Source organism: Micropterus salmoides, unplaced genomic scaffold, assembly GCF_014851395.1.
Source record: "Micropterus salmoides isolate LMB-PRFRI ecotype aquatic unplaced genomic scaffold, ASM1485139v1 Ms_hic_scaffold_15, whole genome shotgun sequence".
Taxonomy (NCBI): domain Eukaryota; kingdom Metazoa; phylum Chordata; class Actinopteri; order Centrarchiformes; family Centrarchidae; genus Micropterus; species Micropterus salmoides.
This window is the reverse complement of record NW_024040596.1, coordinates 9,883,125-10,027,303: the sequence shown is the minus strand read 5'-3', so window position 1 is coordinate 10,027,303 and position 144,179 is coordinate 9,883,125. Positions and strand designations below refer to the sequence as shown.

Below are 144,179 nucleotides of genomic sequence, written 5' to 3'. Positions count from 1 at the left end.
TTAGCACAAAAATGTGGTGCACACATTCACGGTCTCATGATGATAAATCATGATGACTCTGGGGATCGCCTTTTCCTCTTGCCAAAGGTTTTTCTAGATGATGACGTGCCCCTAACCCTCCCTCCACCTCCCCCCGCATATAGCATATATATTTGCATATATTATTTCCCTGCTGGGGATCAATAAATCTTTATCTTATCCGATCGTATGCATTTGGTAGATAATCATGCTGTAACTTTTGTAAATACAGCTCCAATAATGCTTTGGGGGAGGTAAAATCGAAGTACATTGTTGCTATGGATTCAGTGATGCTGTGGGCTACAAGTTAAGGCCATTTTTTTATTCAGCTTATATTAGTTAACATTTTGGCAATTTGGCACCATTAAAAGCATGCTAAATTAGTTTTAGCAGTTACTGTTTGCAAAGTACCCATACAGACAACTATTGCTCAATTACTTTGATAATTCAGAAAACTTAAAAACGTGTTTTGGCAAGTTCAAGAATTGTAAGGAACCCCTTTTTTTGGACTGAGCGACAATGGAGTGGTAGACCTATATGGTTATGAGAACTAGGAAGGAACTGAAAGAAAAGGCTGCATGTCAAAGCAGTCTCTATAAATACACTACTCTCCTTTCACGTATTCCTCAAGTGCGGCTTGACGTGAGAGAATATTCGTTTTTTGCTGCTGACTGAAGCAGGAAAGGGTGGAAAACAACTACTTTGTCCTTGTGGAGAGGTGTGTTTCTGCTTGCGTTGGCCAAAACCTTCTAAAGGAGAGTGTGTCTGTGTGTGCGCACGTGTGGGTGTTGGATAGCTGACTGAAGGGCGAGACAGAGAGCGAGGAGAGGGAAGATTGAAGTGGTAATTGATGACTGTTGATTTGAGCTGCCCTTATAAATAGCATGACATATTTAATCAGAGAAATGGGCAAGTGAGGGTATTCTATACAGAGACACAATGTATGTTGTCAAGTGAGTTTTGAGTAGATTCTTGAAATGTTGTAAAAAAAAAAACAAAAAAACATTTGCGTGAATTTGTATCAGCTAGGCTGAGACAAAGGTGTGGGTCAAAATTTTTAATTTGTCCACCTACAAGAAAATAAATACTGTTTCAGAATTAGAAAACACTCTTGGAAACAGACTGCAATAAAGCATACCTCCACACCTCATCTGCTTAAGTGTTCTCACGTTTACTCCTCACAGTCTATCTCATTATCAGTGGTGCTAACCATATAATCACTATGGTTTAGAGCTGTTGAACATGACCCAACATAGTGTGCCTGTGTGTTGACTATCACTATGTGTGTGTGGCAGAACAACAAGGCCTTGGCTTAGTGTTTTAGCAGTGTGTTTGTGTGGGTCTAGGATACCATGTCCTAGCACAAAGCAAATAGGATTTTCTAGTGTGTGTGTGTGTGTGTGTGTGTACAGAGAGAGAGTTTACTCTATATTGTGAGGCTTAGTTTCCCACTGTGGTCATCCAGATTGCCAGTCACCACAGCCTTATGTACGACATGCTAGATAAATCCTGTTTGCACGCACATTCGTGCACACACACACACACACACACACACACACACACACACACACACACACACACACACACACGAACGCTCTGTGGACCAAGAGATGTGGGCTAGCGGGTTCATCTTAACCACAGTGAACTCCAGTTTGTCCGAAATGAACAAGGAAGGCCATGCAGGGATAAGGCTTTTAACAGGCTTGATCAGACTTCCATATTCCGCTAGCGTAATATCAAGCTTTATCTTTTATCCTTCTTTTATCCTTCTTATTCTGTAATGAATGAAACTTTTTTCTGTGAGCTGCAGAGGTCAGAATACTATCAGACTTGACACTGGCAATTACCTTTCACAAGAACACTGGGTCAAAGCCAGCAGAAGACACTAAGCTTTTTTTTATTTTTTTAAGCTGAACATCAACAATCAATTTACTTTTTTACGTGGGTGCAAGTTCACATACTGTGTTCAGAATCAGTGTCTCTCAGCTCCTGTGGCTTATTTAAAAAGTTGGATTGATTTATTTTGGAGTCGAGTGCTGCTCATATCAAAAAGGCAATTAGCAGGCTCTTCTGTTGTTGCACCAAACAAAGATCCTCGTCATTTTAATTTAATGAGCTAAGGCTGGCTAAGAATGAGAATCTCTGTTGGAATTTAATAACAGTTTCCACTCTGTCTTGCTCTGTAGAAAAGGCTATGGCTCCAGACTGGTGTTGTCACAGTGTTAGGTAGCATCCAAGGATATTATGGGAAAACAGACCCAGACAGACTCATTAGGAAATGTCCACACGGGCTGAGATATTTGATTCATGACAATGCTAATACACAGGCAGCGTGGATAAGATTTCACTTGAATAATGGATGTTCTGTATTGAAGAGAGCAAATCAGTGAGTTATTTTTTTCACAGAGCTGATATTGACATTGAAGTGTTTTAACTGATTCAGTTTTTTCCAGTAAAGAGCAAGAAGCTAACCATGCTCTCTTGAACAACAAAGAATAGACAGAGGCATGATGCCCATAATGCAGAACAGACATCTTCAATTCTCACCGAACTCAAAGGCCAGCGTACTTGCACAACCAAATACACACACAGAGAGCCAAAGACTAAAAGTATCTTTACAGTCTGTGAAAGGATTTTTAAATTTTTCACAATAGACACTTCCCAAAGGAAAAACAAAAGTTTGAAAAAAATCAAGCCCAAATTTGAAGTTTACATTCAGATTTCCTTCTTCAATATGTCTTCAATTGCATTGAACTAAAATGTGAATGGGTACCATACTATTGTTTATTCTCATCTCATGGAAACCCTTTCAAACAACACATGTTGAGACCAAGTGAGTGGATTACTAACAGACTTTTGTGTGCGCTTCTGGCCTGTGCAAAAAAAACCCCAGCCAGTTAGCATTCAAACTGAGAGCTATAGTATTGTGGCACTAATGGAGCATTAGATTGGGGTTAAGCGCCTGAATGGGGAGTGGTCCACTTGCTCTGCCCCGGGGCTATGCATACAGGACCAGCGCTTAGCATTAGCATAATTGCTGGACACCGAAGCACAGCAGAAGGTACTGAACAATTCCCATTCCAGCTCACCTAATTCACTCTGATTGAGCTGGGAGGACTGGTGCTGAACTCCATGAATGGCCCAAGGATGGGGAAAGAGGATGGATGGATCTCTTTGGTAAAGCGGTTACAGAGGACACAGAACGGCATGGATGAAGAACAGCAGCACTGGTTCTGGACTGTACTGCAGCTAATGGTCACTTTAATTATTCAGTGTTGAATTAAAATGAGTGAAGAAAGCAAATGAATTGGGCAACTGTATAGAGAACAATCACATATCTTCTACTCATAATTATCCTAATAAAGATGCTTTACAACAAGTCTAACCCTCCCAGTATCACAGTGCTTGACAGACAGGGAAAAAGAGAAAGGGAGATCTCAACTTACGTATGTGGCTGAGCACAATAGTTGGAAGCAATCTTTCTGTCTGTCTCTCTCCCTCTCTCTAGCCTCCTCCTCTCCTCCTGGGATGGGTCCTATTTTGAATTTAATGAAAGAGGAGAACACACTACATTGCATAGACTCAAATGGGACCCCGGAGAGGCCCAAACCAATTTATGTTGGACAATGGCAAAAACAAAACCAGAGATGTGTACAGTAGTGATGAAGAAGAAGGCTGGAATGAGAAGAAGAGGTTTCATTCAGGAGAATTTGGCAATTGGTTGGCAATGAACAATAGTTTATAAAGGCCCGACATTGTTGGGGTTTTTGATTTCTCTTTTGTCCACACTTGATTAACACCGTAAGAATGCACAGGATAGATGTCAAATTTGATATGGAGGGTTTTCATGTGTGCTCCCTTGTTCTAAGTACTTACTGTAATAAAAGTCATGCACAACTTATCTGAGTTTGCTCCAAGGCTCTCATGACCATGAGCTCTTCTTCTGCTTTGATGATGAATAAATGAGAGGTTAGCTGTGAAGTGGGATTGGTTTAACACCATGCCATGGAGCCCCATTTTCACAGAGCACCAGCTTCAATGAGCCTAAGAATGAGGGCCAGTGCCCTCTACACAGCTCCTGTGAGGGTTCCCTGAACCCAGACAAGCGTTTCCCCTCCCACCTAGCGCTATTGCTCCACTCCTCTCGCTTTGGATTCCTATTCAGCGTGTTTACCATGCCACCAGGCCTATTCAAACCCCAGTCGGCAGGTCTTCCAGAGCCTTACAGAGCAACTGAACTCTCCCTAACCTACTAATCAGACCTCTCCTCCCTTTCAGCCCTTCAACATAAAGCCCCGTCTTGACCACCATTTTGTAGGTCAGCCACTGTGGGCTTTGTGCAGGCCTTAGCACCACCAGAGAAAGATCCTCCTTCTATTGATGCATCTTGAGCAGGTCCGCGAGACACCCAGACACCTCCCCCGGCAGATGGAGGCATTCAAAGACATCCAGTTTATTAAGCTGTCACTGCGCATCTAAATCTGTTCCCTATTGCAACGGTACAGGCCTTTCCAGAGAGAGAGAGAAAGCCTTTGTGTGCCACCAAGGTATTCAAAGAGTTTTAAAAAAAATCACACACACTAAAACTAATGCAGACACACCGGTGAAATGAGATGCAAATCCGATGATTCACTTGGCAGTAAGAGAGGGCTTTTCTTTGTGTGTGTATGTGGGCATCTTGTGTGCGTGCATGTAACACTCGTTGTTGTGTGTTTGCGTATGTGTACCTAATTCCTGTTGCATAGCCTCAGTCTGTGCTGGCATAGCAGTGCCTGTACAGTTGAGCAGCCGTAACACAGTTGTTGGTATGGGGGCATTGTGTGACTGTGGCAGGGAGAGAAATTACTTAAGGAGCCAGGACAATGTCTTCAGTTAAACCCGGATATAGTGAGGGGAGACATGCAAAGAGACACTCGGGTGTAGGGGATGAGCAATATGGGATGACAGAGAGGGGGAGAAGAGATGCAAAGAAAGAGTGAAGGCTGAACTGGATTCTGGTTAAGACTTCCAGCGTCTTTCTATCCTTTAGACAATCAACACTCACAGATTGGATTTGCATGGCTAATGGGAGTGTTAGGCTGTTGTTTGGCAAGGGGGCTTGATCAGAATGGGCTGACCCCTGAGTTCCAGAAGTCCAAACTTTGATCCATCATGACAAGAATGGTACTGTAGCTCCTGCCTTCTAGGACAGTATTTTAATCCCTACACAAGCAAATGTATAGATTTTAATGGCAGAGGAGCCTGTTGTCCTGCGAATTTCTTCTAGCATGTGCGTTTGTTGTTTCCTGTGAATCCCTTGTGCATGTGCACGCTAGGAATTTCGACACAGATATAATAAATTAGTGGAAATACATTTAATGGTTATAGCAGAGCAAAGGCCAGCCATAAATAGTATCACCAGAAAGTCTTAAAGGGGCTATATGTAGTTTGTAAATCAAATTGCTTTTTAATAAATCACTTTTTTACTTCCCTTTTGTCAATGGGCTCTAACCTCACTTAGACATTAACTGCACAACTGTTTTCTCTGTTGCTTGGAACAGCCATTATTCTGCTTCTTATGTGAAGGAACCGAGTCGGGATGTAGCCCTGTGCGCGCTCCCGAGCCTTCTGCTGACTACAGCACCACACCGCAGCTAACGACATGTAGTCCACTAACACTATAAAATGACCGGCTCCTGGCACAACAACATAAACTCCACGTAAGGAAAAAAACAACAACAAAGTTTTATGTGCTGAAGCACCATCAGGCCAAAGAGAATCAGATGAGGTGGGGTGAAAACACAGTCAATTTCATAAAGGTTGATGTTAGCTCGCAGGCTATCTCCGACCAGTTGCTAATGTTATTCGGTGCAAAATACTATAGTTGTAAAGTTATGGCGTTCCACGTTACTCCACCAGCTAACACGATCCACATTACTATCCTGTGTAAAGGTAGCCAGCTCATTTATAATATTCAGTCTAGCTCACTAACTGTTTCATTTATCATCCAATATATTTAGCTGTGCTCCCATAACTCCCACGTCCATCGAATGACACACAAATATATAATGTTAGTTAGTTACTGAAAAGCAGGCAGTTGAGCTAATGTCGATGTATCACGTCGCTAAATTTCCAGCATGTTGTGTGAAGCTTTCTCCTGGTGAGTCTTTTTATAGCTGACTTCACACTACTTTATTTTCCTAGGAGGATTGTGCCAATATACGACTCGCTGAGTTGGCTGAAAGGTAACGTTACGGAGCCGAAAAGGGGGTCAGATTTGATCTGTCTCTGAGCCGGGAATGTTGGTAACATCCAGAACATGTCTGGGTGAAAAGCCCCAGCTGCCCGTAAGCTGGTGTTTCCGTGTTCATTGCGGGATCTCTGCATGAAAGCGGTTGTGTTTCGGATTATGCTCGCTCATGAGTTCGAACCGAGCACACATACGATCACACAACTGGTTGCACTCTTACAGTAAAACAGCACCGCTAGTGTCCGCTGAAAATTAAAAATATATCCTCCTTTAAGCATTATCACTTTAACTTTGCGATTTATAGGTGGCAAGAATTGCAAAACACCATCCTGTTGAGTCCATTTTTTGCTAAATTAACAAAAGGGTGGTCTTCTCATACAGGTGTGTGTGTGTATTTGGCTAAGGAGTGGAAATTTAAGGCTCAAGTGGTAAATGCTGGTATTAGGAAGGGAAATGACCACTGAGCTGTTCAATAACGCCCTCCGTTGTTAATGACCACTACCCGGGCTCAGACAGGGACATAGTCTAACACACATACACTCATACACCTGAGGAAACAAAACAGGAAGAGGAAATGAGCAAGTGATCCACTCCACCTTCCACTGTACATTCCCACAAAGATGTAAAGACTTTTCCAAACATCCCTGTGGACTGGATTTAGGCTAGTGTAAAACTTGAGCAGGTTGTTTTGGATCCAAGACAACCTTTTTTACCCCTAAGGTTCTTTTTTTGTGCACATGGGGAAGCCAATGCCTTGGCAAGCTATAAGAAAAAACATTCACTCTTGTGTGTTTTAATATCATTAATGGACGGGTTTGTGTAAGTGCTGAAATATGACCCAATTAACAAGTGCTGCACTTTTGTTATTATTTCTCCCTGAATTAATCTTATAGAAATGGGAGCTGAGAGAAAGATAGATATTTCCCATGGCGTGGCTCTGTGAAATGGGTTGCACATGTATACTCTCAGCCCACTGCTGCTCTCTCACATCACTGATCTCTTTCTCTATTAGCTCCCACTACTTTCTCATGTGGCTCCACGTAACAGAGTTGGCCATGGATGGTCATGGGCTAAACAAACAGTATTGCCTTTCTTCCTTGTATTTGTCAATTTAGTCTGGTAATAATTTTAGGTGAGAGGACTAAGGAAACAGTGAGCCTGTATGAGTGTTACAGATGGTATTATCACATGAAAATAGGTATAATTGCACTGTGCTTATAGCACTGGTTAAGTAAACCTACAGTAGGGATCAAGTTGCGCTGCGTTGCCCTCCCTTGTGCATCACTGAGCGGTTAGATACTGTTTTAACTGAGATATAGGAGACTGTATAAATGTCTCATAATTACCTGGAAAGGAATTTGTCATACTTCAGTTTGACACAATTGATTAGTGGTTAACAATACAGACAGTGATGAGCTGTATGAATGTGTAAAAGTGGTTAATGAGGATAAGAACAAATTATTGGGTAAGTATATGTTTCAGTGGAAATAAAGCAAATACATAAAGTACAATATTGCTCCTATTCAATGAAGAAAATATAATAAAACAAGAAACAATCAATAAAACCTTACCTATAAAACAGTTATTTACAATAATAGCCATTAATGTGCCACTTTAAGAACACATGAGAGAAAACAGCAACAACATTTTTTTACACTTTGTAGTCATTAAGCGTATATGGTAAGTGCACAGCATTCAAGGAAACAATAACTGTAATGGCCAATTAGCTATTCCTGTGCTGAATCACAACAAGATGACTAATGTATTAGAAGTGCAAAAGAAACAGCACTGAGCTGCAAATACCTGACACATTAAAGCCTGGAGCAGTTCCAGGTAAATCTTTCAATTACACAGAGTGAATACCACTCTGTTTTGAGGGCAAGATGGATAACTTAGAGAATGGGCTGTCAAAGAAGAAAGTACACTATAGATTTAATTAGAATAACACATCTGAGGGGTTATAGTTGTTTGAACAAGGCTGCGTAGCAATGGACAGTTGGACGGCAAATCGATGCTTTGACCAGAAGGAATCGGTGGTACGTATAAAATCGCTGAGAGACAAAGTGAGATGTGAAATCTGTCTGGCACAACATGGTATCCAGCTCCTCCTCACTTCTTTGTTGTAGCATTGCCTGCTGCAAAAGTTTGGGTTAGTTGTAACAACAAGAGTCTGTGTTAGTTGTAACAATAATGAAAATGTTTAGTTATATTTATATGTTTGCATGTAATTTCAGTATGTGTCTGACACGGTCAATAATGTTTAATTTTTTTTATCATTCTGTTCAAATGTTAGTGTGAGACCTGTAGGCTTCTCTGTGGGACCATGACGCCTGCACTCTAGAAGTGCCATATGTTTTCACCACTGTGAAGGTTAAAGACCAGCAAGCACACACACTAATATGCAGTTGGTGCACATTTGTACATTTTGTTAACTTTTATTATTATGTTCACTACCAAGTCACGTCCATGACTGACAGTAACTAAGATACTTGGATCACACCTACATACACACACACAAACACACACATTTCACCCCAGAGTATGTTACAACTTACCCAGACTATGGGGTAAATTTTAAAGTTTTAGTTCTTGTGTACTTGTTAACCATGACAGAAAATTGTCTGTGTTGCAGAGATGACAGTTACACCAATTAATGGCAGACTTATGTAACTAGTTTGTATCACATTTTGAACACACTAGCTTAAAAGAGCTCTGTGATGCAGCAAGAAATGTCAAAAATGTTAAAACCATCCCTGGCCTCTCCTACATTGTTCTGATAAACATCAGGATCTTGTTTGCTTTGCATTTGTTGTCAGTTGTTGGTACCTTTGAAAACCTGGTTGTTAGTGATTGTTAAGTTCGGTGGAGTAATTGTTGTTTTATTTCTTTTTCAATCTGCAACATGATGTGAGGGATAGGCTGCTCGAGTAGTACACCCACCGTCCAGGGAGGGTCAGCTCATTAACACCCTTTCAAGATTTAGTTTGGACATTTACAAGTGTGTGTTTGATTCAATAAAATGCTATGAGGGCAGAAAGTCAGAGGAAGAAAGTGTGAGTGAGTGTTTATGTTGGTGTCAAGAGTGAATAGGTAACAGGGGGAAAGAGATAGCACTCTGTGAGTTCTCATAGATTTGCTTTGATCTCTAAGGCTGGCGTCCCTCTCAAACATGATTTCCAAATGTCAAGTTTATTGAATAAACACATCTTTCAATATCTTGGAAGATCTCTCCAACTAAGATTGTCTGCCTCAGCCTTTCAGTCAGTCTGATGGTATCCCTGCCAGGTCCTACAGCATCCACTCCATGAAAGACCAGTCTGTCAGTGCACTCTGAAGCACTTTCTGCCAGACATGTGGTTCTTATTTTGCAGCCAGAGGAGCAGATTAACATAAAAGAGGGTGTGTAACAGTTCTTGCATTCAAAACCCTGCCTGGGGCAAGAGGAGGAGAGGCCGCGTTTGGATTACCTCATTTAGGATCCTTTAAAATGCTGTTTACCTTGCAAAGTGTGCATCTCAATGAGGTATTGCAGTGGCAGCAAACATAACAGGGTCAGTGGTATGAACAAACAATCTTTTATTGTTCATGAACACCAGATAAAAACAGAACATTGTGACTAGAACCGATGACATCAACACAGATGTACAAGTGAGGCTGTCTTCCCAAGAAAACCAACCTCAGTCTTTTCAGACAATTATATAGTTATAAGGCTCTTTAGTGGGACTTTTGGTGAGCTTATTTTATATATAAGTCCGAATGGAGGAAGCCAGAGTGGATGGATGGGACAACAAAATGTGGGACTTATCACAGGAGACTGATGTTTTCCCGTTATGTGTTGTTTTTTTTTTACAAACAAAGCACCTATTTTAAACCAAACCATTATATATCCCTAAACCTAACCATGTTGTTTTTTGTGCCCAAACCTATGATCTATGATCAATGTGAAAAAAACAATGGAAATGTCACTGACTACTGATTGGTTAGGACAAAACAAAGCAAAATAACATCACTACTGACAAGAAATTGGCTACTATGAACGCAATGTCAGGCTGAATGAATAAAGTAAAAACAAATGATAAAAGATAGATAATTTGGCTAATTTTAATATATATTTTATATATAAGTCCGAATGGAGGAAGCCAGGGTGGATGGATGGGACAACAAAATGTGGGACTTATCACAGGAGACTGATGTTTTCCCGTTATGTGTTTTGTTTTTTGTTTTTTTTTACAAAAAAAGAAATATACTTCTTTTCTCATCTGCAAGAGCCTACTGCCAAATTAAAGTAAAATCAAGCAGTCACAGAAAGTGTATTGCGAACAATGAAATCCTTAAGCACATTCACAGGTGAGAGCCATTTTCCAGCTATTTGCCCCGCTGACCTGTGCAAAGAGCTAACTGGCTAGCTAGGTTCATGTTCATGTTCATGTTCATGTCTGTACATATCTAATGTATGTCTGTGTAGATAATTGAAAACAAAGCAGACATGGCTAGGGTGAGAAAGAGCAGCTCTTTGACCAATACTGGGTTATGAATGTTTTTTCTTACATGCTTGTATGGAATCAGGTCAAAATGGAAGTTCCTATACACCACTTTTGTGCTCATTTAATAATTAAATACTGTAGATTCCATTTTGCAAAGCCAAAGGTTGATAGTAGTAAATTGCTGATGATTTGTTCTGAAAAGCTGACACAACCCGCTGATAAGGCAAACTAGTATTGGTGTAGCAACACTTTCTTTTTTTACCACCAAATCCATTAAAAGATCCCTCTTGCCACAAATCTTTAGCTATAGGTGCAAGAGTTTCTCAGTAACACTGCAGACCTCTTGCAGGCTCAAGGAGGAAAAGGCCTGATATGAATGAGCCCTTTGTAGGACAGGAATTAATATCATTTTATGCAGTTCGATTAAATCATAATGCGGCAGGTAATGAATCTCCACCTTCGCTATTTCATTACTCAGTGCAGTCATGTTATCAAGCTCTAAATATAGACTCATTATATATTCCATTTCTACCAGCTAGATTCAAAAAATGAAATGGTCCTTTCTGAACGTCAGGTGTATATTTCACCTTACTGTTCATACAAGGGCCAGGGCCCATCTCTTTTCCTTTTCTTCTCCCTCTCACTCCATCTCCTTGAGTTATAGCCACCACTCACATCTACCAACTCCAAATGAAGGGGGCCTTTGCAACTGGAATTAGAAATAGATGAGGGAACCAGGGTGAAGCACTTTGATGAAAGGTTCAATTATTTTGATGATTGGTCTCAGGAAATGTTTCACAATGACACGCATTTAGCCCCAGTAGTGCTCTATAGAGACTAGCTGAAATGTCATCCTCCTCCCTTCAACACAATATCTCTGAAATCAGCAAAGCTATACTGACCCATTTGATCTTTTTCATGACTTTACCTTAATTTGTTCAGATTGGGTTTGCTTATTTGAATCTTTAACTGTTAATCTATCTTCAGATGACCCTTGTTAGCGCAACCAAACGTATCCAATTAAACAAGGTAAATCTGTAATCAGGAGTTAGCATAATGAACTTGACCCCTGAGGTGGGACAGATGATGTCCTAATCAGAGTCACTGAGCTTATCTATCTTGACAGAAGGGTCAAAGGTCCCAGATGAAGCTCTGATAGGAGATAGGCCTAATGAATAACAATAGGTGGATTAACTGGAAGCCGATCCCTGATTGGGAGGGGATTTGGCCTATTTCATGGTGAGAATGGAAGTCATTGTGCCCTGCAGTCTAATTTTGGAGTTTATGTCACAAAATTTTCTACCTTATTCAATTGAATCTGGCAGTTTAAATCTGTTTTTGTTAAAGTTACAGCAAATATCACAAACATTTAGCAAATTAATTTACCAATTGACATATACTGCTGTAGCTCTAAGTTGCATAGCTAACTGCAAATAAATAATTCCTTTATCCATTTTGTATCAATGCGTAAACATTTATGCAACACTGTACCGTTTACGATGTAAAATAATAAATGATAATTCATATGTGGCCAAAAATTGACTCTTGAGGGGGCTGTGTTTGTGACTTCAGCACAGTCCAACCATTACTACAAAATTTCTTACTAATTACTAATTAATAATAACAATCAGTCCACTGTGTGGCCCTTCTTTACAGTTTCTCAAGAACTTTGTCACTCCAGACACAAGACAACAGCTGATTTTTTGTTTTGCTGCTATTTTATGGTCACTTTTACTATTTATAACGACTACATTTACAGCCCCTCTGCATTTCATACAGCTGTGCAAGGTACCCTAGGATGGGGTGGATGGATAGGTCAAACAAACACAGAACCTTTACCCAGCAGGCCGCTGTCCATGTCCCATATGCTAATGATATAATTTTGGTATTTGACGACCTGGGAATGAGAATGGGTTGTGTATACATATGTCTATGTGTGTATGTATTGACATATTGGTGTGAGGGAGTGTGTGTGTGTGTGTAAGTGTAAGTACCAGTATTTTTGTCACTTAAGTTTAGTTTTAGTTACAACAAGGGTTAACCTGTTCGTTCAGTTCAATTAAATTTAATGGGGCTTTATTTGGCTTTTGGTTTATTTTTCCCAATGTTCCAAATACCTTTCTTTACATTGTGTATAATTTGATTTACTCTGATTGGTGTTTGGAAAGCAGTATTGATGTGAGACTGGTCAGAGTGTGTTTCAGAGGGGACAGTTATTCTACTAAGGCAGGGGACTCTTTTCTGAGCTCAGCTCTTGGGTTTGGAGGGCTTAAAATGGAGGTGTTCTAGGGTGCTGAATCTAAGGTAATTAAAACATGTTTGTGCTCTCTTTTGAATGTTAATTATCAGTGTCTTGTCTGATATTGGGTATCTTTTCTGTTCTGCTCTACATGCATGTGTTGGTGTTTTTCTGTTTTCTGTCCCAGTGGGTATAGCTATGATGATGATTTATTATAAACTGGTATTTGTTCTCCTGACATCAGTTTTCTTTATATGTAGTGCCAGGGCCTGGTTATGACAGCACTTTACTACTATGTCCACTTTTTATACATTAAATAAAGTCTGATTTAAATTGCAGCCCTGTCGGACACCTCTTCTCTGGGTGAAGGCTGTGTCCCTACTGGAGGTTCTCCCTGGGGGTCTCCCCTCGTAACCTCAACAAAGGTCATTGTGGGGGAGGAAGCAAACTAACCCTTGGGGTCACAGAAGGCCTGTATGATGGAGATAGCTAGAGAGAGACAGATAATAGAATGACAATATATGTTGTGCCAGTATGACTGGTCTGCATACATGCATGAATACCCCCATTCAACGTGTTTGCACACACAGAGCATGCACATAAGCATTTTGTGCATGCATGCGTGTGCTGGTGTGTTTGCCATGTCCATTGGCCTGTGTGTGCATCATGAGTAATAGTCAGCCCAGCATTAAAGGCTGTGCAGTTTGCCCATGGCTAGGTGCATGTGCAGCAGATAACTGTGTTTGCATCTCTGTCTCCACAGATACAAGATGGAATCCTTGTGTCTACAGCCCAAATATTACTTTCTCTTTACCTCATGGATTATATACGAGAGATAATTAGAGATAACAGGGTTGCTTAGAAGGCATGTCAGTGTTACTTCCACCTGGCCATTATTCCATTATCCATTCCATTTCAAGTGTCAACATTTGATTTTGTTTTAGACAAAAATACCTTGTGAAAGACTTTTCAGATTTGAGAATTACTAACAGAGCTGTAAACAAATTGTTTTGAATATTTACTTTCAATTTTAGGTTCGGTGTATAAGTCCGAGAGTCTAATCTTAATGTTTTCAGTACAAGTGCCTGATACACAGATGCCTGATATTATACATAATTTATGTATTGAATAGTAAAATAAATGTATCTGTAGTGTCTTTAGGTCCAGATAGTCAGTAGACTAACTAAGATGTGAAACAACTGAGAAATCTGAAATAACTCAAGAAAAACATTTACATGAAAGTGAAGACTGTGAATGTGGACTGAAACTGTAATAATGATAAGTGGGGAGGGGAGCATGGGGGTAAATAAAAAACAATGGAACGAAAACAAAGCAAATGTATTTTACTTATGTTTCTATAAGCAAAACAATGACAAACGGCTGTCACTGTAACCAAGTTTCACACTGCATTTTGTTGCTGAATTACAGCAAACATAGCATCCATCTTTGGGAGGCAGGCTGGTGAGCCTCACTTCATTGTTTCCTGTCAAAGCTCTCTGTGTGTCAATGCACAGAGTGCATACATTGCTGTTGTGTAATTTTGGACTCGTTGCTTAAAGAATAAAGCGGCATATTCAGTGGCTATTTTAGTTTTATAAAAAATCCCATTGTTAAAGATTTAAATAAGGCCATGCAAAGGCAAGCTCACACTATTTTGTATAACCCTGTATGTAGAGATTTTAGAGATTTTGATCTACACAAATCAATTCATACCTAAAAAGTACACTTACAATATAATCATGTTTATTCTTCTTATTTCATGTGTTGTTTGGGTATGTTTTTCATCTCTTTTCAGATGCCAGTGAGCTTGGAATGATGTTTTCTGCAATAATTGCAGAACTAGGCTAAATTCAAAGGATCCCAATGCTTCATTATTCCTCAGGTTGCATATGAAACACAGAGGGAAGACCAGCCCTATTGCTCAATTCTCCCAGGTCTGCAGGGCTCACTATGGGCTTCATGAACGACCACTTCTTTTATCTTAACTGTACTGTAGTCAGTCAGAAGGAAAGCCTACAGTTCCGTATTCAATGTCTCCATTATTCAAGTGTGCACTTTTGTGCTAACACACAACAAATAAATGTGTTAACACACAACACAAAGTGCCTAATACAGCAATACCACTACACAGTGGAAAGCTTAAAATTGCTTTCCCTACCCATTGGCTAGTTGAAAGTTACATAATTCAGATTCACTTTATTGTCATTACTTCAAAAACAAAAGTCGCTCAGTGAAACTGAAACACAAAAACCCACACACGTAATCAGTTCATACTGTATCTGTATTGTCGGCTAATGTCCAGGGCATGTTGGCAATATAAGAAACATTGATCCGTCTTCTCTTCCCTACCTCTATCTCAGACTGTGACTGTATTTCAACATCATGTTCAATCTTCAGCCAAAGTCCTGTCTTTGTCTGGGAAATGGGTGAACATTTATTCAAAATACTACACAGATAGTTTTGAATTACTTAAACATGCTCAAATAGTGCTTTTTCAGTACAGTTGCACTGAATGACGTTTGGTTTTTGCTACTTTTGAACAAGAGAAATAAACGCCAATACTGTTATGTGCATGGAAGTGGAGAAATTATATTTCTCATTTCAACAGTTTGTATTTGTTGTAAAATATCTGCTATTGTAAAATATCAAAAGCTGAAGACAATTTAAGCAGCTAAAATTTTATAAATATATTCGTGTCTCTTTGGGTTTGCATCAGTCCCAAGTTTTTTCTTGTCTACTAAACACTAACCACCATTTTTGTCTCATGCTACCCACTTGCCTCAAACATAGATACACGGAGAGGCACAAATGCTGGACTAATGTTGGTCTAATTGCAGCACCGGAGCCCTGAATCGTCTCTTAGACTGTTTTTCAGAAAACTTAATCGTGTGGACAGGCAGAGTGAACTAATTATCTGCACGCTGTTTTCCCAGCCAAAGCTGGTAATTTAGCAGCAATTGACCTCCTGCAGTTTGCCAGCAAATGAAAACATGTTGGCCAGTCTGCTAACGAGGGGCCTGAAGACCCCAGGGTTCGTCTGGGCCTTGCTTTGCACAGTGGACACAGAACCCCCTCACTTCAGTTCCAATTTACCTCTTTACCTCCTCCAGGGGAATCATCATCTTCCTCACACTGTGTAATGACTTAAGCTAGCTGCAGCAGAGGAACGGCCTGTTGGGAGAACAACTCAATACTGTGATTGTCTGGAAAACAGCATGTAGTCCTTTCCAAGGTGGTTCACTGATGGTATGTGGCCTCAATGACTCCAGCTGCACGGTGCCTTTAGTATAGCTCCGCCATTCATTATATTTCATGTAACATTTTTATGGTTTGGGTTTTAAGTTGTACAAATATGGATTTTTTAAAAATAATTTTCACTGTCTTTGAGAATTTTCTCTTGGCAGGCGGAGAAAACCAGTATTTATAACATCATAGGACAAAACCTCTCCAATGAAACCCAGATGCTTTCTGTAGGTCAGCAAATAAACTATGGCATTCTTCAGTCTAGTACTTCAAAAAGTTCACCTCTGGTCTTCTATTTACAGCAGGAAAACAGTAGAATTGCCCATCACATGATTTTTATCTTCTTAGTAGACTGTAAGTAATGAAGGGATGAACCTGAAACATCCTTGGCATTTCTCGAAAGACTTGCATAAGAGCTCCTTATACTCAATAGTTTGTAACCTGGCTGGTGGGGGATTTCATGTTACACACACACAAACACACACACACAAACATACAATAAAAAAGAGGTATGCCTCTATTTTGCCTCTAAGTGACCACACCACACACACGTTGTCTAACTTGTTAATCAGTATTCCTAATATTAAACACCTCAATCAGCTCTTTCTTATTACTTAATATTTTTAGAATATATCACGTTTGCCCACATGATATTTAATTGTTTTTGGGAGAGTCCATCCTATTTGGCTTGCATTCTCCTGTAATAACCACAAGTAATATCCTAGAAAGCACACAGCAATAATAATGCCAAGCAGTAATTACTTTTTGTGACAAAGTTTGCCAATAGTGGAGTTCTGGATTTATGATGAAATGCCAAAATATACAACAAAAGTACAACACACTTCTGCTGTAATTTAATTTAATTTTCTGACATATCAGGGAACTCACATTGTTGACCTCTAAGGTGATCATGTTGCAAAGTCTGAAATAAAGAAAGTTACAGTATGACTTCAGTGTACTAAGTTGTATGAAATATTGTTCTGCCCATACAGTGATTGCAACACCTGACTAATATATCTTATATGTTGTAAAAATATTTTTCTATACAATTTGTAAACCATTGATAAACAACCTAATGGAACTGCCAAGTTAATCTGACACCCTGGCAGCGGCTCAGCCAGCTATGTCAGTAGATGGACTAGTGCTCATTTTAACCTGCTGTCAGAGGTTGTCTTCCTAATCTGTTTTCATGTGTTCTGTTTAGGATGCTTTGTTGTACTTTCAGAAATTTCAACATGATCTGTTGATGTAGCCCCTGAAGTGATGTGTATTTTAGAATGTGTGCATTATGTGTGCATATGTGAATGAGATTGTGAGGTGGACACACACAAAGAATTGAAGTTAATTTCCCCTGTGTGGTTGCTTAAGTAAACATTGCTGCTTCATGAAGAGTGAGTAACTGCACCACCCTGATGTGTTAATGTGTTTGTGTGCATGTGTGTGTATTGTGAGGGGTGAGTAAGTTCACCGCAGAGATATGGTTAATGGTACAGATACTGTGACGTTGCTTTATTACCAGCAGCTTGTGATGCCAGTAACTGACTGAAAGAGACGACATCTGTCGTCAACATGTTTGGAGCACACTAACAACGAAAAAGCCTTAATGAATAACCATCAGATTGGAGAAAGTCATTATAGTGCTGCAATGCACTGTTCCTGCTTAAATCAAATGTGTCAACAGCGCCTCCAGCTCCACAGGATACAGCAGTGTAACTGGGATTACCAGAAAAAAGTGCACACCCATTTATACTGTAATCTGGCAACACTTAATTACTATATTATTATTATAATTACAAATCATTAATAGGAAGGGGCGTAGCACAAAATTCTGGACCCTGTACATAGGCATTCTTTATTTGCCCCACGGGTATTCATTCTAGTATCTTTGCAGGCCCTCCCCACATGAGGGCCCTGTATACTTAGTCCCCTTCTCCCACCCAGTCTTGCACCCCTAATAATCGGTTCCACCCTGTTTTTTTAACTTGCTAAACAGTTTTTTTTTTCTGTGAGCTTTAATATATAGTATACTTTCTCAGAAGTGCTGTTCGAACAGTTGCTAAAAATTCCTTTCCGATGATCAGACAGAGGTTTGCGTTGCACTTTTTTTTTTAATTTCAGAAACAGGCAACCATATCTGCTTTTTTCAGATAAATGATCAAAAAAATGAAAGAAAATACATATCTCCAGCAGTAAAGGTCTTGTACACTAAAGGATGGATAAGTGCCAAAGATTTCTTATTACAATCAGGGTCATGTCCGGGCATCATAGCTTGCAAGCCATTAACATTTTTTGTCAACTTTATTCTGCCCATTATTTCACTGTTGGCTACTTTCCGGCTTGCAACTGTTTGCATGTATGTAGTATTTTTTGTCATCACTTGACACATGCAATCATTTCAGTGTTGTTGTTTTTTTCAATCCACCTGCAGTTTTAGCACTCTGGCCTCTTTGGAGCTTTAGAAGTAATTAGGAAAACTCAGATATAAAAGTGATGATTGCCAAACATGTTTTTTTAACTGAGAAATGCTGCTACAATAATTGACCTAATTGACAGTAATTGAAATCGAGCAACACATTTACGCCTGCTTTCTGGGGTTTGCAGTGTCCCACAAAATGTTTTTTTGTTCTCTTGTCAAAAAAATCCATTCTTTTTGTTTGTGTGTGCTATTAGAAAGGTTTTGTGTCAAACAAGCCTGAATTTCAGAGAAAAAGTTTTCATCCCACAAACTTTAATTAGGAACAAAAACTGCAGATCATATATCCTAACACTCCTCATGGCTTATATTAATTATTCCTGACACCAATTATTGATGTGTGGTTTTGTGAGTATCACGATTAAATACCAACTTACAGTACATTAAAACAATGTATTCTGATGTCCAGTGGCTAAAAAGCCAGGAGTTGTTTGCATATTTTCCGTTCTTCTATTCCAATTCCCATTCATGCTATACAGTGTATACTTGGCGTATGCTTTCAAATAGTATCTTGCGAATATCTTTCTCAAGGGCAATTTAACAAGTAGACAGAGGACATTAAATCCTTAAATCCTTTTTATCCAGGGTTGTCCATGCCTTCCTTTTTTCTCGTTTATATTTCTGTAATGCACTCTTCACAGGCAGTGGATGGGCAATTAGCCTTTTGCAGTCAAGGCCCCTAAATTCTGAAATGACTGCGACTGCTTTTAAATCTCTTCTTTTTTAAAAGATTGTATCTCTGTGTGAATTTCATTTCAGTTTATATTTTATTTTATCTTTCTGTAAAGGAATTCGTACCAATGGTGTAAAAATTGCCACAAAAAAAAAAGAATAAAGTTTATCATTACTTTAAAGAAGACTTTTGAGGGATTCATACTGTATTACACATGCTGTACAATATAACATGAAAGCTATTTTAAAACCTTTAACTCCATATAACCCCATATCTTAATTCATTACTTCCTTTATACTTTTATAAATAACAGAAACACCTCTCTGTATAATGCAATACAATACAACATCCTCCAAAATGACCATAAAGTGAATCAGCACTTCTCTGAAGCAGTTTTGAAGGCTAGCTTTATTACAGGACTGTATTAGACTGCATTAGTTTTAGTTAAGAGTACATAATAAACTGGCAACCTAGTGTATACTTTACACGTTACTCTTTACTCTTAATATCCACATGTTGCGTTTGGACATGCTTTGTGTACTTTGCACTGTGAGGACAAACTGAAGATCGGTCTGGATGCTTCTACATTAGCTGTAGCCAAAACATCGTGGATGTTTGAATGCTTTCAGTGTCAGTAAAACACTGTTCATTTATTTCCCATGAAAGTCATTGTTCATCATCCACTGAAAGGTAAACATTTGTACAGTGAAGTGAGACTGACATTGAATCAGTTTGTATACAGTATGGCAGGTCGCTATTGTAATCAGAGGATGTAGCTGCATCCTTGTCAACTCGTGGACATATTCCTTATGTTTGCCCAGCCTCCGTTGTATTGAGCTGCCATTCCTGATTAGTTTTGATTGGTTTCATTTGTTCCTCTGTGTTTAGACATCAATCATAGCCTTCCTTTACTGGATCTCTGCTATCTGGCAGCTGCTTGCATTTTGTTTGTGTCTGAAGCTTGGTTGCTGAGTCTCGCAGGTTGTCCGCTGTAAATCTATAGGTGATCAGAGAGAAACAAACAGAACCTAAATGGCCATGAAGTGTGAAGGTGGGAGTGTGTATATGTATGTTATGAAAAGCTATCTAACTTTGGTTCACTGTTCACTGTTCACTGTTGGCAGGTTGTCTGTATGTGTTTGCTTAACTGGTTTGAGCCAACATATTAGTTTGCTAATAAATCAAGCACATTTTACCTTTTTAATAAAAAATGAACCAGCCAGTCATGTTAGTGTACCTGCTAGTTTGCAACTGATATCACAGTGGTTTTCCTGACAAGCACTCCAAAATAATATAAATGCCATTTCAGCCCTAAAAAGATTCCTATTAATTAAACTTCAATATGCAAGCATCTTGAGATTGTTTACTCTGACTGATTGACCCATTATTTGGGTGAGGCCAGGAGAGGACATTTGAGTAAATCCTCTGAATCCTTGAACAGGCTTCCCAGCTGTCAGACCGCCGTGATTGCTGTTACTTACGACACAAGAAAGAATTGTATCCTGGATGGCTCATCACATGATTTAAGTGAGGAGAAAAATAATCCATCTTGAAGACCTCTGCTACCTCTGTTTGGTATGACTGAGAGGGAGAGGGATAGAGGAGTGTTAGGATGCAGCTTCTGGCACAATAAAAGAGGGCAACTTTCCATGAAAGTCTATGGGAGGATGAGGCGGGGGGCTGGCGGAGATAAAAGAAAGGGAGGGATGGTGTGTCGGAGTGAGATGTCTGACATGTGGCTGAGTTCTCCGACCTGGCAGGAACTGGAATGGCCTTGGCTCTGAGGTGTAGACAGCAATAAGGGAGGAATGGAGGGGAAGACAGGCGAGATCATGTGTGGAAAAAGGAGGGCGGTATTGCCCTTCTTCATTTAACCAGACAGGTCAATTGAGCACTTTTTTCAGTCAACGCAATTACAAAGCTGGTCTCTCTGGAATTGCCCATGTGGTTCTGCCCCTGGCAAACACTCTACTATGGATGGATGGATGGTTGAAGAGGAGGAGAGGAGAGATGAGAAGACGCTGGAAGTTTAAGCCTGGGTGGGTTGGCAAAGTGAGCAGAATCTAAGTGGTGCTGGAGTACCCTGGCAGACAGCATGGCACCTCTAATCACATTGAATCAATCCTGTGTAGAAGCCCAAGCCAACCTCACTACCAAACTCCACCAGTGTCTCACCTTCTATCTATTTCTTCAATTCATTCAATCTTCTAGTCAGGTGAAGACTGACTGGTAACTTTTCTGAACTGTCACTGTAGCCTATATGATGTTAGCATGCTCACATATGACTGATTTAGATTTAAGAGTAAAGATAATATTGTAGACATACCTGACCCGACACTTGGTCATAATCCTGTTTAACTATGATATAAACTGAGAAGACTTTCTATTACATTTCAGAAAAAAACACAATTTATCTCACATTACTCAAATGAGGTTGGTTTGGTAACCTTATTCAGTTGGCTCACTCTTAACATGAACACCACTGAAACACAAATTTCTCCATGTATTCACAACACAATCATACCTACAGTACTTAGAAAGGACTTAACACACACAAACGTAAACGGCACTAAAACAGCACAATACTGAGCTACAGAGAGATATTGGGCTGTACGACTGTTCACTTGCACGTACACCTCTCACACCTGTGTTCCGGAGAGGGAGGCAAGTGTTAAATTAATAAATTACACCTCGACCACATTCTTTGGAAATGTAAACAAAGTTTTTGCCAGTTGCTGAACAGTTAACACAGGGACACAGAGTTAGAACATGAAAAATGTATTTTGCATTTTAAGGACAAATTCCAGTAAGGACTGAAATCGCATTATCGTGGCATTTCTAGGCCTGTCTGTTTTTCATTGGTGTCTATATTTCTATTTTTCTTCTTCTCAAGATGGTTTCTCAAGATGAGGGCCTTCACAACATAAACATATTAGTTGCAAACGAACCTTTCTCAGAAATGACAGTACCATAAAAGAAGGCATCTGATGCTCTATTTCTCTGTCTAGGCAGGAGGAAAGTGGACGAGAAGACTATCTCATGCCAAAAAATTACTTTTCACAGCGGCAACTATGAAACACAGCATGTTTTTCTGCTGTGACACTTGTAATAAGCGAAACTGTAAGTGTCTTTTTGTGTGAATGCCTTCTCTGGTTAGACACTCCACTGACCTGAGATAATCAGTTGAGAAAGGCAACAATAGTTATTTGCATTGTTGTACAGTTTGTAAAAAAGAATGGACTTATTTGGCTCAAGGTCGACCTCAATTGGTGACAGCAAGACTTAAAATAAATGTGGTTTTGTCCAAGTATGTGAATCATACCATGTTTCTTAAAGCGTTTCCCTGTAGATTAACTGGGCGACATGAGGTTTCTCTACTTCACAGAGTCTACTGTAACAGAAAGGTTCAGACAAAAACATCATTTGAAGGTAAGAGATGGCGTGATGCTAAGCGTGTGTGTCATTAAAATTGTGCCACTGGGCCTGTGTCACCGCGCTTTAGACTGTCTAACAAGCATGCATGCGTATGTTGGTTGGATTGTACACGCAAGCCAGGCACCCCCAGGCCAAATTGGTCTATTGTGTGCCTACATATGCATAATAATTACACGGCTTTGCTTAGACTTGCCCTTCCTTTCTGTTGCCCTCTTTGTCAACAGTGATGTAATATTGCACTTTGGGATTACAGTAGGATTGTGTGTATGCTGATTAACGCAAACAATGCATACTATATGCAAGCAAGGTTCTTAGTCATCTTCCACTGTGGGTTGCACATCCTTGTTCTTCTTTAAACAATATTGAGAAAATTGGACAAGAGAAAGGATGCTTTTAACTGTAAGTAGACAGCACCATATAAAACTCTTAACTGAACTCTACACAGAAAGCGCCACATTCAACTTTCAGTAAACAACTGAATACATATAATCAACACTCCAAGCCTACATGTTTATATTAATACAACTCCTGCAAATTCCATTAACTATACAACAAAATTTGGAGCTACACTTCTGACCTGAACTCTCTGAACTTAGGAGGTGCTCCATGGAATCTACTTACCTGAACAGGCAGCTAATCAACCATAGAACCACAGAAAGCAACGCAAAAATATCCCCTAATTGGGCACAGTTGCTGTAATTTTTGTGTTTGTTTGTGCCTTGCAATTAGGACATTTCAGCTGCCAGTTGGACTGTATAGGGTGTTTTTGAGGATGAGTACACGCTTCATAATTTGAATCACAGTGTATTGCAATCATCCATATATTAAAATGGATCAAACAACCTCTCCTTCCTAGTAGTACAGATATGCATGGATAATTCATTTCGGCATTCAATGGATTGAAAACTCAAAAATACCCCTCATAAGCAGCTAGCTCTCACAAGTGAGGATGGGAAAGTTGTGTGATGATTCTTTTCAGGGAAATGTTCGTAGCACCATAGGAGGTTGGTGCCAGAATTATGCTTGTTGATAAATTCCTGTGATGAGATTCAGAAACAGCTGGCTGCTCAGAGTAATTTTCTGGGCTGCTGTTTCCTCGCTGCTTTCCGCACTCTCATACACAGTGTGCACACGCGGAGATATAAGACAGAGGAGAGAAGCATGAGACATAAGAGTCAAGGTGAAGTTCATCTCTGAAATCCCTCCATTACTGAAACACGCTCACACACAGCTCTACAGATTCCTTCAGTGGTTTAGTCTACAGCTATCTTAGCAATTACAGCAGTTTCCCACGGGCTTCAGCAAAGGGCCTGTTAGCTAATATGCTAATGAAGACAAATGGAGGTAATCTCTCTGTTCTCAGGATGAGTCTTGGTAGCAGAGAAAGGGAGTTGGAGAGACATAGAAAAGGAGAGTGATAGTGAATGTTAAAGACAGATGTTTACCCAAATGTCTCTACTTTTTAGCCATGCCACAGCCCCACCTTCCTCATCAACCCACAAAAAAAGCCTGACACAAAAGCGCCACGGCTTTGCATGCCTTACTATTCGGTAAAAGCATGTGAAGCACTCTCTACGATGCATTTAAAATGCCTGAAACAAGACGGGAAGAGCATCAGACACTCACGTGAAAGACAGCCACTGTGACAAGCGAAGTGTTTTGGTTGGATGTGGTACAAATACACACTCATCACTGTGTCGTTCTGAGGACTGTGTGTGTCATAAAGCGAAGCAGCCTAATGATACAGGGCCCATTACACACAGTATTTAGAGATTAGACTAACACTGTGGTTTTATGGTCACAGTCGAGCTGATGGTAACCATGTGTGCCAGAGGATATACATACTGTACTGCGATGACAAATAATTGCATAATGGATGCCAACATACCTGATCCATGATGAAGTGCTGTTTGGTTTTTACGGGAACCGGGTTGATTGTGATGAGCAATGAGAGAGTCATTGGAGCATTTTGACCTGTTTTGTTGCTTTCATTAATTCACAAACACTGATGGAGAATAATATATGGTAGTTACAGTTTTTCAGCCTTTGGGCAGATCGTGTGCAGATTGAGGTTGTACAGGACATCTATCACATGTTACTTTAACAGTTTTTATGGAAAATGGTGAACACACCCAGCAGACTCGCCATGAGTAGTAAAAAATTGATAATATTCTTTTTTTCCCCGTCCATGCTGGTTTTTGTCCTAGTGTGCAAATTTATGTGATGAGCAGTCAATTTGAGCATCGTCAATGTATAAACACTAATGTGACAACCTCTTGTTATGAGTTGACATGATTATTTTCAACTGAACAAATATAATCATTCCCAGTCCAAGAAGCACACATAATTGTTCACTTGCTCACATCAGCAGCTCAGCATCACTATCCTCTAAAATTTTACTTGAGTTCTTTGATAGTTAGGGTTGCTTATCCATGAACAGAGTCAACTGCACTTTCTGACAGTTTTAAACAGTTTTTTTTTAACGCTCCATAACAGAGTCAACTGCACTTTCTTGTAAATGCATGTTTATTACTGCACTCAAAACAGCACCCAACATGTAAAAGTATAGTTTTTATTATATTATATATACAATGCTATGTACATATATTTTAATACTTTTTTGGCTAATGGTGTGGTTAAAGATAATAGATCTAAAGTAACTTATTGTTGCAGTTTGATGGTTATGAAAAAAAGAGTATATCTGCTTCTAATCTTCTTTCAAACACAGTACACACCAAGGAAAGCATTTGTTGATGCTACTTCACACTTCACAGTAGTTAAAATGCTTTGTGGTTGAAAGATTCGTCTCGTGATGTTTGACTAATGAATAGCTAGTTTGTAAGAAATGTTTAGCTATGTTTCCAGTGGGCTTGCAATCTGCACATAATGCATCGTAGCACAGTTGAGAGTGCTGCCACAAACAAAATGACATTCCAGTGAGGCTTCCAGTAAGGATTCAGCCAGGACACTCTGATATTTCAACACAAGGTCTTACTAACGCAGTTGGGATTACATTTGTAGATGTGCACCACACCCATAGCCTTGGTTTTCACCACACTTGCCAACTGTTCATAACTCCACAGGCAAGACTGGGAGCAGATGACAGAAACACAGAAATCCACATAAGGGTGGTTTACAACTGTAGACAAAGACATTACTATTAAGACGTTTGCATTACATCCTGTTCTGTTTTAGCTTTAGCTTACAGTAAAACTCGTCAGCCTCAAAGCAGCACTTGTTTTACGTCAACCATCAGCCCAGGCACATTAATCTTAATGTTGTTCTGTATCTACAGTACATGCTTCAGTGTCAAAGGCCTGTACATTTTCCCTTACAAATAAATCAACCATATACCCTTAATGAAAATGCTCTGTGTAGGCTGAGAGAGTGTAATTTAATGAGTAGGTGTTGAAATAATCATATTAATGTAATATAATTAGTACGTATGCAAGGCTGTTCAGTGTCACTCAGTGCTCCAGCTGCCTTCAACTGCTTAACTGTGAGTCGCTCAAGTAACCTCAACAACAGCCATGATTAATGAAAAAGGAACACCTCATTTAGTAGCTTTGGCAGGAAGCAGGCAACAAGTGTGTGTGTGTGTGTGTGTGTGTGTGTGTGTGTGTATGTATGTGTGTGTTTGTGCTTCCTGACTCCACAGTGTCTTCCATTTTGTCTCGTCTTCCTCTCCCCTCAGCACCGCACGCACAAAAGTCTGTCACTATACACCACACTTTATGCAAATGTTTGTGCGCACTTCGCACACTGTCTATGTTTGTTGCATGTGTATGTTGTGAAAACGTATAGATGGGTGTGCATATCTGCACATATGAATATGTTTCTTCTGGAAATAGAAAAGTGTGGCAACAGAAATAGATAACACAGATGCACCCAATGAGAAAGAGATCTGTGAAGCCATTGGCCAATTAGATGCTATTATGGAAGATGTGCGATACAGACACGCTCACACAAACACACATGCACACACACGACTGCAGGGTCTGTACTCCATCATCTGTATAATTAAGGTGCTTTTCTCCTGAATATTTTAGTTAAATGTCTCTGCAACAGTGCAGCAACAGACCTGACTGTCTTCCCAATGAAGACGTCTGCTCTGAGAATGAAGCATACAGGCATGCCAGCCAAACATCCACTGTGTCTGTCAAACAGGACGTTTGCCACTGTGTCCTTGCCTGTCCACCCACACCCACACACACACACACACACACACATACACACATTATTACAGTGACTGATATCCCCTCTGTGACTTTTTAATGATATGCAGAACTTCCTGTTCTCACATTTAGATGTTGTCTTTTAGGGGTTTAACAGATAAAATTTTCAGATAAAATAATCAACCAGACACTCTAAAACAAATAATCCACTAAATATACTTTGAATGAGTGAAATCGCTTCATTAGTTTGTTTATTTTACTAAATAGTTGAGCTGCCACTTCTCCCATTCATCCTCCTCACTATATGTGAACATATTACGCAAGTTGATTTTATTAATAAGATTCAAAAAACATGCATTTGTGTCACTCTGTACTTGTTTTGGAAGTCAAGTGCATTGCAGCCAAGGTCTTATTTGGCAGACATTGTTCTAAAACCTGAGTTACTCTGTGTGTGTGTGTGTGTGTGTGTGTGTGTGTGTGTGTGTGTGGGTGCACGGGTGCATGTGTGGGTGCATGAATCTAATCCTATAGCAGATGGAGGAGGAATAGTATCCAAGACAATACTGGCAGAGGGAGTGATATGGGGGTGAAGACACTGTCCTTCAAAGATTGATGAGAGCTGATTCTATGATGGACGTCTTCTTGTATTAGGACAAAAGTCCCTCCCAGTTAACACAATACTTCCAGTCGCTTTTGCTAATTATCTGAGGCAGTACTTGGCCATGACTGTTATGTTGCAACACCATGAAATTACTTTCTTATTGCAGTGAAATTAGTGCTTCTAACGATTGTTTTTCTTAATTAAAACAATTCATTTCAAGATCCAGAATTACTGCTGATTTCAACTCTAGTTGGCTTGGAGACAACACACAGTTTTTATATTAAGGAATATAATACTATAACAAGGAATGCAATGGGGGGAAACTTGTGTGAAGATTGTGAATGGATTTATATTCAGAAAACATAAAGTAAATGGATCATTGGGTGGGTTTTAATTTACAACCAAATACTTGTCACCAAATGACTCTTCATGAGACCAGTCATATTCTAGAGAGAGAGAGAGAGAGAGAGAGACTAAAGAGTGAGAGAGAGAGGCTAAAGAGTGAGACAGTCTCTGTTTGCTTGTTTGCATTTTTGTGTCTCCTTGTGACAAAACCTCAATGCCATGAAGGAGACCAAATGTTGTTTCCTCCCTTTCTAATTACCAGCTCTTTTGGTTTAGCCTTGTTTAGTTGTCCTCTAGTAAATAAACCCTCATGTTAGACTGTTTTGTTTCAAGGCATTTCTCAGCTTGAGGCCTTACTGTCTAAAAGTGTCCCCAGGTCAGAGTTGTAATAATTAGAATTATTCACATACTGCTCCCTGTCTCTAACATATACTGTAGATATACGTAAGTAATAGTGTAACATATAGCCGGCTTTGCTCTTCTGGTTAGTCTTTCCCTGGAAAAAACGTGTCTTACATTTTACTGGTTAATCAGTTTGAAGTGGTTGGTTTGCATGAGCAACAATATCCGTCCTGAACAATGAATAAAAGCACCATCAACAGAAATTCCAACTACTCCCACGGGGGGAAAAAGTTAGTGTTTCTATTGACCTCTATAAAGTGCAGCACAATAAACATCAATAAATGCATAGCACCAACATGAAGGAACATGATGTTTACCACTTTCAGGCAGATATAAAAAAGCCTCCTGTTGGATGTCTTTGTTGTGAAATAGTTTATGTCTCACATATAATATTTAAAAGTTGGTAGACGGCCAGTTCTTTAAAGCATAATGAAAGCAATAATGCTTCTGTGTTGGAAAGTAACAATGAAAAATGGCCCAGTTACAGTACTTGAGTCCAATTTGGAGGTACTTGCGCATGAGTATTGAAATTTTCTACCGTTCCTCCTTTTCAGACAGGGGTAATGTGTGTTTAATATGTGTTTTTGCAGCACATTTGTCTGGCGGCTGTAATTGCCAGACAAATGAGCTGTAAAAAGTTTCACATTCATTTTACATTTACTGTCACATCTTTATTTCCGTCCTTCCTTCCTTCCTTCCTTCCTTTACTTAATATTTTGAGCCTATGAAAAAATATTTTAGGCCACAAATCATGGAAAACTACTGAGTAAAATCATTTAAAAAGACAGTCCTTTCTTTAACAATGGACAATAATCATATCTTCTATCCAATCCTTTATTCATTACCCAATAAGAGCCGCAAATCTACTGCCAGACTCTTCCCACTGCACTGCAGCATTTTGGTGGGACATTATTGTGGTTGGACGTGGAAAGAGAGAGAGTTGTTCACAGTGGGAAGGAGGCCCAGCTCTGTCTCACAGGACCCTGTTATGGCAGGTCGGTCAGTCCTATCAAAGCCGCCTCTCTGAGGGTGAGGAGGACAATTTGCCACATGAACCATGACCCAATTAATCATGGTTGCAAATACAGGAAATAGAGGGGGGGACTTGATTTCTTTGTGTAAACAGTTAGGCACACTCAACTAGACACATTCTTCATGAGATAAGAAAGCTCCTTGTGTGATACTGATAATAACATGTTTCAAACGCAGTTCCTCTGCCTTCCTCTTCCTCTGTCACTGGAAATTCTAATCAGAGGCACCAACTTTCACTGTTGTGGATCTATTTGAAAATATCACTGGATTCCTGAAGGGAGATAAGTAGTACTGTCTGTTTGACGGAGTGTATTTTGGGTAGTAGTTTGTACATCCTGCTGCTTTCAGTAAACCCAAATAAATATTGTTTGCAGATAAATATTTTGGGTTCTGTCTGACAAAAATAGCTATTAGCATTAGAACTGTTATCTTATCAGTCTTATAAAACATGTATTATTCCTCTTGAATGGATACATACAGAATGTTGTAGTAGTATCGTTATAATGCACATAGTTTATACTGTCCATTAAAACTAGAATTGTACATTAATGAGATCAATAACAACGCAATTGCAATTTCGTTCAGTTTTATAATCCCCTGAAGTGCTCCAACAAATTCAAAGGATGAGGGGAAAGGGTGAAGAGTGGTGGTGCTGGCGATGGTAAGAAAGCGTCCCTGGTATGATGTTTGGTGTGGGGGTATAGTGTTACATGCCAGCAGCCCGCTGGCTTCTCCTCCTTCTGCACGCTGCGAATATGGAGGAATGTGCCGCCTGAGAACCACAGGGAGGAAGAGGGTACTGACAGCAAGCAGTAAACACAGTCAGCCTATCTGTTTGTTTGTTTGTTACTGTGTAAGAAGGCAAGGCCCAGGCAGCTTCAAAGCTGCTCCTAAACAACATCTGTTCTGTGAGTTTGTGAGCACCATACAGCCATGTCAGGACACATCATGACTTACAATTGCGGCTCTAAATCAATATTTTCCTCCATCTCATACTGGATTGTTCCACTGGCGAGAGTTCAAGAATGGACAAGCGCTCATTGAGAAGGGGGAAAAAATGTTGGAGTGGATAGATGGGAGGAACCCATCGCATTTTTCCAATTCACCACAATCAGAAACAGATTTTCAACAATTAGTCTGAACTAACTTGCAGTTTTATTGACTAAAAGCACAGTGAGTGACAACGCCTTTCAGACAACCAAATGAAGACAATTACTGATTATGTTTGAGTGGCAGCATGAAGTTCCTTTAAATGCCACAATATAATCATATTCATTAATTATGCCTTATCAAGAATGCTTGTAATACTTGTGTTACTGTATTGGTGCAAATGCTCTGTAGTCAAAGTTCATTTTAATGTTAATTTTCTATTTGTTTTAAGTACTTCGAGCTGCATTTCTTGTTAGAAAGGTAAACGTGTTGTATTATTCAAATTAGGAATAAATTGAGCTCATAATTTATGAATGCTTGCCTTCTTTTCCAACTTCCAGTATATTTCTAATTCCAACAATTTTACATGAATATATTAATATAAATAAAATGCAATTGTTTTTGTCAGAAAGTTCTCAAGTGAAACTACATTCTCATATGTGTAAACTGGAAGCCCAGAACGACCAGACTTTGAATTGATTGTTGATCCGTGCTGCCTCTTGTATTAATCTCTCTCACTGTGTAATAAGTGAATTAGTGGGATGTAGAAGATGATGTATGATGAAGGCTGGCACGTCTAAAACCTGCTGTAAATCCACATGCCACAGCCACTTAATAATGTGGCCAGAGACCTCCTGGCATCATTCTTCACTGTATCCATTGACAACCTGAAACTGATAAATCTCTGAGTGAGACGGCGCTCGGAGTTTGCTGTTAAGTCATTTGTTCTAAAATATCTACATTACATGCTTTGTAGAAATGCACCAGTTCATTTTATAGGACGTTTGAACACAATGCCAGCTACATAATTTACTGAGCAAGACAAAAAATAAATCAATTTTTTTCCCCTCCTGAATATGCAGCAGCATGTGAAAGTAATGCTCCACACGTGTGGCGGTTTTTCAAAATGCAGAATATCATTTGCACAGGCTTGGACACATTTCCACGAATTTAGCAGTGTTTTCTACCGTGTCATAGGCTACTGGTTTGTAGAATCGTTTATTAAGTTCATTCAGCGAGAGCATAACATTAGCATTAGTTAAACTGGGTGCTACTGTGGCTTTTGGCATCACCCCCATTTTTTTTCAGATTTGGAAAAATCACGATTGAAATATGCTCAGTAAATAAGTTTGTCATTATTAAAAATATATTGTCTTATCTAAGGGATTGTCCTTAGACATGTGTTTTATCTCTCAGTGAGACCTGCTGCAACCCACAGCACTACATTCAGGAAATTTTTTAACAGTTTCTCCAAATCCATGTGTGTACTGTTGCCTTGTGTGTGCTGTGTCCTTTAACTTTTCCCATACGTCAGATGCCTTCCCAGCCTCCAGCCTCCAACCCCCCACCACAACAGCTGGCATCTCAGCGAGGGCCTTGACGTTACACTGCCGCAGCCTTTCAGTGCGGATCAAGTATTGTGATGTCAGGGGCCCCTAATGGCCCTCACAGAAAAATGCACACAGTACACCCAAATACAAGCGCGACGTGTTCCTCCAAACAATGATGAATAAAACTCTGTCCATCAGGCAGTGAACATTATGACATGGAAACTGTGTTCATAAGTAGGCTGTTGGTTATGTGCTGAAATTATACGTTCCGGCAAATCTTATATGTGAATTTTAAAAAGACATTTAAACATGAAAACTAGTTTTATTATGACTTCTTTTGTGAAATTCATATTGCATAACAAACAGTAATATCAACAAACAATAATTGTTTTCATACATGCATTTATTTTGCCTTTCAAAGACTCAAAATATCTGCATTAATTCCTTGTAAAAAAAACAACAATAAAATCAACACCTGGGTTCTATTTGTTCTAAAATACGGTTAAAAGACATGTCCCATCTGGCCATTTCAAAGTCTGCATTAAAAACGACAGGATGCTGCTGTTTGGTCTAATTTCTTGATTTAAAACAAATTAAAACCAAGATGTTCCTTATGTATGATTCAGAATCACAGGCCACCATCGGCTGTTTAATTAAAAAATCACCAGGTGCTTATTATTACACTGTCTTATTTAAAGACAAAAGTTGAACTAAATCTTATTGGCTCTTAAGTACATTTGATTAATTATTCTAATGAAGGCCTGTAGATCCTGGATTGAGCTGCTGTAATTGTAATAAAGCCTAATACTCTGATAATGATAATAGGTCACAAATGTCCTGTTGATAATCAAAGCAACTTTGTTATTTAAATTATTTGCTGGATGTGAATGTAGTTGAAAAATTATAGTAGGTCACAGAAACATGTTACTCTTTTGTTCCAAAATAGATTTATAGTATCCCTCTCAGTCCTCGCTCTCCATTTTAGTGAATCAAATGACAGTTTTGCTTCGGCTGTAAAATATTTGTAAAATCAAAAGACAGTTTTGTACCTGATATAAAATGTGCTGAATAGCTGCGTTTGTCATTCACGTCAAGAAGACGCCCGTGGTAAAGTATCTAGACACTGACCTGTGGTGAACTCGAGCGCTGTGCTTTGCAGTCTGTCAGACTCTGTAGGACCCAGCGGAAAACTGCTCCAACCGGAGGGAGACGGAGCAAGAGAGAGGGAGAAAGCTGAGTGGAGAGAAGACGCTCTCAGATCAGTCAGTGGCTTCATGGAGTTATGTACCTCTGATCCGCCGCCATGGATTGCAATCCGCGATCACTCCTTTTCATTTTACCTCTTTTATTGTCCTGCGTTATTCCTGCGTTTCCCATCATCTACCCCCCCAATGAAGGTAAGATAACTCTTAGTCTGCGGACATGTGTGTGTTAATGTTTATGTGTGCGCGCGCGTGTGTGTGTGACTGGTGAGCCGCGCCACGGCACGCATAGTGGGGCAGTGCTGTGCGCTCACCGCGGACTTGCTACTGTCCAAATTATAGTGATAACAACAACAGGATGATCTAAAGCGCGCTGAGGCACTGGTGATCACGAGGGGCCGGGTTATGGTCACCAAAACAGTAATTAGACATTAAACTTGAAAGTAGATCTAAACAAGGAAGACAAGGAAGCCTGATTTCGGATATTCTCGCGAACGTGGGGGGTTAATAGTTGTTTAAACGGGGATGAATGAACCGAGCGATGGCTACACAGCTCCCAAAGCGCCCATCGCAGAGTTATTACGGGGAGAAGAGATGTAAAGAAACTCCGGTTTCTGTGTCTCCATTAGAGGTTCGTGTTGATCTGTTTTATCCAAGAATTCACTCGGGGTAGACTCCCCGATTAAGCTCACAGACACGCCGATATAAAGGCAATAAAGACGCGGATGTCTGTTTTTTATGGTTCTGACCTGAATAAATCCAAAACAGTTAACTTGTAAGCTACTGCTACTGGGATCTTGTAAACTGCCCTCCTTATAAAGTCATGTCATGTAGGTACTGGCGGGGGAACTGGTTTACAATTATATTTAAATCCAACGTTTATTTAAACGAGTGAAAAACAATGAAGATGGAGACAACTTAGTTTGACTTATTTGACGACAAGTTTCGGGCCACTTATTCATGGATAGTGAACATGTGGCACAATTAAAAACCCGGCAGAATTATGGCAGACCGGTCCTTTTTCAGCAGAGTCATTTCCACAAACATGTAAAACTGTGCTGAAAACAAGTGAAGCAGTCTCCTTCTTGGAGATTTGTTTAACTTTCTGAAAATGTCCAAAACCATTCTCACTGTTACGCCCTGCAGTAACTACCTGTCATGTGTTTTGTAGCGGGGTCAAAGTGGAAAAGAAAGGCACATGCGTGCTGATGGTGCTCTGAGTTCTGTAAAGGTTAAAACTGCCCACAGGGGGGGAATGCATTTGGGTGAAGACGTGGGTCACACTGTCTAAAAGGCACATATATTATAATTACAGTTATTCCCTGTTAAAAAAGAAAGCAGAAGAATAAATAGAATACTCACTATGAATACATGGATAGCGCCCTATTCTAAAATGGTGCGTCACGTGAATTAGTATAGAAGATCTAAAACTATAGTTGAAAGAGTAGTTTAAAACTAATCAGAAGGAGTCTTTAGTAGGCGCAGTATACTCTTCAGTAATTCAGAGACAGACCGGTAGTAAAGGCGCAAAACCACGTCCCAGGTCCTTCTGACGCCCATGTTAAGAAAGTAGATGAGTCTTGAAGTTTGGGTTTAAAGGCCACGTTAGAAGAGCATCCCAATGTAACAGAAACAACCTGAAGGGAAAGTTGCCCAGAACACATATAATCCAAATAAACCATGGATTGCGGTTTATTCCCCCACGTTGAGTTTATTTAAAATCCAAACTGCTGAGGACATGATGACATTTTCATTTATGAACTTCCACCATATTTATTACTAAACATAGCTTATTTTGTCAGACACAGTTATTTAAGACGTTTAAACCTGAAACCCGATTTCGTCTCCTGAACGAAAATGTTTGTTGTAGCCTATGTAGAATATTCATCCGATATTAAAAACGACCTTCTTTACAATTTTGTCTGTTTGTGTCAGGAAAGGACCGCAGGTCATGGCTTTGCCGAGTTGTTGCATAAGGCCAAAAGCTTTTATTTATGAAAGTCTACTTGACAGGAAAGCAGAGTGGACCAATTGGAAATCGGGAAGAAAAAAAACTCTGAGTGACTGTGTGTGTGAAGGTCAGCTAGGCCTACTGCAACTCTGTGTGTACATGTGTTGTGCCGTTACCCATGAGAAGGTTTTTTTAAAAACACGAATAATAATAGTTTAATATAATATAGTAGTTTATTGAGATATAAAGCTGATGGACATTTAGTGATCTCAGCACTGAAAAAAGAAACAAAACCACATAAATACACACCACCCTGACAAAATACACAATAGTAGGCTATGTAGAACTACTGGTGTGTACGTGTTTGTGTGTGAGTGAGACAGAAAGGGAGGGTGTCAAAAGTGTTAAGCAGAAAGTTAAAGAACAGAAAAGACAAAGACAGAGAAATAAAAGAAAGAGAGGGAGAGCGATCCTGTAACCGGTTTACAAGTTAGTAGGAACAGCAAAAGTGCTAATTTTCAATATGAAATACAAATCGGCAATTAAATTCACCTTTCCAAGACATAAATCTGCCAGAGAGTGTCAGTGTCGAGCCGCTCCGTCTCTATATTGTATAGAAATTGATACAGACTGCTACACCACCAATGTGACCCTATAACAGGACAAAACATACATTTGAGTTAGTGGAGCACTGATTGTCTCGTCCGGATTAAATGTTTCATTGTACTGGTGCAAACAGATCGTCATGCTTAATAAACGTATTATGCTCCGGTTTCAATCCTGAAATAACAGATCCTATCATGCATTGTTGTCTAATGCAGGGAAGCAGCGAAGCAACAAGGCAGATAAAGCCAACATAAAGTTAGAAACTCATGGATGTGTATCAGAGCCGCATTTCTCCTTACATAATATAATAAATCAGGGCACACTGGGACTTTGACCATCGGGCAGAACCAGATTTGGGACTCATTCACTTTGTAAAAGTCACCTTTAAAGTTTCTTATTTTTAATTACATTGATGTTTATGATGAGACACAGTAGTTTCCTTAATCAAGTCGTCTGTACTGTTGGCCAGTGTTCACACGAAGAATAAATACAATTATCCTGACTTTTATTTTTTATACCGACATGCTGCTGCTCATCAAATCTAGCCGCCATACGCGCGCAGGAGATTTTGAAAGAGCATTCAGAGTTAACCAAGATGCCTGGTTGTAAACTTGAAAATCGGTGGTCATAAAAGGACGGTTTTATGTAGTTTATATCAAAGCTATATCAGCATTAATTAATTGTGTCAAGACTCGAAGGGTCTTGTTATGGACTTAATGTAATAAAGCATTAATTGAGTTATAAGTAAATTAAAACATATGTGCATGAAAAACAATCCTCAACTTTGAAAGTGATCACAGGAAACATGTTATTATTATTTTCCTCCCTATTGATGAACAAACTAGTCTTGTTGTAGCCCAATTCTTGTAATCTTCAATCCCATCTCGGCACCGTGCCACAGCCAACATTTATTTAAGAGCATTTACTGCGTGGCTTTCATGAAGTCGTAATGATCTTATAGGCTATAAAACTTTGGGGGAAAGTTGAAAGAAATACAGAGAAATCACTGAGAATATCATTTAGGGGCTATGGGGAAGATATTTTGTTTTAAAATGTCCACAATTAATCGAAAAAATTACAAGGTTGTTGTTATTTTTCCTGTGGTGCAGCGTGTCCCTTTGCGTGGTTGCGTGGTGTGATGTTGGCCCGCTGCGGGACGTCGGGAGGCCTCGGGTATTTTTAGCCGGCGGTAGGGAGGCCTGGCCCGCAGAGCCCGGCGCAGCAGTCCCGCTGGGACTCATGGGCGTTTGTGAGCGATGGTACCCTTCAGAGGTGCTAGAAATGTGCTTACACGTGCCCCTCCTTTAAAAATAAATCCCCTTTCTCTACATACACTGTAGGACTATATTTACCTATGTGTGTGTTGGCCAAACATTGAGCTGAAGATGGAGAGTGGCATCTTCAATTTAACAGTGTGTGTTTTAAGCTTCATATAAGGTGTGTGTTTGTGTGTGCGTGTGTCTGTGTGTAGGTTTGATATAGGATTAGTATGTGTGCAGGAGTGCTGTATGCCTTTATGTGATGTGTTTAAGTCTATGTGTGTACATAAGGCACATACGTATAAGGTGTAAGGTGTAAGGTATAGGAATAGAAGAAAGAAAGTAAGAAAGAAAAAAAAGAAAGAAAGAAAGAGGAATGGGGGCAGAGGGGTTGGGTAGGCAGCAGCAACATCAGACACAGCGACTCTGCACTTGAATAATTCATAATGGGAGGTGAACACTTCACCCTTTAACACAGACACAAGTCGCCTTGCTTTCCCTGCACTGCGGCCTGCCAACCTTCACATGCACAGAGCCATCCTGCAAAGCCCTCTCCACTTTGCTCAAAATGAAATGGGAGACATTAGAAGAACATGTGCATGTAACTATTCTATTCTATTCTGTTCTGAGAGGAGTGACTTTGTTCAGATGGCTCCACTTTAATGATCAAGCCATGCGTTGATTCCAGACCAGCGTCTCTGACTGACAGCCTCTTCTTCCACTCATCCAACATTTTAATTACAGCTGTACATTTTCAATTCCCATGTATGTCTAGCATGAATCGGTTTCTTTCATCATATTTTACTGGAAGTGAGAGACTTTTAAATTGAAGTTTGTGCTAGATAGTCACAATAGGCTATAGTTAGCTATTAAAATATAAGAACATCAAAATAGGCACCCTGTAGATCTTTGCTCCAACATTTGATTTTAATATTTCAACATAACGCTGTACCAAGCGATATAGGTCACCAGCAAGTTGAAAAAAAAAAGAGAATCAATGCTGCATGATCTCAACTCGTATTTGCAAGGTTCTCATTGGGTTTACTGGCTGGATGACACAGTACCCCCCATCAATGTATACCCATCAGTTAATCATGAAAGCTTGCAGGATGTTGTGTTTGCCTGTAGCATGGTGTCTCCTCCTACGCTTCTGTTTTGTCAGGATCAGTTTACGTGCGGGGCTGTTTGTATGTGTTATGTATTGATTCACCTGTTTCTACCTTTGTGATGTTTTGCTCCCTCCCAGACTGGCTGGCTCAGTTTGCTATTAATACTCCTAGTTCCCGTTTAGAGGCACTCCCTGATGGGGCAGGGGCTATATGCTTGGCTGACGCTAGCTTGCTAACTGACTTTGTGTGTGTGTGTGTGTGTGTGTGTGTGTGAGAGAGAGAGAGAGAGAGAGAGTGAGTGAGTGAGAGAAAGAAAGATAGACTGTCAGCAAATATTGTGCATGCTCTTATTTTGTGCCTGCTCGAGTACGCATGTGCGGGAATACGTGCATGTTTTGGTGAGTGCGTGCATACAGTATATGTGCGTGTGTGCAAATGTGTGTTGGTAATGGCTTTTATTTTTTTGTGTCTTCATCTGTTTGGTACAGTTTAGTACAAATACATGTTTCAGTGTGTGTTTACTCCTCTGGTTTCTTGGATGGTATGCATCTTTTGGTGTGATTTTATGTTTTTCAGAACCGAGCACAGTGTTAGTGTTTATGCATGCATTTGTGAGTGTGTTTGGGTGTGCGTGTGTGGGTGCTGATATCCCCAGTCAAATGCAGCTGGAGGGGGGTTTTTCCTCCTGCGATATGAGAGCCATCTAATTTTCTGCTCTCAAATTCCCCCGCTTGGCTCAATTTGAGTGGTGGGCTCGGCTCGTTGAGAAATGTAAATTGGAAGCAATGGCCCTGGATGCTGAGCTGCTATTATCTGACATGAACAGATAGCTTCATTAGAGTCTAATAGGAATGTGTCTACTGCCACTCAACTGGCTGAGTGGCTTAGCATGGCTACAGCTCAGGTGAGCCTCAATTTAGTAGCTTTTTGAGCCTGGAATTTGATAATAAGTCTCCCTCTGTGTGTGTCTTCCCTTCTCCGCTTCCCTTTCAGGCTTTTTCTTTTTGCCCCACTGGCTGATAGTTATCAGACTTGCCTGGAGAGAATGATTTCCATCTCAACCTTTATTCTAGTGTGAAACAATTAGTTCATGCAGCAGCGAAATCACTATTCACTGGAAATTCAGCTCATGCTGCTTGTGAGGGTTACATTTTGTTTAACTAAAATAGTTTTCACAGTGCCACAGCAGTCCTTACAGGCCCACAAATACTCTCTTTGGAGATGTGTACACTCTTGCCTACCGAAGCTTTGAATGGGAGAATACAGGGAGATTGTATTCCTCATATTTTCACAGTGAATACAGTTACAGCTGCAGGGCCTGACTGCATTGCTGCTTCACTTTGTTGTGCATGTGTGCGCTCACTTCGGTAAGTGTGTGCCTGTGTGTGTGTGTTTGTGTGTTAGTGTGTGTTGAGCTGTGGACTGATTTGCTCTCAGCCGGACGAGAAAGAGGCTAAGTCAGTTTCAGGTTCAAACTTAAAGAAAGAGATGATCGGAACAGTGGAACTTTATTGTTCTACTATCAACGTTCGCTGCTTATTTATCTTCTACGTCTTCATGTAGGTCACTTAGTGTCCATATTTGTAATCACAGCAGCACGTCAGCCCATGTGTATGTTTTTATTGATGAAGTCAACATATGGCATTGTAAACATTAATCAGTTACTTCAGAATAATTTTGAAAGGATTGTACCCCAAAAAGAGGCTTTGAAACAGTTTTAGAAAGTAAAGTCAGTTTTTGCTCCATATAATAGAGAAAAAATGGAATATCTTCCCTCAAAATAACCACAAATAAGAATGTTGTTCACCGTGGTTGTTTCAACATTTGTCACACTTCAGCCCACTGGGTGTATCTGTTTGTTTCTTCTTCACACTACAGTCGCTTCTCATTCACACCACAATAAGGCATTGTATTTGTTTTCTCTATTTTAGAAACTGAATGAAAAGGGATAAATATTAAACTCAAAATGTAATTAACTGAAAAGAATATTACCACATTATTTTCACCAATTTTAAGCTGTATTTGGTTTGTGTCTTTTGACTGACCCTAAACAGAATCTGGTGCCAAACCACAGTGGCAGTTTGGCTGCTGAAGTGGGGCATCCATAGAGTATAAGGCTGCCTCCACATTCCCCACTCCATCACGGTCCATTATGACACTTGTATTTGATGACAAAAATGTCGCTGCTCATTTCTCTGTGCTTGAGGAAGATAGTGCATGTTAAAGTCAAGTTGGCCAACATGTGTACATAAAGAGTTGGTAAGAAGAAACTGTTTCTGTGTGCACAAACATCCTCTGCACTTTGCACTGTGTACTGCTGCTTGCTCTGTGCTGCACCTGAAGTACTGACATGGCTGCTACTTATCCTTCACCCCTTTCACCAATCCAAAGCCTTAACTTGCCCCATCATGCTAATGAAGTTCCCGGTCTTATCTGTCCTCTATCCATCTATTAGATATGGATTTTCTCTATGCATCTTGGTTTGTGTTTGATATGAATTAATTCTTGGCAGGACACATGCATAGAAATTGTATTTCTATTCATTATATATTGATTTATATTTTGTTTTCAGTGCGGCCAATTACATTTCTGACCACCTCTGAAAGTGGCGATTGCATCTGAATTTAGATTTGATGCGGTTTTGCTTCACCTGGTGACAGTCCAATCACAAAGGGTGCATGTGTGGCTAGCTAGGCCGGGGTTCTGTAGTCTGACACTTGGAAAATAAACACTTCTATCTGTGGTTTTTGAAATCTTGTCTCTACTTTAGTTCAATATCTCTTTAGAATATCTGTGTTGTTGCCAGTTTGCCTCTGCTTTGATGCTTTACACAGCAAGACAAGAAAGCCAGCTCTTACTGTCGGGATATGTGTAGTGTGTGTGTGTCTATGTGTGTGTGGCAGCTGAGTAAATAGAGTCATGATCGGTACTTGAGGTTGGTGATCCCTCCTGTGGGATTAGATGAAGGCTAATTGGGGCTAACAAGGACTAGACACTCATATGTTCTCTTTGTTTTCCCTCTCTCTTTCTCTTCCTCACCACAGTCAACCTGTTAGACTCAAAAGCAAGCCAAGGGGAGTTAGGATGGATTTCCTACCCATCGCACGGGGTGAGTATCCTCTATCTCTTACCCACATCATGTCTGAATATGCTTACATTTGGGAGACAGATTGACCAACATGAACTGGATGTGGGATTGAGCCCCACACCACATGAAATAGGGATTTTCAAACTCCTGGGGTCCTCACTATGTCATGTTAACCCAATGAGCCAAGTGCAGATTAACCCACTTTCCACATTTTTGTCCACTCTCCGTCTCGCAGGTTAAAGGTTAAGCATTCGGAGCTTGCCATATGGCCAAGATGCTTAAGGGAAAATGTATTGCGTGTGTATGCCCAAGTGTTTAAAGAAGGATTAAGGCATTAAAGGATTTTAGGTTGTAGGCACAAAGGCATCCACACAAGAATTTTGATAAGCTTCCCCCTTTTAGGAAAATATCACAACAATAGATAGGACAAACATTGTGATTCTATTGTTGATATTTCACTTGTTAATCCATTTGTTCTTAATTGAAAATACACACAACCTCATTCTGTCTGTCGCACATCCATTGATACAGTTACTAGTCTTTTAACGCACATTTCTGATTTGAGTCTCATAAATTATTTCAAATTCCTTTAAAGTTCTGGATTTGGCTTCTGCTGTGTTACTTTTACTCAAGATCCACTCTGTAATTGACAAAATCTACATATAAGCAATCATTCTAAAGATGTGTTTTTGTGCTGCCATTCTATTAACTTCTTCAAAGACAAACACACAAAAAACCCCCAAAAATTATTTAATTTAATAGCTTTCACAAACTGCCCAGCAGTTTTGCAGCAACACAGTCCGATACCTTTGGGAAAAAAAATATCTGCAGCCTCGTCTATCAGCTTCTCTCTTCTACCAAAGTCCCTCCAGTGGGCTCTCACTCAGTGTTTATTTGTCTAACTAGTTAGACTACTGTGCCTTAGGGCTGGCCCACTGACACACACACACACACACACACACACACACACACACACACACACACACACACACACACACACACACACACACACACTTCCTCGTTTTTCCTTTATTAAGTGTTAGAATTACTCCTTGGCAGTGGCTTAAGGTAATTCAGTCATTTGTTCCGTGGAGCTGCCAAACCTTGTTTCCCTCGGCCATATACAGTGCTGGCACCATCTAAATGCTCAGAGTTTCTTCATGAGGTTGAACCACAATGAAGAAATGACCCAAAGGAAAAACTGCAGGCTGTTTAAAATGCGTTTAGCTCAAAGACAATTGCAGGCTACAGAACAATTGCATGACCATTTGAAGGGAGAGACTGATGTTGTGCTGATAGAAGTTATTCACATGTGAGCAAGTAGGAAAATGCGTACCAATATCGGAGGCTTGATCCAGCACTGGACATAGGAATGTGCGACAGAGGTTATGCAGTGCGTTCACCAAGCTCTGCCTTATTTCAAGTTATTTGCTTTGAACAAGTTCAGAAGAAAGGCGAGTGGTGATACAGTTCATAAAAATGCTGCAGGAATGGAAGCCAATGTCATTCTTAAATGAGAATGACTCCAGAGAGAATGAGAAAGGATAGGAGAGGATCAGAAAGAGGGGGGGGGGGAGAGAGAAAGAGAGAGAGAGAGAGAGAGAGAGAGAGCAAAAATGGATGAAGAGAAAGGAAGAAAGGGAAAGGAGAGGAGCGGAGAAGTGAAAGGGAAGGACAGGAAAGGATGCGAGAGAGATAGTGCTGATGATCAAGTCCTCAAGGTGAATCATCTGTAATTACTCACGTCATCCACTGACTGCGCTCCGATAAGCAGCCTGCCCTGGGAGACCGCTGCTCACAAATGATTTCTCATAATGTGGCAGTGGCACTGAGCCCTCACACACAAGCACACATCCGCGTGCAAACACACACACACACACACACACTCATTCACATTGATGGAGAGGCCGCGGCTATTGGCCTACCGAGACACACCGTGCTCTGGTCACAACAAATTAAGAGCTTAGCCTCCCCAGGATGTTCACTCTGGATCCACCGACTAGACTGACAAGTGTGTGTGTCTGTATGTGTGTGTGCGTGTGATCCAGATATACTGTTATCTGTCTGGGAGGCAGTCTGATTGCTGAGCAGTGTCCAGGGGGCTTAGCCCTTCACAAGACTAAAGAGTGTTAAAGATTACATTCTTGCGTGCTTTGAAAGCATTCTTCAGCAACAAACCAACACCCCAGACACAGGCTGTGCATACAAAATGGAATTAATGGGCACATAGAAAGTGAAGTCCATTTTTCACCAACCAACAAGGGGATACAACTGCATTGCTGTTTTTGCCACAACTGTTGCGTATTGACTTGATTGTTTAAAAAAGGTAGTGTTTTTGCTTAACTAGCTATTATTTACAATTTGCATTTTGATATGTAAGTGAAAAATATTTTAAAATAATGATATAATGAAGTTATATCAATTATACTATAACTTATAAAATAAAAATAATGCTGAAACCCATATAATGCATTGGATTCAGTTCAACAGAGTGCAACATTTAAAGCAGCAGTTTGTAATTTGTTTGATGACAAATTGATGCCAGATGTTATAAAACACATCGTTCCGCACTGGAAAATCAGTATGATATGAAGTAAATGGGACTTCTAAATTGGCATCCCACAAAAAAAGAGGGAAAAAAAGTAGAATTTTTATTGTATATGAAGAAAATTGACAGCCAGCAGTCACAGTGTGTGAACTCTGCATATGCTGTCAGGAATAATAAGAAATATGTAACAGACACACAGACATTCACATCTCATATTCCAATTGTCAGGTCTGGAAGGAGAGGTTGGGGGCGAGGGAAAGTATAATGGCAGGGCTTTTATATTTTGGTTTAGGCCCACCACTTCAGCCGGCTTTCTGGGGGTTTTTTTGTTGTTTTTTGCTCTCAGAGAACAGACTGCTGTTTCAACTTCTTTAAGTCACCCAAGGGCTCTTAAAGCCCCCCTATGCACTGCTGCCACCCCATCTGTGAAATCAGCCTGACCAGCATAAAACACTCACCCCCACCCCCCAGAAAGCGAGAGAGTACAGAGAAAAGCCCGTCCATAAACGAGGATTAGCAGGGCAAGGCAAGAGACCAGGGAAGAGGAGGAAGAGAAGGAGGTATAACGTGTGTTATAGTTACTTTCTTCCTGGTAACACTAGCTAATGCAAGCTGACTGACAACAAGTATACAGCATGAGAACATTTTCAATATACAATACACCAATTAGTACAAGAAATACAACCTAATTGTATATGAATATTCACCAAAACAATAAAAACTATTAGACCTTGGAATAATTAAAAGGTCATGAATTAACAGATGCCAGTGTCACTGTGGTTCTTTGTAATTTAATTGTTGCATCCTTCAGAAATAATGTTGCTGATGTGTCCTTGAGCAAAGCATAAACAAGGATTAGCAGTGTAAGGCTCGGCACAGTTCAAAAACAGGAGGAAGGAGATAAGGTATGAAGTGTGTATTCCAGTTTCCCTTTGGTAAGACCGGCTGATGAAATGTCCTCTGACTGATATGCTGCAGTTGTTGTGTCTGCGACCCCGCTGACCTCCATGGAGCCCAAAACGTAAGCTGGCTCCACACTTGTTGTGAACACTCCAGTTTTTAGATTCACCCGGCTCCAGCTGTAGCGGTATAAGGGACAGTTGTAAGTACTCAATATGTGAACTCTGTTTCTCCTGTGATTTTTATTTTGAACTCTGATTTAGTAATTCCATGTCCCAAAATGTTACAAATAGGCAATTTTAATACATTACATACACAAATTTATTTCAAACTAAAAATGTAAATACAAAAAACTCTCAGCTCTTTTATATTATTATTTCATATAACATGACATTGCTGACAGAGTGACATATAGAAGAGAGAGAGAGATTTCAGTAGGACAAAATAAAAGATTATTAGGTTGTAGCCCACCCCATTCACTGATACAAGCAGATAAAGCCATTATTGTTAAACTTTTAAATAGAGGATGCTCATTCTCTATCGTGTTTCCTAAAACACAACTAGCCTTGGTGTAAATGCATGTTAACCTATGATGGCCCTTACACTGGTCCATTAACTCCCATTGACCTGTGAGTCTTTGAAGTGGGTGAACTGGTGTGCTGACTCGGTGACTCTGAGACGTGCCTGTTGCCGTAGTTGTAATGTCATGAGCAGATCAAGTTACCACACTCCGTTTTACTGTCCCTTTAGCTACTTCACCTACCTACAGCACAGATCAGAGAAACCGGGGGCAAGATCACACCAAGCTGTGCCCCAACTGTGACCATCAGGGGTTGGGGTCAGAGGTCACAAGGACTGGTGTAGGGTCCAAGAGTTGTTATATATCAATTAGAGGGCAGGAAGAGGGGAGTTACACACCCCTGGAGAGAAACAAGAGGGTGGCTGCTCACCTTTATTTATCCTGATTTACATACAAACTGTTCTACGCATTCACAGTGGGAGATGGCTCTGCTGGTGGCAGAGCTCCATGCTACAGAAGGCGAGAAGTAGCAGTAGTAAAGATGTTGCCTCTGGATTAAAAAAAACATTGTCATTAAATGCAATCTGGAGTTTTGCAGGATCATCCAATATTGTCACTGTTGTCCGGGAATAGGGTTGCTCATGAAATAAGTGCCCAGATAATACTAGAACTGATGTTGCGTCTGTGGCTGGTCATTTGGCCGTAGACTCACTGGTCATGTAGTATGTAGTGCCATTTCATGACATACAAGTGATACCTCCACCAGTCCAAAGAGCACGTCAATCTCAAAGACGAATGCTTTTCTGGATAATTATGTTAAGACATTCTCCTATTTCCTCACTCCCTTGTCCCTTGTCAACTGAAGGACAGAAAACAAGCCTTAGCTCTCTAACCCAGGGAAGAGATTCAAGGTTGGAGGAGATTATTCTTATGATGTAATGTTTGGCGATGGGGACGAGGAGGAGGGTAGCTCCATGTAATAGATGCTATCCTCCAGAGTGAGATCCTCACATCATAGCGGAGGTCTCATTTACTTTGGCCGAGACTTGCTCAAGTCAAGTCATCTTCTCTAGAATACGATACAGCACACGCAACATAGACATTCATGCAGACACATGCACACACCTGGGTTTGATTTTGATTTTGAACTATGTGCGTGTTTGCGCTCGGCAAACTTTAGACCCCTCCGAAAGACAGCTTAAAAGCGGAGAGCCATCACTCGGAGTCGCTTTAGAGCCCAGTTTGCATCATAGTGGTGGACATGAAAGTACATAGAGGGATACGACATAAAGCCTGCAGCTCACACACACGTCTGCTTACAAACACTGAGTAACACGCACTCACACACACACACACACACATAATGCAAAAACACAAATGCACAGGTGCACACACGTTGCTCATACACAGGAAAGCAAGTGGAACATTGTTCATCTTCACAAACACACAACACTTGCTCAATAAGTACTGTATTTATAGACATATGCAATGCACACATACTGTGTGTACAAACACACTGTGCCCTCCACTTTCAGACCACTTGTTCTGTTAGAAACCAATTTAGCCGGAGTAGCTTACTTTTCAGGATAAGGGAAAGTGGGGAAGTTCTTGATGCAATGAGGCAGGGTAGGCACAATTCAGATGAGATACTCAAGTCTGCTCTATTTACATTTGCTCCATCCTCTTCATAGAGAGGTAGAAAGAAAGGCACAAAGCTAGTCGTCCAATGCTGTACATGATGTGTGCTCTACTATATTAAAATTAAATATTTATATGTATACTGTATATATATATTTTTCCAGGCATTCTACTGAATATTTGACATTTTTACATGGTCATACTGCTGTTTACCACTATTTACATATTTACCCCTATTTTATACTATCAGAGAAATAACCATCTTACATTTTATTTTTTTGCCAAATAATGTTTTGGAGGAAAAGTAATTGTTGCCTCGATTATGCTCCCTGCATTGTTTTTTCCTTTTTTAAGGAAGTGCTGTGAGCTTGTTTAGATTACTAAAACACTTTGGTTAGGGTTAGGAAAAGATTATGGTTTGGGGCAAATATAGAAAAAAGCAAACACATTCATTCCACTGCTTCAAGTCAGCATTAACTTTTTAAAGATCTTTCTCTAATCATAACCAAGTGCTTTAAAGGCCTAAACATAACCATAAAAACATTCTTCATGCTTGCCGCAAACAGATCTGAAAACAAGTCAGATATGAATGTTTTACGAGTTTCCTAATTTTTTTGGTAAAAACATAATTCGTGTGAGACTATGTTTATCTCAAAGCGCATTTGCTTTTGTTAATTTGCAGTGTATCAATGCATTTTCTAGGAGGTAGGGTCGCAACAAAACATATACTGTAATGTACTCACATCCTGGTTCTATACACACATTTAAAATTTGTGTGATATGGTTGGAGAACCACCATCTTTATTGATACGCTAGGCCTATTTTCATGTATTTTCAGACAGAATGTAAACCTGCACATTCCTGTATTGAGTATTTTTAGTAGGGAATATTTCCACTGAGCATTTTTAAGCAACAGCAGTGACGGATCACATCAGCACAAAAAAGTTAGATTCCCAGTTGTGCTGCTTTCAAGCCTGACATTGTTTAAAAAAATATATAAAGCATTGTTTTATCAAACATAATGTCACCAGACTCACTTGTCATGGTGGCAGACCTTGTCTTAACTCTGCTTTCTGTTGTGTCAAGGTCTGTCATCAAACCTTTTTGCATGTCATCACATCATTATTTCTACATATATTATAAGTCAAGCTAATAAACCCGTGGGTAAAGTGAGGTGAAATGTTAAGTTTAGCTTTGCCTCTTTATATTTAGCCTGACTTGATTCTGTCTACTTCCCCCTGTTATTGTTGGACCTATAGAGAGCGTGGACTACACTCTGATAAATGAGGTGATGCCAAGGAAAGCATGACGGGAGAGACTAAACACCAATGGAATCTCTCCCCTCAATTTTCCTCTCACTTTATCTCTCCCTCCTTCTTCCTAGTGTTACTTTTCATCTCTTTACTTTCTCTTCTTTTCTTTACCCCTCCCTCCTGCTTATTCACTTACTCTCACTCTCTCGCCCTCACTCTCTCAGGGGTGTTTCATTAACTTTACTGTGAGATGAAAAGCAAGTGCCCATCCTTCAGCCCGAGAGCTCCTTGAACACCAGGCACTCATAGATATGATTTACACCCACTCACCCGCACACACACTGCGCGTGCACACACACTGACACAGGCACTCAAAAACATGTAATAGAGAACCTAGACTTTCTTAGCTCGTCATTAATTTCTGTGTTCAGGCTGAAAGCACCTGCTGTGTCCGCCTGCTATGGGACTTTAAACACTTCACATGAGCCTTATGTGAATGTATATGTGTGTGGGTTTATGTTTCCATTAATGCTTGTGTGAAAAGGAGCGATAATTCAGTTTCTACTTACCTAGAAAGTGTTTCTATTTTTCTGTCTCTCTGAAGAAAGCATTGCTCATTCAGGCATACATCCATTCTGAATTTCACGGAAAGAAAAAAATAGAAAAAGCATCCATTTGCACATTTAAACCCATTCATTCTAATGACTGTCATTTTAACCACAATGAGCCCAGTGTTTCAGGTGTTTGCCCATTCATCAACGCTCTGATTCAGTGTTGATTTGCCTGGACAGCGAAGCCAAAGCGCATGATCAATGAGTCTTCCCGCTGTGTTGAATTCAAAAGGAATGACCTCGCTTTCTTTTTTTCTCCTCTCCTCTCATTGCTTTCTCCCAGTGGAGGGAAAATGTAAGATAGACACGAACGTTCCTGGTATACACTCACATCTGTCTATACTTCGTAGCTTCTTTTGTTTCATAGTGGATTCAGCACGTTTCCTTTCGTAGCAGTAGTTCTGTGATGCAAATAACCAAGACTGCAGCTTGAAAGTCCTCACTTGTAGAGAAAAAAATGTGTTAGTAGAAGGGTGGAAAAACAACACTATAAGATTTTGCTAATATTTAACAGCAATTAAGCAGTTTCACACAAGTGGGGTAGGATTGAGATTGGAAATTGCACTTTGTGGTTTTTCTCTGAGATATTTTCACAGTGCTCTAATCTAGAAAATTTGGCTAATGCAGCAAGTTTGCTTTTAATTAATTTGAGTAATTTACAAGAGATCTGGTAGTGTGATTTTTCACCCTTAAGTGTTTATTAGATGCTTAGTATTCAGCAAGAGTGAATCTGACTCTAAATAATTCATTTGCAAATGCTTACAGGGTGGAGATAACTTTATTTTTTTCTCTGCTATCTCCCCCTCCTTTCCTCTTTCTTCCTCCTTCTCTGACTCCAAATTCTCTCTTTCCTATCCTTTCCTCTTCAACTTTCTATACTCTACTCTTTCTATACTTTTTTCTTCTCTTTTGACCGCAAACCTGCTTTTACCTCTGTCTGCCTTATTTTCCCTTTTATCTTCACATCTTTTTACCTAATCTTTTTAATCACTTTCTTAATTCCCCCTTTCCTTTCAACTCTGTCTTTTTCTTTCATGATCCTCTCCTATGCATCCCTCCCTATTCTCTTTTTCCCTAAATTTGCCCCCTTTTTCCCCTTGCCTTTGGTTCTCTGTCTCTCTTGACTGTTGCTCCTTCTCGTCTCTCTCCGTCTTTCTCCTCCACCTCTCCCTCTCTCCATCTTTTTCAGTGGGAGGAGATCAGTGGGGTGGATGAGCACTACACTCCTATCAGGACCTTCCAGGTCTGCAATGTGATGGAGTACAGCCAGAACAACTGGCTTCGTACCAACTGGATCCCTCGCCAGTCAGCCCAGAAGATCTACGTGGAGCTGAAGTTCACCCTGAGGGACTGCAACTCCATCCCGTTGGTCTTGGGCACCTGCAAGGAGACCTTCAACCTCCTCTACCTGGAGACAGACGACGACCAGGGCAGCCACTTCAGAGAGCATCAGTTCTCTAAGATTGACACCATCGCCGCTGATGAGAGTTTCACCCAAATGGACCTCGGAGATCGCATTCTCAAGCTGAACACTGAGGTGCGCGAGGTGGGTCCCATGACCAAGAAGGGCTTCTACCTGGCGTTCCAGGATGTGGGCGCCTGTGTGGCTTTAGTTTCAGTGAGGGTTTACTTCAAGAAGTGCCCATACACTGTGAGGAATCTGGCTTCCTTCCCTGATACAGTGCCAATGGACTCCCAGTCGTTGGTGGAGGTCAAAGGTTCATGTGTCAATCACTCCAAAGAGGAGGAGCCCCCACGAATGTACTGCAGCACAGAGGGGGAGTGGCTCGTGCCTATTGGGAAGTGTCTATGTAACCCGGGGTACGAGGAGAGAAGCAACACCTGCCAAAGTAAGAAAGCTCTTATTTCAGTCTTACATTTTATTTCTCAGTTCTCTCATACTTTCCTTGTCATCCTTTCATTCTGTCTGTTGACTACCTTTTTTATTACGTAATCTTTCAAATTTTGGAACTGTAGCCTAAAAAATCCAATGTTTCTTTAAAATACTGTGATACAATAGAAAGTTTGTCAAAGCGCTAAGTGTGCGAAGTGTTTGATGAGAAGGCTATCACACTTCATATCTGTCAGCCCAGAACCTTTAATGTCCAACCTTTGAGTGTACGTCTGTGTGTATGTTTTTGTGCACATGTGGATTTTGTATGTGTGATGCCTTCAAAAGAACCCAAGAATCCCAGAGTGTTGGTGGATAGTTGTATATGTACATTTCCATGCATGTGTGTAATGTGTTATCCAGGTCTTTGAGCCACAGGGTGCAGAGTGCAGTAGTCCAATAGTAATCTTCTCTGTGACACATCATCAGCTATGGGAAGATCTTAACCAGAGTAGCAAGGATGGGACTGATAACGCAGAAGAAAAGAGTGGGTTGGAGTGGATGGTGAATAATGGAATATTTGCGGCGATGGTTGCGGGTGTTGGTGGAGTCGTGAGTGGGTAGACATTGGAGTCTGGAGATACTCCATCTCACCCCCAAAGTCGGTCGTCGTCTAGGAGGTGGTATCTGTCTGGCTGACTGACTTTGCCTTTCATTTTCAGACTCATCATCATCATGCAGATTTTGCAAAGATTTTAGTTTGAGGTTATTCAAAAGAATCAAAATGTCACAGTGATAAAAGTAACTGAAGATGTTTTTGGCTCCTGATGCTACAGAACTGGAGAGACATATTATGTTTTCCAGATGACTTCTTTATTGATTGTAATTGTCCCTCGACTGTCCTTGTTTTTGTCCTGTCTTTTTTTTGTAGGAAGCATTGTACATTGTATATGTAAAAGCACAGGATATATTTAATTCCCACAGGATCTTATGTAAAATAACAATAGAAGTGGTATATACCTGCTCACTTTTTGCTCCACTGGTTTATATTTCTGTATATTTTATCTGACCATGCCAAGCAGAAAGCTGCTCACAGTGGCTTTGGCAAAAGAGATAGACGCCCCAGCTGCATGTGCCATGAAACCCCACCTTCTCTTTGTTGTGACTGGTGTCTGTGGTCCATGCTATAGTAGATGTGCTCCTCTCTTCTCACTTTCAGCAAGCTCCTCACTCTGCTTAAGAACCCAGACACATCTGTTTGAAAGCAGCCACCTCTGCACTGCGGCTGTTCCACGATGATTGTAAAGTTAAAACAGTGTTGGAAGGTTGAAGAAAAAGCAGTAACCTAGTTATTGTAGCTGGTCCTAAATGCCCCCATGTTCATCAACTCTGTCCTCTCCAGAGCCATGCCCAGTGTTAATTAAAGATCAAAGGCAGTCTCCCAGGTCAAGCCCCTGCTGTCAGGGTTAGGAAGCTCTTTTTCTGGGCCTGTGGTCTCTAGACGAGCCTGTCTCACCGCCCAGATGCGAGGAGAAACTTTGTTGCAGCTGTCAGATGAAAACCTTATATGTTAACAGACTGGGTGAGACAACAAAACAGGGATTAGAATGAGATATAAATGTTCCAGTTAAAAACAGACTTTGGGCTTGTGCCATTTACCACTGAACCTTACTTTTTCCTAAAAAAAGTGGTGTTTAAGACATTAAGTTATTTGAGTAGCTCTTAAGTGTCCCATATCTATGTACCATTTTCAAAATCTTTATCCAAATAATAATAATAAATAAAAAAGAAAGAAAAACACTATTTTATGACATTTTATACAAAATGTTTTCAGCTTCAATCCATAAATTGTGTCTTTCCCCACAAATTTGAAAGAACAAAAGTGCAAGAATGGGACATTATGTAGACAAATGGCAGACCCCTGTCCCCCTTCTTACCACCCTCCTTTCACTTCCTGTCTTTCTGTGAATTGTGTGAATGTTTGGATGTATTTGACAATCTCTTATTGGTTTCAGAGAGGTCTAATGGACTCTAATAAGGTCTTATGTTACTCTGGAGTGGGACAGCTGCACCAACAGGCCCCCACAGCCCCCGCGTGCAGCCATCGTGGGGCCCCACCTCGTAGCCCGCTCTTCAGACCCTCTGTGTTAACAGATAGATGAGTGCATGGGGTTAGGTCACCATACGGAAAGATAGTGAAAAAGATGAAAACATATTTACAGTGCGACAGCCAGATAAAACAAGATGAAAGAAATGTCTAAACCGTGGCTTCTCGAGTATTTACAAGTCACAGACCTACAAACAAGACACAAATTGGGCCCCAAAACCTCACAGTCATATTTTATTCCATGACTCTAGAAGAAGTTTTTTGTGGATTCATTATTAAACTGGCTATACATGGGAAGAAAACATGAATTTTATAATTGGATAAATTTCCCGACATTACTGTTTCTCTCAAATAAACAAACATAAAGCTACTACCGTACATTAATAATCTAGTAATTGAACACACAAGCTGTCATGCAGTAGCAGTTCGGTAGATTTAAGATCCACAGTGAGGTGTTTATATTGAGTGTTAGCTCTGAGTCAGATATGGATAGAGCACCTTCGCTGAATTTTTCATGCTTTGTTTTCTTTAACCAAATGCCTTGAAAACAGCATCTTCCATTTACCTAAATCTCCATTCTGTGAGTGTGTGTGAGTGTGTGTGTGTGTGTGTGTGTATCTATGAGCATGAGAGCAGTTGTTTTTGTTTATACAGACTCCAAAGTGTGTTAAAGGGCTTTAATAGAATACACTCTAGTATTAGACTGTCATTATCTTGTTTGGCTGTGTGTGTATGCGTGTGTATGTTTGGGGTGGGTGGGTGTGTTCGTGTGTATAGGCAGAGATGTTTGTGAATGTTTTTTCAGTGGCGCCGAAAGAACACGTGAATTTTGTCTGGCTTTAGCAACGGGACACCATGTGTGAGCTGCTGTTATGCGAGTGTGTGTCCATGTATGTATCTGTGTATCTGATGGCTGCAATGTGTGTTTGTCATTACATATTTCATATTTCTATGTATATTGCTCTGAGCATAGACTGATATTTCATTATCCATATCTGAGCAGAAGATGTCATCGGATCTTTTGTCAGGGAGAAACACAGTGAGTGAGTATAGAGTTTGTGCGAAGTGAATGGATGCGTCCATCGTCATCTGGATTACTGTATGTTTTGTGAGCAGGCTATCGGCCTTTTCCACAGAAAATGAGAGGCCAGATCTAATCTCGCTAAGTCAGTCTTTCATCTGTCATTAGAACAGACTGGAGCAGGTGAACTAACTTCTATCTACCATCAGTGTGAAATTCCTGCAACCCTAATTTGATCCTAAAACAGCAAACGGATGTCTGCTGTTGAGTTTGCGTGTGTGTATGTGTGTTGCATATGCAAGCAGCTGTTCTGCTGTATGTCGAGGAGAGACCCAGGTTTACATTCTTACCGGATTTATCAAGACACACAATCCTCAAACTTGCCAGCACCATAATGCTTATTATAATTACACATATACAGTAAATCCATATACACAGACACATGGACACATACACTCAAGCCTACTTAAGCCTGAGTTGCTGGACTTGCCTGAATTACTTACCGTATCTTATTATGAGTGGAAGAAGAGGGAAAAGCACACCAAGTTTTAAGCCGCAATAAAGTAAAGATTTCTATGATTTCTAAAGGATTGTTTTGCACTGATGAGCATGACTGATCAGCATTTCCAAATAACGAGGATTTTTTTCTCCTTGTTTACTGTTTCTCTGTCCTCCCTCTCTCTCCACTCACCCCGGCGGCTGATGGTCTTGGCCGCTCTTTCAAAGCCCGCTGTCCATCTCATGTCGAATGTTTTATATCGCTCTCCACTCTCTCACTAAGTGATTTAGCTGCTGCCTTCATGCACAGACATACTTGCCTTTCAAGCAGGCACATTATACATCTTTCATATTCTTTGTCACGCAAACCTACATTGACCTGACCAATGAAATACTCAAGCTTGGGTCTCTGTAATGATTCAGCATCCACCATTTTGTGATTTGGTTTTAAACAAGGCTGTATTCAGCCTCAACAATGAATCAAATGACTGCCTGTGATGTCATTGGGGTTGCTAGTACTGACAAACCTGCTGAGTGTATCTCTATTTCATCTTATTGTTTTGGTTTGCTGGTTCCTAGGGTTGATGCAAAATGGCGAGGGAGCAAAAATACCAGTAAATACAGAGTGCATCAAGAAACGAGATAGAGGACTCCAATAGGATGCCGTTTCTCTGATTCTGCTTGTTTTTGAGGTTGTTTTTGGGTCTCTCTGCCCCCTAGTGATCAGATATCCTTTAATGCAACTTACTGTAAATTAAAAAAAACACTTCTGCATATCCAAATTAACCTTTAATTTTAAAACTATTTATTTGTCATTGGTGTTTTTAGTTTGACCCATGTATTTTACAGGTATGTCCAATGTGTTTAATAGATTTAAGATGGGATTCAAATAATTGTGTGTGCCATATAAGTGCTATACATGTGGTCTTCTTTCTTGAAAAGAAACACTTCAAATGTTTATTGATTGGAATTGGAATAACCATTCAGGCCAATTAACAAAAGCAGAAGAGATCCAGCAATGTAGAAGTCCCACGGTCATGCTTACATTTTCCTTCTTATTTTTCTCATCACCCACTTTGTTTTCTGTACTGTGTCTTTTTGTATATTTTTTCTGCCAGACTGTTGAGGCTGAGTGCTGTGAATTCATGGAGCTATTGGCGCTCCTCCGGTCCCTTGGAAGGACTCTGTTTGTTTGTGTTGGCCATTATATAACTGCCCGGCTCTCTACAAGAACATGTCAGTTCTACTCACACACACACACACACACACACACACACACACACACACCAAACACCACATCTCCTAAATTACAATGACAGTATTTCTAATCCAGCAACAGGCTAAATACATTGCAGATTCTGTCTTCTGTTTTTTTGCCAGATATGATTTTGCATGTGTGTTTCATCTTTGTGTTGTAGCCTTTTATTTTTCCAGTTCACTGAGTCCTCTGAGCCATTGTTCCTTTTCCCAGAAGCACCCTGCTACACATCATATCCTAAAGTTGCACAAATTCAATGGGAGCTGCACAGTCTAGCAGAGTAAAACAATAGCCTGTTACTGTTGGGTGTTCAGTTCCTTACTGAGGGGCGTTATCAGAGTGGGTGTTACTCATACACTTCCACCACACACATTTTCAAAGCCAATCCAGGCAATCACATCATTTCATGCTGTCCTTTGTGTGTGTGTGTGTGTGTGTGTGCGTGTGCGTGCGCACGCGTGTGTTTATTTGGGTGGATGAAGTGCTATACTGTACATGGCTCTGCTCTAACACAAGTGTTCATTGCATCGGACTCCTCCTCCCTTGTCAGTTTAGCTTAGTGTGGAGGCTTTCTCTGCTGCAGCCTTTTGGCTGTGTGCTGCCTGGCATTCGGCCTTTTTGGAGCTGAAAAGGAGAAGAGAGGCTAGAAGAAAGGACAAGTGGATTGAGTGCTCCAGTGAGAAAGATCTTGAATCATGATGTTAACACTACACTGTAGGCCTACAAATTTTGCTGAATGTAAAAATACACCCATCTTTTTTTCTCCCTGAGCACTCTCTCCAGAGAAAGTTGATGGCAGAAACTTTTCAGGAATTTCTTTGGGATTTCTTTTGGGGAGTCTACTCCTCCACTATTCACTTTGTCAACTCATATGTGTCAAGTTGCATTGGATCTCGCTCACTGACTTGTAAGCAGCTGTGTTGTGGCTGAACATAGGGGAATCCATGCTCTCACACAGAAAGGTGTGAATGTAGCAATGCATGTGTAGTAGTGATTTACTGTGTTTAGAGGTGTACCCTCAGCTCAAGCCGATGTAATTTATTTATATGTTATTTTATTACTTTATACTGTTTCCATCACTGCCCAAATTTTGAGGCCCTCCAGTACAGTTTGACTTTTTGATGATTTTCCATAACCTTGATGTGCAAAAAACAAACAATCAAACAAAAAACCTGAGCTAATTAAAGCTCGCTGAAAAGCCTGCAGCAATCAGACTAACTCCCACTCCACAACGCACCATCCGGGAGGAAAATCTGACTGGAGGGAGGAAAAGAGAGAAAGGGAGAGTGAGAAAGACTGACAAGGAGAGAGAGAGACAGAGAGAGAGAGAAGAGAGATAACGAGCATAGCGTTAATTAAAGACACCATTCAGCTGTAGTCCAAAGGAAGGAATTACTCACTAAGCAAGGGAACTCAGTAATAATTTTGTATTGGCTCATATACTGTATGGTGTATAACCATCTGTGTGTGTGTGTGTGTGTGTGTGTGTGTGCATGAGTGTGTGTGTGTGTGAGAGAGAGAGAGAGAGAGAGAGAGAGTGAGAGAGAGAGTGAGAGACCATTCATATGCTCATCCATTGCTGTACATGAAGACTGAAAACCTGCATAAGCATAATGTCTGTTTGTGTCTCAGTGGCTCTTAAATCAGTGTCTGCTTCTTTATCTCTGGGTGCACTGATATAGTATACTGATGCAGTGTCATTGTGTATGTGTGTGCATATGCCTGTGTGAGTGTGTTTCTGGCATGCAGGGCCAAGGTGGAGGCTGTAGCCAAAGATGCAGGAAAGGTTTGTTCATTCGGGGTCTTATTGCCTGTTTGCTTTTCTCTTTATGGGCCTTCCAGCGCAGGCTGGGGGTGGCGGGTAAGCCTGTCACCCCGGGCCCTGGTGCTGTTAGGACTTCAAAGCTGTTGGTAACCACAGGCTCAGGAATTCAACTTAACACACACAGACAAATAAACCCACATGCACACACACACACGCACACAACCAGCCTTAAAACTGAAATGGAGGGCTAGATAGATGGGGTGTTTATTTGTTGGAGAGGCCCCTGCCAGTTGACAGGACCACTTCACAGTGGTCAGTCTTTGTTTGCGTGTGTATACATGCGTGGGTTTGTGTGTGTAGTGTACACAGAGACATCGTGTGCATGCAGTATGCGTATGTGAAAGCAAAAAAAAATGAGACAGAAAAGAACATACATCTATACAGTAATTTATCTTTATACATTTTACTATATGTGTCTATATTTCCATACATGCAGCCAACGGGTGTGACTTAACACTGACAGATGATCACTTTGGGACTTCTGATATTGCTAGTGCTTGCATGTGTGTGTGTGGGTGTGTGTGTTGGTGGACAGGCAAGGACAGAGGCATGGACACAGTGGGAAACGTCCTGTTTGACAGACACAGTGGATGTTTGGCTACACATGTAATGTAACAGGGGAGGGAAATGGGGAAGTGGAACAGGGGAGTCACTCCATCATTCCTGATAGATGAGAGGGAGCAAGCTGGAGAAGGGGATGGAAGAGGGAGGAGAGGGGGGAGGTGAAGGCAAGAGAGAAAGAAGGCAAGCTGTCACTGGGATATAGACCCCCGCTGAAAACTCTTTGGCGCAGAATGCTTGTTTTGTGATTTGTGACATTACCGCTATCAATTCAACATCCACAGAGGCTGACATGTATGTTGTTTTTGGTCTTGCTTTGTGCGTTGGTCTCAAGTGTTTTTGTTTTCTTCAAAAATGAGAAAAATCAGTGACATTTACAAAAGTCAATAGATATTTTGCTTTTTTTGTCACTGTTTAATGTAAGTCATGACTGGGGCTTATTCTTCGCAGTTTTATATTTATTTTTCATTAAAAAAACAGAACACATTTTGCATAAAAAACAAACATGAAACATTACAACATTGCCTTTGAATAAGTGATTTCAAAAACACAATTTGTAGGGCAAACATTATGTAGCTTCATCATTTATTTTTATTTATTCATTTGTTTGTAATCATTTCTAGGGACTCAGACTGCAGCCTAATCAGCAGCATTTGCATTTTACCTTTTTTCCATTTACATTTTATTACCACTTTCTACTATTATCAGTGTTTGACTTCACTCAACTCTCTTTATTTATGTTTTTATGTTTCTTGCTTTGATGTCCACCTTTAGTGGGGATGGAGTCTAAATGACTGCACAAAAGGCAAATTAGAGGGCCAGTAATCCCTCTGTAATACAGTCATAGCCTAACAAGGAACCTGTTCATAATACTACTACTCTAACTGATAACATGACTACTACTATAAGCAATAGGCATTCATTGTAAGACTACATCACAACTCGTGAATAAAATAGACCTATAACTGTAAATCTACCATATGTGCTGTCCTTGGTGCTGAAGATGTGCTGGAGCCCTGAGCGGCAACCTGAGACACATCTAGGGGCTGCGGCTGTCAAGTATCTCACTTATCTAAACACGTCCTGTAGGCATGTATGGTGACACTGTGAGTAGTTGTCAGAAGCATCATCTCATTGTACAGCTGCGATGCGTTCAGCGAGGAGGGGCCTCTGAGTGTAATTTCAGTTTTAAAAACCCAAGCGTCGCCACATAAATGTCTTGTCTTCCAGCAGCTGTCTGATCTTGCTGTGCTGCTACATCACAGATGCCAGCATAACAACCTTTCCATTTCAGCAAACACTGCATTCTACAGCCAAGCAAAGACAGTGATGCCTGTTTTAACACTTTTGAGAGTAAGGGCACAGCATGGAAATCTAGTGGTAATTCCGTAGTAAGGCCTTAGCCAGTTACTGTATAGACAGTAACCACTGATGCAGTGACATACTAGAACTGCTGCACTCATCCATCCAAGAAGAAATCACAGACACTCACAGTGTTTTGGGAGATTTTTTATTTATTTGCTTTCTGCTTTGACAGCATTAACTCTTTGCTCTAATGCTAAGTTGTGTGACACATGTCAATACAACAAGTCCAAGCAGTCACCCACAAAGTTAACTTGAACATATTAAATTGTCTTTTAAGTCTTTTATGTCCATTATTAATGTAATAGTAATACTGATTGTTTTGACAGATTTTAGAAAACTAAGACAAAGACATGTAACAGATTACTTTTATTTGATCAAATTTCGGTTATATATAGATTATATATTTCACTACACACCACTGACTACCCATCTGCAATTTATCAGCCTTATAATTTATGTTAATTTCATTATATTTTTGACATATCCCATCCTAATCCATAAATATATGTTCCGTATAATGCAATTAAATTTTATTCATATAGCGCCAATTCAAAGAAATAACTTATGTTGTTAATTGGCGCTCTATGAATAAAATCATTGCACTTTTCATATGCAGCAGGTCTAGACCATATTCTATGTAATAATACATTATTTATTATATTACAGATATTTACAAAGGCCCAACAATGTCTACAGAGAGCAAGCACTTGGCAACAGTGGCAAGGAAAAACTACTTTGTTTTTTAGTTTGTTTTTGTATGCAACTTTGTTTTTTTAATGTGTTTTCAATTAATGTGCAAATCCCAATATAGGCTACACAATATCTATCTATCTATCTATCTATCTATCTATCTATCTATCTATCTATCTATTCTGAGCTTCAGAATCCATGAGCGGAAAAGGTGGTTTACCCTTGGATGGTTTGTATTTTTGAAAATGTTTACTTCTTCGTACCTGTGTCTGCTTGTGTGTAGTTGACCTTGCTGTGGTAACCTTGGTGTTTTTATTGTTTGTGTCTTCCATCTTAATCAGGTCTGCAGGAAGTGAGGCTTCAGAGCTCCTCTGGGATCTGTGTGTGCTTGTGTGTGTGTGTGTGTGTGTGAGAGAGAGAGAGAGAGGCAGAAAGAGAGAGAGAGAGAGAGAGAGAGAGAGAGAGAGAATAAGTGCACGACGTAAGTGTGAGAGACATGTCTGTCAATGTATACAGGTCATTAGCAAACCAGAAGTGAGCAGAGGTGAGGAAAGGAAGACAAACTGCTTACCACAGCAGGATTTCCTTCTCACTGACACACACACACACACACACACACACACACACACAGACACACGTTCTAATGCTGGAGTTAAAATATGCTTTAACTGTTCTGTGCATTCATTTATGTTTGTCAAACCAATCCTTCATCAGCCAGTTGTACATTCGTCTATATTTTATCCATTAAGACGTAATTTTCCAGAGTTTCCAAAATGTATGTACATTTTGCTATGGCAGTGACTTGGGATGGAGTGGCTGCCTGTCAATAGTGTTCCTCTTTTTGACACAGAGTAGGCTGGAATGGATCAAAGGAACCTGGTCAGGAGCAAGTTTTAAAAATCCTGCACTGTCAAGGATTGGAATGAAAGGCTGTGAAAAGGCTGCACTGGAGTTTTCAGGTCCAGTTACAGGTCCTAAGGTTGTCAAATTTCTATTGCACTCTTTTCATGCTCACTATGACTGAGCTTCCTGGGGCATCTTGTAGGAAACACTTCAGCAGTATGGGATACTAGGGCAGTTCCAGTCTATTTGGACTTTATGGAGTGAAAATAGTATGTTGGCGCTAAGTTAGGTTTGTTTAAGGTTGAAGTTGCAAGATGGCACTTGTACCCATGTGTTTGTAATATTCATTTAACATGATGTCAGCAGCAAATATTTTGATTTTGCATTTTAATTAAGGGTGTCATAAAGGTAAACATCTTAGAGGCCGCGGCCATGGTTCTCTACAGGAAAGAAGGTGGACTGCTCCACTCTAGTAATGCTCTTGTTACCTGGACTTTGTTCACAAGTGTGGGTTAAAGAAAAAACGTGCACACCAGTTTGATACTGGAGCTATATTGGGTGGTCATGGTAAAGTGAGAGTTGAGCCTCAAAACCACAAATGTTCTTTTGTTACAGGTAAATCTTTGTTGTGACCATTAAATATGACCTCAGTCACCAGTGTAATCTTGAGCTTTTGCCTGGAAAAATGACGCTGTGGAGACAAGCAGCTGGAGTGGCCTTTCTCTTTATGATAGCTGGCTTCCCTCTCAGTGACGGAGCTCAGTGAAGAGAACTTCGGAGTAAAGATGTCTGATGGGCACAAGGCGCTGTGAGGGACGGCAGAGCAGATCCAAAACTTACTGGAGCTTCTACATCAGCAAGAGACTTAATTTCCCTCTCTTGGCTTGGAGGCATTGGACAATGCTGAGAACAAAAAGAGATTTTCTATGAATTATGCAGAACTTAACCTTCTTCAACTGCAAAAAAAGTAGACTCCATTCACTCATCGCTGAAACACACAGACCCGTTACTAAACAAAATAACCCTGTTCTCTGAAGAGAACTTACTTGCCCCCGTTGAAGAGTCACTGATGTCCCAGGCAGTCCTGTCATTCTGAAATGATCCATAGACTCAGACTACATGCATCCTTGACTCTCGCTACTACCACATTTGATAGAGATAAAGGAAAAGGTCTCTGCACTCATTTATTGCATACTCTAGCCATCCCTATCCACCCACAAGAAGCAGAGTGGTGACATTTTACCTTCAGCCCTGGCTGTTGACTTGAAATGGTGTCGGAATGAATTGATCTCTGGTGTGTGTGTGTAGGTGTGTGTGTGAGTGTTAATGTGGGCGTATGTGACAAACAAAGAGGGGGTAATTTGCGTATGAGATATGTACTACTGTTGTGTATGCATATGAGTGTGAGTCAGTTTGTGTGTGCTGATTAAAGGCGGTCAGGCCTCAGTGATCAGGCCTTTAGCTGTCCCTGCACTCTGAATGCCAAACACAACAGAGCATGCCCAGAGCAGCCAAGCATGGAGACTGCAACACTAGACCACACCGGACAACCTTAAAGGTCTGCAGCTGTGTGTATGTATGTGTGTGAGTGTGTGTCTTTTCCCACTTTTGTTCACCATGGGACACATCCAGCAATCTAGATAAGTAGACTAGTTTTTTTTAATCGCTCTATACCAATTTCCATCATCTACAAAAACACGTTATTGACGGTCTCAAATGCTATCTTTGGTGATTGTCAACCAAAGTCCTTAAAGCCAGTTGTGTTGCCCAACCACAGTTTCTACAACTCACGTAATTTTGGCCATTTGCAGTGCAAAGGAACACTACGTACTTTGAGTAACAAATATATTTTGAATGGCTTCAAAAGTGAGTCATTTCCTCAAAGAACCCCATGTTAAAATGTACTACATTACAGCAGAAATAAACATGTTTACAGCCTGGTACAAAAACTGTTTTGGTCTCTATAGTTAACTTCCCTATTTATGACAACCATAACTTTTAAATTATATTAAGGCTTGACATTATCCATAATGAAGGGTGAGCTGCTTGGTGCCATCACAGGTGGCTAGCATACGTGGTTTCAACAACTAGGCTTCATTCGTCCAACTTCGGCTCAACTTTTTTGCCCATTTTTGGATTACCCAGAGTCAGGGAATGCCAAGATGGCGGAGTTACATCCATGTTTTAAACAATCTATCGTTGCTACTTACTTCCCTATTTTTAAAATTATAGTTCACCCAGTGCTCCTCCTCTGATTTCTGTCCCAGAGCTGAATGCTCCAGTAAATGTGGTTTGTTGGGCCTCAATGGTGAAGTTAAGTAATGGGAATGAAATAAAGTTAAATAAAGTTAGACATTAGTAGCATTACGCTGTGATAATGAGTCATGATATCAATGAGTTGCCATTGGTACAGGGACAAGCTCAATGTTTTATCCCTACAATCCCTTAGTCCCTTAGCATTGGCTTTACCAATACCGACACTGTGTGTCAACAAGTGTTTGCGCTGCCAAACGTATTTAATGCTACTGCCCTTAAAGTAGAGGCCTCTCTCTGTCTTTGTCAAAGTCTCTCCTCTTGAAGAGGCTGGTATAAGTGTCACTTATACCAGGACAAAAGATCCAACCTTTAAAGGTTGAGGGATACTGTGGAGATAAGCACTGACCTTTCTTACAAATTACACACATTCCCTCTCTCTCTCTCACACACACACACACACAAATATGCATGGAAGGTTAGAAGCAGTGCGAAAGATGAGCAGAGAAAAATGGCAGACAGCAGTGTCCAACAAGATTACTGCACTCATCATCCACAGATTTCCCACCTCCTCCGATTCATTTCCCTTCATCTCCCCCTGTTCAAATGGATGGCACCAGGCATTTGTCAAGGTAAAGGTAGCACAGCCCACGCCTAGCAATACAACCGAACCAATCTTTCCATTTCTTCCGCTCTGCTGGTCTTTTGCTATTAAGCATTCAATTTTAGCACCTGGAGGCAATGCCAAAGTGCAAAGCCTCAAGGAATGTTAGAGAAATCTCACTGATTAATGCAAGGCCTCTGCACTGACTGCTGTGTGATTCTCTGCTTTGACTGGCTTTGTGTTGCTATTGGTGCAAATAGGTATATTGATGTGTGGGTGCTGATAGTGGCCTTTCACTAAAACCTGGATATCAGTTTTTGTCCTCTACCTGTGATATGATTTTTTTTTTTTTTACTTAGTCGCTACACAATACATACACAGGAAAGCAGTGTGGTTTAATCTGACTTACTTGTCATACGAAATTTTTATCACATTGTGTAAAAGCATTCAGACTTTAGTGTCCCCATTGCAGAGACTCTCCAAACCTGCCAATATCAGGATAGATTCTGCTAACATTTGATGAAAATGAGCATTCACATCCATCCATCTACAACCGCTTATCCTGCGTACAGGGTCGTGGGGGGCTGGAGCCAATCCCAGCTGACATCGGGCAAAAGGTGGGGTACACCCTGGACAGGTTGCCAGTCCATCGCAGGGCCACACATAGACAAACAACCACTCACAGCTAAGGACAATTTTTAGAGACACCAAGTAACCTAGCCTGCATGTCTGGAAGCCAAAGCACCTGGAGAGATCCCACGCAGACACAGACCAAGGTTTGAACCCACGACCTTCTTGGTGTGAGGTGATGGTGCTATCCACTGTACCACCATGCCACCCCTTCAGCATTCACAATAAATTTTAATAAAAAAATAAATTGTCAGTCACACTAAGCTTCTTGACAAACAGTCAAACCACATTTATTTATTTATTGACACAATAGCAGCAAATAAACAATCTGTATGATAAAATAACATATTTTAAAAATTGTGAGTTCCCAATCAACAGGCCTCATATACACGTTGCTAGTTCTTGTGTGTGTGTGTGTGTGTGTGTGAGTGAGTGTCTGTCGGTGTGTGTGTGTGCGTGCGCAGGGTTGGTTGGAGTTGACAGCTCAGTGGAAGGGGTAATTGCGGTGTGTGGTATTGATGAGACCCCAACTCTAATGAGCTTTAGCCAATTAATCCATTAATTTACATGTAAATGGGTCCTGAAAGGTTACTGGCTGTGGCTGCCATCTGCATGTGCTTACCATGCTAATGTCGTGCTGAGTGACAACAGACATGCAGAAATTTAGGGGTTGAAAGACTGGGAGAGCGAGACATGACTGCTTCACTGATAGATTGCACTGCATCCCATTATCAGCAAATAAGGTGTTAATTACAGTGTCATACATTTACCATGGATGTGCACACTTTATAATTATGAAGCAAACATCTTTCAGCTGGTGTGTCAACACCCCCCATCCCAACACTCTGCACTTCTCTGTGCATTTGATTTTCTAACTTTACAAATATTTATTTGTTTTGAAGAATGAAATTCAGTTCTGATATTAATAAAGATAATGCTCTGTCTCTTGCTTATGCATTTCGTCCTTGACAAAAATACACATGTGCGGGATACAGCAAATTCTAGGAGGCCAAATAGGTAAATTTTTACCTGTAATAATTACTTTGGATGAGTATTTGTCACATTTACAGTATACTTTAAAACCAACAGAAATGGAAACTCTATTCATAATCTGGAGGAGTTGTTTGAAGCTTACGTCAGTTCACATAAGTAAAGGAACTGGAAGGAATAATGTCTTTGGGTCTAACACAGCTGGAGAGTTGTTCAGTGCAGCATTCTTGAAGTGCATTCTAGTTTTACCGTAATTAGTCTTCCACTCCGTGTACATTTTCTCCTTCTAAGATGCTGCAGTGAAGAATGGCTCATTCTGGTGTGCAGAAAAATGGGCTCTGTAAAGTCTTTCACCTAGAACAATGGGGAAATGCAGTGTTCTGCTATCAGCCAGCTAACTGACTGGGATTCAGTGTTAATTACTAGAGTGTTCAGCTTAACTGAGGCATTCAGTAAATTGTCCCCAGGTGGGGAAAGAATAGGCCATCTTAATTTCTCATAGCTGCAGTTGAGCCAATTATGATTGTGTGTGTGTGTGTGTGAATATGGTGCTTCAAAGAGCTCTTTTGGCTTGCTCAACTTTGTATACTTTGTATGTGTGCGTGTATGTGTGTATGTTTGCACATTCAAACAAGGCGAGACTAGAATTGGCACATGCTAAAACATGCAACTTCCAAAGCCAACAGTTCTGTTAAGTGAGATGTGCTGCGTTATAATGATGCCATCTATCACTCCCTTCATCTCTCCATTCCTTTATCCCCTAACTCCTCCATCACCGTCTCTGTGGCCTCATTAATTTAGCCTGGACTATTTATGGGCCTATAAAAACAATAAGGAAAGAGAATAAGGGTTTTACTGGCACGACAGACACTTCCAGTGCATGGGAAAGATGAGGAAGCCTGTTGAGTTCGATGGTGCATACCGCATCACTTTCAGTAAATTGCACTAGATTCTTAACATCTGGTTAACATTGGAAGATGTTTTCATATATGTAGTATGTTTCCTGACATATCACAGATATTTCAGAACATTAGTGAAAATTAAGCATATCTATGCGGACTGCCTGCTGGGAATAGGAGAGATCAAATTTTGCCTGTGTACCCGCATACAATGCAATGATTTGAGATTTAGAATTAATGATATAGACATGTAGGGATTTAGGGAACAATGTGGAACCTTCACAAACTGCTTGTACTATAAAAAAGTTATATGAATTTAAATAGGTAATAAATGAGATTATTGTCTATAGTTAAAGGGTTTCTCAATGGCTCAATGTCAGAAAAAAAGATGGATGGAATGAGTGATCCTGAATGGTCCTGAGGTCTTTGGATTGTACATGGATCACAGTTACACTGTATGCACATTATTCACCTTTTCCAAAAGAATAACGCAAAAAAATTATTTGTCATATTTTCTGTGTCCTCACTGACTGTAATGTTGATATCTCAATTTGTGTCTGCTATTTCATCAGATGTGCCACTTACGTAAGGTGATAATCACGCTGGACATGTTTTTCACCTCGTGTTTTATCCACCCAGAATATGTCACCTTTTTGAAGGAGAACACAGAGTGTGTCAAGTTCAACAAAATTCAACTCTGCTACTACTACTAATACTATTACTCTATACTCTATATTACAGTGGCTTTTACTCTGTTATAGAAATTGAAAAGCGAAACGGTTGGTCTTCCCAGATGAACTATCAATAACAAAAATAGACAAAAGCCTAAAACTGCTTATCGCTGACAACCTGGAAATATTTGATCTAACTGACAGAAATGATCACGACATAAACTAAAAACATGAAGGAACATCAGTAGGAAATTTTAAGCTTATATGTTTTTGAATGCATGAACATAGCTCTTGTTGATAGTTATGTGTAGCTCACCAGCATACAAGTGATTGACAGGTGACAGTGAAACAAACGCAAAAAAAACGCAGTGTCTTCTGGATCAGAGCTCTAGGGAACATCCGCTGTGATTGTGGCCTTTATGCAGAATCCACTGGAGATGCAGCTTAGCTCTCTATTAAAAATACACACTTTATTCCACTAATCTATAATCCAAATCAGTGTTACTTTTGTGGGTTTGCTTTGTCAGATGTCTATTACAAATATAGCAGCATGGCCACTCATGACCTTGCTGTGAGTGACTATGCAGCTATTGAACTTCATAACCTGTTGCCTATTGGACTGCCCTTCCTGCACAGTGTTTGAGGCTCAAGGAGTTTAGACCCCACGTCTTTTGTCAGCCGGTGAACCACAGTAACATGTAGCTGCTGTCAATGGAGAGTATGTGAAATACATTATAGATTAGTCCATATGGGGCTGTAACATGCTCCTGTTGGCTCCTTTGAGGCTAAAAAGGTAGGACCACATGAGGCTGCATGGAGCTCAGGGTCCTTTTCAATGGGAGATCACTCACATATGCTGTTGTCAAAAGCAATGGAAGGCTGGCTTCTCTGTGTGTTTGAGCAGTAGAGGATGAGGGAGAATGAGATATAGAGTATGAAATAAACATGTAAGTTTGTACTGTACAGGTATTTAAAAAATACCTGTACAGTACAAATATTTAAAAAAATTTACCTGCCGGTGTGTGTTCAACTATTGCATCGTCATGAAAACGGAAAAAGTTTTATACAGTGTATAAAAAATAACTCAGCCATCTAAAAAGAGAGCGAGGTCAGGCGTGCATGTAAATGCTCAATGATCAGAGTCTAAAAAGATGTGAACTCTGCGCAGTTTTCATATGTTTGTATACATGTTACCATGCAGTATTCTATATCTGCCTGCAGTAAGAACCCTTCACCAGATTTCTTTTTAATGATGAACTGCTCTGGGTGGCTGTTATTGGGGAGAGTGGGGGTTATCACTGTGCTGCAGAGTGGAATACCATGTGTGCGCCCAGCGGGAGAACATTCCTGCTGGCCCCGTGATTTCCTCAGGTCATTCATGCAGTCCTCATCCCCACTGTAATGGCATTGTCCTGCGGCTCAGCCGTCCCGCCAGGCCCCCCATGCTTCAGCCTTTGGCCTCCCTGACAGCACTGCCCTTCAGCTGCCTGTCAACCACACCGAGCTTGGGGTGGTTGATGGGGGAGAGGGAGGGGCCAAGAGGCTGGGGCTAAAGCTAGTTTCAGGTCATTTGAAAGTGATGGAGAAAATGATAAAAATGCTTTGCTTATATATTAAATACCTTCATCAGCATCCAATGAAATCTGGATTTAATGTTTGTACCGTTTCCCTTTCATGTATATAAATCGCATGCTAAAGAGGAACATTTTCACACAACCTAGTGGCAGAGAAAAGATGCGCTCAGTTGCATTCAACCATGAAATTTATTAACTGTTGTGTTCAACAGGACTTTTTTTGAATGTCTGCATGCTTTTCACACCTGGAGAGCTGAAAGCACAGAAAATTGCAGATTTTTGTCTCAGCTTTCCATAAAATGTCTGTAGTAAAGTGGCAGTCACATTACAAAAAAACACCTCCTTCCAGCATTTGTCTGTTCTTACTTTATGTTGTTATACTGCGAAGATACATGGAGGAGGCTATGGGAACCAAGCAGAGGAACACAGTAGCTAGTCAATTGTAAAAACAGAATCTCCTTCATTGACTTAGTGGCTGTAACGAATGAAAGCAGAGGAGGAGGGACGGCATCTGCCACTACTTATGAATTCAACAAAGAGTATATAACACACATCTTTTCTCAAAGCTTCCTTCTCTCTCTTTTTTCCTGTTTCTTTCTGCATTGTGGGTGTGTAAAAGCGGCTGTTCATCATTATTCAAGGACGGAGCTGATTAAAGGTGATTAAGCCCTGCCCATCCATCACTCTCGCCTTTCAGCCTGTCACTGGCCCCGGTATTAAGAGGGACACCAGCGCATGTATGTGTGTGTGTGTGTGAGAGAGAGAGAACGACAGACTTTCCTCCAGCTTTGTGTTTTCCCCCAAATTTTTGCCAATAATAATTGCAACTAATTGCAAATAATTTCTCAAATAGAAAGAAACAATATACTCCCTACTCCTTAATAACACTCCTTAATACTAAAATAATACACAAAAGCATTCAAATTGTGGTTTGATCTTAAATGGGCTGTGGCAGTCCATTCTTTACAGGACTCTTTAGCAACCTTTTGATGAATGTCTGCTTTCTCCCTTGATGGATGGCGGCAGTGAGAGCCTTTCTTGCTCTTGCCATTCCTCATAACATTAACCTAATGCTAACCAATGATGCTAAAAAGAAAGGATCATTTTCCAGAAGAAGAGTTAATTGACAGTTAGCCACATAGACATTTAGCCTTTCAACAAACTGTATAGGCCATGAGAAGAGAAAGGTTTGGACAAAATGTTAGTGAAAACAATCATTAATTGTCATTATGCAATCATAATATGATTTTAATAAGGTTTGGAAAAAGAAATACAGTGTTTCTACACTGTGTGACTCTTCCTGTGGGGGTAAAGCTTTTGAAACAGCATTTAGACCATCATGGGACACTATAACTCTCCAGCATTTTTAATATGGGGTGAGGAAGGTTTCATTGCAGGTTTTACAGAGTGCTGAGTTAGGTTTCACTGGCTGTGGTCAAGGAGGAAGAAGCTATGGACGACACAGACTGGCCACTATCTGATTTCTATTAAAAGGCCAAGATCATCTCGACAATGTGATACAGCTTTGGTTTCTGCCGCCCAAAGAAGTGCTTCTTTGATTAATGGTGTGTGTGTGTGGCTGATGTTGATGTGACAAAGAGGCACTCTGACAGTTTGTATTTAACTCAGTTTGTATTGTTGCCTCAGTCCTCAAGAAATAATAGTTGTATCCGAATGACAAACTCCGGATACGCACACATCCACACATACTGCTTTACAAAATCCAAGAATGACAATAATAGAACAAGGCAATGTGTGAGGCGAACAATTCTCAATATGTGTACCTATGCTTTAGCGTATCATTTTGGGCACAGTGCGGGTGTGTGCTGGTGTGTGCGTGAGAGTGCAAGTAAGACTGAGAGCAACACATACTGTATTTGTACAAAACAGCAACTCCGGTGAAACCTGTAAGCATCGCTTTGGGAGGAATACTACTACAATCTGGTTATTTAACTTCTGTTTCCCACTGCGACTCTCACTAACGTTAGCTCTGCAGGGTGCTACACTGGAAATACACTTCTGCTGAACCTGCACTTCTCCAAGTGTCTCAACCCCACCTCCCCCAAACACCCACTCAGCCGTACCCCTAAGGGCACAAAGTCACAGAAATGAAAGTTTAGAAAGTATTGACGGAGTCATTCTTGAGCGAAGGTAATACAGGTGCCAAAATTTAACCACATTTGTACCACAGTTGTCTGTTATCTCCGTTAGTTCAACTTTCATATGTTGTTTCATACAATTCTAATAATAAGTGTATTCTTAATCCAGCATCTCAAGAATAGAACACACTACATTGCTGACTTGATGCACAGTTCCCATGGTGCTTGGATCTTGCCAATTGTTGCAGCCATGTTTACGTTGTACCTTCTCTTTTATCTATTTAAATTGCTCAGGAGTTTCTCTCAGCTTAAATAGTGGTAATATTCCTTCATTTTTCACATTTTTAATTGGCCTCTAGTGTGTTGTTTCAGAGCTCTTATTAATCTCCGCAGAATCCTTGATTGTGTGTGTGTGTATGTGTGTGGGTGTGTGTGTGTGTGTGTGAAGATGTGCGTGTGTGTTCTATGATTAGTACAGGAAGTTTATTTTGAATGGACCCATGTGAATACTAGCCATGCTTGTGTCATCAGTGGTGACTCATCGCTGCACACGCTATGCACACAACATGTTGTTTACACATGCGCTGGATTCTGTGCCTGAGGTTGTACACAGAATACTGTACTGCATGTGTTTGATTTGATTGTGGCAGGTGTGCATATCTGTAATCATATGTGCATCATATTTATCATGTAACATACAACACAATCTCACACATATGACTTCTGATATTTGAAAATACAAAATTTGAATGATACTCTTTAGCACTTTAATTTGTTGTTTGCACCCTTGCACGTGTATAATTGTGTGTGTGTGTGTGTCTGTGTGTGGAGTGCGCTGCAACAGCTGAGGATGATGGGAGAGGGAGAGGAGGAGCCAGAGGAGAGGTGGGGAGGGGGGTAAGGCGAGAGTCTTGATGTGTACTTGGATCGTGCCAGGATGTCTGGCCCTGTCTGTAGTTCACCTGCGCTGCTCTGTCACACACACACATTCACACTCACGCTGGCAGAAATGGGTGCATGCATGCATGAAGCAACACCCACACAAACACACACTTCCAAGGGCATAGCATTTATACATACATTCTCTCTCTTACTGTCAAACACACACACACAAACAATTTACATCTACGTCACAGAATGCTGATTTATAGAGAGGTTTATCTTTCTCTCCGTGACCCAGTAGCCACTACCTCTGGGTCTCTCTCTCTCTCTTTTTCTCTCTCTCTCTCTCTCTCAGTAACACATGGCGGGGCACCCTGTGGTGAGGTGTGTCAGTTGAGGAGTGATTTAGCGCTGCTCTGCCTCAACCACTGCTGAGACACCTGCCCCAGGAATCCTGCTGCACACACACACACACACACACACACACACACATTTTTCTATGGATACACACAGATGCATGCATTTGCACATGCCGGACACGCATTCACATGGTAGTTTAGCACTACCATAACCTCCTAATATACTGACACTGCCTATTGCCTGAGGTGCGCCCATTACCCATTTAGCTATTTCCACAAAGCATTGCATATCAACTCTCAGTGGATCATGAACTGAGAAGTTCAGTTATGAATTCCCGAATATTCTCTAGCCACCTAGTCCTTTCCAGAGGGACCTGGGACTGTCCCAACATGCATGGGTTCAATGGAAGGAAAGACCCCTGAGAGTTCATCACCATCAACACTCAAACAATGACATTCTCACTAGACTGCAAACAAAACACAGTTTATTAGTACAGCCTCAATAGGCTCCACATTATAGCTAAAGCAAATCCCAGAACTTTGTGGAACAGATAACTTTAGACCAACGATTACAGTAAAATTAGCTTCTTTCAGCTGTGTGAGTAGCACAGACTTTGTAACAGGCCACACTGAGTTGAAGGATGATGTGTGATTTAGTGTTTTTTTTTTTTTTATGTATAAACTTATTGTGACATTGCTAAGATTGAGCCACCATGACAACCTCTAAAAGACAGTTAAATTAGAAGACTCTTTGCTACTATAGGACAACAGCCCTATCCCTTGACAAAGGTAATATGAAAGGTACATGCCTGGATGTGTATTCAACATAATGTACTACTAAAAGCACTTTCTTAAGCATCAAATTTAAGTCTCTTTCATGGTAACACATGCTTAGATTCTTTTAATCTAGTAGATGTATTTTTCCAATACAACAGCATAAAACAATTAGTGGCTGCTGTTCCAAACAACAGTCAAAAGAAAGTAACAAGTAATTAATCACAAACAGCCATTTGAAGGTGTTTCTCTTGTTTCAAACTCTTCTCTTTTGTTTGCTCTCACATAATAATGTCACAGGTTAGGAACATCACTGGAGAACACTTCACTGGAGCTAATTTGAATGCACAACGCTGCAAGTGCAAGGGGCTACAACATCGGCATGTGAATGTGATTATTATTTTGTTAAACGAAACCTTGATCAAATTGCCTCTCATTTTATCCCCTGTGGCATGCAGGAGAATCCTATTAGCCACCTCAGGCATCGGCTTCCCGCTTCTGTCAGAGATATATACTGTGGTGCTTCTTTTCAAGGTGAAAACTAATGAGATTCATGCGAAGTATTTGGTTTGGTGTGATGTTATGACTTAAGGTGAGGTGTGCTAATTTGCAAAATGGTCTAATGTGGTCTTGCATTGTACACATGCATCCTATACTAGCTTTTTTAACCTAAGGAAAGCCAAATACATGTAATGCATGTACTGAAAAAAGGCATAACTCATTGTAGAAACATTTTTAGCTTTTAGCTGCTGATGGTGTTTGGCCAGTGTGCCTTCAAGATGGTTCTTAGATGCTTGTTAATAACGGTCTGGACTTTGGATTAAGATTTGGTATTCTACATGTTTGTACTGAACTGTAGAGAAGCACTGATTTAATGTTGGTGTTGAATGTCCAGAGTTTGGTGTTTTGGCCTTTTTCCTTTGAGTACCAGATGGGCCTTAGTGTAAAAAAAGCTATTTTAGCCATCCCAATTCAGGCTTGAATGTCTGCATCTCTCCCTCCATTTTGCCCCTAACCCTTGCAAGGCAGTTAAAGGCTTTAACGTCTTCTAGTGCTGCTCTTTCCAGTCGGATTGAGTTCCAGGTGGTGTTGTTGATTATCTTGCTCTTGTCTATGTTGATGGTAAGGCCTGTCTTGGCCAATGTTGTTGCTAGAAGGATTGTCTTTGCTTGCAGTGGAAACTAGAAGTGGACAAAACCGTTATGGATCATATCCCTGTTTTTACGATAGTTTATGTTGCTTCCCATAGCAACAAATGCTATCCAGATGTTGGAAGTTCAGACTACACAGTATCAGTGTTACCTTTATTTGTTCCAGAACAAAACCATCTTTAGTCCACACAATATTTAACAATAAAATGAAATAATTTTTTCTATTTTTCTTTAGTTTTGAATTTATCCCAGCATCCATTCTCTGTGCTACAGATTCCAGTGGGAGTAACACAGTGGGCAATATGAAAGCCAGGATGTCATGTTTTTAGAAGTGAGAGGAGCCTGGGGGCTCTTTAGCATATGGCAGTTGCCACGTACTGAGGCTCGTGTGTAGATGTCTGTCAGCGTATGGATACACATGTGTGTGTCCTTCAGACGTCCTTAGGGGCTCCAGAAGTGAAAGTGGTCTTCCCCAGTGCGCTTTACTACAGTTCTCCACCCAGATCTCAGCAGGCAGGGTAGCTTCTCCCCGACTGGGGTTCAATGTCAGAAACCATATGGACACCAATTCATCTGAATTACAATTGACCAGAGGGATCTCAAACTGGAGTTAGAACACAGAATTCAGAGATTAGATAATTTTTTATGAAAAAAAGATTATTTATAAACTAAATGAATAGTAGCTTATGTGCATGCAATATTCAATTAAATGAAAGACATTAGCGCTAAAACTCAAAGAAACCCAAGATGATGATAAATAAAAAATTCTTTAATTTGCATCTCATCAAAATCCCAGTTAAGAGTTTCCAATAGACTGCTATTGTAGTATTTATCAGTTTATAATAAATTTGGTATGTATTAAAAAACGTAAATGATATCAGTAATATCAGAGGTTTAGACTAGTGTAGTTGTTTGCATTTGTGCACTGTCTTGCATCCATGAGATTATAAAAGTGCCTAACATCAACATCTTTGTGTGAGCCTTGCCAAGTGAGCGCATTGAGTGAAGTGGGTCATCATCATTTTGTGTGTGTGGGTGTATGTGTGTGTGTCCAACAGCATTGTAGATGGCCTATTTTCTCTTAAAGTAGAGAGCATGTCCTCTCTGGCACTGGTCAATAAAATTGTCCTGTGTTGCGTGTCTCTCAAAAGGGGCCACAAAAAATGACCTGGCACACAGACGCAAACACACAAATAGACGCATATTTACTTAATGTTGAAAGATGCATTTGGAAATAGAATAACTACTTGGAGCTCCCCTTTTTCCTCAGCCCCTCCCTTTTACCATGTACCTTTTCACTCCAGTTTTCCCATCCATCCAACTATTCAGTCATTATATAGATATTCTTCTATCCATCTATCTATCTATATATTTATGCATCTCAATCAGACCCAGACTTCTGACGGTCGCAACACTGGTCAACACATGTCAGTAAATATCAGTAACATGGGTCTTCTCGTCAGAAATACATTATGTTACATCAAAAACAATTTTTCACCTCACCACCAAAATGTGTTCTTGTAACTGGTCAGTGTTCTCTCACAGTGAATTATGCGGATGATTTGTATTTCTGCCTCTTTAATTTCAAGGATGACAGCAGCAACGGATGTTTGGTTTAGCTGAGGTTTGGCTTTCATCAAAAACAGACAACATGCAAACTAACACTGATTTTACTGCAAGGAGATGACTTTATGTTGATGTTATAATATATATTTATATATGCAGTTTATTATATTCTAAACCCTCGACTTGCCAATGGAAAACCAAGCAAAGGATGGATATCTGTTCCACATCAATTTTCCCACATCCTCTACGGTGACATGGTTGCCGCCGGCTACCATTGTCACGCATGGGATTCTGGTACAATGGTGTGTCCAGCTCTAAATCACCAGGTTGACAACAGCTAGTGTGTTTGTGTGAATGTGTGTTTGGTGTACATGGCTGGATATCAGTTGTATTCAAAGCAGCACAATAGTTCTGTAAAGGATGAGTGGAGGTAAATGGGTTTAAGGCTGGTTAGGTTGTGCAATGTGTGTTTCCAGGGGGTGTAACAGTGGAATGTGTGTGTGTCTGTGAGAGGGCATGAAGAGGTCAGAGTCGTCTTCAAACACAACACAATGCATGCATATACACACAGATACACCCACACACACACATTCTAGTGTAGTGAAAATGTCAAAAGTGTTAGTGATAATGCGTGTGAAGGATCAAGACAAATAGGTTTATTGTTGGTGTGTGTACGTGGTTAGTGTTTATGTGTGGGAATGTGCTAATATGTTCTCATCTTTTTGATTGTGATTTCCCACTGTGTCTCCCCCTCAACCATCAGCCTCTAATTGTCCCTAAATCTCCCCATCTATTACACACACACATACAATGTGGGGTAACAACGTAATCAATATGTAACTTGGTAAGATATCTAACAAAGACAGATTCCTTTGTTATAACTTTTCATGTGTGTGATAAAGTCCTGTCTCCCCACATCTACAGTATAGCAGTGAAATTAACATCATCTCTGTGTGTGTGTGTGTGCGTGTCCTGGTTGTCCTGGATTTTCTTACTGACCTGGCTAACCTCTGGAGTGTGGAGAGTGTAGGAAACAATTATTGCATCCTTGATGGATACAGCAGGGAGTTGATCCATGCCTCTGTGTGTGTGGGATTTGTACAGCACTTGCCCTGTTTTGCCCCAGTTTATTGTCCTTCACATAATAGCAGTGTTTCACACACACACAGACACCAACACACACCACACACACACATATAACATATGATATAATTCTTTCTCATGCTCTCTCAGACACAATTTTACTTTTTAACATGACTTGCATTGAGCTTGTTGTTAGAGATAACGTGTAATGTGAAAATGTGCCATTTTACATCCCTGTAAACAGATGGACATTTTAAAGGAATCATTAGAGGCACTCATTAAAGGTGACAGTTGTTGTTATTTTTAAATTACACAATGAAAATTGTCAGATGTCTGAGATTCAAAAGTATTTTGAGACGTGTGATGTACATGCCCCTAAATGTTTTTATTAGAATTAAAGACAATACAGTGCAGCAGTTCAGCCAGCAAGTGTACTCTAACAGACCACTGATGTGTTGATTGTGCTAATTTCCCCTTGAACTGAGCAAAGCTTTATTGAATATAAAAGAGAGGAGTTCAGTCGCTAGTCTTTTTTATCACCAACGTTAGACTGATATATGAAGCCCAATACTTGCTACTATTAAGATCTAATTTAGTGCAGGCAGCACACTTTGGCTATACTGCATGTTTGATAATTACATAAAATTATTCACTACAAACTCTTCATCTGTTGCAAATAATTGTTTTTATTGTAACAGTAATTACAGTAAATTATTAGGTTTTTGGAAAAGATAGTGGGGAAAGATGTATCATTTCCCAAACACAATATCAGGTCACTTAAATCATAAAACCTTGAGGCACGCAAAACATACACAGTATTTGGTCTATTAGTGCTTGTGTGGCCTGAGTGTTTGTACTTACAAACATGTGTTTCCTTTCTGCTTTCCTGTCTGCTACAATACATGGAATGTAGACCTTCCACACCTTGGACTTCCTCCTCCTCCTCTATTTCAGCTCCTCCCATCCTCTTCCTCCAGCTCCCTTCATCTTCCTCTACTTCCTTTCGTCCTCCTCTTATCCTCCTCATCAAGCTGCTTTATTATGCAAATCAGTGTTGGATCAGATCACTTAATTAAGCCTTACTGTGCCAGTTTATGCATGCGCTCACACACACACACACACACACACACACACACACACACACATACATGGTAACTTTCTTTCACACAGACAAGAACTGCTGGTGGTTGTGTGGTATAATGATTAGTATTCTGGACTCTGAATCACAGACACACACAGGCTCACACAGACTCACACACACATACACACAGCGCATCTAGGCAGCAGAAGAGTCTTTTTGAGTGTGCATAGATATACAGACTTGAATAGCGGGTTCTCTCCAGGCCATTAGCCGGCAGTTAGCATCACAAACTCAAATCCGGCCCTTCACTGCTCAGCTGATGAAGCCAACAGCTTCATTTCTATGGCTGCTGAAAATGCAGCTTATGAGGTCATGGCAATGCCACTGAACATCAGGGTCTGAAATTGATCTGGTGGCCCATTTTTAGTTGCTCTTTGTAAGCTAGATGAGCACAATTGCTAGTTTTCCTATCGCAGATCTGATTCATTGCTAATTTTAGTGAGAAATCTGATCTATGACTGAGTTAAAGTAAAACAGGGAACTGTAAAATAGTGGGATCAGGAATACCAGATTGTTAAATTTTTAGCCATGTCATTATATAAATTTGGCTTTGTTGGATATAAATGAAAATGAAATATCTCCACATGCATTCACTATTGTAACACACACTATATATTGTAACAGTGGCCAAGAAAATTTATATGCAATTCCATTTTCAAATGTGTCAGTGAAAAGCTCATTCAGTGAAACAGTACAAGATTTCTCTACGATTACAGGCTTTTCTCTCCTTTATCATTTACCCTTGATCTACAGAGTGTGCCACTTTCTTAATATTCCAGCTAGAAGCAATGACTTTGAGGTCCTGGGAGTTGTTCAGGCACACAGATCTCTAGGAAACCACTAAAATCTGCTGATGTTACTGCTTTATACTAACCTGATCCTTCCTCTAACTTATGCTGTTCCAGTGCCAGACTGAAACGGCCACGGTATCTAAAATCACCAGCAATTACGACCTTAAGAGCTGAGAGCCTATTATAGGCCTTAGTTAACATTCTGATTAGCTTTGGCAGCTCTCAGCACTGTCACTGAAACCAAATTACTCTGAAGGTTTAGTTTGGACAGGTAATGTGTCCTGCAGTTGATAGATGCTGGCTCTGGAAACTTGCAGATGTGCAGAATCACTTCTCTACTCAGACTGGCAAGCAAAAGCACATTGGTCCGCATTCTGACATATGAATAAACTCCAGAATTGTTTCCAATGTGACTGTCATGGCAGATGACACAATAATTGAACATGGGAGAGACGGAATGCGAAGCAATTTGCCCCAAGACTAAACCTATCAATTTTGGTGATTGCTGTCATTTATAAATGAATTCATTTTACGGACATATTAGCTTTAACAAATTGATTGTAATTCAGCATAATGGATGCCCGTGTAACTTTGTCTGTTAAGAGTGAGATCATCATTAACTGGAGCCTTCAGCATAGCAATGTGTTTCTTATTCTGTGACATATGTGCTTTTAATTATGGCTATCTCAAGCTTAAGAGTTCAGTGTGTAATATATAGCAGGATCTATTGACAGAAATGTAATATAATATACATAACCATGTTTTCAGTGGTGTATAAAGAACTTACATAATGAACCATTATGTTCTTTTAACCTTTTCTAGCCATTTCTATCTACATACACGCGGGTCTCCTTATGTGGAAGTCGCTATTTTATGCCGCCATGTTTCTACACTAGCCCCTTTATTAGGAGTAGATTAGACTTTAGACTTATTAGAAGTAAGAAGATATGTGACATTTGGACAAATGGAGGCCCACACGTATTATTTAGCACAAGAGCTGACAGAGCATGTCGGCCACCATAGCTTCTCCCTGCTCGCTTGGAATGGGAGGGGTGAGCGGTGACTGATGGGGCATTCATGTGGTGTCAGACTTATTGGAATCTTTCTTTCCTCCTCAAATCTTTATTGCAAAATGAGAAATAAAGTGTACATGGGACATAAAGAAGTACACAGAACTTTTTTCCAGATTTATGAAAAATTACGTATTGCAGATACGTACATTTGCAAACATATAATTTGTAATATGGTTATTAGTTTTAGATGTCTGCCTGTTGTTTATATGCTCCGATAATGCTGATTCAACTCTTCCTTGTAGTAGCGTCCATGTTAATTCCACATTCCAACCTAAGAGCACATGAACACACTGAAGCCAGAAGAATGACTTCACAATGGGACCATTTAAGGAGCACGTTAATGCACCATGAGTTGCTGCAATTTGCTACCCTCACCACTATAACTTACACACTGAACCTTTAAGTCAAGCTAATACAGACAACAGTATGTATGTATTGTTGTTGCGAGTATGTAATATTTTGTCTTTAAACATAATTCAACCTTAAATTCTCCACTGGTAGATCATCTTTACTGCAATGTAGCCATGCTTGCATTTTTATGTATTTCCTCAGCCATGTGCCTGTATCATATCATGAGGAACTATTTTTAAACAATGACTTAACTATTAGGGAGTGAAAATTCTCCACCAAAATTGACCACAGTTTCATAAAAGACAGTGACCTTTTTCAGATTTCTGTAACTTGTTACTGGTTGGCCTGAAGGGGGATTTCATGGCAGGGGGCAAGATGTTTACTGTTGCCATGTTTCCAGTAACATTACAAGTGGCTCCGGATAAGACCACCAGCCAAATGCCTAAGCTGTCAAAGTAAATAACTTTTCCATTTCAAAGAGAGCTATTCCAATTAAGAAAAGAAGGATGGGGGGAAAGAAAGAGAAGGGAAAGCCACAGAAAAGAACTGGAGGAGGGTGGGCAGGATGAAGGGGAGGTGGAGGACGGAGGAAGATGGAAGGGGAGGAGAGAGGGAGTGAAAGTCATTGGGATCTTGTTGGACTGAAAAAGAAAAGAGGTGGAGGTGGTATGGAAACAGGAAATCAATTGTGGGGTTGTTGCTTTTCACTAGGCTGAACCTTGAAGCGTGTGTGAGAGAGGGAAAGGGCGAGAGATGGAGACCAAAACTGAAGCTTCAGGTTAGGCTTACACTGATGGGGAGTGGGGCAGAGGTACTTTCCCACCTTCCCTGTGCGACGCCAATCAATTTACAACTAACGAGTGAGGTCAAGAGGACGGAAATCACGTGAGAAGTAACATGCTAAGTGTAATCAGCATATTCTTATAAAAGCTTATTTGTGGTTCTAATGAGATTATTATCATGTAATGGATTTGTGACTCTAAAGATGCTGTCATTTGCTGAGTTTAAAACTACCCATCAAATTGTGAAATATCTGTATGCTTTAGAATCACCAATTCGGACGATAAATTCTCATTGTTGTCTCGAAAAGTCTATGAAATTGGTCCATTTAGGCAATGCATAGTAACAAAATCCAGTCTCCCCAAGGTCACGTCAGGTTTCCAACTAACATATAATAAAAAGAGGGACTGCATGTGATCACTAGAGCATCCAGCGTCCATGTTAATTATTGATGAGGGTGTCCTATGACCTAGACTATTGATTGAGCAAATTGCAGCCCCAGTTATTTTACAACCATCATATCATGTGGCTGCTGTAGCTGTGTATGTGTACACATGTGTCTGTGTGTAAATGTAGTGTGTGCTGCTCTTTAAAAGTGAATGAAGAGATTGTATTTCAGCTGTCATTATGTAGAAAGTAGCGAGACATTGTGTTATACCCCTGTGTGTGTGAGTATTTGCAAGAATTGAATGTCTGTGTGCATGTGTGTGTGTGTGTGTGTGTGCGTGTATCACAAAGGACTACTTACAGGGACAGTGATTCAGTCCTTACATGCTGCTCCTGCTGCTGTTATTGATTTGAAAATAAATAAAATTCCGGAGAGATATTCTGCAAATAATAGTTTCTCTCTATTTTTCAAGGTGATACTCTTGTGAAATGTCTGTGTCTCTGTATGTTACTTACAAAATTGCACACACAAGCACACACATCATTTAATTAATCACACATACTCTGTCATCTGAAGAGGTGCTTCCTCTCAAGGGGTTCGCACACACATGCTACCGAACACAGTATCATACTATACACTCATGCCCCTGCACACACTGCTGGTGAATGTCAGCGTAACACATCACAGTTCTCCTCTAGATGAGTAGTTAACCTCCTGCAGGCCAAATCTGATTTTACCATCAGCCTCTGTCAGAGCTTTTTATCCTGGCAGACACACAGGGTAGGAACAGGACATTTATTATCCTTTTCAAACAGTTATAAAAATATTTTTAGGGTTGTGGTCAAGAAAATACAACATATCGCTATACTGTCATATGAAAAGCTCATACCGAAAGTTCAGCTTTGGTTATTAATTTTTGCATTGAAAGTTTATGAGAGCCTCCATGTGCCTAATAAGTTTCACGGCTGTGTTACGCACTGAAAAGTTTCCCGTATATTTTAAACTTTCAAGTGGAAATTTTTCCTGCATTTGTAAAGTCTTGACTTGCCAGTTATTCATCCAAGTCCAGCAAGATGTTAAGTTTCTCCAACAGTTACAGAGGGCCATGCTTGAAGGATACTGGCGATATTCCATATATATATTTTGATCCTCCTAACTAGTATTTTCAATGTAGCCAAAGAATCATACAGATCATTCCTCTGTGCTATAGACCTCCACTGTTGTCCAGAAACTGTTAACAACAACCATGTAAGAGCCACACCATTGCATAGGATGCAATCCACAGTGCAGTTTAATCAGTCCCACAAACACCAAGCACTAAATATGCACTAATGTGCATTAATGCGGAGCTGAAAATAGTCCCCAACAAATTCACCTTTACGCCTGTGTCTGTAGAAGCAAATAGAATGAGGAAATAATTATCAAAATGAAAATATATATTTCTGACCTATTTTAAAAGAGTAATATCTTCACTAGGAACCAATGGGCTTGGGGCTGAGAGCCACAGATTGTTTTGGTTCAGACTTAAAAAGCCTTCAACTACATTTTGAAATAAATTGTCTTGATATTTCTTATCTGCCTTAATCTGTGTTATCATAACAGAACAAGAAAAAGGTGTGTATGCATATCTCCATAATTGAGTAGTTTCTAATCCGCAGTGAAATCGATGCCAGGATTTAGAACATACGGTAGCTAAAGGGAAACAGATCCAGCTGGACTCTAGCCTAGGTTTAACTATCCAATGAATATAGTGAAGGCATCTTTTGTTTGGTGTTAGCCAGGAGTGAACTGTTGGGGCATATGTGCTCTGTCACAGGTTGTTTAAGGACAGAGGGATCAGACGAAGGTTCACTCTGTCTCTATTATTAGATTAATTCATTTGAACTTTTGTCTGTTTATCCACACTTGTGTTTTATGTTCCTTGTGTATTTCTGCTGACCCAGCGGTTATCTTGCTGCTTCTTTCACATGATTGGCTGGGGGCGCAGACTGTCAGGTCTAATTTCCTGGCGCGTCCTCCAATCAGGGTGGTCTGTTTTGTGTATGTCAGCAAGTGTTGTGGTTGTCATTCCATCAGTAGGATCATATTGGGCTGTTTAAACCCACATCACATTCTATCACTCACACACACACACACACACACACACACACATACACACTGTAAAGGGGAGGTAGAAGAGTATTTAGTGCAGCATGGGGACCTTGGTGTGCCAGTGTCAGTGATGGATATGGCAGTAGTATCAGCAGTGTTGGCTTTTAACTGTGTTGTCCACCACTGGGATCTGTCAGACCTGTTCTGCTGAGCTCACACATTCTGTGGGCTCACTGCTAATGCTGCTAGCCATCTCTTTAATCTAGTGTGTGTGCACGTGTGTGTGTGTGTGTGAGAGAGAGAGAGAGAGAGAGAACGAGCTTTTTATCTGTGTATGGGTACAACAGTATCAGATTACTGTAAAAAATTATATATATCCATCCATCCATCGTCAACCGCTGCAACTAGCCTCATTAACAAGGCCCGGGTCCCCTACTGACACTCCCCCCTTGCAAATGATACAAATGTCTCTGCACATATATTTCATCTCGTGTCGGGCACAGACCTGGCACGTCGCACATATTTGTTGTTGATTGTTGATCTTTGTTGTTGTATATTTTTATGTTTTCAGTTTATATATTTATATGTACATAATATTCTCTTCTGTTGCGTTACTTCTGCACAGCACAGACCCAGAATAATGTATAAATCTACAACGTTGTTCTTCCATTCCATATTTATATATTTCTACAGTTATTTATGTAGACTGTATGTTTGTCTACGTGTAGCACCTTATCACCACAGCAAATTCCTCGTATGTGTAAAACACTATGTGGCAATAAAGCTCCTTCTGATTCTGATTCTGATTATCCTGCGTACAGAGTCGTGGGGGGCTGGAGCCTATCCCAGCTGACATCGGGCGAAAGGCAGGGTACACCCTGGACAGGTCGCCAGTCCATCGCAGATATATATATATATATATATATATATATATATATATATATATATATATACATCTTAGCTGTTCCTTGGACTGCACTCTTCTGGACAGAGCCCTCTGATATATATATATATATATATATATATATATATATATATATATACACCTCTAGTGTTGATATCACTGTCTATGGGCAGTAAAACGGATTTTACCATTATGGATTGTGTTTTTATATGCTTAAATGCTTAGTATCCCATCAGCGAGTCTAGATAAGAGGACATGGGTTTCAACCTGTGAAAAAGGAGAAGAAAAGACTAGAGAATAAATAGTTAGAAAAAGAAGAGGAAAAAACAAAAGAGAAGTTCTTTTTTCATTTTCTCCCTTCCCCTTGATCTTCCTTCCTACACAGAAACACAAACACACTTACACGTGCAATATACTTTGCACAGGTGGAGTGTCACCCTACTTCCACAGATTGCAACAGATTTGTGGTGAGTAGGAGTTAAAAGAGCTGCTGAGTGCAGATTTAATACCACAGATATTTAAAGAGAACGGCCCTTTTATCTGAGGGGACAATTTGCATTATTCATGGTGTGCCTTCTGAGACACAAAGAGAGAGAGAAATAAGAGACAAAGACATTTCAGAGAATTATTGTTTTTTTACAAGCAGTCAGTGGATTCTTGTTACATTAACAGCAGATTTACATTCAGTCGCAGTTTGTTTATATGTGTGTGTGAGTGTGTGTGTGTGTGTGTGTGTGAGCGCAATATCCCCATCTTTCATTTCTTACTTGCTTTTGTTGTAGAATGCAGTTATTAGATAGCTATCGACGTTCTGGTTCAGCACGACACTCATGCCTCTGTCTATTCTTTTGTCTCCAGTGTGCAGGGCAGGCTTCTACAAGTCAACGCTCGGAAATTTGGAGTGTGCAAAGTGTCCGCCTCATAGTTTCTCTCACCATGAGGGGTCCCTTCACTGTGGGTGTGAGAAAAACTACTTCCGTGCTGAAGGAGACCCTGCCTCCATGGCCTGTACACGTAAGTGTGCTTTTATACCAGTTTGCTTACATTATTTTGACCAGAGGAGCCCTCCAGTGTGGCCAGTAAAACATGCAATGAAACCTGTCTTAACCTTGCCTTGAAGAGACACTGAAACCCATTAGTTTGGCTTTCATTATATGTAAGTGACTTATGATGGTCTAAATGCTTTTAGATGCTTTTCACACTGAATCATATTTGTCCCTGCAGTATCTTATCTAACACGTTATTGTTGTACTCATACCTATGTACATGACGCACAAATGCATTGGACAAAAAAGATGTCTAACAGTCTAACATTTTTTACAGTGTATTTTGACAGTCTCGCTTGTAGGTGGATTTCTATACAGTTGAAGCTTGTTATAATAGTGTGCAATTTCCAAATTCACAAGTAAAAATAGCTTCCTAATAGAGAAAGATTGTTAAAATTCCTTGTTTATTTAAAGGTCACCAAAGTCCTGGCTGCACAGGAACTCTTTATCACCTTTTCCGCTCCCTACATGATTCTCTTTTGTCTCCGTCTGATGCAAATGGATTGCAGATGCAGATACAGATGCCTCCTGCGAGCCTTCCAAAATGCATTCCCCATAAAACTATAAATCACTGCATTCCCTGATGTCAGGTTATGGATACATCCGTTACTAAATGGGTTAGGAAGAAAAAAAAATCTCACTGCGTGGAACAGTAGAAAATACAAAAATCGACGCCCACAGCCATACAGACAGAATCCTAATTAGAAAGACAGTCACGGCAGGTCCCTGTTGTGATTATCTCAACGCCATCTTGTCAACTAGGCAAATTTCACCTCATTGGGACAGATTGAGCGACACAAGGGCTGCAAATGAATAGATAAGTCGTTAGAAGATAATGATCATGATTATGCTGTTAGCGGTGTGATAGAGGTTTGTTAAGAATTGATTTTGAAAAGTTGAAAATGATGGCAGGATAATCTCACAGGGCAGGACAATGAGAGAAAAAAACTGTCTAAAATGAATACTTTCAACCGTATGGTACTTCCTGCTGTATTCAACATGAGGAGTTTCTGTAACAGCTGTCTTAACAGTGTATAAAGTATAGTTCGTCTACTCCCAAGAATTCAGTTCCACCAATTAAAAATGCATCAGTGCATTCCCCTACATCCCATAGTACCGCCTCCAAATTAGCACAAATATGCACAAGAAGTGCTGTCTGCCTTGCTGATCATCACCATAGCTGCGTTTTTTTGTTTTTGCTGACATCTCCAGCGATAAGTAGGAAGGCTGGAAAGAGCCTAAAGAGAATAGTCAATGCATAAATCCTTTTCTGAGGAATTGGAGATTACCCACACATCCTTAGTTCTTACACACCATAATTCATGTCACATGTTAATCTTGATGTCAATGTATTATTTTGACATTTGGAATTAGTATATGATTGCCTGCATGTGCACATGTGCGTGCGTGTGCAGGTAACATCTTATATGAAGAACAGGTCTAAGAGTTTAGAGTGGTCAGTGGAGTTTGCCGTGTAGGTGAACCAGAGCACTGTCATGGTCAGATTAGTATCAATAAATATGCAGTCTCACTTTTAAGAATATATAAAGTAGGATGATACTTAATGGATACTGTTGATGATGGATAAATAAGCTGTTCTCTCAGGAGGTTCCCCTACCACAGGGTAATATTCACTGGAAAAGGAGAAATGGTTCTGACAAAAGATCTAGGCAAATTATTTCTTGCTACACTAGAACTGGCTGAGAGTATGTTGAATGTTAGCTTGAGATCAGTGGTTGAGGAAGATTTCAAAAGTATTATGGGATGTGCTGCCTGTTTGTACTTTGAATCAATGTGCCCGATCAAATTTCATTCTGGCAACAGGAGGTCAGATTCTTTGCATTTTGTGATTTCTGTTGAGGCTGAGACTTTGATATGATACAGATATCATACAAAACCATAAAGTGTGTTCTTTTAATATACGTTTGAATGGTAATTGCTATTGACTAAAGTAATAGCCTATTACACTGTTTGCCCCTGCAGTGTGTCCTAATTGTGTATTTAACTCTTGATGAATACACATGAAATCTGTTTAGCTCATTTCATTATTCACTTTTCAATTACAAACTGGTTGTGACAGATTATTTAGTCTAGGAGCTGTAAAACTTCCGTCATGTTATGTGACTTACAACATAAAACATGTCTTAAGAAGTCTGGAACTTAGATTTGTGAGACTTGCAGATACCCTAATGTCATTATCAGATCTTCTCTACATCTGAACATCTGGTATATTTTTATTTTTATTTCTCTTGTGCACAAATACAGTCAATGATGGTTATGCAGACTACCAAGACAGGAGCTATGCATAGTTTGCGAGTGAAGTAAATTCTTGTCAAGTCAAACAAACCAAACAAAGCACTTTATCTCAAGACACAATCCACTAAGCCCATTTCAATCTCTTTCCCTCCTCCTCATGCAAGTTCTCAACAGAGTTATTTGGCAGCTTTGTTTTGTCCTCCATGTAATTACAGTCATAGCTTTGATATAAAAATCTGGAAATATTCAGAGGGATCTGTTTGTAATAAGCTGTTTTTACTTTTAAATGTCAGTCTGACTTTGACAGAGACTTTTTTTGTGAAAGAGCCCGTTCCATGATTTTCTCTTTTCTCTCAGAAACAGAGAGGGAAGCAGAAACATACTGTGATAATATACGCAGGCTCATATTAACGTAACCCTGATATTACACTGTACCACAATTAAAGTGCAATGACAGAGGTACTTGAGTAAACATTGCACAGATTATAACAACTCTGTTAAATGCAATCCAAGTAGGTACACTACTTTTGCAATTTAAAGATCCCATGCAATGGAGATAGTCTGTCTGGAAAACTGTTTGGATAAGGCATTTAACTCCCGTTTGGTCACTGTTTGGCATCTTCCAGGTGTCACAACATATACATTACATCTATGAATAATGCGTTACTGAATAAGAGCAAACTTTGCTGAGAGATTAGATTATTTTGCATTTGAAAGAATTTGCATTACATTGGCTGTAAAACTTAACATGGCAAACTTCTGTTTATTGTATAATGTGAAAAGTGAATCTATCTTGTTCATCTTATGCTGTGTATTGTTCTCGGCAGCAGACTGTGCTGTTAAATCTAATTTAGTTTATGTCAGTCTGCTGTTTGAAGTGGATACTGCTTTTCTTTCTTCTATATTCTTACTAATCACCTTCTTTCTACCCACCCAAAACCTTTCTTTTCTCCAATGACCTCCTCCTCCGGTTTTCACATCTTGCCTCTTTTTTGTTTACCAGGTCCTCCTTCAGCTCCTCGAAATGTGATCTCTTCCATCAATGAGACTTCAGTTATCCTGGACTGGAGCTGGCCGGAGGACAGTGGCGGGCGCAGGGACATCACCTTCACTGTCCTCTGCAAACGCTGTCGTGGTGTTACTGCTAACGGCAGCAACGGTGGGGCCCAGCATTGTGAGCCTTGCCGGAGCAATGTTCGCTTTCTGCCAAGGGCCACAGGCCTCCACAACACCACAGTGACGGTGGCTGATCTGCTAGCCCACACTAACTACACGTTTGAGATTGAAGCGCAGAATGGTGTGTCACCGCTGGCCCCCAGGATGAGGCAGTACGCCGCTGTCACCATTACCACCAACCAAGCCGGTGAGATGTCACAGCAGATGGGTAGATGGAAATAGGCATGTGCTCAGATCAGGCATCATGTTATTAAAGTCCAGGTTTCACTCCAGGTTTCAGTCAGTCCAGGTTTTACTGAGTATAGTAGAAATCCTGTGTATACCACACAAGAACCACATCAAGTAAAATAGCCAGACATTTACCCAAAAATTTAATCAAAAGCCTCCGGACTTGCTGTTTAGTGTTCATTACAATCAGTTCTGCTGCGTTCTAGGCATTTTATCCTCTGTGCACCATTCAAACACTGATATCACCCCAAAATAAAAGTGTAAATTGTTGTGAAATGAATACAACTTTATTGTCCAGTTTTATTGCCTGAGAAGTGACAATAGAGTCAAATGATAGATGATGACAGTGGTCTTCTTCAGTGAAGCGTCAACACAAATGCCTCCTGCAGCTCTTTTCTCTGCAAGTCCTGGTTTAGCAGTGTCAGGAGTTTTCAAGGCATGATAAGCCACATCATCATCTTATCTAAACCACTCCCCCATATTCACTGAGTAGATTATCTTCTGATTGAGCAGCTCAATTGAGATGAAGTTTTCATAAAACTTTTATATAGGCTTAAAAATGTAAAGTACAAGACCATATGAGTCCAGGCAGTATATGTATGAAAGGTAAGGTATGAAACCCACGCAGGAAGAAAAGCGTTTTTTCATACTGTGCGTAATAACGCAAGTGTGTGAATAAAAAACAATAGTAACTACCTAACACATGGATAATATGCAAGTACCTCTCTCTATACTGCACCCCTTTCTCTTTCTCAGTCTAAATATCCTTACTGCATAATACACTAGCCTGTAGTTTATGTGCTCCAAACATATGCACTCCAACCATCAGCCCGGGACATTTACAAGGCGATCCCAGGCCACTATTCTCTTGTTTAATGACCAGGATCGAATGTCTTCCTGCTCTGCAAAAAAATATCTCATCCTTTTAACAGACACTATTAATGTGAGGATGGGCTCCTAAAACTCCCATCAATCCTTTATACAAATATCTCTCCACACATCCAGTCCTTAGAAGAATAAGAAGGCAAAGGGATGTGGTGCTGTGAAATTCCAAGAGTAAAATAAATCTAGCTGCAGTAGAAAACACCAAACCTCAGAAATCCCTGACTCTAGCAAGGAATGCATAAAGGTCTCGTTGTAGTACATCAATTTATTATTTTCCATTTCGCTCTCCCTTGGCTGTTCTCTTACAAAGTTTGCCTTTGTGTTTTTGTTTGTTTTTGTGTCTGCAGTTCAGTGCTTTTTTATTTTTTTTCACTTTTCCTCTCAATCACTATCTCTTACTTTGTTCTTTTTACTGTCTCTCTTCATCTGGACGCAGGATCCTTTATTTCTACCCATCATTGTGTGCTTCCCCATTTCTCTGAAGAGCGTTTTTTATTCCTGCATTGTGCTTCAAGCCCTTTGTTTGTTTTGATTAGAACACAGACATGGCACCGCCTCGTACCTGCTTTATTTCATGGGCATAAGAATTGCTTTGATTTACAGGTTACTACAGGCGCATTATGGGTGTAAATACACTCACTCAGGACATGTCACAATTTCTTCAATTAATACACGGCATTATTAAAAAGATTGGGCCTCATACAAGAACATTTTTGTATTCTTCTCTTAAATTTCTCTTACTTTTTTGTGCTGTGGGCTCGTCGAGGTTGCCATGCAAGATTTAGCAAATGCCCCTTCTCTTTCAATTTGCATAATTATTGCCCCAATAAAACCACATAAAGCTACATGTCCTCGCTCGTAAGTCAGGAAGTGTTCATTCATGAAAATGACATTGAAGAGTGAAAAGAAGAACTTTGATTTAGAAGATTGAAGTCCTGCTTTCGGAGATCCATAAAGGAAAGTCTATCATTTTTAACAGTGTCAGCAGTGGAATTAAGGGCATAGGGTCGGATCTGTGTGTCTGTCTGTGGGGTTGCGGCTCTAACAAGTTTCACACTTTCAGAGCCTGTGGTATTCTAAACCGCGTCAACAACCATTCATCTGTCTCCAATATTTCAGCACACTGTCACTCTCTTCCAAGAGCCTGACGAGCTAAGGCATCCAAAAGATTACACTCCCAGCTTATTATATACGGAGACAAATTAACCTTCAATTAGTGCATCATTTAAGTCGTTTTGCAGTTTGCAATGTTCATATTTATATTGCATACTGTGGCGTCAACATAATTATGGAGTGCAATGTATAGATGTATAATGTATAGAATTTTCTCAAAATTACTTCCAAGTAAGACAATCCATTAGTGAAAAATGTTTTAATTAATTTTAATTGCACATAACTCCTAAAAGCACTCGTAAATTGTGCTCATGCCTTAGGAAAAATTCAAAGTACGAGAAAATTGGCGAATGCTGCAAGTTCTCCTAAATCACTCGTAAAAGCCACTTAAGAACAAATCTGTTCGGATGACTGGTTCTAGCATGATCACTGAAAAGGTCAAATAAAGAGTATTAACTTAAGTTTATGAATATTAAAACAGTGCAGCTAGAGTTGTGAAAAGTATTCAGTGATAAGAATAACCTCACACCTTTACAGTGCTCAACACAACTTGCAGGGAAAGGAGAGGGAGGGTGCTTTCTTGACAGCTTCTCTATTTAGGCTGTGCTGGGCTTACTAAGTTATACGGTTTACACTGTAAAAACATCTTCAGTTCCTTAGTCATTACAAAACAGTGAAGATTCTGGATGAGTGAAGTGCTGTTGAAGTGCCTTTATGTTTGATACTGTAGCAGCTGTTGACTCAGAGACACATTGCTACATATAAAAAAGAAAGTGGTATTGTGTTTCCACATGTTTTTGCTTATTTAGTGAAGGACTCCTTTTCTGTGATTAGCAATTATAATGATGACTGTACAGCATATAGCTTTAGAGTTTTCTGGGAGAAAGACTCAAGTGCAAACATACACATACCCACAGTGTACAAATATATACACTCAATCATACATATGTAAGCTCTCTAAAGGAAAAACTTGTCAGTGTAATAAATATGCTAATGTTAACGATTGTGTATACACACAATTCATATACAGGCAGATATGGGATGTATTCGCTCTGTTTTGTCACAGGCCTGGCTGTATTATATGTGACAAGGTCCAGACATGACCTCTTTAAAGTGACAAGACAGTGATGAGTACTAAATACAGATTTTATGTTTGTGTGTGTGTGTGTTTGTTCACATACGTGCACAAAGGCTGAAGATAAGTGAGAAAGGCCAATTGGGATGAAAAGCTACAAATTTTAAGTAAAGACAATCCAAATGAAAAAGACAAAATGGTTTGGCAAGACTTTGGGATCTTTGGCAGCACTATAATCAGTGTGCGGTTAGTCAGAGGGATTCTCTCTGCGATCAGAATATATATTAGATTTGAAGAGGACTTATGAACACTAAGAGGGCTGAGTGTGCTCTGAATATTGAAAACCATCTTTAATGTTTGAGTGATCATCAGAAGAGATGGATCTTGGTCTTTCCATATTATAGATCAAGCACACACACACATAGAAGCAAACACACACACAGAGTCCTCTCTCTCTCACACACAAATATCTTAGCCTGCAGCTGCACACTCTTCATCAGCCCTGAGAGTTTACAAGGATTAGGTATGTCAGTGCACTCGCCCCACCCGTCTATACACTTTCTCTCACATAAACACACACACATACAGATGCCAAAGCTGTTAAAAGCCGGATTAAGTGTTTCCCTGGGAAGGAGCAGTGTGTCCTGGCAGTGCTGTCAAGGTGCTGTCAGATAGCTCTCCACCTTCCACCTCCTTTGCCCTCCGCTCATTGTCATAACTATGCTAACAACAGAGTAAATGTGATCCACATTTAGAGGAGTCTAATATCAACAGTCTGAACTGTATCTGACCTTGGAAGAGTGGGTTTGAGAGAAGAATATAGTATACTGTAAATACACGCCTGTGTAAATCCCTTCTTCACCTGTTTATTGATATGATGATGTAGTTAACAGTGACCACATTGAAACATAGGGAAACCAATTGCTTCACTCTCATCAATATTTCATCGTAGTAGGCTATGTGTTCACACATCAATAATGTATTCCTGAAGTTTGAAGATGGTGATGATCAATAGCTGTGCAGTTCAAGAGAGTGTACAAACAAAATATTGTGGTTAGAAGATTGAGATGCAGATCAAGAGAGTGATGACAAGCAAACAACTGACAGTTGAAATTAAGTTTTGGCATTGACCAATGTGTTTGTGTAGAGATGTATAGGCTAGTCTGTGATGCAGGCTGCCAAAATAAGATTTTAGCAATGCTTTTGAGCTATCGGGCAGCATCTTTGTTCATTGAATCACTTATTACTACTAATAGATGCATCGTGTCCCTCATATCACAGGATGAATGACACTGAAGGCCAGTTTTTAAGGCCAATATGTGCCTAGTATGCTGTGTCAGTTTTACAGTTATACCACAGACAGAAACAGAGTGACAGCAAATTAAGTGCTTGCATGCAGAGAGTCAGAGGGAAGCGAGGAGAAGGAAGAAGGAGGAGGAGAGGAACTTGAAGCTGCCTCCAAGCGGCCTAGACACAGTAAATCATTACCACCATAAACCACAGAGCCAATAAAAAGCAAAGCCTCACCCCGCTATCAGAACCAGAGGGAGAGGAGGAGAGGAGGAGCAGGGGGTATAGAAACAGATTCTCCCCATCTGGATTCATTACAGGAGAAAAAATAACTTCCCGCGGAAATACATGCAAGTATATGCATGGAAACACACACAGACACACTCTGCAGCTATATAATCACAATCAAGAAAGGCTCGAACATTTCAAAGACAAACATGTTTTTTCCTGTGGTCTAATAAAATTAAAAGTCGATGCCTCGGATGCCGGGCTGGCCCCGGAGCTGCCTGGCAATTAGAGAGCAGTAAAAAAGGGAAATGAGTAAGGGAGTGAAGGGAGAGAGACAGAATGAGGGAGCGGTGCAGGGCCTGATAGAGGGAGGGATGTGCTGGATTACTAGATTGGGACCATGTGAACTCCCCGAGGCAAGGCGATGCATGGGTGAAAGATTGGCGAGGAAGATTGGCGAGTGAGAAAGCACCAAACCAAAAGGGACGGTGCCAGTAGTGAGGGAAAGGGAAAGCAATCCTTTAAAGGGTTTCAAATTAAAAATACACATTACTGGCTGTGTTTCCCTGCTGAGCTCGGTTTCATTGCCCCCTAATCCGGCTCAGTTTCTGGTGCTCATTTGGCACTCAGCCAGTTAATAAGACCTCTAAGTTAGTTTCTGGGCTCCCTGAGCTAACTAGCTAATGGCAGATAGCAGCAGTTATGAGCTGATATGTGATATGCTGCCCCCTATTTTTTTGGGAGAGTACTTGAGAGTAGTCTCAAGTAAGCAATATAAGCAGGAATTGAAGTAATGTCTTTGTGTGAAACGTAATAAATGATTTTGATATTTCATATGTGTTTAATATTCTCAAGAGCTCTGCACACAGTTAACATGGTAACCAGCCATGTTTTTCTTTATTTTGATGAAAGTAGCCAGTGATTCCTCCCAGAGATAATTATCTTGAGCTGGCAGTCTTTTCTGTGTCTGATGGTAAATTCTGCTTTTAGTGTCTCTATTTTCCTGCATTTATTCTGGAAAATACTTATTCTTATATTTTTTCTTAAGCAGACAGCCTTTTTAGAATCATAAATACATATTAAAATTTAATTAAAAACAATTCCACTTTTATTCAGTCAATACTTGCTTGAGTTATAACACAAATAATCTAATGTAGCAAAATAGAAGAAAATGTACTTCAAAGTTAGGTTTAATCTGAAAAGGTTTCTTTAAAGACAGAGATTTGGGTATATATTTTAAGAGACTGCCACTAACAGTATAAACAGTATAAAACTGTAATACATTGATTCATTACACTTGAAAAGTCAAATGAATAGTTTTTATTTGATAGTTTTAATCTGCTGCATCTCACTCTATATGTGTTTAAGTCTGTGTGTGTGTGTGTGTGTGTGTGTGTGTGTGTGTGTGTCTGTGCATTTAAACACACGCCACTGTTTGCTTTAGTGTATATCGTCTCATTATACCTGCCGTGGGCTGCAGCCTACAATGTAGCCCCACTTGGCAGTAAACTGAATTAGGCTAACAGGAACCATAGACAATTGCCAGGATACAACACCGGAGACTGAACTTCCACTGAACCTCACTATAAAGGAACTCACTCTCTCTCTCTCTTTCACTCTGTTTCTGTCTATGTCTCCCACCCAGCTCCCTCCCCGGTAACAGTAATCAAAAAGGAGAAGACGTCTCGAAACAGTGTCTCCCTGTCCTGGCAGGAGCCTGAAAGACCCAACGGCATTATCCTCGATTATGAGATCAAATACTACGAAAAGGTTGGTGCAGAATATATCACTGTTAGTGCTTTACCTCACCTCCCTTTGAGCAAGGCAGCATCATTGATTGTACTTTTTCATAGTTTGGGAAATAATTGCAGATAGTTTGATGAGAAGATTGAAACCAGTGTCCATCTGTGCTGTAAATACAAGGCTACAGGCAACGTGTACAGAGTTGGAGTTGCTAGTAGGTAATAATTGTCACCTTTGGACAAAGTCAGGCTAATGTAACGGTTCTCCGAGATTGTACTGCACGGTCCTGACTCGAACCTGGGACCTGGTATGGGAGGCGGACATGCTGAAGAGGAGGCTAAAACCCATGTGTACTAACATTGGTCGACAGTGCATCTCTTAAAGGTTAAGTGTGTATGATTTAGTGGCATCTAGCCAACTGTCAGAGGTGCTGTCAGTCATGACCGCAACAGTTGCTCACATAATCCTCTCTGTCCTCTGCCTGGAGATACTGGAGAAATGAAAAGGCGTCGGTAGGTTGATGATACGGAACTCACACACATGCTTTATTGTGAGCATGTGAAACAGTTGCTTAATAATGAATTTGTTGAGGACAGAAAAAAACAAATTTTTCCCAACAAGGGAATCAAACTCACAACTTTCTAGGTGAGAATCTTGCATTTTACCAACTGAGCTAACCAAACACAATAACATGGAGTTTAATTATTTTGCCATGTTCTCACCCACCATCTAATGAAATTAGATGGTGGGTGAGAACAAATTAAAAAATTGCTCCGATGCAAAACTTATTTGCGATCCCTGCTGTTTATTATTACTTCTTCTTCTTCTTCAAATGTACGGATTCAATGTAGTGAATTCTACAAGAAGAACATAATGACTCCCTGTAGAGAGTTTTGGGCTACTGTAGAAACATGGCAACATCCATGTAAGGGGGACAAGCGGTTATGTAGATTGAAATGGCTCATTCTAAGGTAACAGAAACATAACAGTGTATTATGTAAGGTCTTTATACACCACTGAAAACATAGTTATGGATCTTATATAGCATTTCTGTCAATAGATCACCAGAAATATTACACACTGGACCTCTAAGGTGTCTGGGAGTGAGGTTTACACACTGCACAGCCTCGCTGGCTTCCGTTACACTAGCTGTTTCACCCATGAATGTGTAAGGAGGACTGGATACTGAGTTCCAATATGGCAAACCATTAATTCCTGTGAAAGTTGTTCACTGGGCGCAAACGCTGGCTTATGTCTTGTTAGCTCCTAGTGCACATGAATGGGATGATTGCGTATGGTGGAAAATGCTTTTTTGACTAAAGTTACAATACAGAGTGCGGCCACTATGCCAAAATTGCCTCACTGCCTATCACTGTTCCTGTGGCTGCTATATTTACTGGATAGATACGGGAATGATATTAATCGTTTTAAATTAGGCAAGAATGCACATACACTAATTTCCATTGTGACAAATTTAAGTGCAGTGTTTGCTGGATTGTTGTGAATTAGTTGAAATTTTTGGGGATGGTAAAATTCATCATACGCAATATAATAATATAATATATAATATAGTCTTGTCTATATAGTCTAATATGGCTTCCTCTTTCTTCTTGTGTGTTCTTACTGAAATATGATGGAATATGACACTGTATGGTATATACCATAAATACTTCTTAATATCAGTCTTAGAGCAGGATTAAAATAGAGTTGAATACAAATATTGTCTTATATGAAATTATATTCTACTTTGTTACAAAAGACAGTGATACAAAAGTGCTAAACAAGCTGTTTCGCTCTATGAAAATGGCATGAAAGCGATGTTTTTGATTACAGAAAGCCACTCCTCCTTTTCCCCTCTGCTTCTTTATGTCTAACCTCTCTTCTTGTTTTTCTTTCTGTCTTCATTCTTGTGTTTCTTACTCCTCCTTTTTTCCCTTTTATTTACCTCATCTCCTCTTTTCTTCTCTCCCTCTATTTCTCATCCTGTCCTCCTCTCCTTAATGGAGACAAGTTTTATGGCAGACAGTAAATGTGTCTGTGGGGTCGCTCAATCCTCTGTGAGGGAAATTAGTGCAGAACGAATTACACTGGCTTTCAGCACCAATGCTGTGCTATGGCTGACATTTGATGGTGAAATTAGCCGTGGATGCAAGTTTAATCACTTCGGTAGATTCAGTGTGTATGTGTGTATATGTGTGTCCCAGATCACAGTTTGCTTGAATGCTAACGGTGGCCCCTAATCTCTTGATTAGTAGGCCGACAGAAGCCGTTTCCTCTCTAAACTCTGTTCCCTGCTCAGCCATCCTTACCTAAGATGCTAAAACAAGGCCGGAAAACAGCGAGAGGAAAAGTTAATGACTGATACTGGGTCAGAGCTCACTGCAGGTCTAATTCTCCAAACTGTGGTTTTTCAATCACACACAAATGTTCACAAATGCATATTCATTAAAAGAGGATACGGGGAAAGAAAGTGTGGAGTCTAAGGAAGAAAGATATCTGGATCTTTGCACTGATCCCTGTTAATCACACTGTCTCTCAGGAATTACAGAGACACTCAGGGATAGAAACACAAACAAACACACACACACACACACACGAGCACAAACCAAGTTCCCAGAGGATTCTCCACAGCAGCCATACATACCCAGGGATTTCAAACTCCAGACAAAAGGCTCTTCCATGCAGAAGAGCAAACTGGGACAACCAAGGGAGACCCCCATAACCACCCAGGATAGAGGCCTCTTCGTGTGGCAAGCAGAGGGACGCTGAGGGCCTCTAGCATGCCAAGGATCAAGGCCATGGAAGGACAAAAGTCGAAATTTCCCTCACCAAGACCACACCATGACTCACTTATGAGACAGAAAGAGGCTTTCAGAGACACTCAGACATAATTGCATATACACGTAAACAGGATGGTGACACAGAACACAAAACCAGACTGGCAGAGATTAAACGAGAGCTTTTAGCAAGAAGAAGATGTTCAGATTTGCAGCATTGGCCAGACTTTTCTGTGTTTGTGGCTTTCTCTGTCTTTATTTACACAAGTTTAAACAGACATTCACAGTGTACATTATCATGTAATCCAATAGCAATTGACCGGTGCCTCCAGCTTCTCTTAATGGAGAAAAGTGAGCATTTCGCCAACAACCACACAACATCATTCAAAGCAAAATATTTCTGTATAGTAGATGAATTACTCAATGGACCAAAAGATTTCTGGGGTCAAAGTATTGCCGACTTAGAGGGGCATTTTAAAAGTTGAGTTATTTCATCTGTATAGCCTAGGGCTTTTCCAGTGTGAGTATGAGGCAGAACACAAATATTAATCGTCACAAGTCATTTAATCTCATGTCTCTATTAATACTAAGTGCTGATTTGACTTTGACCAGTTTGTGTAACATTTCCTGCCAACTGATGAAAACATAGACTTCACAATCTTCTATGTGCACCCAATAGATCATTTCACTTGCATGCCAAAACATCAATTATGTTAAGTCTCTGGGCGAATCCATGTCAACACTAAGTGAGGCAGTAGCAGGTTAGCAGCATAGATAACCCTGAATGTTTATAGCATCTGTTGTTTTCAAAATTGTCAAAATGACACAAAATAAGTGACAAAACCTACGGGGAGTTTTATGTTTTATAACCATTTAAAATTTACTTGGGAAGTAGGGGTTTGGTTAACTTACCACAGAACTAAATAATTAAAGTTACATGAAAAAACACCTGGATTGGTCACATTTCCATTGCTATATGTTTGGCTTAAGGGGAACTTAAACTAAAAAAGAAAGAAAACTGCGTTTGGGACTGATGCACTAAATTATATTTATACCAAATATCATTAACTCACTGCTAAGTAGCTACAACAAAATGTACGTCACTATATGTTATGATAAATTTTAACTAAGGCAAACCTCTCAAAGTTTGTCAAAATATGTAATCACAGTGCTGATGACAGAAAAAACACGAGTTACTGTAGGAATAAACCTAAATCTATGGTGAAGTTAGACATTATGTAAAAGAAGGGAATGTTAAGCTCACTGCAAGGTCAGATATGTTCCAAGATCTTTATTAGTATATTTTCCAGGGCTTAAAATAACAAAAGTGATCTAGTACTCTGAATCTTTAGTTTAAGATTTTAATGATTAAGTACTTGAAAATACTTCCTCCCCCATACAACTTTCTTTCATGCAGTCCTGCTGAGTAATGCATTTCTACTGCTAAAATAAATGATGATGATGTATTTATGTTAAGACTAGTTTTTATATAAATTACTTAAGAAATAGTCATTTCACACATATTTCTTATTATGTTTGTCAGGAGGCAGATGTATCTTAGAGGTGAACTGAAATCTCAAATCTCAAATAAAGTGATGGTACTCTGAAGAGGTTTATAATATTAGTAGCAGACATGGCTCATGCCAAGAAAACCCTTGCAGCTCATTATTCTTTCAATAACATGTCTTTTGCTTCTGTCTTTGCCCGCACTGCTCTTTCCACCAACACATACTTGCCAGTGTTTCACATGGTCATGAAACCAGAGGCTGTTTCCGACCTATGTCTCCTATATGTGGGAATTCTTGGGGAATGTTTGGTGATATTCTTGGGAATTCCTAACCAGAAAGCGTCCCAGAAGAGGAGGTGTTTCACCTTTGGAAATCCCATGCTAACCGGATGATCTCTTAGTCACTTTAACTGGCTAAAGCACACACTACAGGCGATAAGGCATTTCAAGTGTACTTTGTAAAAATATAATTTCTGGGAATACACATTGCTGATTGTTTTTGCATGCTTTATCACTGTAATCTAAAGAGCAGAGAGAGAGAGCTTCAAATCCACTTTAATTTGGGCTGTTTATTTAGTCTCAGATGGAAGGAATGCAGGCTGAAACACTGTATTTACAAGACTTCTGCTGTACATCTTCTGTTTTGGGGTCTGTATGAGTTTGCATCTATGTGTGTGTGTGTGTGTGTGTTATACAAGCTATAATTTACTACGGCTTTGTTTAGATTGTCAAAAGCAGAACGCAGCGCAGAGGCCATATTAAATTCTAGAAGTGTTCTGGTGAGACACACATAGCTTGTCGGGCTGCAGTGTGCAGAAAAGAGAGGTGTTTGACCTGAGTTTCTTTCTGTATCACACACCCATATACACACATATACACACACAAAGGTGCTTGTACCACACCTGTGTGTGATTTTCAGGGGATCACATGCTGTCCTGAACGCGGAACGGTGACAAGCTGTAAGTAGATTTATAGCTGTGATGAAGAGTTGTCCCAGCGCAGCTCTGGTGTATCAGTTACCTTCTCACACATATAGCAGTTTAAAAAGCTTTGTGCACCATAAAATTCTGATCCACTCCATTAATGGTAGGGAAGTTTCTTTATGAATGTCTACATGTGTGTGTGCCGTTGCCTGTACCAATGAGTGCCTCCTTCTAACTGGGTCTATAAAATGAGGATTTGACTATGCCTGTACATGATTTGGCCTTGAATGATTTTTATGAGCTCGGCTATGTTGCAAAACACGTTGCTCATTTTCAAGATTGTTGAAATCATCCCCAATAGGTTGTCATTAAGATTTAGGATCGGCCATGTCCTATTTTCCCCCCTTTTAACAGTTTGTTTCATAGCATTGAATTCGGTCAATAAAAACGTGATTGCAAACCTATGTGCAGCATGGACTGACTCAGCAACTTTCACCCTGGACAATTCAAACACATTATGAGGCACAGAGAAACACAACATTTGGTTTTACATCTATTGGTATTCAAGCAATAATTTTTCTTCCTTGTTTTAATGCTGGTGCTCAGTTATGTTATGCTGTGCCTCCTATCTTGTCCTGATAGTGACAGGCTGTCTAACAGTCTAATTGCTATTGCAGTAGCTATTGTATTTTATTTTCACATTTATGAACTTCTACTTATGGCATCTTTGCTAAAAGAAATTGTCGAACTAGGGTTAAAAATGCTTTTAAATTTGTATATCATTCTTGTTATTTTTCTTCCCTGATGTCTGTATATCTATAAAAGTAACACCTGGCAATCATTGAGCCCACTCCTGCATAAAATAACATAAAAATAAAATAGCATAATAATAAATCTATAGAATATTTGCAGCTTCATTCCAACAACACTATTGGATTGGGACCCCTTATTTTCCTAACTGGAAATGCCACTGCATAGCGTCAAAAATCAAAGGGCTACCATCTATCTTTTCTCCACTACCTCATCTACCTCCTGCCCTCCCATCTTTTCTCCACCTCTTTTCTTCCCTCCACATCTGGAAACAATGTGCTGAATGCAGACTTGCTGTGTAAATCCTCGTGTTGTGTTATCAGTGGAGATCAGTAGGAGAGAAGTCGTAAAAAATTAAAGGCATAATTCTTCAGATTGGAAAGAAAGCTGCCAAACTGCTTGGGATGTTTGTGTGGGCATTTGTGTCAAAATGTACATGCACATAATGCATACTATGTTGAGTTATTGTATTTTATTATTAATAGTTCAAAATCTGACTAAATTGTAGTATTTTCCACACAAAAAAGTGTTTCACAAATATCTTCCATTCTCTGTCACACTTTTCCTTTGTCCTCCTTGTCTCACAGGAGGAGCAGGAGACCAGTTACACCATCCTCCGTGCTCGGGGTTGTAATGTGAGTCTGAATGGTCTGAAGCCCAACACCGCCTACCTGCTGCAGATCAGAGCTCGTACCGCTGCCGGATATGGAGCCAGCAGCCCCAGTTTCCAGTTTGAGACCAGCCCTGACTGTAAGTTCAGCACAGAATAGAAGTTTTATTGTACTGAACTGAACTATTGTTCATCTTTTACTTTATTGTCATGAAGGATCTACAACTTAGATTTATTGTTTTCTTAGATATGTTCAGTTGTGTCTTGTTTTGTTTAGTTATTACTACAAGGTGAGATTAAGGCTGTGAAAGCATGTCATTTTCAGATGTATTTTATTACATATTGTGTAAGGTGACCTCAGAGAAACTTGTACTTTTAATAACCTCATATGGTAAAGGAATATATTCTATTAAATCAAATTAATATTTCATATTGATAATATACAGTCGTAAGTGAAGTAGGACTGGAAGATATGTAATGAGTGCATTTTAATGAGTTTGTTATTTAAAAAAAACACTGCTCATTACTTGCTGCTGTCTGTCTTTCAGCAGCCTTCTCCATCTCCAGTGAGAGCAGCCAGGTTGTTCTGATCGCCATTTCCTCTGCTGTGGCCATCATTCTGCTCACTGTGCTGCTCTATGTCTTGATTGGCAGGTCTGTCCACCATTCACTTGACTTGAGTATTTTCTCCTCCAATCACAGTTATTCTTTTCTGTCTCTCTGTGTGTGTATTTTTCAAAATACAAAACCATTTAACTGTTTACAACACATCCTACTAATTTTATTCTATTTTATTCTATTCTATTTCTCCTCTGTAATTCCTATCTATTATGAAGTATGTGTGTGTGTGTGTGTGTGTGTGTGTGTGTGTGTGTGTGTGTGTGTGTGTGTGTGTGTGTGTGTGTGTGCTGAAGTTGGCAGTCAGAGAGAGTATAAATCCATGGCTCATTATAAGACTTACTGCTCCTCTCTTGCCTTATAACAGCTGGGATTACACACACACACACACACACACACACACACACACACAAACGCAGACACATAGCTCTTGCTAGCGTCCAAGCTGGGCCAATGGTCTCATTGGGTGATGTGGCACTACTTATGACCTTTTTTATGTTTGGATTGGCAGGTTTTGTTGCCACAGCAAATCCAAACATCCTGATGAGAAAAGACTGCACTTTGGTAACGGCCACTGTAAGTACTGGACTCTGTTTTCCCGACATTGGTTTTGTCTATCCTTTCTGCACTTTACTATTCACTGAGTAGAAATACAACTAGGTAGTTACATTATAGATAGTTTGATAGTTACAATCAGGGAGATGTTTTCACACACCAATTTCCAAGCTAGAAGTGGTTTCCCCTTTTACTTCGGTTCGTTTGGTCATATGAGAAGACAGTAATCGGACCGAGACCATGTTGAGAAGGAGGTTTCTCGGTCCATTTGCAAACCAATCCTAGAGGCTTCATTTGGAAAGGGAACAAGTTCAGGCTGTTCTCCCAGCCAGCTACAGCAAGTACTGAGACTTAAGGTTCAAACATTCTCTTATTATAGTGTTTACTCCAGAGAAAAGTCCTTTCCATTGATACATTTTTTTAACCAGTTGCAAAAAAAGTCTCACTCACATGACTCTGGACCAATGTGTAAAATAGCCAAAGTAACAACATATCCCCTGATGTGGATAAACATACATAAACATAGTTGACGACAGGTTTAAAGAAATATCCTATATCTATCTCTCATTTTCAAATCCACCTTGCTCTCTCCGTGTTGCTTGTTCTCCTTTATTCGTATACAATGTGCTATTTATTATGGATACTCCTACTCTTAACCTTGACCCAGGTATTGACCCCCCAACTCCCCAGACACTCAAATGCAGCTGTCTGCTGCTTTATGAATAGTTTGGATGGTCAAATACACAGCATAAATTTGTCCACAGGGACTCATAAAGTACAACTTTATTACTTAAGGGATAGGTTCACTTTTTTAAAAGTTTTTCTTAAATTAATATGTTTTTTGGTCACTGTGATTGTTCGTCATGCTCATACTAGCTGTAAAGCAACATAAGTTTTCTTTCTATGCAAAAGCGTATTCTCAAGATTAGCCAAAGTTAATATGATGCTCTGACAAATCATGTATCTTCTAAAGTTACTTTAGTCTTTTTGGTCCAGTTTCCCTCTTTGTCTTACTATCCCTCCACCACAGTTAAGCAAAGAAACACTGTCTGAGAAAAAATAAAGAGCAACTTTTGCAAAAATGTGAACCTACCCTTTGACAAACTGTCTTTATGCTGATTTGATTTAGTTTATCACTTTATATCTTTATATTTGTATCTCACAAAAATGTTAAGTTATTCTTTGTTAGTTTATTTGTGTTTGCATTACAAATAAGCTGCACATTGCCGACTGTCTGTGCATCTGGCCATGAATGTCCTGATTGGGATTAACTTAAACAAACTTTTCTATTTGGAGGTATGCCATATTGTTCAACTTTGCAGCATCTGTAAGCCGCTGTTATTCTAACACATGATTTACTCCTGTTGCAAGTCCATACTGATCTGTTACTTGAAGGAAATTCTTCACCCAAACTCCATTATTGAGACAATGAAACTACATCATCTTCAGAGTAGTTGTGCAGTGTTCGGTGTAAACAATAGACTTATCATCACTAATCATCAATATGTTTTATATCTCTGTTTGTCATAGTAAAGCTGAGGACTAGCAAGTTCGTTTGTCCTGAGAAAGTCATTCCAATGTTGTACATGTAGAGACACAGATTACTAATGTTACCTTCTATCTGGTGCTGCAGTGCGTCTGCCGGGTATCAGGACCTATGTAGACCCCCACACATATGAGGACCCGAGCCAGGCTGTGCACGAGTTTGCTAAGGAGCTGGATGCCTCCTGCATCGCCATCGATAAAGTGGTGGGAGCAGGTGAGAACGGACAAAGGAAACACTTGACCAGAGTTTGCTGCATACACAGAAGCTAAATTCAACTAGGACTGATGGTACTTTGCAAAATGATGCATTTAGTTTATTGTAATACTAACGTTCTTTGGGAACAAGACTGTTGTAGATAGCTTTAATTAGAATATTTAGCGAACGTCGCTGTCTACTTAAAATTCTCTGAATATTAACAATTAACTATAACCTCATTGATTAAAGTAGGGACATAAATTATAATAAATCAGCTCACGGGTTTACTAGGGTCATCAAAGAAAAAATTTATCAGTGCAGAAAATATAACTACTAAAATGTTATTCCACATAAAAAAAGCTGTGATGGATTGGTGACCTGTCCAGGGTGTACCACGCCTTTCGCCCGATGTCAGCTGGGATTGGCTCCAGCCCCCCACGACCCTGTATGCAGCATAAGCAGTTGACGATTGATGGATGGATGAACATAAAAAAAGCGTGCTAGAAAGTACATTAAGAGAAATAGATGGTTTCTTCCTCTCCCTAACCACTTCTTTCTGACTCTCACCTCATACTATCTTACCCTTTCACGCTCTATTTAAATGACAAAGACACACCAAGTGCTCAACCACATATAGAAAATGTTAGAGTTCCCACATATCTACATTTTCATCGCAGCAGGCTACATTGTGCCATATACTGCACAGCTGGGAGTGAGAGGCATTTAATGCCCCAGCTTGAGGTCCCTTCTTTTCAGCCCTCCTCTATGATGGAGGGAGAGATGGTGAAATTAGAAAGTGTCCTGCTCACCTTCAGTTGGTTCATTTCTACCTTTCCACTCTTCATTTTTTTTCTTTTTATTTCCCATAGGAAATTTCCTGATGCTCTAATTCTGAACTCAGTCTAATGATCACAACAGTGAAAAAAGAGCTTCCTCTCCTCCTCTCCTCAGGTACTCTGATAACTTGAGCAGGAGTGCAGATGGGAGGGTAACGCATTGTGATTCATGTAGAGTGCAGGCAGAATAGATGGAGACTAAAGGACACAGCACATAACAGCATGCCGGTCTCCAGAGTCCCACCAGCCCTCCACACTGTAAAGCTGTCAGGACAGCCAGAAAGTCTAATACCTGACTCCACACTGGACTCTGCTGCACTCCGCAATGCATTTTTATAGTACATAGCAAAGTCAATGCATATCAATCTCTATAGGGCTACAATAATACATTTGGTAGACATTTTTGTTTCTTTTTATTAGAAAAAAAATGGACAAGTAAGTGTTGTCCATTTCTGAAATGAAGCACTTGTGTTCATTGTAGAATCTATATCCAGCTATAATTTAGCATTAACCTCTTCAAATCTGTCAGACCAATGACGCATTCCATTAAATTTACATTTAATGCCACATAGCCGGTATATAGGAAAGAAAAAAATAATTAGGAGTAAATATTGTATTAATAACCATTATTATAACTATTATAATAATTGCTACTATCTGCATCGTCCTTCTAAAACCAAAATCAGTTGAACCCTAATACCATCATGCACTATACATTTATAATAGGCACAGTGCATAGCTGAGACAAAGTATATTTACTTGAGAGTCTCTCCATTCTTACATGTTCAACATCACATTATTATGCAATAAGTATATTACTGTCTATGCTAGAAAGCAACTGTGAAATCATGAGATTTCAGGATGCAATCAGGCGGTCAACATTATATCTTACTTGGTAAGATGATGACATCTTTATTGGTAACAACAAATGTTAGATGTTAGATGATTGGAACCACTTGGGGTACACTCTCATTGGATGGTCCAATGCTTCACTTAGCTTAAGATTCACACCTTTGATTATGTATTGCTTTTCATCAAGACAAAATTGTGATTATTTTGTTAGCATTTAGCAACTAGAGCTCCCTTGAGGCATTGGCACTAACTGCTAAGTAAAAATACCAAGGTGATCAAACTTAAGTAAACAAGCTTATCTTAGAATATGCAAGAAACCATCTGTGAGAAAACTCCTTGTGTTATAGATGCTATTGTAAAGGAGGTTAGCTGGGAAGGGGACTGGGACAATCAAAACTCTCTACTCTAAATCAATTGTGAACACCAGAGGTGAACATTAAAGCCGAAGCAATGATGTAAACATTTTTGTCTGTCAGTTTAAATACAACGTACCACCCATCTGTGTGATTTTTATGAAACCATATAAGCACTCTGAACAATACACAACATACCCCAATCCCCATCTGTCTCCATTAAACATGTTAACAAGACTTTGATCCTCTTGCCAATCGGTGATTGTGTGTTAAAAGACAAAACACATGCTCCGCTCTGCTTACATGGGTCAGACTTTAACATCAAAGTGGGATACCTATAGCTCTACTTAGAACAGGAAAGGAGCGAGTGTCCCTAATCAAGCTTTATTAGACCAAGATCTTCTTTCTCAGAGTGACCACATGAAAAGGTGCCTTGGCCTGGCTCGTTTGTCCACTGCTGAGGGCCAGAATAACAGAGCAGAGCTGGAACGAACAGGCATGCTTTTGGTATTTAGACAGGTTGTAATTATTCTGGCTTAAGTTCTTCCAGACCCCATTGCTTCAAGTCCAGGGTTTGACCCATGCTCTCTGATCCAGAGCTGCTACGGGGATTGTAGAGAGATCTGCACATGTCTTAGCTCTGACATCACCTCGTATGAGCACACTCAATATGCATATACATTAAGGAGTAAAACACACTCACACAGAAATACGTACACACAGATATACACATTCCACTCATCTTCTACAGTCCAGCCAAATCCCTGTCACCAGCTGTAACATGGCTGGCTGCCTTTGAAGTGGCCAGCTTGCCTACAAAGCTTACAGTACCTAGTGAAACACACACACAGGCACCAGGCTGAGGTAAACACACACATACCCTCGACGGCAAGGAATGCTAATTGATCTCTCCCAGAGCGGAAGCTGAGTGACGCTAAGTTTTAATGCGACACTGAAAGAAAGTTGAGGGGTCACTTTGCTGTCTGCTGACTGTGGATTCGGGTGGATCATCACTACACATTAGTCATAACACTAATAGTATAGTCATTACTATATATATATAGTTAGTGGTCATAACACTCAAATATGCAGTCTCACCAAAATCACTGCATTTCCTAATTAATAGGAGTTGAGTCATAACAGAGGTAATTATCAAGATCCTCCTTGATTTGCAACTTCATCTTTGGCATTAAGTGGTCATTGCGTCTGTTCAAATTGTTTTCGTGACACATCAAACAGCAGTTGAACTTCTATTCTAATTCAGTGCACAAGAACTGAGCAGACTGTATTTCTGCCTCATGCTAAGCTAGCAATGCTCTCAGTGATGAAACTGGTGACTTCATGCTTCATACACTCAGAGGTTACCTGACAACAGCTAGTTTAGTAACCCAGTAAGTTGCCCTGAAGTAAATCCCTGCGGAGTTAGCTACAATAGCTAACCCAGGGGCTACGTTTTGTTTTTACTGTTGGGTGGAGTGAAAGACAAGCATTTAAAAGAATTTTGTGTGACACTGGATATGTTTTGTCATAGTTTCTTCTCATAGTCCCTTCTCTACAACGGAGGTGGCAAGTGAAAAGTTAGCATTACCCATAGCTTGAATGGACACAATTAGCCTATGAGACAAAGGCCCAGGTTGATAAATTCCAGAATTTTCTTTACACTTTAAATAAATTGCTTTTTTACACAATTAGTTCATAGTTGAACAATAACTAATTCATGAAAGATGGAAGTTCTATAGGGAATTAAAATATGAATTATCATATCTTCAATTCACACAACTTTAAGCACATGAATTGTAATCTGTCATGCATTTTCAAACAAACAAACATTTGGACCTTTCTTACACATTTATATATATATAAAGTTATTGATAAAGTATATCTATACCTTCATTTATACTATCATGGAAAACTACAAAATCATAGCCTTGAATGTTAATCACTGTGTAGTGTTTCTATCCTGACTTGTTGCATCCTCCGTGATTTTATCTTTAGGTGAGTTTGGTGAGGTGTGCAGTGGTCGCCTAAAGCTGCCCAGCAAGAAGGAGATCTGTGTGGCCATCAAGACTCTTAAAGGAGGATACACAGACAAACAGAGGCGGGACTTCCTCGCTGAGGCATCAATCATGGGACAGTTTGACCACCCCAACATCATCAGGCTGGAGGGGGTGGTAACACGCAGTGAGTGCATCCATGACTCAAAGGCACATTAAAGGGAAGTTATTCATACACAAATAAGGTCAACTTATTGGTTATCTAACTGATCCCATTTTTATTTTTCCATTCCATATTTCATATTTAGGTGTTCACATATTTTCTTTTATATAAATGTTGATTGTTACTTAAATAAAATAAAATGAAAAACCGACATTTGTCAATGATGCTTATCAAATTAAGTTTGAGCACAAGAATAAAATATGACAAAACATAATACAATATAATAGAATAAAATAGAAGAGTATAAAATAGTACAGAGTAAGAGAAAACAGAGATAGGATTTCCATCACAGATCCGGCCTCACCAGAGAGTCTTTATGCCGATTCCGGATTTGCAATTGTCTTTGACAAATGGCTCTAAAGTGGCCGACACTTCTGTGAAGGAGCGCAGGAGTTTTATTGAGTCGCCGTGGTGTAAATCTCTGCAGATCAATGTGCTCTGATCAAAGCCTGTGTCCAAAGCGGGCATGAATCCATAAATCCATATCTCTGACTCGCTCCCCTCTGGGCCTCTTTATAAGACTATCATTAGCACACAGAAGGCCTCTTTAAAAAGGAATGACTGCAGAAAAAGGGAAATAATGAGTCTGAACTTTGTCGCTGAGAAACGGGCCTGGCCTCTATCTTTCCCTGCGGCACCGGGCTTGTTAAGTAGCTCTTCCAGTATGGTTATACTAAAGAGTAGAAAAAAATGCATAGAGAACTTCCCTTACTTCATTGTCCTCAATTTTTGGTTCCTGTTATTTTGTCTAATTTTTCTTCCTTTCTACATTTCGACTTTTCTTGTGTAATCTAAATACTTTAATCACTCCCTGTCTTTTAATTTTCAGCCATTTGAATTTATATCAAAAGCAGTATTGCCAAAGAAAGGAATCAAAATGTTACAGCAACAGACAGGACAATCAAACCATCATGTGTTATTTGATTGATGTTCCTTCTTTTTCTGATTCTCTTTGCTTTCTTGTTATAATTTTGCATGTCAGACAACAGCTACACACAGTTAAGAAAAACAGCAAATTAATATTTCAGACAAACTTTTGATAAATTTTTTTGAGTCACCAGGAATTATACGGCAGAATTGTAACTTAGATGTCCGAAATTATTTACATGCTATGAACTTTTGAATTTACCACATGGACGTATTGGGAGAAATATGGGATTCAAATATAATGGCAGAAAGTGAATTCATTTTAGAAAAATTAACCTTTTGTGGGACACACAAAAAGTCAAAATAACTGAAACCTTTTGTAAGGAAAGGAAACAACAAGGAGCTAGCAATACAGCTGAATTTGTTGTATTGCTGGCTCCTTGTTGTTCAGCTTGGAACACAGTACATCATGAAAGTGAAAGAGTTTTTATGTGAGTAATCCCTCATCACTGAGACTATTTGTTTAATACATTTTACAGTACACCACTCTTCATATTAATGTCCAGCCAGTGAACATTGCTGCAATAACAGAGGACTGTGGTTTCATTAGCTGCTTTTAGACTAATAGGGGAAGCCCAGTATTTGGTACTATGAGTGTGTGTGTGTGCGTGTGTGTGTGTGTGTGTGTACATATAACATTTGGAGGGATACCCTGAACACATGTACATGAGCTGGAGCAGCATGAGAGCAGGGCATAGTTTTAGGAGGCCCATATGATATGCCCTCGCACACACCTACACACACACACACACACACACACACACACTGCTGTAGGGTGATTTATTAAGCTGCTCCTGTTAATTCTTAATAATCCTGAGACTTTCACACCCCATTTACCTTGCTGCTGCTTTTGGCTGATCCACAGGCTGCATATTTGCAGGCACAAACACACACACACACACAACACACACACACACACACACACACACACACGCACGTAGTCTTTTCTCTTCTGCTCTCACACATACACACACACACTTGTGTTCACAGAACAAAGGGTCTTGGAGGCCTTTATCTTTGCTGCCAATGTTGAGAATACAGAGAAAGAGGGAAGGGAAGAGGGCGGAGGACAGGAGGGAGGACCGGGTGTGTGTGTTCCCGTCTGCGACTATAAAAGCCGTCCACTGGTAAACGGAGCAATCCATCACAGCCTTTTAGGGATGGGGGATGTGGGTGGAGGGTGTTTAACTGTATCTGTTTTGTTTGTTTTTTTACTGTAATTGGAAGAGAAAGTGTTGCACATATATTGAGACAATCCATGATGTTTGGGAGAGTTAAATCTCTTTTTTATACTGTGGCAAAAAAAGAAAACCTATATGTCAAAGTGAAAACCTACATTAGAAAGTCTTTTCAGGAGAAAATTAAGAAGCAAAAAATGTTTGTTTAAATTGGGGTATGTAACCTTCATGATGATCACAAGAGTGACTCACAGGGGCATTTTGGATTGTAATAAACACCAGATCTGCTAGCCAGTCCACTATTATTATCGGAAAGTTTTATTTCGTTTTTTTTCCCAATGAGACTAATAGAGAATGAGAGTAATAGTAATAGAATAGTAATGTATTTCTGTTAACAACCGATTCCATTGCCCTCTCCTCTCAGCCCTTGCCATTCCTGAATAAAACGTCTCGCCAGATGCGGGGAGGGTTCACATTAATACATGCAAGAGGGATAAAGGGAAAAGGAAAGACTGGGGTGGTGGGGAATGAGGGGCAGAGAAAAGGTAGGTTGCGAATCAAAGAAGGCAAGGGGGAGGAGGGCACATTAATCAGAATAAAATGGAGAAGAAGCATAAGGCTGGTGGGAAGTCAAGGGTGAAGCAGGGAGAACAAAGCCATCTGGGACACAAACAAGTCCTGACACTGACGCTGTTCATTTAACAATGGCTGATTTAAAGGTTTCTCAAAGAGATTTTTTTTCTTTTTCCTCGTAATAAACCTTGTGTTGGCCGTAGTCTGATCAGGTACAGATGATAGCCGGCAGTGTGGATTTACAGCCAGATCTTCCACAGAAATAAAGATGTCACACTTTGACAGCTGACCTGCCGGGGCCCTAAAACTATGATGAGGATCATTTCATTTCTGCTGAGTGTGTGTGTGTGTGTGTGGATGAGAGAGACAGAAAAGAGAGTAAGATCAACCTGGTCCCTATCAGGGCCCATGAATGTCTGCTTTAAGTCAAGTTACAGCCCTCCATGTTGACAACCTGACTTTCATACAAAAAAACTGATGTTGGGCTATCAGTGCCTGTTGTTTGGTGAATTGTTTGGCTGGTAGTTCTGTTGTACAGCAAACAGAAGTTGTTGTTCATACCACTGATAGGATGTGACCATAGATTGAAACCTCTCCGTTCTGTTACAGGCAAACCCGTCATGATTGTCACAGAATACATGGAGAATGGATCCCTGGACAGTTTTTTGAGAGTAAGTATTAACATGGACAAACACATACACACACATGCTCGGAGTCTAAATTGCATTATAGATGCTTCATAGAGGCATACACCCTGAGGCAGTTGGGGGAACACATACTTGATAGCGAGGTGAGGATTAGGAAACGCACAGCAGGGAACACCTTAATGTGGTGAAAAAAAACTGTCTGTACAACACGCGTCAGATATTGCTTTCAAACATGACACATCAGATCACTCTGTCAAGCAGTACAATAACTCTTTACTTTCACTCTTTAAAAAATGACACCTGCCTACAAAGCGTGCATATGTCAAATGCCAAACAGCTACAATTGGTTTGAACAGGCATTAAAAAACTGGATTAAAAAGTCCAATTATTTGCCCTAAAAGTGCAGGACTCTATGAAGCAGGGAATACCAATCTAGATCTTCAGTCTTCAAGCATAGATTAAATATTAATTTCTTGAAGCCCTTAAAATAAAAAACATTGCATGAAACCTTTTTCTATTTAAATAACAATAACATGTTTTGAAAATTATAGATATTTATTATTATTATTATTATTATTATTATTATTATGGGACAATATGGTCTACTGGCAAATTTCCTCACTTGTTTGATTTTAGCACTTCTGACTGTTCTCCATACAGGACTTATCAAATGACAAAGTTTTATGAACTGTATCCCCACTGCTCTTCTGGCCAGGAGTGAATTTGATTCTTGCCATGTCTGCGTCTCTTAAAGAGGAATTGACCTGCGTCACTGAAATTAGCCAAAGCATAGCCAAGCCACAACATTGGCATGAAAGCATATGTACTGATGCTTGTTTTAGCCCTTTTCCACATGTGTCTGCACAGTGTCCAGACAGATGCAGGAGAAGTTCTATAGCTGTTGTTTCCTGACATTTTCTTAGAGGCCTGCACTTCATCACTGGAAATGTGTCATATGTGCAAACACACGCACACAGGCAGTGTCATAGCTTATGCATTGTAGTTTATGTCTATGTCTGTTCTGTATGTGCAAAGCTTTGAAGTGACTAAGCCAGGTGGTGCTGGCCACCAATTGCTCCAGACGAAACTGCGGGTGAGGTGGGACCGGTTGGTTTTCAATTGAAAACACACTCGTCATACGCACATCTCGCAAATGATGTGGTGTGAAGACAGGCAAACCATACTCACTCACAAGTTAAATGTGGAAGGACAAACATACAGACAGACATTCTACTTTCTAATGGTGTTTCATCATCTTAAGCGTTTGCTGTCCTCGTGTCTCCTTTGTTGAGATTTATTTCGCTTCTAGAGATATAGGATTACATAAACACTTGCCAGTGTAAACCAGTGTAAACACTCACGCTCGCCAATGCAAACTGAAGAAAATGTGTTTTGTGTTTATATCTTGTTCAGTATATATTTGAATACTGCATCTAATCACTTTGCAAACATTTTGTTCAGCTAAAAAATCCAATTGAGATTTTAAGGATTTACATTATAAACAGATTTTTTCCACAATCTTATTTGAGAAGCAATGTGGCTTTCTGAAGATCAACACACATATGCTTTTAAAAACCACTGAGCCCATATTTTATACCTTTCAAATTAATTTTATTGAGTGAGTTATATGTATTCATTTGTGCACGTTAAACCTTCAGTGCTTCAGTGCTAAATAATAATACTTGTCAGAGAGAGAGGAGTAGCCTTCAAAAATTATATTTAGACTCTGGGACTCTTAAACTGAAATCAGGTCAACTCAAGATAAAGGGCCCATGAGGTCATGAGATTGGCCATTACACAATACATATGAAATATGAAATAAAATAGCATCAAAGTAGTGGAACAGTAACTGGACTGATTGAAAAGAAAGCCCATTTAACTTATATATTGGTCTGATCCTAATTTCCATACATTAATGTGTCACTGACTCTGGTATTTCACAGTTGAGCTGAAGATGAGTTACATAATGTCAAAGGTGGTTTTTAAAGGTTAATGAAAATGCTGTGGATGCTAATGTAGAAAGGTTTCATTTTATGCAAATGGTGAGAAAGGTCAGACTCCTTTTGTGTTCCATACAATATATATTAAAAGTGTGGCATTAACGCTTGGACCTTTCTTTTCTCTCTTCTTCTGTTTTTTTCTTTTAGAAACATGATGCCCAGTTTACAGGCATCCAGCTGGTTGGCATGCTGCGTGGCATCGCCTCAGGCATGAAGTATCTGTCTGACATGGGCTACGTTCACCGAGACCTGGCAGCTCGGAACATCTTGGTCAACAGCAACCTGGTGTGTAAAGTGTCAGACTTCGGCCTCTCCCGAGTCCTGGAGGACGACCCGGAGGCGGCTTACACCACCAGGGTGAGCTGGAACACAGACACAATCTAAGGACATTAATGAAATGATGAACAAAGATTTTGGGCGTTGTCCTGGGGCTCACTGTTTACTCAAGAAATGTTTTACTTTAAATACAAAGTTAAATAAAACTCCCTGAACCCAGCAATGCAACTTGGTACAGAATACATTACTCCCCTTTACTGTTGCCCTCAAACTGGCTACAGCATCTCTTGTTCCCTTTTTTTAATCAGAATAATTCTATTTTATCTCCAGTAAATATCAGATCAGAACAAAATAGGAGTGATGTTCTTATCTTTAAATGTGGGACTTGTACAGACCTAATAATAATGTAAATTATTATGAAATGGGCTGAACATTCAGACCTCCATCCTCTGCTCCTCTCTCTCTTTCTCTCTCTCTCTCTCTCTCTCTCTCTCTCTCTCTCTCTCTCTCTCACACACACACACACACACACACACACACACACACACACACACACACTCTGTATACTCAGATAATCTCAGCACACAGACTCACACACACTGCGTCCCTCTTCTATTCTCCTGGCATGGCGAGGGAGAGCAACACATAAATAAAAGCAGAGTTGTGATAAGACCAACATAAATCCACAGAGCTTCGCCTCCCTGAATCACAGTACAGACATGGCAAACCATGCACCAACTGGGTCATGGAGAGGACCACTCTGAGCACAATATGCCCTGAAGGGATGCATTAAATCAATACAGAGTTGTCTTGTTTATGTGTGTGGTAAAATGCTTTGTTGGCTCATCCACCACTGCAACATTCACACCATGGGTTATGTTTTAGGTTTTATTCCAAAAGTGCATTTGGAAGCTCTACATAATTTGGTGAATTTTATCAGACAGTAAGGGGCACATTTGTCCTAAGCATAGGTGAAAAAGGGACAACATACACCTACTTTTAAAAGCAACGTAAGTCACTTTTAGAGGTTTGTTATAATTGAAAAATGGTTTGTGCCAAGGGAACAGATTGAGACATTGATCATGCTATTTTTACATTTTCTTGCCCATTGTCTCCTGATGTATTTAATGTTTCAACCTCGGTGATGCATTTGCTTTCAGACTCCTCTTTCAATTTTTTTAGATGATGACACTATAAAACAACATGAATGGACTTGCAAATGTGCAACTTTATATACAATGTTCAGGCAAAGAAAAAGTAACATCTTAAGAGAAACCTTAAGAACAAAAACCTCAAAGTCAGTCAACCAGGTGAGGTGAGATGAGAAACAAGGGTCAACGTCTTTGTACTGAAAATATCAAAAACATTTTTTCCCTATTTGCAGTGTTTTATATTGTTTCCCTTCTTAAAGCACAAAAGTCACAAAATGAAACATTATCAGCAGGCACACCTAACCTGTACTTTTTGCAGCGTGTGTGTGTGTGTGGTCATTTACATCATACAATCCTGTGGTCTAGACCATTCGTGCAGCCCCTTTAAACACAGTATAATTTGCTGGCGGAGAATTGCTTGTCAAATAAACAGTCAGTGTGACAACGCTCCACACATGCTAGTAGCATTTCCATCCAGCCATAAACAGCCATGGAACTTTCTTTTCTAATTTTTTTTCTAGCTTCAACATTTTAGTCAAAAATCTACAGTTTTACTAGTGTTCACACACCATTGAGTGTGTATTGTTACGTTTGTGTTTACAATGTGTCTTATACATTCCCCAGTGTTCTTTACAGATCAGACAATATAAGAGTGTGTTTTTTAGGGGGCAGTGTGTGTGTGTGTGTGTGTGTGTGTGTGTGTGTGTGTGTCTGAGACTGCACAGCACCAGGCAAGAGCTGAGTGACTTGGCCGATGTCTCTGTTAGCTTTGGCTGCCACCAGCCTCCTTTCCTCAGATCCATTTTCTTCATTTGTCCTGCTTCTCAGCTAGAATGACAAATGCAGCAGACACTACAGTGAGAGGTTATACAGGAAATTTTCGATTATGGTTTGATTAATGTGTTTCATTCTTTAAGGTTCTTCAAAATTATAACTGAATATGGGCATTATTTTTGTTATAATAAGGTTCAATGTCACTTTTATGTCTACTTTCAAATCCTACATTTTAAACTTATATTTAATGTGAATAGGTATACCTGCCAGTGTAGAAGAGCAAATTAATCAATGTGATGTTAAAAATCTCTTTTGAAGGTTTCACTGCAGGTCCTCCACACAACACAAAAAAAATATTTCAGATAACTGTAACAGTTCTGGATCTGCGGTTGAGATCAGCATGCTCAGTCTAAACCACAAAGCCCTATGGGGTTAAAGGGTTTCAGGACAGCTCAAAAAATGGTCTGAATCCTTCAGGGCATGCATTCTTTGCATATAAACCTGTGTGTATTGGGTATAATAATACATATATGCATCATGCAGTACAGAGCTGCAGTACTTTTTGTAATATTTATAACATAAAACTGGAATTAACATATGGCTGTCACCCAAGGATTTAATCTTGTGATATAGTATGTGTGATATGTGGTACTAAACTGAATGAGTGATTAATCTTTCTTTTATTTTTGCTGTCTCTCAGGGAGGTAAGATCCCCATCCGGTGGACAGCTCCAGAGGCTATTGCCTACAGGAAGTTTACATCAGCCAGTGATGCTTGGAGTTATGGCATTGTCCTCTGGGAAGTGATGTCATATGGCGAACGGCCCTACTGGGAGATGTCCAATCAGGATGTGAGTACTGCCATGTTGCCAGGTTAGCAGGTGCATCTTTGTGGTCACCCACCACTGTGGCAGTGCTGCCAGCTTTGCATTTTTGCACATATTACTGATGGAAGGTAAGTGAGGCACCAGCAACTCCTACTGATTTAGATGAGATGCAGCAGGACACTGTAGAAACATTGTTAGCACTACTTTTCAATGTCAATTGTATAAAGTAGTGTCAGGTGATGTTAAACCTTCAAAATATCAAGACCCAAATAGTGAAAAACTTGAGTTAGGGTTTGTTCTGAACAGGTCTAAAGGGGATTGGTGCATTTTATTCATTCAGAAATTGTTGTATAATTGTAGAATAATTTCATTTCATTTATTAGGATCCCCATTCAGTGAAGCAAAGACTATTTTTCCCCAGGACCCATGCAACACACAAAATTAACCCCAAACACACCACTTGACAAAACAACAAAAGATAATGCGACAAGTAGCTCCAAAAGTGCAGTATCTTATATCAAATATTTTATCACAAAGTTCAATATGTGTGATCCATCTCTACATAATTATATACTGAACATTTCCAACCAAAACCTTGATGATAAAAAGAAGTATTGTAACTACTATAGTAGAGAATATTAGATGTCGTTTTGATGCTGAACATCCATCATTTCTCAAGTCTTGCGTTTTCCTTCTTACTTGTAGGTAATAAAGGCCGTAGATGAGGGATACCGCCTCCCCCCACCTATGGACTGCCCTGCTACCCTCTACCAGCTGATGTTAGACTGCTGGCAGAAAGAGAGGAACAACCGCCCTAAGTTTGAACAGATTGTCAGCATCCTGGATAAACTCATTCGCAACCCTGGTAGCCTCAAAATTACAGCCAACACCACATCCAGGTACTTTTTTTTTTGTTGTGTGTGTGTGTGTGTGTGTGTGTGTGTGTGTGTGTGCATACAGTAACAACTCACATTCTGCAGCCTGCTAAATGTGAATGAGTGACTAAGTTTCCATCCAGTTTTAGGAGATACTTTGAATCTAAAAGGCAGTAACATGTAATCAGTTATGCACAATTCAGCATAATGGAATGGATGACAAAAGGACAAAGGGGTGCAGTTTTGTAATAGATTTAAATGTCTGTCTCCCTTGGTGCACTCCTGTTTGTACAGCAGCAGTAGACTAGTAGTACAGCAGGAGCTTGGCATAAAAATTGCCTTCCTGCTTTCTGTGTTTGCAGGGGGATACATCAAAATTAGCTTGAGTTATCACAACCTCCCCCTTTATTTATGTACAACAATTAATTATTTTCAGCTTTCTTTTGTTCATGCCAAAGATGCTCAGAAGTCACTGAGCTAGAGTCCAAGTCAAGTCTCAAGTGACTCGTGGTTTTAATGAATGTTGTATCACCTGCTGCGTTCAATCCAGGCTGCTTATAAAACTGCATAGTTATAAGGGATTCTGTAACTGTAACCTGTTTTTCACTTATAGAGCACAACCATGTAATGTGCAATGCAATTAATGACTTATTAACTAGCCTACTGTAAGTCAACACACACCCCAGACTGTCAAACCAGTGTAACGTTAAAACTAAATAAAACTGTAATGTTACATGATCAACAATAAACCTGTAACCTGTTTGCAGCCAGCGTTAATAATTAATGTGATGACAGCCAGCAGGACGTAAATGATTACGTTAATCGATCACCACAAATTTGGCAAGTAAACAAACGCTCGTTCATCTTTTAATAACGAACCAGTCGGAGTTAACCTCTCGTAGGTCGTATCTTAAGCAAGAAGCAAGCTAACATTAGATGGCCAATGCTGAGCTAAACATGTTTACTAACCTCAGGTTACAAACCTATTTTGCGTTCTGCGCTTCTTTGTTTGGGCCTTGTTGTATGAAGTTTTAAAGTCAAAGTTCATGATGAATGGCACAGCAGCTGCCAGTGTTTGTTGTCCTCTCTCACGTGTGGCCGCGCGCAGCAGATACTACGTGTTACATAGGTAGATTAGAAATAATGGAGGGAGAGGAATAACAGCAAGCTCATTAGACATTTCCTAAAAAGTCTGAAATCTTTTGTGGAAGAGTCACGAGTCAAGTCTGAAGTCACTGTGTGTGCAACTTAAGTCCCCATCTCTGGTTTATGCAGTCTAATATCATTTTCCCTTCTATTTTTTCACTTGTTCATATGTTACATTTGTTCCTCCTTTTTACTTTCCCTCACGCTTTACTTTTTTGTTGCGACCACCATTCCCTTCCAGGGGGCCATGGGGAAGTAGGGCAACCCATGTACAGTTGTCAATTCTGAGCAGGGAGGGGGACAGGCGCTGGGTCTGCATCAGACAGCCACGGTATTATGGAGATGTCAAAGCTCATAACATTGACTAATGATTTCTTAAGAAAGTGAAAATAGGTCCCTTGGAGTTTGCATGTAATTTCCCTGATTGGCTTTTAACACCGGGCGAGCACAGGCTGGCTGACGGAGACGGCTGTAGTGATTTATGAGAACTGTGTGTGCATGTGTGTATCTGTGTGTGTGTGTGTGTGTGTGTGTGTGTGTGTGTGTGTGTGTGTTGGCGGCAGTTGCACAGCATGAGCAGCTGCACTCAGCTCCCTACACCTCGTTTGTCTCAGGGCTGTCCTGGCTGGCTAATGGAGCACCCCCTCCTCCACAAAGCCTAGACCAAAGCTTAGGACCAGAGTAGAGCATCTGGAGGCTTCAGGGGTGGGACCTGGTCAGAGTTTACTGTCACTGCATGTGGATGGAGAGGGACTGGGGTCAGTGGGCCAAGGTTGGCTGTCAGAGACTAATTATGGGGCAACAGGAGCCCAGTCAGGCTTTGAGGTCACTGTCTATCCTACTGGATTTACACTGTGTCTAAAACATGTGAGATCACAGGTTATCTTGTTTTCAAACTGAAAAATGTGTTTCCTTACAACAAAACATGGGAAGGGCTGCAACCAAAGTGGGAGAATACAATTAGTACTCCCTCTAAATGCATGTCAACCAATGTTAATTTGCAATGGTCAGTAATGCACTGCTACAGACATAGTTTGGGCTTTTTACATAATAAAGTTTTTCACCATGCCACAAAAGGCTAAATTAGTAATGACAAGCCTCTGTGAGCCTTTAGCTACAAATCAAATATGTTACAGTATTCCTTTCTGTAATTTATTCATTTTCAGTAGTTAGGGCTGGGCTGGAAATTGGTGTGGAACAAGAGCTAACCTGGACTGGACTTCCATGGCTGGAAATGGAACTGAGCTGCGATCAGTGTCTGTGTGGATCTTGGCCTGTAGGTCAAGTTTGGGACTGGGAATGGAAATGGAAATAAGTTTTCTATTAGTGTAAGGAAACCAGTTTATGGAAGGAATGCAGATATTTATGCAAAGTCTAGTCTTTTATAAGGATATAAAAAGGCAGATAATAGGGCAACACCATCAAAATGTGTAAACCGAGTAAGTGGAGAAGAACAGAAAACTGGTACATGAGCATTGCAGATACAGTGCATTGAAGACCAATACTTGTTACACTACATGTTAAAATGTAAGGAAATTGAGTCAAAAGATCTACCTAAAACTCTGCGTGCTTGACTGTAATCAAATCAAAATGTCACACTTTTATCAGTTTAGGTTAATAGCTTCCCTCAGACCACCTGAGTAGTATTGATTAAAACAACATCATATCCATCACATCCAACAGGGGCAGTGGATACCAAATGGCCACATATTAAAATTCCAATTCAAAGGCCTGACATTGGCCTCATACAGTATCTCAGTCTTACCTCTCCCAGTGACACCCTGGGAATAGTCCCAGTAACTCAGTAAGAGGTTTATTCCTCCCTCTCTGTCCTGCCCACATGAATCTGTTCAAGCTCTTCTCCTCAACCTCGCTCCTCCCTTGAGAGCTCTAAAAACAAGAGACTACACCGCCCTGGTTATTTGGAGGTCAAAAGAATGAAAGATAGAGCAGAAAAGGGGAAGGGAAAGAATACGAGAAGGGGTTAGACTTTATTCTTTCTCCGGTGTATTTATACTTCCTTCTGTTCCAGCGAGTGTTTTCTGCATTCTTTTATAGTGTTAAGTCCATGAGGGGTTTTGAAACCCCCCTCTGCCGTAAGATGCTTTCTTTTCTCTTTATTTTCTCCTTCATCACATCCCTCTTTTTCTCTTTTTTCTCCAATCATCTTGTCTCTTGAGTTGCTGTGAGATGTTGCTGAAAATGTAACAACAAAAGGAACAAAGAAAATGATAAGGGAGGGGAAACAAGGTTATTTGCAGTTTATCTCTCAGAAGAGACAGGAGAGTGGAAAGGAAAGCAGAGGATAAAGGGGGAGATGAGATCAGAGGAGAAAAAGTAGAAGAGGAGTGAAGAGGAGAGGAGATGATCAATAATCCTCCAAATAAGATGAAAATTCTTATTCTGACAAAGTTATAATGTTAGGCATTCTGATCATGACAAATTTTACATTTAAATAAAAAAAAGTAACAAATGTTTTTGCGCTTCTTTTTCTCATAAAAATAGTTCCAGTGTCCTCTCAGGGAGATTCATACACTTCCATCTTTTCCACTCATGCATACCACCCCCACCTTCCAGCCCCCAATTCCTCCCTTCTCCTACAAACCGGTCTCTCCAGGGGGTCCTGGGGGGCCCTCAGCATTTTGACAGTCCTCTGATCTGGCAGGAAAAGACTCAATCATTGTAACAACACCCACTCCACTGCCTCAAATGCATCTTTTTTCTCCATTTTTTTCTGTCTCTGTTTGAGATATCATCTCGCTTTTCATCTCTCTATATGAACCACTTTGTTAGCTTAGTATGGTGTTTTTGTCATTGTTGCTTGACTTTTTATTGCAACATTCTTTTGATCGTATATTGCTTCAGCACAATAAGTGTAGAGACTGCTTACAATTAACCAGTGCAGTAAGGTACCTATTATCTCCAACAGGAGGGAAAAACAACAAAAGAAAAACTAGTTGCACTGGTAAGAATATTTACCACTAAACTAAATAACTTTTTTAATCGCCATTTTTCACAATAAGAGCATACATAAATGTTAACAAATAAGAGCATATGTGGCTATACATACTACTCACTCCACCATAATTTTTTTTAAAATTATTATTATAAGATGATTATTTGAGCAAATTGAGGCTACATTTTGTTTGGAGTAGAGGACATAAAATGCCTCATCCACCACTTTCAAGCAAAAAAGTTGAGGTAATTATATAAATGGTGATTTTATACAAAACATCCCAAGAGAATTGAGGAACTGTGTATTCATGGTTTATTTAAACTTTGTTATTGTACATAGGCCCTATATTCCTTTGAATTCCAATGCAGATTTTACCAAAAAGACTAAATGCTGCTAAAGTCCCCTATATTTGTTAAAAAAAAAAGAAATTACTAAAAGAAAATGTTACAGTCAAAGCTTTTTCCCCTGCCATATGAAATTACACCTTCCTCACTCCCTGCAGGTACACTAACCTTGGGGAATATTTCCCAGAACACACAAAGGGGCTCTAACCCTCCCTGCCAATCCAAATCAGTCAAGCGGAGGTGGACTTCCTGGTATTCTAATGAGTTTATTTACAAGGCTATGAATAGTATTCCCCGAGGGAGAACTACCTTTTTTTTCTGTTCTGTCCTGCCTTGTTCGTGAGGCTCTATTCCCTTGTGTGTGTGTATGTGTGTGCCTGTCTTGACGCAGGTGCCTTTGTCTACTCTGCAAGACAGGTGCAGTGTGTCCTTATAAAAAAGAGTGCCTTTGCAACCCACTTTTAAATGCCACTCACAATACAGCAATAAACACCAAAAAAATGCTCTTACTAATCCCTTATTTGGCTATTGTTTGATTGGCCACTGTGTTTTGAGTACCACTTTGACTAAATGTGGTTTGACCTGGTTTCCTATTTCCTGCCTAACAGTCTACCACATTTGTATAAGACACAGCATAGTGACATCAGAGATTAGACACTAATAATAAAAAAAATAGCTTTCTTTGTCATCTTCAGCCTCCCCTTCACTCTCCTGTCTTGCTCTCTGTACGTCTTTCTACCTCTCTCATCCTTACTCCCGCCCCATCTTCGGGAACCATCAATCAGAGCAAGTCAGAACAGTGCCTGCAGCCTTTCCTTCACCCTCCACTGTTGATTGAGCACTCTAAAGCCCAACGCAGTGCATTTAATTTGATTTAATCCAATAGAAACCATCAAGTCTAATCAAATCAAATATTGCATTTTGCCGCATGGCACATGTACTGTAGGAAATTGTAATGACTTCAGACAGAAACTGATGCCGCTTTTGTTAGTAATCTTGTTCTTGAATATGTTAAATATATTATGAAAATATTTTGTGTGACGGTTTGATTTCCCCCCTGTATTGAAAGCCCAAAGGCATTGTGCAGGTTTACTGTATGCAACAGACACATGAGGCCAGTCTGTGTATGTATGTGTGTGTGTGAGTGAGTGAGTGAGTGTGTGTGTGTGTGTGTGTGCGTGAGTGTGTGAGCGAGAGAGAGAGAGAGAGAGAGAGTATTACTCATGTTGAGTGGACATAAATCTCTTACTCACTTTGTTGGGACTCACCTTCCTTATTTGGACAAAATGCAAGTCCCATCACTATGTTTTACAGTAAAGCCTTGGTTTACGGTTATGGTAAGGTTAGTATTTAGGTTAAGTTTAAGGCAAGGCTCCAGGAATTGAATATGTATAATGTCATCTGAAGTGATTAATTTCACTGCTGCTTTCACTTCCAAATCAGTTTTTATTTCAGTTTATTTCAGTTTCTAATCTCCCACCAACAGGCTGTGTACAACTATGGTCAACACGCTTTGCCATTTCAGCAACAACTTCCAGTCAGGAGGACCTTGTTTACTAATAATAATTTGTTAATCATGGTTACACTAAAAAGTCACGGACAGTTTCAATCAGCAAGCAGAAAATGAATGAAAATATCAGTAAAAGATTTAAGATGTTTTATGTTATCTCCACAACTAACATTTTGGACAAACCAGTCTTGGAGAGTTGTATGTCCAGTGCAGGAGTCTTGTGGTTAAATCTGTAAATGATCTATGCGACCCAGGAGCCCATTGTGACACTGTTACTTGGTGTTGTCAGTGCACAAATGACAGAAACAGAAAAGCAGTATAGAACTGCAATAGCAATAAGATCTATGGAGATATGTTAAGATATTATTTGTCTATTTTATTATATATTATTAAAATACACAAAGCTGTGTAAATATGTGACAATCTGGGTGGCGCCCATTTCTTTGTGTTCCTGAAACTAGGCTAAAAACTCCATTTTTATTTATTTGAATATGTGCCATGTAATTTATTACTCAAGGAAATGTGTTTATTCATTGTCAATTTATCTTTTGTGTTTCTCCTGCCCCTGTGACCTCTCAGGCCGGCCAACTTGTTGTTGGACAGGAGCAGTTCAGAGGTACCCCCAATGGGGACGGTGGGTGATTGGATGGATGGAATGAGGACCTTGCCCTGCAAGGAGGCCTTCTCTGGGGTCAGCTACAGCTCCTGTGACACACTGGCCAAGACCTCCACAGAGTAAGACAACCACACACACAGACACACAGCTACTCTGCCTATTCATGTCAGCAGTGTTGACAGGGCCTCCAGTGGCAAGGCCCAGGAATTTGAAGAGGCTCTTGGTGAAGAACACACACACAAATACTCTTGTTCTCAGTAAGTAAAGAAAGCTATAGAGCCCTTACTAAAGGTGTCCAGATGAGAGTCATGGTAATTCACAATGACAGGCCTTTAGCCACGCTCTCAATGTTGCAAGTATGACCACCGAGGGAGAAGGTGAGAGCATTACATAAAAGAGAGATAACTAGAGAACAAGAAAAAAGAGAGAGAGAGGGGAGAGAGACAGAAAGAGAGGAGAAGAACTGAGAGTTCAGTAAGGGAGAGGGAATAAGAGAGAGAAACTATTGAGAGAGGGAACGAGAGGGGGGAGATTTGACAAGATAAAAGAGTATAGAGAGAGAGGCCTTTGAAAGAGCAAATAAAGTTAACGCTGTCAAATAGGTATGCATGGCACTCTCTTGAAAAGAGAGTGAAACATTAAAATGCAAAGCAAAGATCAAGCAGAGATTACTGTTATTTTGAAGCCAAATCTAGAGAAATCACATTTGGAGCTCACACTCTGCAGAGCCTACAGCATGTTCTCTCACACACTGACAAGGTCCGGTCAGTCATTGTTCAATCAATAAGTAACAGATTATCTGCTGACAGGATCATTAGGCTGACAAAAGGTTCTGAGATAGTGGATCAGGTTCTGGCCAGAGTCATGTACAGGCAGTCTGAAAGCTATTATGAATCACAAGCACAGTGATACTGGGAGATTATGCTGATGAATAAGCTTCCTTTAGACTCATAGTTCAGAGTGCAGCTACTTGAGAAAATTAAGGACAGCTGACTAGTTTTCCATCTTTTTGTTGTTTTCTTTTTGCTTGATGTCAGATTGCAGACATTTTCTCTGACTCTTTTTCCCTGTCTTTCTCTCTTTGTCCCTCGCTCTGTTGGCCTGCTGCTCATTTAATTGATGTGGAATGTGACTGGGTAAATAATTGGACATTACTAATCATTGTGATCAAAGCAGCCATTCACTGTGTTGATGACAGCAGCGGGGAGGGGGGGTGGCGGTGGTGGGGGGGTGGTCAGTGCTGCAGCCAGCTGTGACTCCTGTCATTCCAGTTCCTGCTTACCAAACCAGCAGCCATTAACAGTGTTGCAATGTGTAATATGCGTCCTTAGAGTTGTTAGTAGTTGGTCAGCACGGGCCCTTAAAAGTACTTCGAAGACAAAGAGTGGGTTACATCTATGCCAAAGGCAACTTCCCACACTGGCAGCTATAAATTGCAGTGACTTAACATAACAGAAACATGTTTAAAGATTTTCTAGAAATATTATATTAGGAAATGCGAGGCAATGCTTTATACCAAAGACATCAAAGGAACAAGATGCAATGTGCAGCTTTCTTAGAAGAGAGCACTGTCTCGCTGCTGTGGAAGGCACATTTGTTTGGATGAATAGACTTTAAATTGGATATTGTCTCATTCTTTCTCAGCTTATTCTTATTTGCTGTATCTCCACTCTATTTCTCAATCTCTTTGCTCAGGGTAACTTAAATTTTTCTCTTGACATTTCTCATGCCATTTTTTCAATGAACCAGTTTAATCAATAAAAAGTTCACAATTCAGACTACGTGGAAATCCACCTATTGACAAAGTACACCCCAGATAAACAGCAATGAAGGAACCCTAATATAGCTCTGTAGCTATATGCTAAATTGGATCACTGCAGTATTAATTCACTGAAGGCTGAGGCTAAGGCACCCAAGGCTAGCTCAGCTACAAGGCTAGCAGCCTTGGCTGAGACTATGCATTTCTCAATATAGATTTCTCTATTGATTTGTACAGTCTTAATCTTGGCCTTGATATTCAGCACAAGGCTTGGCGATGCTCTGACCTCTCAGGAACAGTAATCATACTTGGCTGCAGTGCGCTGAGTCATCGGTTGGAGTAACTGAAATCCTTTTCGAGACAGAATAGAATGGATTGAGTAGGAAATACTGCATCATTTGGACTATTTCCTTCATCTGGACAGAGTGCATGCAAAGTTCATTACAGGTTTGACTGAGGAAGTGATCACCTAAACTTCTGGACAGAGGAAAGCCCTCTGAAGTGACAAAATACTGAGATGGATTTGCTGCCAAATCAGGACTGTGATCCTGAGAAAGGCTGTCATAACATGACCTAACAAACAAGCCTGTGCCCTTGTGTATTTATGTATTAATATATGGTTAACGTTGGTTGGTTTCAGTTCATGAAAAACACTACCACACTGAAGAAAAAATACCTTACAAAAGTTTTGCTCTGGACTGATGGGAATTCCTGAGTTAACAATGTGACATATTGTAGAAAGAAACTTTCAACTGTTAATCTTTTTTATCTGAATCTTTATGTTTCTATTAGTATGATTTATAATCATATCTCATGTGTGAAACTCATTTAATTCATTTATCACTGTCTGTTCTTGAGATTACTCATGTGGTCAGTCTGATTTATACTCATTGCTACTCTAATAATGAGGAGAGCTCTTTTGCTCAGACATGGAAAACATAGAGAGAAGATAATAACACAAGTGCTTCGACTCTCAAAGAACAGCATTTCGGCACAAGAGATTAGATATTACATGTTAGAGTTTCAAATGTATAATGGTGATTGAAGTTTTTGGTCTTTGGACAATGTTCAAGACATCAAAACTTATCTATCACTGGTTCAACTGCCCACAATAACTTTAAGTGGGAACATTTCCTGAAATCCCATGACATATTGGGAAGCCTAAACAGTGCAATGCATAAAACTTTACTTCACATGACCTCAAGCTTATCTTCCTATGAAATTAGAATGTGTTGCAACACTGTTGTGGTTTGAGTTCATGTCTTATTTTGTGTGCTTTTCCAATGTCATTGTACTCTTGGACAGCCTAAGGGCAGGAGAGGGTCCCCTTTACCCTTCTGGCCCCACTCAATAGTTTTAAAAAACAGGACTCAACAGGATTAATGGTTCTATCGTAAAAGCATGATATGACTCTAAAAGCATTAAAGCATCATATAGTGGTAAATGAAAATAAGACTTAATTATGACCTCCACATTTCTAAGCAGAGGCTCACCAACATAGTTAATATCAATTATGTTTACTAATGTATGCTTTTTAGCTTTTTTAAGTTATTATTTTCAAGGATTTACTTGGTAGTTTTTAATTGTAATCATTTTGCTAAAAGAACCATCCACTAGTCACTAATAAATATGCAATTTTCTGTTTATATTGAGGTTATAAGCTTTTGCTACAATGTTCACAAACATGGGAGTTTCTCTCAGTGGTACTTTATATTCTCTATATAGTCTCTTCCTTTTCTAAGGCTTTAGCCTGATTTATTATGACCAAAATGATTTTTTTGAATTCCAGTCTAGAGAAAGTATAAAGTACATACGTATGACATTCAATTTAATGTGTTAATGTTGCTGGGCCTGGCTGTGTCTCAGTAGAGTGGTTCTGACAGAGGTCCACGTCACACCGGCCACTTGCCCAGAATGGGAGCCATCCATGGGAATCACCACTCTCTAACATCCAGCTCCCCTCCGCCTCCTCATGCTCTGGATGGTGGGTGGAAGACCAAGACCTAGGCTTCGTCTGGGAGCAGTAACCTACCTCCAGAACCACTGATGGGCTTTCACTTGTCTGACTTTTAAAGGGATAGTTTTCAGTGATAACTCAATAGCAATGTTTCCATCCAGCTGTAAGCAGTAACTACAAACAAAAGTAAAAGACAGACATTGGAAAGTTGCAAAATTTATTAACAAGCTTCCTGGAATCAGAATGGAGTTACTGCAATTATGATGCCCGCAAATATTGTTATAGTGTCTGGTTCTGTTGATTAATATTACAAAAAACTGTAGTGTGACTAGTGAGTATTATCACTAGACAATATACAGGATGTCTGTAAAGGTTGCTGTGTAAAGATGGAAGCCTAACTATTGTCTCTCCATGGCAAACTGCTGCAGTTTGTTACAGCAACAAAAGGCAAAAACTCCTTTGGTTTTGTTTTTTGTAAACTTTATGGAAATACACATTTGTTGTATTGTACAGTTTACATTTAAAGAATCAGTTTATTGGAGTAAACTATCCCTTTACATTGTAGCACAGAGTGAAGTAACATTGTAATTGTTTGTCACGTTCAGTTTCTGGCTGGTCAAGATGTTTCTAGATTTCTGCTATTTTGGCTGCTTTGGAGAACTAAATGCTCTGCTGCATCTGAATAATACAAACTTTATTGTGACCATTTTTGAACAACACTAAAATGTCTTGGCTTAAAGTGTTTGTTGTAGTAATGCTACCACTGTGACTGCAAATCTACTGCTTCTACTAATACAATACCATCATTATTACTACTAGATGGGCAGAAGAGTTGTGTCTTAACATGTGCTTTGACTACTTTGTACTTTATTATCAATGATGCTCTGTGTGCTCAGTATACTATGTATTTTCAGGTTGTTGTGAATATGTTTCAAAAAGGGCTTGATGTTTTAATTAAGCTGACTAACTACTGTGTGTATTTGATGCATAACACATGTGAAACTTGCTCTAAATTTCTTTTGTCTTCCTGTGCAAATTGTCTTTTCTTGCACTTGACTGCATGTAACTAATCTTTCAAGAGCAGTATTAACAAGTTAACGGATTTATCTGAATCAGAGTGCAATATATATATATATATGTATATATTTATACATGTACTGGTGCTGCTCCACTCCACATACTTTAACCTACCCAGTCAAAGAAATCCAGTTTAATGCAATGCAGGAAACTAGGTCTTTCATGCTACTGTGGCCCTCGTATGCCATTGTTTCCTCCGCTGTGAGGGTCATATTAGCAGCTGTCAGTGTAGCCCCATAGGTCCACCTCCCTGTTTGTTAGTGATGGAAAGTGGAGGCAACCCCCCCCAGACCACCTCTAGAGATGTGGTAGCCCAGTGGCCTTCTGGGAAATGCAGTTGTTTGTGAATAACAGATGCATGGGAAAGTGAAGGGAGCAGCACTAGGAGCATGTTATTAAATGTCACATGGGTGTCACATTCTTGATCACTAATGCACACTTTCCATCTTTTTTTCTCCCCATCTTTTCCTCTGTCACATCTCTCTCCCTGATTGTGTCTGGTTTCCGACCTCTCCTGCCCTTCCCTCTCTCTCCCTCTCTTTCATATACCAGGGATCTGAAAAAGGTTGGAGTGACTATCGTAGTACCACAGAAGAAGATCGTGAGCAGCCTCAAAGCCCTAGATTCCCACACCAAGAATGGCCCTGTACCTGTTTAAAAAAAGAGAAACCAACAAATAAAAACACCAGAGACCTGTCTGTCGGTGTGGTTGCTAATCACAGTCTAACACGGAGGCTTCATATTTAAACTGGAAATGCATGGAAATGGAGATGATTCAAATGAGGGCTTTCACTGTTTCATTGAGAGACGATATCAAGTCCTGACAGAGGAACAGGAAGAGCTCAGTACAGACCTGCCAGCTAGTCAACTGGTTGATTCTTCAACACCTCTGTCCCTCCATGCCCAAGTTGAGATGCCTTACAGACAAATGGGGGGTAGAGAGCGTAGGGGAAAGCCAAGGAGGGTAGTGAGACCTGGCCAGGAATACAAACTGGGACTGGGATACAGGGCAAGGACTGGACTAACATAAAGCCGGAGCTCTCCAATATTGGCTAAGCTGGATAGCATAGCCTTTCCTTTACAGCTAAAAGGGGACGGGCATGCTCGCAGTCTCCTCCCACCACGCCTGACTAGCAGCCTGTGGAACGTGGCTGGGGAAACGGCTGAAATGCCTTGTGTGGAAGAGGATGGCAGACAGCAGCAGCTCACCCGGATGTGGACCATTCCTGGACTATTGAGGTCTGAGACATGAGTTTTTGTTGTACCTACCTAGATTTACTATCTCTATCCATGAGAGAACTGAGCTGGTATGGACACACCTAGACGATAACCGAGCCATTTTACCCTATTAGTCTAACCTATAGCATTTTCAATCAGTAGACATGTCACACAAAAGCAATAATTATGATAATCAGTTAAATAGTTAAATAGTCTCATTGTATGGAAGCCATGAGTCTGTCACATGTACAATGTACTGAACGCTGTGCTTTGAAGGTACAGGGGCCATAACACCCTTCACATACAGAATTTTCTTTATGGTGACATCTATGTTCTTATGTGCTTATGAACATATATTGTACAGTTATAGTGCTGTTCTCTCAACCCAATTCCCGTTGTGTCAAATCTCAGGATGTATACGTTTTCCATTCTATTTTCTCTAACAAGGGGATAGAGAGAACGCAAAGCCAGGAACTGAGAGTGCAGCTTAGAACAGACATGAGCAAGAGAAGGGGGAAACTATGAGATATAGAGATAAATAATAGGAAAAATAAATCTTAAGTAAGAGGAAGCGGTGTCATTCAGACCTCTGCTTCAGATTCTCATTGTGTTTAGGAAGTGTTTTAAACTGAAAGTGAATTTGTCCTTGAGTTTCTTCTTCAGGTAAGACAGGTTACCTTTATCAAGCCTATACAACATCAGAAATTACATTCTTTCTAAGGAGTAGGATTTGTTCTCTGGGTATAATCAGTTCAAAAGATCTGATCTGAGGCTGTTATAGTCCATTTGTTTTAGTTTGGATCCATAAAATATTAACAAAACAGAAATTTGCTGTAAAAACAAACAAAACTTTGTTCCAGTAAAAATTAGCTCTTAATCCATAAATACTGGTGTGTTTAATACAAAAGGCGTACCTCCTCTTGTTGGTTTGGATCATGGTGGAATCACCAAGCAAAAAGCTAAAATTTTGATTTATTTTCAACAAAACCTTGGTCTTTGTTCTGTGTTTTCATTGGGGAATGGGGTTTTCCATCACTGCCCTAAACTAGCAAGTGAAAAGTCCCTGAAAGAGATGCAACACTTCCAATAAATGATTGCTTTCTGAGATCGTATCCAAGTACATCATATGTCCAGGATGGGATTTCCTAAAGGCACCTTACTACTTAGATGATCTTTGTACTATGAAGACAGAGTTTAAGATTTTATTCTCCTGCTTTGATGACAGCCAGTCAGTTCCCCAGTGCAACACATACCCAGTATTTCTAAACTGGCATTTTGGTACTATGTGCTGTTGGATGGGTAATATTTAACCACGAGGTTGCTATCTTTAAGCTTCTTCCAAGCACTTAGTACACAATATTTAAGCACTTTGAATGGAAATGTTATTGCCTTGGCTTATGTACTGGACAGGCGTGATTTTGGTGCTTTTGGGAAACCCAGTCCCAGTTTGTCAGTCGTTCCTCTGTTACTTGGTCTACCTGTGGATGCTGCTGTTGCTGCTATGTGTTCTAATTAGCATGTACATAATGTAAACCATCATACTGATAGCAACTAGCGCTACAGATCCCACTATATGTACATGGCCATCCTTCTTTGTACAAATGTTTGTATGTATAATAGAATAAATAAAAAAATGTGCAACATTTTTAATTAAAAAAGAGACAAAAACCATCTGTATTATATTTTATCTTATTTTGAATTTTATTTGTCTACTTTGTTTTTTTCTTTTCTACAATAAAAACGCAATTATGATTACATTATTATTTATTTGTTAACATTATACAACGCAATGTTGATGGTTTTTTTGTAGCATACAGTAAATTATGTGTCAGTGCTATCTGTGTTTTGGTTTTTGACTTACTTTATAAACCTGGGACATCTGAGAGAGCAATACTGTTATGCACCCTATATCCAGATCCCTCATTTTCTGTCTCAAGACTGACCCGCGTGTCTGTGTGAGAGTTTACGTGTGCAAATGTAGATTGCCTTGTCTACTAATGTAAAATGATTTGTAGTGGAAACATTTATATTTTTATAATAAATATTCGCAAAATATTTTCCAAAAGATGGATGATGATAGACCTGCTCCCGTGTTTTTATTTTATCATGTGTTAATGTCGCAGACCACCAAATAATGTCGGCTTTTCTTTAAACTGTAAGGATATTTCCATATGTTTAAAAGATCACAAGTGGAAGTCAAACACACTCATAACTCAGATGTCATCTTTTTTTATTTTACATTCCATAGATCAATCTTTTGGCACGTCTTGCCTTCTTCGGATAAAAGCCAGCAGTCATCTGACTGACATATATAGTGTGCAGGACAGGTGTTTCAAATCATTAAGTTCACAGGGCAATCAATGCATCAAAGGGCAATGAACAGAGATGCATACAGAGTCCATAGCAACGTCATTCATAGCCAAGAAAGATCTCACTACTAATGTCCATACCTTAAAGGGGCATTATGTAGTTTTCAGCGGCCACTAGCAGTGCGGTTTTAAGACTGCTACAAGGCTTGAACTCATGAGCAAGCATAATCCGAAATACAACCATTTTCATACAGAAATCCTGCAATAAATGCAGGAACACCAGCATGCTGTGGCTTTTCACTCAGATATGTTCAGGCTCTGTTACTTTAACATTCCCGTCTCAGAGACAGATCAATACTGGCTCTGTAACGTTACTTCATTCAGCGCAGCCAGCCGCATATCGGCACAATCCTCCCGGAAAAAAGGCAGAGTGACAGCGGCTATAGACAGGCAGGGAGACAGCTTCACACAATAAACTCAGGTAAACCCCTACTGCAATGTTACAGTAATAGTACAGGTTGAACTAATCCATACTCGTTACATGATCACGGTACATTTACTGCATTTAACCAACATGCTACAGCGTTAGCTCGCCTGCTGCTTTCAGTAACTATCTTTACTATCTGTATCTTTCACTGGAGGCTCAGCAATGTCAGCACAGCTAAATGTATTGGATGATAACAAAACGGGTAGTGAGCTGGACTGAATATTATAACGAGATTGTGTTACACCACAGTAAGTAACTTTACGGTAGTGTTTGTGCATGGCTCTTCCTATGGGTTGTTGTCGCTGTGAAGTTGCATTATTGTATATTACATTGGTGTTACTACTCCCATCAAAGCTCGTTACAAGAGGGGGTCAAACATAACCAAAGAGTCCAGGAGTAATGCAAAAACATAAGTTTTTTGAAATAAACAAGAAATAAGTTCAGAATTTTACTCAAACAAAAACAACAAATCTGATGGGCTGGCCAAAACAAACAAAAGAAAGGGAAGCCCTCCAGACCAGCCCACAAAGGGCCGTAGGATCTGGAGGCTTCCCCTCTACCCTAAACCAATCCCTAACTAAACAAACAGAAATAAAGTCGCGAAAACTAAACTACCAGTCCCATCAGTCCCATGGCTGGAAGGTGGACCAGACACAAAGCCAAGCACCCAACCCCCTCTTATCCGTTTCTCCCCTCGTCACCCAGACCCAGAACACCTGAGGGAAAAAAAACAGACACATGAGTAACCATCATCTAGAATTGCACACCATGACCAACGGGGGGGGAATGTAACAGGGAGAACGTAACACCCCCACCCTAAGTCACTGAACGGGGCATATTGAAAAAATGAACCACCAAAACAAACCAAAGAATACTCCTTCAGAATACACCGTTCAGAACAATTTTGCTTACAGGCGCGACAATCAGCCAGAACATCATCCCTGCCACGAATGTGTCCGACTTCCACACTGAAAGCCTGCAACCGCAAACTCCAACTCATTAATCGTCTGTTCTTAGTCCGCATCCTCTGCAGAAAAATCTGTATAAACCACCACAGGGACAACAGATGAACCAACATAAACATCAAAGTGTTCTAAAGTCTTGACGTGTGCCCCCTTTCCAATGGATGAGTACCACCTCCAACAACAATCACCAGACTCACACGCTGTGCTTTGTCAAACTTTGTGAAAACCTTTACAACGTCTGGAGTTGAGATCTTACACAAAGGGAATACTTCTGGGAATCGTGTGGACGCACACATCACAATCAACAAAAAATTACCAGCTTTTGTACGAGGCAGGGGACCCACAAGGTTAACCAGAACTTGTTCAAAAGGGCTCACATACCACTGAAATCGGATATAAAGAAGCAGAAATAATCTGGGTTACAGCACTACAGTCATCTGCAGCAGAGGCACGTGATGGCATCCATTTACACATCAGCAAACTATCACTCACAAAATAACCTGCTGACAGAAGTTCAACTTTCTCACGAGCTATTGCATCTTCAAACCAAGGAGACAAAGTAACAACATCTTTCTGCGCAACACTCAACTGTTCACGAGATAGAGATAAAACCTCAGCCTCAGAAAACGTCTCTGCACTTGTGGCGTTACTCTCAGCAACCACTGGAGAAAATGAGTGACCATTATCTGGAACAGGAATCGGCGTCACTTCACGTTAACCAACACCTTTCCACCAGCCAAGTCATTCCCCATCAAAAAGGCAATCCCTTTTATTGGGAAACCAGTACACAGCCCCAGAGACACTTCTCCTGACACCAAGGTCAGACTCCACACAAACCCTATGCAAAGGCACATCAGTATCTTCCATACAAAAACCTAACATGGGAACATTAGAACCCACAGCAGACTCATTACTGAATGGCAAAACTCCTTCCAGAATAAGAGACTGGGAGGCAGCAATGTCCCGCAAAATCTTTACCGGCACCTTAAGTTTATTACCAGGCAACGAAACAACACCATCCATAACAAATGGAGCAAATACAGTCAGGTCAGTAGACATGTCCTTAAACAACACAGACTCATTTAAGGTTTTGTCAAGTTTGTGTACTAAAGCTACAGGCTTCACATCTCGCTTTTTCAACACAGGACAACCTACCACAATATGTCCTCTTTTTTTACAATAGAAACACATGATGTCTTTTACCTTCAAATCATCCTCATCAGCCTCAACATCAAGCTCCGAGGGACCAGCCTTTCTGCCTCCCTCAGAGACCTCACTACACCTATCCTTCCCAGTAGAAGTCAGGTTCTCAAAAGGCTTACCAACATTACAAAAAGGAGGATGCACAAAAACATTCTTGTGTGTAAGAACATATTCGTCAACTAAGACAGCAGCCTTAAAAACATCACAAACCTTATGTTCATTTAAGTAAGTTGAAACTCGTTCTGGAAGACTGTTTTTAAAATCCCCCATTAATATTAACTGTTTAAGCTGTGCAAAATCACCAACTTCATTAGATGTACACCAGCGTTAAAAAAGAGCCTGCTTCTCCCGAGCAAATTCAACATAGGTCTTATGGCCAAACTTTTTCAGTCGGCGAAACTTCTGACGGTACGCCTCCGGCACCAGCTCTTTGTCAAAATCAAGACTGTCTTCCGTCGGAAGTGATGAGTAAACAGTCTGCGCTTTACCACTGAGAACGCATTGCAACAACAACATCCACATTTCTTTTGGCCACTTCAGTGTAGAAGCCACCCGCTCAAATAAGGTGAGATAATTGTCAACATCCTTTTCATTAAAAGAAGGAACTAAGTGAATGTTTCTGCTTACATCAAAATTTGACGATCTAGACGAAACTTGAGAAGAAAAACCAAGCTCCAATTCATGCATGCGGAGATCAAGCTTCTTCATTTCAAGATCGTTCAAATACTTAAGTTCCTTGTCTTTCAACGCGAGATGCTGCAATTCAACTTCCAATTCTTTAAGTCTTACCGCTTCACCAGTAGTTTGACGTGACTGCTTGGGAGTACTCTGAAGTTGAGGCAAAATGCCTTTTTCCACCAATGCAGCAAGTAACTCTGCCTTAACAGCCTGCTTCTTTATTTGTCTAGAAACAGCTACCTCATAGTGGTCAGCAATCAACAGCAGATTTTCCTTAGTACACCGATTAAACCCCTCTAGAGTAGGACACTCAATAAACTCCACCAATTTAAACTCCATCTTAAAGAGAACCACAAAACTGAGACTACAGAGCAAAAATCAAGCAGCCTCAACACAACTGCAAAACCTCCTGACATTTCACCAAAAAGCCAACTATGTCCACAAAATTACCCAACACACTAAAGGGCAATACATAGTACAAAAGGCTTCAAACTAATCAACACATCTAGATAGGTTTGCTGCCCCAAATCTAGTTCTCAAAACCCTTATTGAAACTTTACCATGTTTACAATTAGTTTGGACGAGCCCCCAAATTATGTTACGACCCCCACCAAAGCTCGTTACAAGAGGGGGTTGAACATAACCAAAGTCCAGGAGTAATGCAAAAACATAAGTTTATTGAAATAAACATGAAATAAGTTCAAAATTTAACTCAAACAAAACAACAAATCTGATGGGCTGGCCAAAACAAACAAAAGAAAGGGAAGCCCTCTAGACCAGCCCACAAAGGGCCATAGGATCTGGAGGCTTCCCCTCTACCCTAAACCAATCCCTAACTAAACAAACAGAAATAAAGCCGCGAAAACTAAACTACCAGTCCCATCAGAAATATAAGAAAAGAACAATAATCAAAGAAATACAAATTAGTCACAGTCTCAGAGGTGTGCAGCTGCCATGGCTGGAAGGTGGACCAGACACAAAGCCAAGCGCCCAACCCCCTCTTATCCGTTTCTCCCCTCGTCACCCAGGGAAAAAAAACAGACACATGAGTCACCATCATCTAGAATTGCACACCATGACCACCAGGAGGGGGCGGGAATGCAACAGGGAGAACGTAACAGTGCGTCACATTAGTTACAGCGACAGAGAGGTGGAGAAGCCGTATACCTGTGTATTGGTAAAACCATAAAAAAAACCTAAACTGAACGTTACGAAGCAAACAGCGCCATGTCTGAGTCTGGTCCCACTAATGTAGTGTTAGCTGGCTGCCCTGCCTGCATCACTATAGGCTAACATTAGTAAAGCCGTTAGCTGTTAGCCGGCGAGCTAACGTGACTTTCTCTGTGTTTCTCCAGCCCTACTAATGCTCACTTTGTTCTTACTTGACATCATCTGAACCTGTTTGGTCTGATGGGCTTCAGCACATAAACCTTTAATGTTGTTTTTTATCCTTATGTAGAGCCTGTGTTTTGCTGTGTGCCAGTTGTTTTATGGTGTTAGTGGACTGCATGTCGTTAGCTGTCGTGTTGTCACTGTAGTACGAGAGAGGCTCGGAGCGTGCACAGGGCTGAATCTGACTTGGAGTCCCCACATTAAAAGCAGAATAGTGGCTGAAAACAGGCGTGTGTCATTTAGTGAGTTTTGAGCCCATTGACAATAAGGCAATGAAAATTTCACCAGCCGCGTATCTCGACTTCTGTAGAGATACCCCTTACTTTTTTTGGTGTGCAAAGGTATTTTCTGAGTTTTTAATGTCCCTATGCTTAATCAAATTATTTTAGCAACCCGTTCTCACCCCCAAGTAGTCACATATGGACACATGGTCAAGACATCTTTGCATCACTTTGTAACGCACTGGGGGTCCCCTTAGTGTCATAGTTCAAGGCACTATGCACAAGGCATTTTTGAACGCTAAAGGTAGGTGTAGGATATATAACACTAAAGTCAGAGTAAGGAAGTGGGTGGGGTTGGTGGGTGTGCCAGAAACCAGACTTTTATGCAGGAGACCATTGTTTCTTTCTTGTGTGTAAAAAATGTTAACATTTAGTGTTTGCGAAAGTTGCACAAGTGACCAAGCATCCATATGTGACTTGAGAGTGAGAATGTGTTGGTTTTTAGTTCAACCTAATTCATACTTTAACCATTGTTTGATTTCCACATCTATGATCTTTTCCTATTCAATAACATTATACACAGCTATCCATATCAACTGTGAAAATAAAAAACGTTTAAAATGTTAGTTTTGAACATTTAAAACATTGTCCAACATATACTGGAACTACAACACCACAACTCCACATCTGTTAACCAGCTTCCACCATAACCACATCGGCCTCTGTTTCTAATCCCTTCCACCTTGCTGCCGCCTTCTTGTTTCCTCGGCCACATCTAATAAAGCATTTTGTTTCCGATCATCCATGGATAAAGTCGATTTGTTGTGTGATTTTAATGTGGAAGATCTGCGTTTTCTCTTTTTTTGCTGACTTGGAGGAGATGGGATGTGTCAGACAGGGGAAAGAGTGATGGTCACTCTGCACAATGTTGAAAGGCTAACACTATCCAGATGTTCCCAGGCAGATGTGCACATAAAACAGGACATTGCCCTTCCCAATTCATGAAAACAATGAACACAGTATGCTTGACAACGCAACCAATTTGGTCTTCTTTTTATCTAAAGAACCTCCATGGTACTGAAACCACCAGGGTGATGGGAAAGACAGAGTCAGGGTGGAAGTGGAGAAGGTAGAGCGCATGAACGTTAAAGGCAGATGAAACCATAGAGTGGAGGATGGAAGGCAAGTGGGCTGGAAGTGTGATGCCTGTGGCATACTATAATGCAATAATGCAAGAGAAGGTTAACCAGCTCTATTCATCATCTTGCTTGGCAATGTGCTCTTGAAATGCTGCTACAAATACAGAAAGCATGGTTCCACTTGGAGAGTAATGCTAATGAGAAAACAAAGTCATGATGTGTAAAATTAATTTCCCATTTTGAACAGGGTATTAAACAATCATCCAAAATACAGCTCTGCTTTTTCCAGATTTCTGACACCCAGCATTGTTTCTATATTGCCTTGGATGTCACTGAACCATCACTAACAGTTTTGCTACTGTTGTTTTTAACTTAACTAAATAACATTCCTTCTTCATGAGCCAAACCATCTCCTTGAGCATATGCACACATACACACCAAAGCAAGGAAAAAGTAAAAACACAAGCACATCTTTCAAGTTATTCACTAAATGTTTTTTCAAGTCTTTGTCAAGCATTCCCTCCATCATGAATGTGGGTCCATATCTTGAATTTGAATTTATTTTTGTTGTTTAACTTTTTAGACATAAAGAAATACAGTCATCATTAGCTTACACCAAAAAACTGTAAGAATTTCTCAATTTATTGTCTTCAAAGTCACTTCAATACAGCTTATGGAAAAACACCTCATTCTTGTTTTTTGTGTTTTTGAGAAAGCGCAGGACAGTGGCCCATATCGCATCCTCCCCATGTAGAGATGTCTCCTTCCCTTTGAAGCCTGTTCTGTGGCCTCATCCCTCTATCTCCTCTCTCTCCCTCCCTCTTTTCCTGGTCTCCAGCTGTGTGCAGCTGCTTTGCAGGGCCTGACGCCATGTTGCAAACTCATACTGCTCCGTTCAGCTACCCCAAAGCCTGCTGTGAGAATGTCATCCTTGTAAGCTCACTTCCTGGATTCAAAGTTCACTGATAAAGGACCAGGATATCATGCGTTAATTATCTTTGTTGCAAACCATGTTTATCTGTCTGCAACAGCAGATTGTAGAAGAATTAAGGCTTTACTGAAGCCCCTCCAGTGTTGTACTGAATGTGCAAGAACACACACCAGGCGAGGCAGTGCTGACACAAAGAGGATCTCATATGTACACATGTACACTGCAGGGAGCACTAAGCTGTCACAATACTGTCTCCGCCACACATATACACATGCACACATACAAAGATAGATGGATGTTGGTTGTTGGCTCTGTAATTCCTGTGCTCTCTATGGAACTGAAACACACACTGACTCTTCAATCAATTTATTACCAAAGTAACATACAGTGTTCACCAAAGTAACATACAGTGTTCATTACAGCACCCACACACACACACACACAGGTCCCAGGACTGCAGTGCTCAGACCCGTTCTGTCACTTTAACAAATACTGCCATCACAAAGGGAAGTGAAGCTATCATCACAGCCGCCTCACCAGTGGTGGTGCAGTGGAGAGACAACCACAACCTATTTGTCTTTTTAAGTGGAAAGTACAGGCAGGTGTGTATTTTGATCAAGCTAGACCCCAGGTAAAATCACTGTCACCAAGGCATCTCAAGTGTGATCATGCAAAGAAAACTGTGTTTGTGTTTGCTACAAGTTCATCAGAAGTTTAAAATCACCCTCAGGATTTTTGCATGTCAACAACAGAATGTTTCTGCATGTCTTGCTGTTTTCTGTCTTAAAACTAGCTATTTTATATGCTGTATTGGGATTTGCCATAGCTCGAGCAATGTTGTAACATGACAACTCAGACTTCTTAGATGCATGAGGGGCTGTAAAGCTAAATGAGGAAGACATCACTTTTAGGAGTCCAATCCCATTCAATTAATTTACTATATTTACAGTATTAACCACAGATTTGTGGTGTTTCAGCTATTGTAAATCTAAAAAAAATCCATGCTGAGCTGTCCAAAGAAATGTCATCAAGGACTTAAACCCACACTATACACTAAGACTAGGTCTCTGAAATCGTAAGTTCACACCTTCAAACTTTGTCCTGTTTTCTATCTGAGGGACAAAATGATATGATCAGATTCAACTTCAGGATGCACTATAAATAAATCTCTCACCACAATATTTCATGTAACTCAAAATTTACTTTTCTCCTTGTGTTGTGTAGCTACTCAATCCTTTGATTGAAGCTTTGGTTGTGGCAAAAATGTTACATCCTACGGTTTTGGAATGAAATGTCACTAAAACCTTTGGATGCACTGCCATGAAAAAGATATGCATGGTTCCCAGACAATGTATCTTAATGACTTTGGTGATCCTCTGCAATTTGACTAGAATTTGCAAATTTGTTTGCATGCTAAACATCAACATGTTAACATTGTTGTTATTGTGAGCAGGTTGGCAGACTAGCATTAGCATTTATTTTGCAACATGTGTTATATTAAAAGAGATCATACATTATTTCTGCCCATACAATTAGATTACAATTAAATTTTTTTTGAGACAACTGATCTCATTTTGTGAGTATATTAAATATCGATCCATTTGATTGCATTTTGTGTTTCCCCCCAAATTTCCACAAAATTACCTATAAAAACATTTCACTACATCGTAAGTTACCACAAACCCTGACAAGCCCACTATGGAGCACAGTCCAGAACCCTACATGAAGAGCACAGTGACTGTAATGATACCTGCGTCGGTGCTATTACTACTCCGTCTGTGTATGGTTGAAGTTAGGCTATAGAGCCTCCTGCTGTTGACACCGTTGTCCATACAAGGGAGAACTGATTTTCCATGAAAGCTGAATGATGTGGAGGGACTGCTGGCCCTCTGATGTCACCACTCTGTCCTCTCTCTGTCTTTTTCTCTCCCTACATCATCTTTGCCACTCTCTATTCTCCTTTCTCTCTAGTCTCTTTCCCTTGCCCCTTCTTTTCTTCCTCAGTTTCTTTTCAGTTCAGTATCTTATCCTTGCTCTTCACCTCACTTTTCAGCTTGATGCCAAATAAGAGCCAATTTCCACTGCTGTCACACTCTTTGCATCATTGAAATGAATGGATTTCACACAGCTAAGCAGGGTAGAGTCTTTATTTGGAACAAGATTGACTCCTCTGCTTATACACATAACCAGGAAATGGCTTGTTCTCAGTGTACTGACACATATACTGATGGCAATTGGAAAAACATATTGCATTTGTTGTTTGACTGAAATGTCAGCCTTTTTGAAATTTAAGGTTTCTTGATAAGCAGATGGTCATGGGACACTACTCTTTTTGTATAATCAGTTTGGTGCATCCACTCACACCACTGCTGGTCACCTCTCATCAAGCCAAACAATATTAACAAGAGTCATTTACTGTTACAATTTACTTTTAAATACATTTTCCTAATAACATTTAGGCAGGTGATACTTCACCTGGCTACACACTCAAAACAAGTTATGTCAAAAGTTTGGACATGCCTATCATTAATGGCATTGACCAATTTTGCGTCGAAAAGCAGGCTATATATCAGTAGCGCCTAGCCTTATTATTGCCTTTCTATATTGTTCTTAAATTATCTTATCCTCAATATCATCCATTTTACCAATACCATATTGGTAAGGCCAGTTCAAACACAGTGTTGACTGACTGTGTAGTTTTGCATATACAGTGCCCCTTGAACTTTTCGACCTTTTGCCACATTTCAGGCTTCAAACATAAAGATATAAAACTGTACTTTTTTGTGAAGAATCAACAACAAGTGGGACACAATTATGAAGTGGAACGAAATTTATTGGATATTTCAAACCTTTTTAACAAATAAAAAACTGAAAAATTGGGCGTGCAAAATTATTCAGCCGCTTTACTTTCAGTGCAGCAAACTCTCTCCAGAAGTTCAGTGAGGATCTCTGAATGATCCAATGTTGACCTAAATGACTAATGATGATAAATAGAATCCACCTGTGTGAAATCAAGTCTCCCTATAAATGCACCTGCTCTGTGATAGTCTCAGAGGTCCGTTTAAAGCGCAGAGAGCATCATGAAGAACAAGGAACACACCAGGCAGGTCCGAGATACTGTTGTGGAGAAGTTTAAAGCCGGATTTGGATACAAAAAGATTTCCCAAGCTTTAAACATCCCAAGGAGCACTGTGCAAGCGATAATATTGAAATGGAAGGAGTATCAGACTGCAAATCTACGAAGACCCGGCCGTCCCTCTAAACTTTCAGCTCATACAAGGAGAAGACTGATCAGAGATGCAGCCAAGAGGCCCATGATCACTCTGGATGAACTGCAGAGATCTACAGCTGAGGTGGGAGACTCTGTCCATAGGACAACAATCGGTCGTATACTTCACAAATCTGGCCTTTATGGAAGAGTGGCAAGAAGAAAGCCATTTCTTAAAGATATCCATAAAAAGTCCCGTTTAAAGTTTGCCACAAGCCACCTGGGAGACACACCAAACATGTGGAAGAAGGTGCTCTGGTCAGATGAAACCAAAATCGAACTTTGCAAACGTTATGTTTGGTGTAAAAGCAACACAGCTCATCACCCTGAACACACCATCCCCACTGTCAAACATGGTGGTGGCAGCATCATGGTTTGCGCCTGCTTTTCTTCAGCAGGGACAGGGAAGATGGTTAAAATTGATGGGAAGATGGATGGAGCCAAATACAGGGCCATTCTGGAAGAAAACCTGATGGAGTCTGCAAAAGACCTGAGACTGGGACGGAGATTTGTCTTCCAACAAGACAATGATCCAAAACATAAAGCAAAATCTACACTGGAATGGTTCACAAATAAACCTATCCAGGTGTTAGAATGGCCAAGTCAAAGTCCAGACCTGAATCCAATCGAGAATCTGTGGAAAGAACTGAAAACTGCTGTTCACAACCGCTCTCCATCCAACCTCACTGAGCTCGAGCTGTTTTGCAAGGAGGAATGGGCAAAAATTTCAGTCTCTCGATGTGCAAAACTGATAGAGACGTACCCCAAGCGACTTACAGCTGTAATCGCAGCAAAAGGTGGCGCTACAAAGTATTAACTTAAGGGGGCTGAATAATTTTGCACGCCCAATTTTTCAGTTTTTTATTTGTTAAAGTTTGAAATATCCAATAAATTTCGTTCCACTTCATAATTGAAAGGACCATAATGTGTGCGCAGCTCGTTACATGTATGTCACATAACGTAACAAGTTACATCAGCAGAGGATGCCAACCTTTGTTTACAACACACCATACAACTAAGAAGTAGCAGACACACTGAATTTGTGCATGACTTGACTGATGATTTGATTTATAATAAAATCTTTTATCACATAATTGTAAAAGCAAACATTTATTTAGAATGTCAGCACAGAAATTATGTTATTGTTATGAATGTTAAGTTTTCTCCTTAGGCACATTCACACAAACTCAAGTCACCCCCTTTGTCCCGTTCTTTTCTCATTTCTCTCTTTCTCTTGTTCTCTTTCTCTTTGTCTGTCTTGCATTTTCTTCATTGCCCCATGTTTCCATCCACATATTAAAGCCATATATCACAAGGATCAAACCCAGTGTGTCAGCCAGCGACAGGCTGATTTACTGGTGGGTTTCCTC

The 144,179-nt window shown here is 40.1% G+C and overlaps 1 protein-coding gene across 4 annotated transcripts; it reads left to right on the top strand.

The window, feature by feature from the left end:
- The first annotated feature begins 33,053 nt into the window (after window positions 1–33,053).
- On the top strand, window positions 33,054–132,295 carry epha3 (eph receptor A3). 4 transcript variants are annotated; one of them, XM_038720256.1, is made up of 18 exons: window positions 33,055–33,226; window positions 41,001–41,065; window positions 49,704–50,364; window positions 84,426–84,581; window positions 87,873–88,232; window positions 94,510–94,634; window positions 101,212–101,374; window positions 101,783–101,888; window positions 102,364–102,428; window positions 104,041–104,166; window positions 108,185–108,370; window positions 111,694–111,755; window positions 113,879–114,088; window positions 116,633–116,782; window positions 117,464–117,657; window positions 124,169–124,324; window positions 127,834–127,948; window positions 129,551–132,295. In XM_038720256.1, the coding sequence occupies exons 1-17, from the start codon at window positions 33,133–33,135 to the stop codon at window positions 127,910–127,912; spliced, it is 2,958 nt and encodes a 985-aa protein (XP_038576184.1). In that variant the 5' UTR covers window positions 33,055–33,132; the 3' UTR covers window positions 127,913–127,948; window positions 129,551–132,295. The 4 variants fall into 4 exon arrangements, with proteins under 4 accessions (XP_038576182.1, XP_038576184.1, XP_038576183.1 ...); XM_038720255.1 differs by having other exon boundaries at window positions 127,831–127,948; XM_038720254.1 differs by lacking the exon at window positions 127,834–127,948 and having other exon boundaries at window positions 33,054–33,226; window positions 101,786–101,888.
- Window positions 132,296–144,179: the final 11,884 nt, after the last annotated feature.

What these genes read in the sequence shown, in the direction of transcription:
- epha3 (XM_038720252.1), top strand. Translation starts at nt 33,133, where the DNA reads ATGGATTGCAATCCGCGATCACTCCTTTTCATTTTACCTCTTTTATTG. An exon ending in GGGAGATGTCCAATCAGGAT is followed by an intron (nt 116,783 to 117,463) that starts GTGAGTACTGCC and finishes TCTTACTTGTAG; the next exon opens with GTAATAAAGGCCGTAGATGA. An exon ending in CTGGCCAAGACCTCCACAGA is followed by an intron (nt 124,325 to 129,550) that starts GTAAGACAACCA and finishes TTCATATACCAG; the next exon opens with GGATCTGAAAAAGGTTGGAG.